Raw genomic sequence first — 144,179 nt, 5'->3', positions numbered from 1 at the left:
GCTGGAAACTCAAAGGCCATCCCAGGGAAAGAATCACTCTATACATGCCTGGTTTCTCACATTTCTTGCTTAAAAATATACTTCTGGCCACTGTCAGAAAAGGGATACTGAGCTAGATGGGGCTTTGGTCTGACCAAAGACCATAATTCTTATGTTTATAATTGTTATCCTCATCCTCATGATTATTATGTAGTGCCTAATGGCTAATCAAGAATGATACCTAGGCAAGGTACAAGCAGAGAATAGAGCCTCTTTCTCAGAACAGCTTATGCCAGTAAAATATGACTGCTGTAGCAGTACACAATTGATGGCAACATTGCATGAAAACATTGCAAAGCTTTCCCTCTCTATAGCCTGACTGGTGCACCACAGAAAGCATTTTGCTCTGTAATCACAGCAGTATGGTACTAATGAGCTTGTTAGGATTTGTGTGCTTTACTGCACAGTTTGCATACTTTGTGTACTTGGGATACTTCAATGTTTTCTAGCTGTGCCAGTGGTATTTGCATTCTGATTGCTTAACAAAACAATGCTGCACATTTAAGGAAGGTCGTAATGCAAATACAATGCATGGCAACAATAATAATAACCTGCGTGCCTACAAATCCCAGTGCACGCGATGTCGTGCATTCAGATGTGAATGAACTGGACAATGTGAAGCTACAGGAATCAGTTTATACATAAATTTTGTATACATGTGTTTACCATGTTTTTAAACAGCTCAAGGAGTTAAAGGAAGAAGGTTTTGTCTGTAAGAAAAAAAGGATTGTGGTTAACACACTGGATTGAGACTTGGTCCACATGGGTTCAACTCAGGCACTTTGATGGATTTCCTATGGGACCTTGGCCAATGATTTGGGCCTTGAATCCCAAAAGTGTTTAGTGACGTATCCCACTGATTTCCTTGAGAGGCAGGTGTCTCTTAGGATCTGGCCCCTCGACTCCTCAGCAAGGATAACGATACCTTCACATTTCACAAATGTGCTATGAGGAGAGCTTTGCTCCTTAGAGATTACCAGGCACTCAGGAAATGGATCCTAAAGTCAACTCTCACAAAACAATCAAGTGAAGTGCCCCTTCCCAGACTAGCAAGTTATCTTTTCACTGGGACACAAGCTCCCCATACGCATGGCCACCAACTTTTAAACCCAATTGACTGCATATCAGATGGGACAGCCCTAATCATGAATGACGTATTGCCTTTCTAACCTGGTGGAGCCAGATGGGCAGACTCCGGCCAGCAAGATGCTCTCCTGCCTGCCATATTCTTCTCCTCCTCTGCCTTTTCCCTGTCACTGTGCAACACCTCACTTCTTCCCAGTGGTCACATCTTCCTAGTGTGGGGGAGAAAAAAAAAGACCTCAGAGACAGAGTTCCTCTCTCTCTACCTTTGATGATACTAATTAAAACCTCCAGGGAGCAACCTGAAGAGTGGAAAACAGAGATTTCCCAAGGCCAAGATGGGTATGAACAAATGTGACAACTCGAATTCCTTGCTTGGGTGTCTTGATTTTAAACTATGGGGGACATAAACTACAGCAGGACTGGGAAAGGGTTACACAGTTCATTGACATGAGGGATGCATCCTGTATGGGGCAGCTGAGAGCACTAGAGATGTTTATGCCAGATCTAAACCCAGCACTCACACCTGTGTACATTGGCCAGTGTACTGGCAGGCAGGATGAACTGCAAGAAGACTTAGGTGTCTGTCCCACAACAACTAGGTGTTAGGGAAGGGACTCTACCAAAAATCAATACTGCTGAACTCCAGACTCCAAGTCTGGGCTACTGAGTGGCTCTTACCCAGACATGCAGCATCCTCACATGCGATGGGTCCTGGTTTCTTGTGGGAAATTCAGTATGTGCTGCAGGTCTCCTGACTTTTTGGTTCACAATCACTGTCCACAGCCATGGGTCCCAGCTATGCAGCATCAGCCTGTCTGGCAGAACTGGATCCCGCACACTGCTCCCTGTTAGATGGAACTTGGTAAATGTCTCAAGTGACCTCAACAAGGTATTAGTTCAGTAGTTGTGAGCTAACTCAATTAAGGGCTTTATTTTATAAATAGTCTGTAATGTTTTAAATAACCAAACATCTGTAACTCTGTCAGTCAGTCTGTTTCTGCAGGTAATCAGTTCAATGAGTTCCAGAAATATTTTTGCAGTAAAATCCACTAATACTTTTATTCTGCAGTCCAGTGTGACAAGACAATGTGCATGGTCAGCAATAACTCTTTATAACAGTTAATCCATCATATGCTGTTGATATTCTGTTTATTACTGACTGTTTATAGTAACTTCTTTGTCCTTGATAGGGCATACTCCATTTTAGCAAATAGATGCACATGTGATTTTTTTATAGATCTGGTGGAAAGTTTTCATTTGAGACCATTTTTTCTGACAAGTCTGCCTATTTATTCAAAGCAGAGATACAAATCCCTATTCCATCTGAACAAACAGCAATACAGCCTGAGTGCTGGAAATTTGAGGAGGGAATTACAGTTTCAACAGTCATCAAAAATTTTTAAGAACTGGAAAATTTTTCCCTGTTTTACCTCAGTATGTCCTAGAATGTGCTTAACTGGACCACATTTACAAAAAAAAAAAAAAAAAAATCACTGATGGACAGCAATTTTGGTGCAGGCATAGGCACAAGTAGATAAGATGACCAGAAAGAATCAAATGACAAGGCTGGCCTGTTTTCAGTTTCAGGAACACAAAGCTGACTTAAGCTGCTATGTCTCAGATTTCAGTTGACTTGGATCACTGGAAAAGCATTGCATAGCTTTGTATTACTTAGAAGTACGGAGAAGAGGAATTTGTGCTATTCTCTATACTTTTGAAGACAAACACAAAGAACTGGGTCAATGCCTTAATCACAGGAATGCTTGTATTATTTTGCTTATCCCTTTTCTCGTGCAGTGGGAATTTTATGAACTTGCATTCCATTATTGAGTAATTTGAACTGAAATCAAATAGCAAGGAAAAGGAAAGATAAGATTTTCTGTCAGTCCAAAATGCTTCTTTCATACCTATTAACCTGATCCTAGACAAATATTTCTATAACATCAGAGCAATTAGACTGAATGAACTATTTTCATTATTTTAAGTCAGCTGTTCTTTAGATCAATTTCTAATAAACAGCAAACAGAGAAAATAATTTTCTACCTCATTTGGATCCTGATCCATCGCCCATCAAAGTCAATAGAAATCCTTTCACTAGATTCACTGGTGTCAGGGTAGCGCTTTTATTGCTCGGTATGAAAACTGAGAACATATACATTCCTGGTAGTGACGGTGGATACCATTTCAACTCTTCATAAACTGTACACCAAATACAGTATAACAGGTATCATCACATCCCAATATTATTAGAACTTTTGCACAAGGAGTCAGTGAACTTTGGAAAACTGCACAAGGGAGGAAAGGATGTTTGTCTCTCTTTTTTGTTCCACTTGCTAATGAGTCTGATTGGTGGAAAGGCTGGGGCCAGTCCTTAGGATTTTTATACTGGTGATGACTGGTGATACTCTTGTAACACTGCCATGCCAGCTCATTTTGTTCAGGTACCATTAGGCATGCACAAAGAGATGCTGTGATCAGGATATATCTGGTTTCAATGTATAAAGCAATCATTTGTTGTCCAATGGACCCAAGAGATGTCTAGGGGATTCAGTGAGCTGCTAGGCTATGCATGCTCACTACCCCAAGAAGACATCCAAAGAGTCTCTGCTGGCCAGAGGCTTTCTCACTCTCCAGTTGCTGTCCTCCAGCTCCTTGTGTTTCCCTTTAGGATTTTATACCTTTCTATTTTTGTCCTTATGACTCTGCTACAGACTTCCTCACAGCTCTTTCTTGCAACAATGAATTTCTTCAGCCATCTGAGCCAAAGTTTTGCAGCTAAGCATTGGGCCATTCAGGTGAACTACTGGGGGGGTAGGTACGCTACAGCTGAAAACACAAGATGCTGCTGGATGCAAAGGAAATTTGATCATTTTTTCACCGTTCCCTCTCTTCTTCCACAGTCCTCCACTCTGTCCCTACACTGCCCTCATCCACTGTCCTCCCTAGGCCCACTGGTCCCCTTCCCCCTACCTCAGCTCCCTCAGAAAGAAGTTCTTGGCAGGGTCCTGCATTATGCTGGGGAGAGATGTGCCAGCAGCAGACCGAGAAGGAAGTTTATAAGCATGCCGGCCGCCTCCCGTCTCTTCTCTTCCCCACCGCTGGTGGGTGGCACTGGGGAGCCATTTAGGCAGTACCATCCCAGCTCTGGTGAAAAGGATGGAGTGGACAGGAGTGGAAACAGAGCGAGAAGTTCAGGGAGTCTGGGCAGTACCAAGCATGGCTAGGCTGGGTGCCCAGATACCAGATCATTTGGTATTGTTCAGTATCATATGCATTTACAACAGAAATGCTACTATGGTAGCAATGCCTCACTCACTGTACGTTCTTACAGCTGCATCCTTATTTTATGTAAATCAATGTATTCTGGTAACTCTGGTGAAGCCATACCATCTACAGTCTCTCAATCCAACTCATCATTTTAAAGAAACAGGGAGCGCTGAGCATGTAGGCTGACCTCCAAGCTGGTGCAGAACATACAATTCCATCCGCAGGCTCCTGCAGTAAGGGGAATTACTCTTCCCTCCAAGTCCAAGACTGATACTAAACACCATTTCTAGTGCTCAGGATGGGAAACTAGTGCAAAAAAGATCAGATTTTACTCTGAGTTACACTGCAGTAAATTTGGAGTAGGGTCATTAACAAATATCAGTGGGTGGATCTTAGGAATACCTCACACGTCTGGCCAACATCATGTTTCTGGGCAACCGTGGGGTTTAGGTTTAAAGACAGAAAAAAGGACAGTTTTCAACTTTCTGTGGAGTGTAAAATAGCTGTGACATGCGTGATAAAGAATAGTTTGTGTTAGCAAAATTGCTTTCACATTTTTAATGAAAAAACTTGAAAGCAGATTCCTTCTGGTTCAGACAAACATTAATCAGTAGAAGCAGGTACTTGTAAATAAATTAACTAATGCCATAGCCTCGTCTACATCTTTTTCTCTTCACAAGCAGAGAAATCACAATATACCTCAGGGAAAATGGTCTTATTTGGTATTAGAATCTAAAGAGGTCCTTGGGAAGAAATAAATACAAATCAGAAGTAAAATAAAATGCTTGTCTCTAATGAAAAGAGGGAGACTGTTTGATTGGTTTGTGATTCTCAGCATCTACAAAATTGAGGTCACTATTGTGAAGGGGATCAGTCAGTTTCTAATCTATTTCTTTAGTGCTCTACTACCAATTCATCAGAAATTTATAGGGAAAAGTCCAACAGAGCTTGAGGCTTGGGCAGAATTCATTATTCAGTACCCAACTTTCTCTTCATGAGATGCATATTTAGTGCAGCAGCTATATTTTTATCCACCAAAGAACTCTACTTGGATCCAAAAGCTTTTCCTTGCTAAAGCTCTGAAAGGTCTCTTGGAGATGTCTGCTTTATAGCAAGTCCATATATATCCTTAAGGGAATTATGAAGTATGTCTTTATTTACTTTTAAAGCTATTTTTGTAAACTATGAATGCAATGCAAAGATTTACAAGCATAGCAGGTAAAGTCTGCTTACTGATCCCATAAATCATGCCTGTAAAATCCCTTCCTCAAGCAATGTTTAATGTACAAAGTACATATATTTAGTCTAAGGAAAAATTAATTATTTAACCTGATGATTTTTGCTGTCTTGGTGCATGCCAGCCTTGATTTCTTCCTGTAGGTTTTATTTTCTTCTTCACATGAATCTTAAAAATAATGCACCATAGGCACAGCTCATAGGGCAGCAAACACACACTGCTGCCAGCAGTGTGGGCTCAGAGACTGGCCATTTCGTGCTGGGCTACCCCTGGCTGCATAGCTGCAGGTAGCTCCTCTATGGAAACAATAAAATATTACATTATATGGTTGGAAGAAGTGGATGTGAGAAAGGAAGGAGGCTGAGAACACATTTTCAGTGCAGTAGTCTGTCTGTAGTTTGTATTAGGTGTGAATGTGGATGAAAGGATTTCATTGAATGCTCCTTTACTGGCATTGTCTCTCTCCACCCTTTAATAGAGGGCATAAAGATTTCAGTTTTAGTTAAGAAAGGAATTATAATCATTGGCTAATAAGTCAGTCATGCTTCTTGAATAATGGGAGGGTAAGAGGCAAAAGAGGATTTTGGAGAGAGAATAAAACATCCCTCATAAACATTCAAGACTCTTAGGGTTTCAGTCTGTATTCCCTTTAGGACCTAAGGCTCCATGTAGCTAATTCATGGTCTCTGCCTTTCCATCATCACCATGTTTTTCACATGCAAAATGGAAGAATGGATTTGAAGCTTTACTGGACAACCAGAGTCCTTGTTGCTTTTCATGTATGTGCTTATTTTTTGTAGAAAAAATGCAATTCTGTTAAACTATTTTAACAATGAGCATAATAGTCCACTTAAAAAAATAGTTTTCCACATGCATTTCCACTGAATGAAGAAGGGAGAATGATAGAATCACTTCACAGAGTCATAGAAATGTTGTTTGGAAGCGGCATCAGAGGGGCACGTTGTCCAGCCTCCCCCTCAGTGTTACTATTCCCAGCACTGGGTTATGTCAGCCATGGGTTTGTCTAGCCAGATCTTGAAAACTTCCACGTGTGTCCACATCATCCGTGGGCAACCTGTTCCAGTGCTGCACCACGCTCCTGGTGAAGTTTCTCCTGATGTCTAATCTGAACCTCCCAACCCACGATTCGTGGCTATTGCCTCTTGTTGTGCCATCTGCCACAGGTGAGGAGAGTTTGGCTCTGCATTTTTGTATCTGTCCTTCAGAAAGCTGTAGGCTGCTATTAGGTTGCTCCTTAACCTTCTCTTTGTCAGACTATGCTGCCTCCACCTCTCTTCATGGGACATGTGCTGTAGGCCTGTGAATACATCTGCTGTCTTCTAATGTCAAGATAATTCTCAACGTTTTGTTGAGAACATTTTGTTATTGGCAAAACTGCCAATAACTTGACTAAAGTAAACATCTGAGATGAGCCATAAGGGTTTAACATCAGGGCCTGTACAGTATACTGAAATATCCGAAGAGGTCTAATTTAATGAGTCTAAGATTACCACATTTGTGAACACTTAAAATTAGATTGTCTGCTTTTCTTATGGGAAGTGATCATACAACAGAAAAGATTATTGGTTCAACAAAAAGCAAGAAAGAAACTATGGCAGATATAGAAAATGTTCAGATCAACACAAAAAGCAATCCTCTGTCCCAGGAGGACATTATGAGAAGACTTCAGTTTTATCAGCTTGTAGATAGCAACATGGAAGCCACTGGGAACATTACAGCAATTCTACAACTGTTTAATTTAGCAGACAATAAATGAAGTCTTATTTGGTTCCCTTTACAAGTGGAAGGGGGAAAACTTAAAACGGAGCTTGCTACAAAGTATGCTGTTTCTGTAATTTCACAGCAAGACAATCAGAGACCACTTAAAACCACAAAGTTGTGGAAAACCTCAGTGCTTCTAAAGCACGTATCACTTGCTGGGGCCTTATTATCCTGAAGGTAATGTAAAACTGTAAACAGCATATGCTAAGCTTCTGTATTGTACAACAAATTCTGTGTTGTGTATTGTCTTCTGTTTCAGAAAACGGCTGTAAGAAGTTTAGCTGTAATCAGAAAGGTATAAAATTCCTGCAGATTCCAAAAAATGGTCAACCCAACCCAGAAGTTGCCTGTACGCAAGACAAGGCATCTGAGGTCTTTCACATTACAACTGGAACTTTAACACATACTAAAACCAGACATGCTTGAGTTTTGACAATGAAGCTTGCACATTCGAAACTTACATACTCCAAATTTCCATATAACCCTGGTGAGGCTATCTATCTAAGCAACTCTAGTTGTAAACAGAAGACTGGTAAATGTTAATTCTGATCCAGTAAGTATAAGTATTTTGCAAAAAATATATTGGAAGAAATCAAGAGACTTCCACATGATACAATTTCTTATTATGCTGTGGGAGATGTGGGTCTAATTCAGGTCAGGAACAGAACTGCCCCTGAGTCTCCCCCTCCCATATAACCATTACAGGATTGAGTAAATAAGTGGTATTACTACTTCCATGCTAATACTCTGAGCACAGGTAAGTGACAAGCAGTTTTGGCAGCTAGCAACCATACTGAATACTGAATTCGGCTTAGCATAAGGGACTGAATGTTTCTCAGCATTTAGGAATGGCTTGTTTAGCTTGCTGGTGTTCATGAGCCTATTTATTGTGAGTGCAGATGCCTAACTCTGAATATGGATTCTGCTAAAAGGTAAATACCACAGCTGTTAGGGTTAGTCTGCCCTCTTCATGTATTCCCCCACCAGTTTTAGGGAAAACACCTCATGTACCCCCACTTACCACAGAAAAAAGTCAGACACACATATGATCAGAGCAATAATGGATTTATTTTCCTTGTCCAAGCAGGATCAACAGAAGGCTGCCCAACAGGTACCCCTAAACAGCTAGTTAAATGATACACTTCTGCTTATGTTCCCTTTTTCTCCCTTTTCTGCTTCTCAATTTCTTCCCTTTACCACCCTCATCCACTCCCAAATAAACAATCTGTCCCTACTGTTGTCCCTAATATTGGTATTTTTTACCTCTTCAGTATTTGTGATATGGTTGCACTGGTAATTTCTACCTCCATAAGCAATTCCTTTAAGTTAGTGACCTGCTTTTGTTATCAATAATATTTCTCATTTCTACTACTTCTTATGTTGCTATCTTGTTAGTGTAGCCACAAGTCAGGATTAGATGTCTGCATACGTTACCCCCTTTTTGCTCTCTGTAGTATCTTATAAATTCTCATGTTATTTTGTTAGTGTAGCTGCATACCAGGGCTGGCCACCCTGACAAGAGTGCCAGGCTTGTCTGTGTTGTGAATCTAGTACATTTTATGTACATTCCTTACTACGGTGGAAGATTAATTCCTATTACACAAGCAGTATTCTGGGAGTGCTCAGTTGTTATCTCTTGTTGTTGGTTAGCACACCAGGAATATTGCCTCCTTCGTACTAATTTTTAGACATGAGATGTTGGCGCACATACCTTCAGAAAGTTTCTGACAGAGACAGGAAGGTTATATCATCCCAAGTTGCCATGATGAATTGAAATGAAGTTAAAGTTACTTTAAGCTGATTTTCGATCTAGAGGCAGAGTATTAGTTCATATATAGCAGAAGATTGTATTCAAAGGCCCATTGACTTTGCTTCTAAATCTCTTCCAGATTTACCCAGATTGACAAAAAAGCTCTTAGGTTAGTCTGGGGAGTTAAAAAAAATTAACTGGGACCTGTATTTGGCTTGTTTCTTTTTTATTATTATTTTAATAGTAATAGAAAAAGTTTAGCAGCTGTCTCTGTCATCACTGAACTGTCTCTGCTTGGAAAACTACTGCTGTTGGCTTTGGCTCCTCATGATTGACTGTATGCTTGCATTCGTTCAAGCCTTGGGGCTCTTTCACCCTAAAACATTTCCCCTGAACTCTGGAATGCCCTTCAGAAATCAGTCCTGATGCCTAGCTCCATGATGAGGACTCCACCTAAATTACATGGATCACTGGTAGAATATATATATCTCTGTCATACATATACATATATTTTTCTGTAGCAGATGACTAATGTAAATGGCTTGAATTATTCCATATGAATTCAGCTAATTCAGCCCAGATGGTGAATTCTTAAGACTCTTATCTTCAAGGACAGAGAGCTTCTGAACAGATTGTACCTGACAATAGAAATCAATTCATGTTAAAGAGTTTCTGTTATTTGTCAAAAGAAATTATATCAAACATGTCACATCAGCTTTTTACGGTCCTGCCCCAAATGAGTTGACTGAAAGATCTACCCAGACATTTCAAGCAAGTTCTACCAGTGGTAAAGCCCCCAGTGGAGATAGCTTGTACTACCTTGTGGTTTGAGCTGGCTCTCTTCTCCTGTAGAAAAGCAGTAGATAATTAGACAAATTATGTCTTAGAAGGGTTTTCATAGAACATAATTTAAGGGTTTTAACATCTGATTAGCAGAGCGAGCAGCGATGTGTTCAACTGTCTGAACAACTGTAGGAAACTGCGTATTGTCATTTATCGGTCCACTCTCTTGTATAATTTTGTCATGGAGAAGGTACATAAAATATGTGGTTATGTTATTTGGATACTTTCTTTTTTGTAAAACAAAAAATTCTGTGTTTCCATTCTTTGTACAGTATATCAAGTATGCTAAGATATGTGTTGCTATTGTAAGTAACATTGGTTGATGAATCTGCTGCGAATATGTTATGTGAAAAATTTATTAGGGTTTTTTTTTGCTCATGATTGAGCTTCTAAATTGTTCACTTTGACCCTTAATATCCATGACTTCAAAGCGACAACTCATATGCTTAAATTTTGACATACTTTTGCTGAACTGCAGTTTTCTGTGACTACATTATTCATTACGAGTGTAAAAATCATAAGAATAACATAATGAATGAATGAGTGAATGAGCAAATGAATGAATGGTACTGTTCCAGTAAATTAAAAATATACAGTGCCTCTCATTATGTCTACATGCCCCTTGAAGGACAGCTACTTTTATGTGTAAAAATTTAAGCACAGACTTAGCAAAACTGAATAAAGCAATTGGGGGTGGGGGAATTGGGAATGCTCTTTTGTTATATTTGATTGGCTCCAATAGAAAAATCTGGTGATATTTTATAGATGACATGGTAGATCTCTTGACTGAAACAAATGTAAGATGAACTTTCCTCTGAACATGAACCTATGACCAAAGATCTTCAATAGCAGAAGAGGAGCCTGAATGCTCTGATGAACTAGGTCTTGTTGTTTTGAGGTGAGTCTAACAGATTTACATTTATTCCTCAGGATCTGCAACATCTTGAGAAACTGGGGCCACTGAAACCAGCCAAATTGTCTGAGACCTTCTGAACTATCAAAAAACAATAGTAAAAAAACCCAATATGTTTTAATCTTGAATTTTCAAGCTCTGTATTCAGTATTTATTAGTAAAAATATCAGTTAGAAAATTTATAATTAAAAGTCATTTAAACCAGCAATTGTTATCATTGTCTATATGACTACGGACATTAGCTGAACCTGTCTGGACATTACTTTAGTTGCTGAACCATAATGTTTAATAGGGAAGGGAAGGGAAGGGAAGGGAAGGGAAGGGAAGGGAAGGGAAGGGAAGGGAAGGGAAGGGAAGGGAAGGGAAGGGAAGGGAAGGGAAGGGAAGGGAAGGGAAGGGAAGGGAAGGGAAGGGAAGGGAAGGGAAGGGAAGGGAAAGGAAAGGATTCTACTGACTGACTAGAGGGAGAATGGATGTAACATGTACTGTTCTAAGAGTTTATCTGAAATTGTCATGCAGTGTATTTTAACATTAATTAACTGTATAAATACAGTTCAGTAAATGGTGTATGCATAAAAGTAGAGTTTTACTGATTATAAGTTATGAATTGAAGTACCTGCATTTATGATGGTTCCAATATTATATATTGCATCACTTATAGTAAAAATGGAAAGGAACCATCTAACCCTGAGACATCAAACTACTTTAATTAAAAGTAAATAAAACCAGAGTTATATATTATTTAATTCTTGCAGGCACTCAAAAGCTCTATCCAACTATAGCACTATACCATCACTAAAACAAGATACCGAGAGGCATAAGTCATGACGCACTCCTCTGCAAAGACCTCTTCATGCTGGCACTTTGGGCAATGGGAGGGCACGGGATAATGAGCTTGCTCAGTCTCACTATGGTACTCTAATGATCAGATTAGTTTCCATGGGTATGATTTTACCTCTCATTGCTTTTTATCAAGGGATATGTACACTTACAATATTTTTTGAAAGTTAATCCAACAAGATGTAGGCCTTGGTTAGCAAAAAGAAGTAAGTTCCGAAGAAGGAAGAATCAAGTGGGTATCTCAGGCTGTATCTGCACCGTGGGATATGGGAACCCTGCCCAGCCCTTGCACTGTGAGGGATGATCTCCAGGCTTTCTGACTCCATGCCAGGATGAGACCTGAGCATACATCTCCTGCATTTGCACACCTTGATTTCTGCAGGGGCTGGCCAGGAGGGAGGTGCCAAGTGCCCTGCTGGGTACCTGACCCAAAGCATCAGGGATCTCAGTGGAGCATCAGGGTTGTCTGCCCTGGAGGCTTAATAGTTGTTTCCCTCCCATTTGTGTGCTCCCTTCCAGCAAGGTTTTTAAGTATGTGAATGCATTCCTCCCTATTCTGAAAAGCCTATGAACATCAAATAGCTGTGGATTGCTGAATGGGTTTTCTGTCTAACCTTCCCTCATCCTTTTGTCAGCTGGGAAAATGCAGCTTTCCCTCAAAGGGAAGGAAGATATTGTCCCATGGAGGGGGGAGGAACTAAGGAATGTTACCTGGTTCAAAGTGGAAAGTTTATAACATGATTTCTATTGGTTTGATTATAAATTGTCAAAAGATTTGATTAAATGGCTTGGGTCTCTTTGTTTTCTTGATTTAAACAATTTGCTTGCTTTTTAGTGGAAAATACATGTTAAATAATCACCTATTTCTGTAGACAAAAAACTTACCAACACCTCATTATTTTAGGGAAAAGTTAAGAAAAAATCAAGCATGGTATTGAATAAAAATAGAATATTTAATAATATTATTTTAGAGAAAAACAAAACCAAACAATACGGATCACCTCTGCTGAGATGTGATTCTTGGTGAGAAGATGAAGTTCTTTTTTTAAAAGCATATTTATACTGATAATATTTGAACATGGCTCATTTCATAAAAGCAAACATTGAAATCAATCATTAAAACTCAGTCTCTCTTACCAAAACCCATGTCTGGAAAATGATAACCTACTTTAGGATAATTTTGTAGACAGTATATAATGTAAGGAATGTCATTCTTGTTACTGTAGCTCTTTATAGAAGTATTTTAAAGACAGTTACTTCTGTCAGTAGTTACTCTGTCCCCTTTCACTACCAGGTAAAAGAGTCAGGTTCAGAAATATAAAAAATGGCATATATACATAATTATTCATCTTGAAGTTGCAACAAAAGTGGTACATAGCAGCTGGTTTATACTCTTTTGTAGTGGAAATTGATGGAAAGTACATTTAATGTGGATAATTAGATTGATTTGCCATTTTAAATATCTTGACTGATTTTTTTAATCTTTGCAGTAATTACATGAAATAAATGACAAGCTGATATAAAAAATAATGCTGAAGGCAGGAACAAATAAACAATTAAAAGCTAGTTCAAAGAGAGAAAAATTGTTTACAAAACATAGCTGTTTTTAATTCAGAATTATTTTGCTAAGTATTCTTTCCTCCAGTATAATCTGGGTATTGAATTCTGCTGTGCTTCTGTTGCTTTCACAATTGTTTTTTAATGCAAAGCCTATGAAGGCACACACTTATCTTGCAGGGGATTAACAAAAAATATAACAAAAGGCAAAAAGCAGTAATTTGTGTAGTCATTTCATTTTGCTCAATAGAGCAAAATGGAGTTACTCAAAAATCCTATATAATTTGTGGTGTGTATCACAAGAATAGTATGGGTCACTGTAACTACATAATGGGTAATGCTCTGGTGTTGTGATGTTGTAGCTGTCAGCTTTTACATAACCCCCAGGTTGTTCAGTGTGTTGCTCCAAGTCATTGAATTATAGGTGCTAAAAAAATTAACAAATTAATTTTTGGATATTAGTAAAGCAGAACCCATACCAAAATTACTTTTTCTTCTCTTTTTTTTTTTTTTTTCTACTGAGGAAATGGCATAGCAGGAACCAATCTAATACTTATGCAGAACAGCATCTATTTTTAGTAAAGCAGTTTTCACTAGATATAATTTGGGCATTCTGAATAGAATATGTGAACCATTGCAAATTTAACTCCTCTGGGTTAGGAAACAAAGCCCATAGTGTATATTACTAAGGTGATTTTCTAACTTTAGAATATGATCTTGGTTTTGATCTGTTGTTGCAAGGTCACAAATTATGAGACTCCTGTGTAAGCAAACAAACACGATATTCAGGTATGTATCCTATACAGCAAGAATGCACATAGATAACCAAGTGACCCAAATTCATGCAAATTCACATAACTTGTTTTCATTAGGATAGACTGGCCCCAAATAGCTGTGCCTGGAGGAGTCATCCCAGCAAAGCATAGATATTTTCATTTTGCATAGCGTGAGTGTTCTATGTATTCCACATCTGTTTCTTCCATCCCCAAATATAGTGTAAAAGAAGTGATTTGTGTTTGTCCATTGTGGGTTCAGCCTGTTGACTCTTATCTATTTATTTGCCCGTATGCATAGATTTTTTCATATGAAGCCTGTGAAAATAGTATCTAAGCAACAGCCTGAACATTTCAGCTTTGTCCTGAGGACTCTTTTCAGCATTTAGAATGGAGCATAAAGGTAGGCAAGTTGTAATGGCTACGGGGAGTTTAACCACTATATTATCTTACCTTGTTTTGTGCTAAGCAGCTGTAAGCAGTGTGTTATTTGAATGGTTACTATCTCCTTCTTGAAACAGCACTCTCACTGTTGTTACCACTAATGAAACTACCTCAGAGGTGCTCACCTAGAGAAATGTTAGAAGAAAGACGATACTAGAAGCAAAATCACACAACAACAAAAAAAATCAATGCTATACTCCGTTATAGTCTCTGCATCTGGTTGCAGGCATATGTAGGATTTAGCAGGATTTACTTTTCAGATATTCAAAGCAGGCTTATAAGTTTTGAGAGCTTATGATGTTATTTGAATTTTATTTTATTTATATATATATTTCAAGGACCTGCTGTATTTTTTCACCCATAGGCCAGTGTGTTTCTTGGAAGGCTTCTCTAAGAATTCCTGTTAATTCATGCCCTTCTCCACCAATACCCGAGACAGTGTGGTCCTCAGGACTGTGGAGGATTTGGTTCTCTCAACTAAAAGGGTTATATATGAAACATGAGCTTTTTTGGTTGGCCATATATCATGAGAAAGTTATTTGGCAGACCCACCCTGAATTTTTACCAATTGTGATGAAACATATCGGGAAAAGTTTTTGAAAAATGTCATGAAAAGAACTACTAACACAGATGTGCAAGACTGAGTTTTCTGTTAGCTGCTTCAATCGCCACTGTTTTTGAAGAGAAGAAAAAACCTGCAGTCTCAATCGGGCAAGCAGCAAAACAATTCCCTGAATGTAGAGCTCATCTGTATTAGAAAAGTCATACTGATTGTATTGCAACTTTGATAGTGCTTCCACAATTTTTGCTGCAAAATGTGGGGACATCAGATGTGAAATATTTCCAGTTTAGAGAAGGACTGGAATATCATATAAAAAAACTGGCCTTAGGCTAAAGCAAAGCTGAAGTTTAACAATATTAAAAGTGAGGGCACAAACTTAGGGGCTTAAAGCAAGAATTTCTTCTATAAACAGTGGGCTTTTCTCTTGGAAATGACAGAGTAGTAGAAATACTTTTCTATTAAATAACTCATTGCATGCCACCAGATAAAGATAAGATGCCAATGTAATAATGCCATGAAAAAGTAATGGAGTATTTATCTACAAGAGGAATCTAACAGACTCGGTTTGGTGTGTTTGCCTGTAATGACGAGCAACTAGAACTGATATCCTGGGAATTTTCACCTGACAAATTCCCAGTCACTACACACCTCTGGGACATTGGTGATTCTTTGGACTCTCTGTTTTAGCCTTTATGATACAATTTCTTAGCTTCTACATTTTCTGAGAAGTATTTTGTAGTTTTATGGTGACAGAGCAGTACAGATGTACACACACACTTCTGAACTGAATGTTTATAACATAGGTTTTTGCAGAATTTTCTGAGAGAAAAAGTTGTTTATGAATGACCAAAATTTTCATGGCCACAGTGTTACCCTTGTGTGTGTGAGTACAAAAAACATATTTCAGCAAAGCAGAGAGAACTTAAGGGTAGTTAAGAGAAATAAGGCTTGGAAAATTACTCTTTAATATCTTGGCAAGGGTCTACATTTTTATTGTGCCTAATAATGTCTTTGTATATATTGACAAACATGGATTACAGCTATACTCCCCTGTAATAATTAATACTTTTATGGAAGACGATTCAGAATTATTGCCATCCTTGACTGTCCTGTACTTTTATTCCCAGGTTAATAATGAAAACGTTGTTATCGTTTCAGATATCCAAAGGTAAGCAAGTTACTAGTATTATCATTTCATTTGAAATACAGGTTGTTATTGTTTTTGTCCTTGTGCACTCTGAGTCCCTGTTATTATTTTCCATTTCTTCAAACAGGGAAAAACAATCACTTAAAAGAGATGTATTAAAACTGATGATCATACTAGATAGATAGCCAAAGACTGTGGCTATTGTGTTATGAGTAAATCACTGCACTGATGCATAACGAAGGTTGATGCACCACAGCAAGAAAGTAGTAGTGAGAGAATGCCCCAATAATCTAGAAAAATACTGCTTAAGATATCTGACTAAAAAGGAAAAAAGAAGTTACTCAGGAAAAAAAAGTGTGGCAAAGAATTTATTTGGTACCGGGCAGGAAATACCAAGGAATGGAAAAAAATAAAAATAAAAGGATGACAAGCTTTTCTTATCTTGTCTTTCTGGCAATTATGTGCCAACACAACACTATTCTAGGATTTAAAAAAAATTATTTCCCCCTTTTTCTCCACCAATAATTTCCATTTTAAGAATTTTTTCTTTTTAGATTTTTGCTATTTTCCTTGCTAATTTTCTATTTGTTTCTTAGTATCTTATTTATTCTCCTGTGCTGTTGCCATATTTCTTTCCTTCTTTTCTATTTCATTATCTCCTCCTGTGTCTCTCTTCTCAGTCTCTTTCCCTTACTCCAATCTTTTTTTTTTTGGCTGGCCTCCATAGAAAATACTGCAGTATTTTTTTTTCATACTATTCCTGCCAGTGAAACACTATCCTTGACAAAGAGAAAAAATAAGCTGCTGCTCTGGAGGTGGCTAGAAAACTGGCATAATACCAGTGAACATAATCCAAGCCTGGCACGGGACAGATGAGATGACCTAAAAACTTTTCCTTGTATCGAACTTCAAAGTTTTTGTGGAATTAGTAAGGGAAAGGGACAGATTCCAAAACACTAAAATCTGTCATGATGTTTTAATTGTGAAGGGCTTAAGGGACTCCGGAGATACTTTGTCCTAAAACGCACATTTCACTCTCAGTGTTTATTTTGCATTTTGTTTTGTTTTAAATTAAATAACAATAGATGGCTACTTTAACTACTTCAGTTCAACCCTTTACTTTTGCTAAGCAGATGAGAAGAGTTTCTGTGTCAGGGGCAGAGGCAGCCACTCTGAAGTAGGCTTTCCTCTGGAAAAGAGCAGTGTAAGTAAGTCCTGGATCAGCACTGTAGTGCAGTGCACATGGGTAAGCCTTCTGTCAGTACACCTAAGGTGAAGGAAGGGCAGAGTCAAAGATTAAGGCAGAGCCCAGAGAAGTTAATACCTTGGGGACTGTAGCACATCCATGTATTTCCTTGCCTTCCTTGCTTGCCTGTTGTCAAGCTTACCTGCATGTGCCAAGCACTGACTTCAAGGCTGTAGACCTGTGTAGAGGGGTCTGAGGGGTTTCTTCTTGCCTTTGTTTTGTGGATCCATGATTTGTCTAGCCTTCAAGAAGAAGTACCTATGCATGTTTGGGTACGTGTATTTAATGATTTCAATTCTTGTTTCCAATATTTTGAAACACACACTTCTGAAAGACTGCAGAAATATGCCATATTTAATAGAAGACAAAATATCCTCTCTCATCCAAGGTCATACTGTGTCAATCCCGTGGGAGACATCAAGCTCATTTATTAGTACAGGACCCAGATATATACATGATAGAAGCCACCGCTGACACTGGCACATTAAACAGTCTTATGAAAGTTCAACAAACCTTCAGACACAGTCATTTGACATCTTATTTTTCTTCCTCCTTGGTCAGCTATCCATCTATATGTAATTGAAGTATAAAACAACCATTTGATTAAGAACTATTATTAATAGAAATTCAAGACTAGAAACTGTGTAAAAATAAAACTAACAGCACTTGAAAAAGTGAAGGATTCATCCCAGATTTGGAGCTAGTTTGCATTGCCATTTCTAACACATAGGACTGAGCCTTTTATTTTCATATCTTGCTGTAAGTCTTTGCCAGCCTGCTTATATTCCCCAAATAGCTTCTGCTTCACTACATTTCCATCTGTACAGAAAGGGCATGGACATAAACACTGATAAACAGTGAATGAAATCTTCCCTACCTCCCAGCTAAGGCAGGATACTGGCAGGCCGTATTTTTCTTTTCAGAAAGTATTATGCTAGGGATTGGGTCTTTTATTGTGATTTAAGAGGGATTTTTACCAGGAAGCTGGCAGCATCAAGCGTTTTTTGCTAGATGTTGTGCTGCTCTGTGATATATAGGTGTGTGTCTTTTGGCTGCTGTAACAACCTTCCTCAAAACTAACAAAGTACCGTTAACTATATCTTCACCATTTAATCTCTGCAGTAGGTTAAAGTAGATTTTTGTCTTGCATTTTTGGTGTGAGATTTCCTCTGACTAAGAACAAGATGGAAGATTGTCATATATGTGCCTGCATAAAGGAGGGACCAATTGCACCAGGAAGATATCATCTGGCTGTGAGTACAAAAGAGATTTCATGGGGATGTAATTTCCCATGTTAAATTTCCCATGTTAAATAAGCAAGAAACACTTGGAAGGTTAGGGTTTGTTGGAATCCTGACTTCTTTTTGCCTATATCATTACTATACTGGTAAAAACTGGTAGAAATTTATCTGAGCCTGTTGAACAATTAACACAGTTATCGCCCCATCCATCTACAGCAAAAATCAAGCTCCTAAATTAGCAGAATTTTAGGGCAACACAGGTATAAGGTGTGGTTAGGGAATTATAACTCCAGGCAATAACAATTTGATAGAGAGTTTTAAAAATCAGTAGAAATAGATGAGTCACTGAAAAAACTACTTTGCATCTGTAGTTCTGTTTTCTATGGGAGGAAATTTGCAATATGAGATCATTCCAATGAGGTACAGGTGTATCACATACTCAGAATCAAGCTGTACCAAGTGATAAGAATAATAAGGAAATAAGGATAGTCCATATTGTATGTTGAAATAAATACCATATTGTATTTAGCAAGTGTTAGTGCAAACCACAGGCACATCTGTTGATGAAAAAAGGGTACATGTATGTCCTAGAAAATTACAGTTAGATTGCTTAGAACAGAAAAGTGTTTTTCTATAACTAAATTAATACCACCATAACTAAGCTCACGTAATTCTCATTAATATCAGTAGGAAGCTGATGCCTAGAAAGAAGATAATAGAACCCTTAACACACTTATAAGAAGCAGATTTGCAGCTGATTAATTAATAAAAATGATTAAGCTTGCTTTTATCCTCTGATCCTACACAGCACACTTGCAAATGCATATACAGTCTGTGCCTTGCATTCTCGTAAGTCAGCATCTATTCCTGAGTCCTGAACCCTCTTGTAAGATAGCCTAATGGTAGAAAACTAGGAAGAAGGGCAAGTAACGTTCTCTTCCATTTAACTGTTTCCCTTTCACTTCCAGGCTGTTCACCAGAGCTGCTCGAGGCTGCAGGTGCTTCCCCACATGTTCTTCAGAGTCATGTTCAGATCAGCCCTCAAAGAGTCCCCACAACGAGTGGTGGAGGCAGCTGCGGGAACGCTCGCCAGAACGCACTGGGATTGTCTGCAAGAATGGGAAGTCTGGGCAAAACCGCAGTTAATACAATGTTTGAGAAAATTATTGTCTTAGTAACTGTCATGAAGGAAAAACACGCTGGGGAGCAGACTGCAAGAAAGAATTGTATCCTTTAATGATAGATGCATGAATTCGACAAATATCTGGACTTCAACTCTGATTTTGAATGAAAATGAAATTGTAAGTGATTGGAGAGGCTAAGAGTGATAGTTATGGTGAAGGTTTTAAATTGTCTGAAAGATAGATGCCTGAACTGTTGCTGTTGTTTGCCATGACCTTATGATGGAACATGACAGAAAAGACCATAAGCACTTTAGACATATTATCTCAGTGCTGTCCATTTTTCAAAACCATGGTGACTATAAATCCCCATACCAAAAATCAATGTGGATCAACCTATCCTTTGGATGTGATTTGTAGTTATTGGGGGTATCCGAAGCTCATTTAAACAGAGCTCTGGCATGCAAACATTAGTTTGTCTGAATGCGATGTCCTTCTGCAGCTGCACAAGAGCAGAGAGCACGAAAAGCACATTACAACATGTCATGCGGAGGTTTGACGGTGTGGACAATGGCACTTCATGAAGTCCTACAAGACTTCTGTCACATACTGGTGAAACTTCAGACTGTTGAAGCCAAAGAACTCAGGAGTGATCAAAATGCTTCAAGGGATAAAGAACGTAGAAATCTCCCCACCCACTCCATGAAATTTTGCATGCCTCACTGTTTGGTGAAATGCCAGACAAAGTAATCCCAAAGTAAGAGCATTAAAAGGTTTCTGTAAAGGCTTTTGGCTTCTCAGACTTCCAGCATGTATGTCGTGAAGCAGCAGTCTGTGCTAAGAAAAGAGAAATTTCTTAATTTCTTCTTCTGGGACAATTATCTGTCCTTTCTTGGTTCCTCCTGATAAGCAGGTCCAAAAGGAGGTGGGGAGACAGAGGAAGGATTTGCCCTTCTTACAAACATTTCCTCCAATTCTTGGAGCGAAGAAGCAAGAAAAACAGCATTTTCACCTGTTGCTCCTATAGAAGATCTCCTGATGCTTCCATAGAAAAGTGGGAGCTCCCTGAAACTTAAAGAAGAGGGGCAGATAGTAAGGGGGGAGTGACAGGAGAAAAAGGTGCAGAATGGGAGAACAGGTAAGGCAGGAACCAGAGAAAATGCAGAAAGGATCTTTTTGCACATTATATCACTCATCCATACCATCTTTCACCATTCATTCATCACTTGCTGATTCATTATTTACTTTCCTGATATACTAAGCATGCATGCAGGATCTGCTCATTGGAAAAAACATACTCAGTTCGTATTCTTATGTTTAAGTGCCATATTTGGACTTTAAATGGTTTTGTACAGTACAACATATGTACAATAATTAAACTTTTTATTTTTTAAGTGTTTATGGCAATCTGTATCCTACACTAGGAAAAATGAAAAAAAAAGAGGAAGAAATTGACAGAAAGAGGAAAGATAAAATGGAGTGATTTAATCAGAAAACCTGGAAGACAAATTCCATCCAAAATACAGATTTAATCACCAGATAGAAAGCCCCATGGCAAAATCCTATGATAAAATATACCTGATTGATATAATGGTCATGATTCTGTGGAGGAAACGGGCTGACAGAGTCTGGCCATTTCTGGTAGATAAATAAAGAAACATAGTTATTGATGCACACAAAGCAAAGGAAACCTTTTGCAGACTTCTGGAGTAGGGGTCCTCCTATTGGAACAACTGATCCATGGTTGTTGGCATCTCACTAGACACTAATTAAATTCAGTTTTTATTTTTTATAAAATCCTTTTCCTGTACTATCTTAAAATCTCTCAAAACGCAGGAAATTGCGCTGCAATTACAAGAATATCTAAACATAGTGAAGACAATTTTGCTTCCTAGTTTATCATAACATTTGTTTTTATAACAAGAATAAGGAAGATGGACCCATATGTAGTACTTTTCTATCTGATTTTCTAGATCTTCATTTAATGAGATCTGCTAAATAAGTTGGACTGAAAAGGGATATTTTTCTGTTTAAGTGTTAAACTTCCACTTTTAAGAAGAGACTATGGATTGGCTTGGTGTCCTTTCTTTTTTTCCAAATGGCTTTGTAAAAGGAGATCAGGCAAACTGGGTCAGTTAGGATTTTGAAGTTAAATACCCCTGGAAGTACATTACTTTAGTTTCATTTAATAACTCTTTGGATTTATATTACTGTATAAAATATCCCCACTGCTTAGTGATATGATGTTGTTTTAGATGCCTTATGTTGATAGCATTCCAGACCATGCCTAAATTAATCCTGACCCTGCACTTGTGGTTTTAAGAGCCAGTCTAGGTGGTTTTTGTAATTAGACCCTCCCAGGTAGCAGGAAGCTAGAGCTTTGGCTCCTTAGTTAGCAGCTGTGCTCCCAGCTGGGTGTGTGTATTATAAATGAAAAGAACTCCTCAAATTTCCATTCTCGGCATGACCATGCTTGGCTTCAGTCTCCATTTCTGGACGTCACTGAAGATAAACATTAAAGGCAGTCTGAATGCTGCCTCATAAAGATTTGGTTGACATAATGTACCATAATGATATATTTCTAATCAGGCTATTTAGCGCTATCAAAGGATCTTTTAAAAAATGAATCATGACTTGTCATTTGAATATAAATGTAACCTAACTCAGACAACTCTCTGTATAATAAGCCTATGCAGTATAGCAACTGAATATGAAATGAAATATTTGCCTAAAGCATGCAGGTGATAACAAAACAATGGGGCATTGTTGACCCATGGAGAGAATATTTCACTGCTCATTTGAAGAAAAAATGACTTGTATTTCAATCTCATTATAAAAACTGGAAAATGTGCTCTATGGCATTATTCACAACAGTGCACGGCATTTTATTGTCTCACTTTCACCCAATTTGGAAGGTTTAAGTGAGATTTAAGGAGTATATAGGCTCAGTACTGGTTCTTAACATGGGAGGATTTCATCATTAATAGCTATAGATCAGATATAAACCTCTATAAAAGCAAGACATGGAAAAATGGCATTTAAAATTAGTTTTCTCTAAAGTCTCTAGAGTATATTTTTGTAGAGCTGGAGGGTTTTGTTTCAGGTGATATTTTTACATGTTCAAAAAATGATTCCTTTCCACTCTCTCTATTTAATTCTCTAACAGGCAATCTTTCCCTCTGCACCTCCTAGCACTTTCACTGCTTTTTTGCATGATTCATTGAGCTTTTTGTCTCACATATTTCATCCAAGTGTAACAAATCCCCTCAAGCCAGCATTGGTCTAGAAAAGGCTGAGGATGGGAAAGCAAGTTATTTCATATCAGGGTTAAAGTCATTAGATTATTGTTCTGCCTTATAATAACTATGAATTTGTCTAGTTAGATTAAAAAAAAAAATATTCAGAGCTCTAGTTGAGATACATTCTAGATTTCTCAGGCAAAATCCTATCAGGGTAAATGAGAGTTTTGCAGTCGACTTCAGGGAGGCTAGGTTTTCACTCAATTTCTTTGCTTTTTAAGTCTCTAAGAGATAAATCTCTGTTCTGCTGTCCTATTCTGCTGCATTCTCCTTTTCTGTCTCCACATGGTTATTCTTATAGATCAGTGGAACACAGAGGTGCCTTCTTCCAAGGTGACTTCCATATTATCAAAAGCAATCGCTTCCTTCCCTAGAAATATGCCTCCCAATGACCAGGTAGTCTCAATCAACTATTTAGGAAGTATTATTACCCATCAGTATGAAAATGTATTTGATGCACTGCTCTATTAGGAATACATCTGGTCCACCACATAATTTATTACCCCTCCTCAATAGTAGGCTCCTCTGGCCAGAGTCCGTCCTGATCTATGTCCCGAGCCCATTGTCATCACTGAACTAATAGAGGTAACACTAAGTATAACCATGAGAAAACTAAACTGAGAAGCTTTCAAGAATACCAAAGGTATTTTGTCTCTACCTCTTTCCAAATAGAAGAGTTTAAAGGTGTTGATCCTTTGGTCATGACACCATTAAAATGTAGTGTTATGTGCTCCTAGGTAGGACACTCTCAACGACAGATATTATGAATATGAATTTGACACTATCAACAAATTTTCTTTTAATGCAGTAAAAATGCATGGATGGCAGCCAGCCTCTCTACTTCATCTGAAACCAGCCTCTATGATTAGCTATGTAGTGGAAATCTAATTATATGTTACAGCATAATGCCTAAAGGATGAATAAACCAGTTGAGACCATATTCCTTCCACACGTGCAAAGTCTGGCCACACTCATTCCTTGTTTAACATTACTGAAAAAGGTGTACTTTTTCTCCCAGAGATAAACATGATCCCATAGGCCAAATCCTCCTCTGATTTACATGCAATGCAGTCTCTCTGGGCTAAATAATTAGAATATGCTCCTTTATCATATTGTGTCTTAGCACAATTCTCTTTTTCTATCATGCATCTTAGAAATAAGATATCTTTCACTTTGGAAAGGTGAAGTTGCTCTTGTGTGTGCCAGCAAAACCTGTCATCAGCTTGGCAGATAGGAATCAAACCAATAAAAAGCATGTAAATATTCATGTAGGTCACAGTCTGAAAAATTAAGCCACGAAATTATATCGAAGGTTTTTTCTGCTTCCTTCTCCAATTCAGTTACAAAAGGTGTTTGCAGTAATTTGTTGCACAACACTAAAACACACAAGAACTAAAGTTAGTTTTAGGTTAATGTAGGCAACCGCACAATTTTAAACAGCCTCTGGACTACTCTGAATTATGCTACCCTTGAAGACCTGCATACCCTATCCTTGCAAGAATAGATGGGAGCAGTGAAGAATTGTCCAATAGATTCTTCTGCATAGAGTTGCCACAGTTGTTGCTACAGTACCTTTCGTTACTCAAGTGGTGCAACCATCCCACAATAGAACTGAGGACCTTACTTCGTAATTTTACATCATAAAAAGCTCTGAGATGATAAATGTAGGCCACTTGCATCTGTTGTGAGGAAGATAGATCTTATATTCGGCTAAGGTGGTGGTTTCAACTTTTTTTGATCAGCATCCCCTGCAAGGGGGTATGACCTACTATGTAGTAAACTTCAACCTCATAGCATTAATTCTGCTTACCTTAGTCACCTTTTGGTGACCCCAAGAGCTGACAGAGCTCTCAGGCTGCCAACCACAGGTCTAAGATGCATTTGCCACATACACAAAGAAAAAAAAAATATAAAAAAGTCAGATGAAGATTTGAATGTTTTGTGGGTTTTAGGAATATGATCCTTCAATTCCCAATTTCCAGCAGATGGAAAAATGAGCAACACCTGTAATGTTTCATGATTTATAATATGAAGTGCACTTCATAAAACTGAAACCAATGTTAAGACAAGATTTATTAGTCAAATCCAAATTAGTTGGCCATGTTTTTAATTCTGTCTTAATACTTTATTAGTACTTTATGTATAGGTATTTATATGACATTTATTACCTGTTTGAAGCACTAAGTACCTTTAGTATGTTCAATAATTTTATTGAAATCTCTTTGTATTCCCTAGTACCTCAACCCATTGGATTTTAATTATTAGTTCCTGAAACATGTTGGTTTGATGTTTAATAGGACACACCTCTGTTTCACCTCTATTTTTTCTTTTAATCTCAGGTTTATGTTTGACATCTTCTTACTTCTCCATATTTGTGGGTTTTATCATTCTCAGCAGTATTTGTGCTATAAGTATTTTGAAACTTATTATGTAGAAAATAGCGGCTGTGTTTTATCTCCACATATATACTACCAGCTTCATTTCTTCCACTTGATTCTCTCAAATCTATGACTAGGTTAAGGAAATCTCCCATCACTCCTACAGCTCTCTTGACTTTTCCATATGCCTTTTCATTTACTCAGTCATTTCACACTCGAGCTGCTGTTTCTGGAGAAGGCGGAATAGAGCTTATTCCTGTAACTAGTTTATTCTCTGAGACCGATTCAAATTCAACCCTGAATGACACTGCAGCCTTAGGAATGACCAGGTCACCCCTGTTCTTCGCTCAGGGACAAGCAAATTGATGCCCGTACAAACACCTCCTGTGGGAAAGCATGCAGAAAGGAACCCTTTGACTCCCCTCTGCCTTTTCTCATAGCATGGAGTGGACCAGCTGGAAGGAAAACCCAAACATCTCCTCTCCATATTGAATTTGCTGGCTGATTTAAGCTGATGTTACAACATCAACATTTTTTACCCTTCTCCAGGTTTTCTGCCACAAAGTAAAAGGGGATGAAGTACTCCCGTTCCTAAGGGCTGTTGCTCATAAGGAAGGCACAGGCTTCCCATTTCACAGACTTCCGCTTTCACATTTCTGCTGGCTTCGTCTAATCTATAGCTTTTATTGTTAACGTAATCTTCAAGCCAGATTTAAGTTAGGCACATAATATCCTACTTTTCTTCATATGACTAGCTCTCATTCTCCTACCTACTTTGTTAGACTTCTTTCCATTTTTATATAGGCATTGTAACAGCCTTTTATTGTTGAGCTTACATTACTGTATATTATTGTCTATAAATTCCCCATTAATCTCTTATATAGCACATTTCCACCACAAAAAAATACATTTCCCTGTTAGCATTTACTCTATCTTTTTGTTTTCAGCCTCTCTATGTACATATTTGTTAGTGAGGCCACATTCAGGAAAGATTTGGGTTTGCTTGAATAGGTTCAGCTGAATATAAGATACTACCTTATTGATCATAAGAGGTTCTTCTAACAGTAGAATACAAAAAACCCTGAGTTACTGGTGCACTCAGATAATTTCTAGAAGTCTTTCCTCCCCCATTCAATTTATTAAATCAGAAAGGGTCAGCAGGAATCGAAGGAGCAATTCACAGTAGACAGGGCAGTTGGGTGACTTTTAATCTCTTAAATATATATATAATACACTTGCCTATTTTGAGATAAAAACCTTGGAACAGTGAAGTAGTTATTTACAGGTCATTAACAGTATTTTACATGACATACTTTAATATAAAGAATATATATATATTTTTATAGATGCCTGTTAATATGTTTGTTCCTTACAAAAAAAAAAAGTCTGTCAATCACAACATAGAGCAATCAGCATGACAGCAAGGAAAAAAACATGGTACAGCATTTCAACTGAAATATGCCTTTTACGATGTTATCACTCCCTTATACGTGTGTGTTCACGTGTCTGTTTTTGTCTGTTCTCCGTAACAGCTGTGAAAATCCTGACTTCTTTTTTTTATTGTCCTCTCAGACATGGGAGGCAGCCATTTCTAAATCTTTTTGGGCAGTCCACCACTACAAATTTTACTTTATTCTTTTCCCTTTATGGCTTTTATTAATACTGTTTTGATAGTGACAACAATTTGGTTGGCTGGAAAATCAAATGCACATTGTTATTAGTACTTAACACTGATTTTTGCATTCACATGTCTTAATTTACTGTGCTATTCTTTGGATCCTTGTCACTTTCATAATTTTTCTTTTAAAGCTATCATTAATTTATCATTATAATACCTTCTGCAGCTCTCTTTTGTGAATGCAGCCCTCTTCACGACAGAGAAATTCTATCTTTACATTCTGATTTTGTTCTTCAGTGGAACATCAGGAAGAAAATATCAAGTACACAAAGAAAGAAGAAAAAATATGTGGAAGTTACAAACAAATATTCATATTTCACTATGCTATTTTGTCTCTTGCAGAATGAAATGGGTAGACAGTAAGCTCTAAAGCTTTATGAATTATTATTTTATGCTCTGTATAAATATTGTTTCATACTAATGAAATATCAGTATAACTGACACAGAAGCAAAGACTTAGTATAATCTCTGATCCTGCATTGCATGTGAATACTTTTCCATTGATCAGTACTCTCATCAGAGCCAACGGGGCTCTTCAAAGATTGCAAAAGTGTTTATGTGTCCAGTGCCAAAATGGTATTGAAGCACTTACCTCCTGTTTAGGCACTTCACTCATATTAATTTCAGTGAATCAGGATAGGTTCTTGTATATCCTATTATAGATCTGGCCTTAAGTGTTTTGCAGAATCAGAGCCATGCCCGACATTTCCTCTTCCTTTTTCACTTAGCCAACAGAAGTGTTGACGTACAATATAGCAAGTTAGATATTACCAGAAATATGACATTTCTTGGTTTTGTGCATTTAAAGACTCAAGCATAATCTTATACTGAAAAAATATTGTGTATTTTATTTTCTTTGATATTGTCTGCCTTAATGAAGAAGGAAAAGATCATTATGATCATCCATTCCAATATTAGATAACCTACGGCAAACAGGAAAAATCTATACTGAGTTTAGTGGAGCCATAATTTGTACTACTGTAGGGAGTTCCTGAAATAAACACTGCTGCATTAATTTCTATGTGCTAGACGGTAGATATATACCCACTCAGACATTAAGTGCCTACTTATCAGAACTCCTGAATACCACAAACACAAGCTGAGGCCAAAGGGAGCTATGATTATGTAGACTCTATCAAAATACAGGAAAATCAAAATCTTATATTGACAAAACAGTTACAGTCAGACTGTAGCTGCTCCAGCACAAGTGTGTACCGCTACACAGATGTGTTAGCAATACCTGATGTTTCTGGATTTGATTCAACTTAAGTTCATAAAGACGTGGCGGTGAGAGAATATGACATTCCCTGTTCTGATGACAGCAAAAAAGGAGCATAGTTGCGTACAATCTGTTGCTATAGCAAGTGACCGTATATGCTTAACATTCAGGAGCCAGGTGTTAATGAAATATAACCTAACTTCACTATAATGAAACAATATGGTACCAGATTTATATGTTTGTTGCGTCGGGCTGTTGATTTTAGCAGGCTCTGGGAAATTGCTGCTTGAGAATAAGAAAGAAATGAGCAGCTGAGCAGAACATCAATACGCACTACTTCTATGGAGATCACTTCACATTAATCAACATTTAAAAGATGTTTTTTAAAAAGATAAATGAATGAAGAAGGAAAAAATAGTATATTCAAATGCTAAATACAGCCTACACTGAGAAAAGTGAGAAAAATGTCATTGTCATACTCGGGATACACTTGCGTAACTGTTCAGGCTATTAGGCCTAATTAACAGCAAGCTAACAGATTCTTGCTATGGGGGTGTTTATATGCAGAATATGCTAAATGTAGAGTTTGCTACACTGAAGTTAGAATTTAGTGAGATTTAGATAAGTGTGAACGACTAACGTAGAAGACGTTCTCATGTAGAAGACACATTTCTGCTCTGAAAAGGAACTATGAGCCTGAGCACTTTCGGAATGCTAATTCTGAGTGCTAATCTTAATGGTGAAAAAGAAATGGTGCATTCTTCATGGAACAAATCCAATAACATAAAATATCAAATTATTCTCATGTATGTTTGGGTAAAATAATATAATTGAAATATTTTAATGAAGCTAGACTGGCTTATAATTCCTGGGTTTGTTCTTACGTTTTTGCTTTGGTATTGTAGCATAGTGTAGGGAATACTTCAAACAGCTACAGTAAGAAAGAACAGGCTTTATTTTAACCTTCATAAATGACTCTGGACCCAAAGAACTCTTCAGGTAAAGCTAATGCAGCTGTTGCTGTGAATAATTCAAACAAATCACTTCAGCCACAGTATGACGGAGCTGACTTCACAGTAGTAACCTCCGTAAATACTGTCAGAAAGCAGATACATTAGCTATTAGTGACTGAAACTTTCAGTCCTTGGGAAGCAAACCTTGCTAAATTCTTTCTTGATTAACCTGACTGACAAAACTTCTCACCAAACCTTTTTTTCCTGAGAATGCATCATCTTTGAAACCTTAACAACTACTTGCTATGTTTCAAATGCAACTTAAATTAGAGCAATGAATTACTATAGACTGTAAAGAAGAAAGTTCCCACATTCTCAGAATCAAGCGTGCAGACTATTTTCTTCTGATTTCAGTCCCAGCAGTGCAACTAAATAATCTATAATACTAACCTAAATGTATGTAATGTTGTTTAGGTCCTGAATGTACAAATTCCCACAGCACTAACTTTTCACAAATGAGCACTTCCGTTTAACTCTGAGAATTAATTACATAAATAAAAACATTTCTAAATTCTTGTAGGACAGAGTTCCAATTACTTTGGAATAATGCAATGTTACATATAAATAACTTTAAGGTTGAAAAAAGATGAATTTTGGGACTAGAAGGAAAATGTGGTATGGAGAAGAGCTAATAAGGAACAAACGTAACATACATATTGAAATGACCACTGTTAGGTGGATGGAAAATCGACAAGCTCACCGTCTTTAGAAAAGCCATTTCTTTGGAATGATCCTTTGTTGCCAACAGAGAATAAGATGTGAAGTAAGATCTAAGAACTCTTAACAGGAAAATATTCCTGTTAAGAATAACAGGATTCTTAACTGCCAAAATGACAGAAATGACAACCAAAAGGAGCAGAGAATCATGAAAGTGGCCAAGACTTTTAGGGCTTACTGAGCCAGAGTACAGCAGTGTTAGAAATATGATTCTGCTGGCAGTTTGTCACACTCTTGTCTACAATTTTAATGTCATTTTTTGGGCTGACGACTTTTTGAAAGACAACATAATCATCTTAAATGCTTATTAGGTGATTTCTGTAATTATTGCAGACCTGCTCATAGTAATCATCTGGAACTTTTTCTGCATGATGAACTACTCTTCCTGCCTGATCCTGCAATTCAGGACAAAGGAACAATTCCCTTTGACTTCACTGGGAGTCTACCAGAAGAATCTTCTCCTTACTAAAAAAGTTCACCTAATTTATTCACTTGCCAGGATTACAGAATTTTCAACATTCTCTCTCTAAGAACCTCCAATTAAGTGTCCAATTTCAGTGTTTCTTCTTCTCCTGTACATTATCCTCTACCTTGTTGCTAATTTTAAGTAAAGAAATAAGATGTACTTTACAATTTAATTTGAAAAGTGGTTATGTATCCTTTATTTCATGTTATCCAATGACATTAAAAAATAAGACTGTAATGGCAGGAATCACCTTGGATTGTAATTGTGAACAGTTTTTTTTTTTGTTAAGTAATGCTGAAGTATGTCTTTAAAACAAGTGTCTTGTGAAGGAAACTCTCACATCTACCTCTCTCCTTCTCAGAAACCCTAAATGTTTTATTTAATGGTTTTTACCAAGTACAATTTCACAAGAGATTACTGAAACATTTTTAAAATGTAAAAAAGTTACCTTTTGCCAGGTATATCAGTTCAGAATCTCACTGAGCAATAAGCTAAGTAAAGGTATTAATTCCTCATACCCTAATTTCCATTTCAGAACTGGACAGTCTGAGCAGCAGTAAATGCGTACTTTTATCTACATGAATTTTTCATAAGGATGACCTGCTTGATCTACATGATGTGGTCTGGATAATCTTCCTGACCCTCCTTCCTGTCATTTCCCCCTCTCTCAGCATGATCTTCTCAGGTAAATCTAGATTCATCATGTAGCCTGGTCAGACCAGCACACTGAATGACTCCAGGGCAGGAAGGACTACACTGAAAAGAAGTATTTTGCTGAGGAACATGTCCTGCCTGTGCCCCTTCAGGCTGCTTTCCAAGGGGTTGTTGTTGTTGCCTGCTGCTTGCACCAGTGCGCCTACCTAAGGGAATCTCCAAAAGAAATTCTCCCTTACAGAAGTCTTCAGCCCTGTCTCAAAACACTCCCACAGGTAAGGAAACAGATCATGGCAGATTTTCACCTGCACTTTTTTTCTCTGCTTTAAGCATCAGAAACCCTCACATACCTGAAGCTTAAGGATCTTTACTTATGTACTTGCAAATTTACTTGTTTCCATCGTACTGGCCTTAGACTTCACTCAAATGGCACTGCAGGACGCTGTTGCGCTACACATAATGTAAGCGTGTAAGAAGATGCTTCTTACCCCACAGAGCACAAATACGTTCTCTCTGCCTGTTCTCATGAAAAATTACCTTTGGAATTTATATAAGCTTTTTTCATCAACTCAGACAAAGAGATTGTTGGGCCTAGCATATGCTTATTCACCGAGGAAACCATGAGCTGACCAAATAATAGGCAGCATACAGGAGCTTAATACAGAAGTGACTGCAAGCACTTGGTGTAAGGATTTTTCAGGTGCTTCAGGCAATGGCTGTTAAGCCACGAAAGACTGAAGCACGGATTCTCCCGTCTTTCCCCGATAATCCTGAGAAGAAATTTCTTCTTTCCCTGAGTAATATGTTAACATTTCTTTTATGCATGACTTCTATGCAACCTGCCAAACTTGGGCAATCCTATGCAGTAAATGATCTCACTCTAACATTTGTCATGCTACATATCCTTAGATTACATATTCTTACAAACGCAAGTCACTAGAGAGAAGGTTTAAGATAGATACAGTTCTGCTGTAGCCATGGGCTTCTGGAGATGAGAAAGAAATGCAGTTGTCCCCTTGGTAATGGCACTGCACCGGGTATGGCAGTAGCTCAGTGCTGCTCATCAGTGCGATGCTGCAGTGTCACAGCCATGCAGTGCTCTGGCATGAGTTGTCTTAGACATGGGCAAACTAGTATTCCGCATTACACAGAAGAGGGTGTATGTGAAATCTGCCCTCTTCGAAATCAGCAGAAATGTTTCAGCTGAATCCTCAGGAGAAACAATATCCCCTGCAGCAAGAATAAGACAATGAATACTGTCTCCTCTCATGCCTTAAGGATTTGAGCCTAAAGAAACATATGACAAAATGGTCAATAAACAATGATGCCCTGCTTTCTTGGTGCCCAGCAGTTTGAATTATTTTTCTGACCTTTAAGAGCATTTCAAATGAAATAACCAAGGAAAGAAAGAGAATTTTACTTAGTTTCTTACAGTCATCCCCATTTTCATAACTATTAATTGGTTTCAGTAAGTGGTCAAGAAGGGGCAATGCGGAAACCTTTCCTGCGCATTTGTTCTCTGTTACAAGCCCTTTCACTCCCACATAATTCTTATGTTTGAAGCACAACATATCTAGTTTTCTAGGAGACTTTGCTCAGTCTTTCCAACACTCCCCGCCCAATGGGTGGGTGGTGGATGTGCCTCCCTTAGCATTAGCCATGTAAAAGCTAGTAGTTCTCTCTAAACACAGATTTAGGATTTGTCTATAGCAAATGGAGGGAGGAAGGTAGCACCAGACTGACTCATCCCACCTTGAAAGAGGTATTGAAGATAGGTGGGATGAAGTGCTGTAGAGATATCTATGTTACTGCCTTAAAAGTGAGAAGTCTACACGAGTAGTTTAAAGAACGTGACTAAGCTGTGGATGACTGGTTGTCTCGATCACCACACACTAGTGAGGAGGTAACAGACTGCAACTGTATCTGCCTGCAAAGTGATGACTTTTACCCCCAGGCCTGAAGTGACCCTTGTTTAAATGAAGAACAAGTTGGGCTCCTGCCTCTATGTAGCACAATTAAGGGTTGAAACCTTAACTTTCAAAGAATTATAAAAAACAAAGCTAAAGTGTTCCCATGCATGACCCACCCAGCACCACAGAGCCACACTTAGATAGTGACACCGGCACTGGTAGTCAGAGGAACGTAGTCAGGTTTAGGCCTCAGTTTTTACTGGCAAGAGCAATCGTACATCACTCATGCAACACATGGGCACAGGTCTGTGCTCTGACACATTCCCGCAGCACAGCCTGAAAGTTCATGCATCAGAAATCTGGATGCAGGTGAACTGTGGCTCCGGCTAAAAACAAATAAATAAAAATTTAAAAATCTACTGCTTAAATAGAGTACAAATTTAGTTGCTTCACAGCCAAGAATCCAGACACTAATGTGTTCCAAATCAAAATCTGTGTCTGGCATCTGGATGCTAATGGCAGCTGACTTTCTTTGCTGCTCTGAATCACCCCAATTCCATTGTCAAACCAGAGAACACGTTAAGCTTCTCTGAAAATCGAGATCCCAGTGTGCCGTGTCCCAGCGAAGCAGCAGGACATCAAATACAGCATTTGTGTCCCACCAGGGCCTGTCAGATTTGTACTACCAGCACAGTGAACACCGGTTTCTTTTGTGCCCTCAATTAAATCCCCCTTTCCCTCATAGTAAAGGCATGCTGATACAGGGAAGATGGTGAAAATTGCTGTCACACGCATCCTCCTGGATGCTACTTTTGGAAGGACGACCATCATTCTGGCACTCTGCAAGTGCGACCAGAGCGCCAGTATAAGGGAGGCAGAGGGATTTGGGGGAGGCTGGGAGGTTTTTAAGGCGGGGGGGGGGGGAGGGGGGGGATAAAAAATCCAAAGCGAACCAAAAAAGCCACCCAGCCGAGGGGAGGAGCCGGGGTAGGGGCTTGGCTCTTCCCTGGGCCGAGCCTGGCAGCGCGGCAGCGCTTTGCCAAGTGGCAGCCGCCTCTGGCGGCCGCTCGGCCTTGAGGCCAGCGCAGCTGCGGGCCCCCGCGACCCCCGCCGGCGGGCGGAGCGCACGGCCGGGCGAGGCGGGGCAGGGGCAGGGGCAGGGGCAGCGGCCGGGCCGGGTCGCGCCGGGCCGGGCCAGCCCCCAGCCCAGCCCAGCGCAGCCCGGCGCAGCCCAGCGCAGCCCGGCGCAGCGCAGCGCGGCGCGGCGCAGCGCAGCGCAGCCCAGCCCAGCCCAGCCCAGCCCAGCCCGTCCCGCCGGCGGGGCAGCGAGGGGGCGCCGCGGGGCAGGTGAGGCCCGGCGCCGCGCCCCGGGCCGTGCCGCCCGCCGCCGTGCCGGAGCGCGGCGGGAGCAGTGGCTCCGTCCAGGCGCTTCCGGGCGCGCCGGGCGGCGGGGGAAGGAGGAGGAGGAGGAGGAGAAGAAGGAGGGGTGGGGTGGGTGGAGGGGAGGGAGGGAGGGAGGCCGCCTTTTTTAGGAGGGAGACCCTCCTTCTTGGCCGCCCGCTCGCAGCCATGGCTTTGAAGGAGGCGGGCGGCAGCATCCTGCCCATCAGCGACATGGTGTCGGGGCCGTCGGGCTCGCCGTTCCCCGAGGTGGTGGAGCTGAACGTGGGGGGCCAGGTGTACGTGACGAGGCACTCCACGCTGCTCAGCGTCCCGGACAGCACGCTGGCCACCATGTTCTCCCCCTGCCGGGGCGGCCCGGCGGCGGCCCGCCAGCTGCCCAGGGACAGCCGGGCGCGCTTCTTCATCGACCGCGACGGCTTCCTCTTCAGGTACGTGCTGGATTACCTGCGGGACAAGCAGCTGGCGCTGCCCGAGCACTTCCCCGAGAAGGAGCGGCTCCTGCGGGAGGCCGAGTACTTCCAGCTGGGCGACCTGGTGAAGCTGCTGTCGCCCAAGGTCACCAAGCAGAGCTCGCTCAACGACGAGGGCTGCCAGAGCGACCTGGAGGACAGCAACTCGCAGGGCAGCAGCGACCGGCTGCAGCGGGCGGCGCTGGACAAGCGCTCGGGCTTCCTCACCGTGGGCTACCGCGGCTCCTACACCACGGTGCGGGACAACCAGGCGGACGCCAAGTTCCGCCGCGTCGCCCGCATCATGGTGTGCGGCAGGATCGCCCTGGCCAAGGAGGTCTTCGGCGAGACCCTCAACGAGAGCCGCGACCCCGACCGCCCCCCCGAGAAGTACACCTCCCGCTTCTACCTCAAGTTCACCTACCTGGAGCAAGCCTTCGACCGGCTCTCCGAGGCGGGCTTCCACATGGTGGCTTGCAACTCCACCGGCACCGCCGCCTTCATCAACCAGTACAGGGACGACAAGATCTGGAGCAGCTACACCGAGTACATCTTCTTCAGTAAGTGCTGCCCGCGCCCCTGCCGCCCCCCATCCCCATCCCCGGGGTGTGCACGGCGGGGTGCAGTTAAAAGTACATCTGCACCCCCACACTCCAACCCTTGCTGTCCCAAAGCAACATGTAGCTCGAGAGGAATTGGGGCTGGCCCCTTTCCCCTCTCATTCGGCGCTGTCACCGCCACAGTTCAAGTTTTATTTTGTGCGTTGGGGGTGCGGGACAGGGCTGCCTAATGCCCCGGCCGGAGCGCGGCGAGGGAACAGCCCCCCCCCGTCCTTGGAGCAATCGGGGCTGCTCCCACCTTTTGGTGCCGGGTGTGCCGCGGGGAGAACCAGCCCCGCCGCACCGCCTGCCCCGTGTCGGGGTCTGCCGGGGGCGTCGCGCCGGTGCCGGATCGGGGGGCTGCGGCGGCGGGGGGGTCCCAGCCCCGCTGGCCGGGCGGGGGTGCGGGCGCGGCGCGGGCGCAGCGCTGGCTCCGCCGCGGAGGGTTGCGGCGCTCCCTGCCAGCGAGGCGGTGCAGAGATGGCAACGTCGGAGCCCCGAGCAAGGAAGGGGTTTAATATTTTATCGCTGCGTTTCCTTCCCAAGTGAGCGCACTGCGCCTGGGCACGGTCTCCCTGCGGGAAGGGGCAGCGAGGGCACAGCCAAGTTCCCGAGGAGCAAGAAAGAGTCTGGCTCCAAGGGGGAAAAAAATGGAAAAAAGAAAATAAACCACTCCGTAGCCAGTACACAGCTCCAGAGCAACTCCGCTAGTTGGCTGTGGGTAGCCTTAAAGGTTTTAGGTCACTTGCAAATAGGAAGATCGAGCGATGACGAATGAGTTTCAATCTGGCAAAGTATGGAGTGCTATGTAGGGCACTGGCTGGGCAGTGGTTTCGGGTAATGAAAGCGCAGCTGGACGGAGGACACCAGCCCCTGGCAGAGATTTGGCTTTGAAAGGCAGAGGCAGCCTTAAACCTTACTGGTGGGTTTGAGAGTAGAGTAAGGCTGTGGAAGAGAGGTGTTCTCCATTCACTTCTTTCTTCTCCTGCCTCTGCGTGGTCTCACACCCCCTGAGCGCAGGAGGGATGCTTTGGTAGAGCATCTGCCTGCCTCTGTGGTGAGGTGGGAGATGCAGCCTCTAACTAACTTCACCAGTAGGGCAGCTAAACAGAAGCAACCTGTTTTGCGTGCAAAACTGGACCTAGGCACGGTATTTAATAGAGGAGGAAAAGGTTAACGGTTTTCTGCTAGGAGGAGAAAGTCATTAAATAGTTTCCATTGCTGTATATTATATAGGTGGTGACCACCCTTTGCTGAGCAGACTTAAGTACTTCAAATCAATCTTCAAAACTATGTTAAAACAGTTTTTGAAGATTCATTGCATAACCTATTGCCGGTCATATTTCATTTGGATATGTAAAAACTGAGCTGTAGAGGATCTTTACATTCTTCTGGGTGGACTTTTAACAAGAATTTTTCATGACTATTAAGTCTCCTTTCAGAGAAAAATGGATGTACTGATTTCCAAAATAGTATAAATTCCTTATTGTTATTATCCAGACTATGAAATAGCCTGTCCTGCTCAGAAACAGATTTTTAGGTGCATAATTATTTGTGTGCATTTGTGATGCTCATAATGTTTTGGGTTATTTTTTTTGTGTGTTGTGATGAGGTTGCTGTATAGAACAGTGCTCTAATTCACATCAGTGTTCCAAATTAATCCCTGGTGTAATACCACTGATTTACGTGGAATAACTCCAGGGATGAATTGGATGTTGTACATCATGATTTTTGTTTTGATTTTTAGTCTTCCAGCTTACGACGTTGTGAAAAGTAAAACAGATAGTTAATTACTTAGATTGATACAGTTAACTGAAAATTTATGTTTTTGCCTAATGTTTTTGGGTGTGTTTGGTTTTTTTTACTTCTGAGTGCAAAAAATGGCCGAGATAAAAGTACGCTGAAAAGATGGGGAGCATATTTTCATTTTGGTTGCTTGTTATGCATTTAGCAACCTTTTTGTTTTTATAAAAAATTTATAAATTTTTGTATGATTGGATAGATTTTGCTGAAATGTAGCAACATGGAGACAAAACTCAAAAAATCACCAAACTGGAAGAGAAACAAGCAAAACATGGTGCCTGAAGTAATGCTTTAGTTTTTTGATTTGAGTGTTTGGTTTTTGTTTTGGGTTTGTTTGTGTGTTTGTTTTTTTTTTTTTTTTTAACTGACTAAATGTCCAATTGATGGAGACTGTTGATAAAACAATACTTTATTAATATTAAATGCCCTGGATGGATTGGGTGCTTGCTGTTGCTTTGCCAGACCGCTGCACAAGAATCCATCAAAGGGAGAGGAAACCTTGGAAGCCTTAGTGCTCTGCACCAGGGGTGAGAAGAGTGGTCAGGGTTACTGGCTGTAGGCTCTCCAACAGCATTTGCCAGGACTGTATTCCCTCCTCAAACATTCCCTCTGTTACAAACAGAGCTTAATACAGAAAGAGAAGAGCAGTCATTCTTCAATTTATTCCTTGTCCCATGTCCCCCTGAACCCCGGAAAGGAGGCAGTTTTGGTTGGGAGGTTGCTGATTTCAAGACCTCTCTTGGACAATGTCCAACCCTGGGGGCTGTGCCTTACAGACAAAAATATAAAGGCAAAAAACTTTGAGGAGCCTATTCTGGTTTTGGCCAGTGTCTGAGACTTAATTTGGTGCTAGCGGAGAAGAAACCTATTTTTATGTTCCACTGGAAAAAGCCCTAGCTGCATTTGCTTGTGTTATTCACAGCATGAGCATCTGCAGCCAGCAACTGTATTAGCTGTTGGTTTGTAGTTCTATAGCAGTCACACAAACTTCTCTTTCACCATTTCTCCTGAGGACTTGTGGACAAATCTGTTTTCTAATAATGGTAGATAGCAAAGCAATTGGAAAAATATATAACGATATATACATTCTGCCAATTTCCTTAGGTTATGCGTGGCTGAATGAGTTCCTCACTGAGAGCTACTAAGGAATGTTTGAAGGCCAAAGGTGGCCTTTAAGCTATGGTTTGTGGAACAGATTTCAGGTCTGTTTCTAGTATCAAACTTCGGTAGGTATTTTGAGTTGAAATGACCACCTATCACTTTTTTAAAAAATGGAAATTATATTTTCTTAAACATTGCTGCAGATGAAACTCACCTTGGATACTACACATATATTTACTTAACTTATGGATTTCTTAATATCTAGGATGGATTAGTTGTTGCAGACTAATTCTGATTGAAGAACCAGAGGTCGTTTGAAACTGCTTACCAGGAAATAATGCTTCAGCCTTTGGCAACATGTCCTGACAAGCACAGAGACTGACTTTCCTTCTCAGTATGCATAATTCCAATAAAAAACACGAGGTTCTTTGCCCCCAGTGGTGTGCAAGCTATCATGTATGCAATGACAGCTTCATTTGTCTATGCAATTACAACATGGCCAGAAATTAAATTGCACCTTGCATTGGTGGCTTAGTTCTGAGAAGCGCTCACAGATCTGTTCCATGTGTCTATTACAAATCCTGTCTCTTAATGGTCAATAAAAGGAGTAGCTTTTTATGTGGTATTGAAAAGGCTCTACCAGGGTGTACTACAAACTTTTCCCTTTTTTCTCCTGATAGCTTGGCTCCATGCCTGAAGGCTAACAGGGATCTCTAAGCTATGGAAGCTCTCACCTTAGCACATGTGAGGGTGACTTGGGTCAGTTAATGTGACATGAAATGCATGCGCAGTTTGGGAAAGAGGATCAAACTCTTTTGCTGCTTAGTTTCAAGCTGCCATTGAGGACCACTGATTTATTACCTGTTGGTGCACAAGAAGTGATGGCCTTCACAAAAGTTGCTTCTAGTTGGAGACAGGATACTAGAAGTAAGGAGGCCTTGCTTCATGTGGCTGCAGGTAACACAACAGACCTTCTGTTAGCTGGTCTCTTTGTGAGGAAAGGGTGCGATTTACATTTTTAAGCTTTTTTGGTTTTGGTTTGGTTTTTTTTTGTGGTTCACGGTATCTCTCAGTACTGTTGTGTAATGCAGGATTGCCTGTGCATGCTATTACTATTTTTTTTTCTTCTGTAGAATCTAATTGGTCTTAATGGATTTTACATTTAACATCTGCTACGCGATCTGACTTATGGGTGTTGAGAGCATTGTGCTCAGCTGGAAGCTTTCTGTGCTGAACTGACATGTTTATTATAAGAAGAATGCAGTACTACTTCATGAAAAAAAACTTTGACATGTATTCTGTTTCGACACTCCTGTTTCACATGTGATATTTTTGGTTTCCTTGTCTCCTGTTTTTGTTTGTAACAGGTGACATTTGCATGGATTTATGGTGCTTATTTTCCACTTGAAGTCATAGCGCTCTGAGATTACATTGGTTGCTGTGGAAATTGTCATAAACAAGTGATAATAATTTCATAATCAGTGGGGAATAAGCAGTTGGAAGCAATGAACTTTTAGGAAACAATATGGTATTTTGAAAAAACCCCACAAACAACAACAAAACCAAACCCAACCCTGCAACAGCAACAAAAGACCCCAGCCAACATTTTTTGTGTCTTTGCAATAAAAAGGAGAAAACAGAAGGTGACCCTTGAAACATGGGGAACAAACATAAAATACTTCAAGATGTTAATTGCTCTGTGAATGCCAACTCCAGTTCAGCATCCCACTGGGATAGCGAGGGGATGGTGGGTCAGCAGATAACCCTAAACTGCTCTTCTGAGGGCAGAGGGGTATAGGAGCCATCCTGCAGGTGGTTTCTGTGGCCATGCCAAGCTGCTCTTCATCCATCACTCCTTATTTGGTGGAGTTTTTGCTACGTGGAGTGTGTCTCTGCTATTTTATATGGAACAAAAATGTCTGAAACTTGCTGGGCTGAGAAGGGAAAGGACAACAAGACAAAAGTAAAACAAGGGTATTGCTTCTTTGTGGAACGTTAGGGTGAAGTTGGACAGTTTACTTTGAACCTGAATCACAGCATCAAAGATGAGAGCACAAATTTTTGGTGGTACAGGAAGACATGAAGGATTAAATCAGTATCACAAGCACAATGTAGAAAAGCTTCAGATTTCTGACAATGTCAAGATCTAGGAACATTGTTTCTGGTAGGACTATTGAGCAAAGCCTTTTAAAGAGAGATTCTGTAGGTAGTCCTGTGACTTTGGAAAACTGTCAGGATATTCTGCTTTATGATTCCAGCTCAACTCTAACACAGTTTAAAAATAAATAAATAATAAGCTACTCTTTATCTTGTCATTCTTCCAAAATATGTGTCCTTGAATGTAAAGGGAGGAATCAAAGTGTACAGTCATAAATTACGAATATGAGAATATCTTTCTTATGCCACCACTTGACATAATGTGTGATAATCTAGACTACTGAAACTGGCATTCTGATTGTAGTCATCATTTCATCCAAGAGACTCTATTTCAGAATTATTTTAAAATGTGAGATTAAAAAGAAGTTTGAACAATTTCGGCTTTTTAATAAATAAATAATGAAAACAACCTGTGTTCCTTTACCACTGGTGTAAAGACACTGCTGCACTAAAAAACTATGCCAGGAACATTTTGATTTTTCTTATGTATTCAATAGAAATACACAAGACTCAATACAATGATTTGTGATCAGATTTAATCATTATATCCAGTTTCTGCTCTTATTACAATAAAATTATATTTTTAAGTACTGTAGAGCCACTTTAATATTTGGAGCTGAGGAATGGAACTGTTGTGCAGTATTTTAAAAGTACGATTAGACATTAACTGAGAAAATCAACTATCCTGGATATTATATACTAGAATCAATACTAGATAAGCAATAAGCACCTTGATACAAGCAGCTGTTATTTCTGATGTTGGGAAATGGAAACACACTGGTTTTGATGTTATCCCAGACTTGTACTTCTTGTGGATTACTTGGGAACAAAGTAACAGTGTTGGAGAAGCTGACTTTGCTGGATCTGTAATATTTTGCAGGAAAACTGCTTCTTGGTGTCAGATCACTTCATACATTTTCAAGGATTTATGACAGTACTTGCAGGGAAATGTTTACTTTTCCACAGTAGGATGAGCAAATAATATTTTATTTTTTCTTTATTGTCAGCATGAACTTCCAGTTATCTACTGTTCAAGCACAGAATTTGTGTACAAAAGTTTTCCGTATAATATTGTTCCAGGCACACGATTTAAAATTAAAACATTACTGCTAATAAAATATATTTTGCAATATATTTGCTTTCTCAGTATGATATGGCTGGTATTTCACTGCTGGTTTTCTCCTTTGCAGCAAATACCAAATTTGTTACACTGTGTTGAGAATTTGAGTGGTGAACAAAAATTCAGTAAGCGTTGCACCAAAAGGGAGTTCATCGATTCTCACATTGTCCTCTTTCTGCCACAGTTTTGCCTTTAAACACAGATCTCCAGAAATTAAAAACTGCTCAGGCAGCTCTTCATAGACGTCAAAAGTAATATGCTATGGGAATGAGAACTGACAGAAAGAAAGGCCCTCTTCTTGAACATCAGCATGGCCTGAACATAGTGACCAGAAGTAATCGGTCATGTTTTGGTGTGTTATCAGTTTAAGGGCGAGACCTTTGGTGAGCCAGGTACCTAGATGGGCAAAGAAGGAAAGTGTGTAAGGTGGTGTGCACCCATCTCACGCCTCCGGGGTCCTGGGCTGCATGAGACCGGTGTGGTGCCCAGCGTAGCTCGCAGCCAGGTTAGCATTGCCCTGCATTGTCTCAGCAACTGGGCAGATCCTGGGTGTCACTGCAGGAGATGTGAATAGCGCGGCCATGCTTTGGACTTCCCCTCTGATTTTCTCTCTCCAGCTTTGGATTACTTTACTGCCAGAGTGATGTAAGAAGTCTGTTACAGAGTTAAGTTGACCAAGGTCGTGTCTGCAGGGCTTTTCCATGCCACAGACTGATTATTTGGTTGGTGGCTATTTGACTTGGTATAATTGTTGAAAAAAGCTGGAATCGCTATAACAGCTAACATCCTAACTTGGCAAGCAGATGTTATTTTTATATCCAAGGATGATTTTATTTAATTTCTGCTCACAAGATCTTTATTTTTTTTAAAGCAGGTGGAGTACTAATGGCACTCTCAAATCATGGCTCTCTTATAAACTGAGCCACTGGAAGTCCAGTGGAAAATCCTTAAAAAAAAATTACCAGGGAAATTTAATTTTGCTTTAGTAAATCAAACGCTTCTAGATGGATTTCCTGGGGAGGTTGTTCACTCCAGCTTGATAAAACTGCATGTTCTTTTTGAGAAGAGGTAATTTATACTCTACTTAAAATTCATATATTGACTAAATGTTAGGAGAAAAAAGTGTTATGTCTAAAATGAAATTATTCTCAGTAGAGTTTAAGTACTTTTCTTTAAATGTTTTGCATGATTTTTACTTTTAAACCAGTAATGGCCATTGCACATTTAGCTTTTGCCTCATATAAATTCAGGATTATTCAGTGAATTTATTCTTTTTCTTTTTTTCTTTGACCTCAATGGGATTAATCATATAAATAGGGACTAACGGTGTGTGAAACACACTCAAGTCCCATTCACAGCTGCAAAATAGACCTTCACTGGGACTGAAGCAGCAAATAGTCTTGGGCTAGTCTTTCACATAAAAGTGGAATTCAAGCTACATGAGTGATTACTTGGTGTCATAACTGTTTCTAGTACACATAATCCTGGCAGGAGGTAAGCAGTGATGTTTTGTAATTTTCATGGCACTTGGGCAAACTAATGGCATTCCATTTTGGTTGCATTTTATCAGATTGTGGTAACAAAACTTGTCACATTTGTTACATTGTGACAGTTTAGCTTCAGAAGCCATTTAAATTAAGGAGTGCATCTTGCTGCAAGGTGTCACTCCATTTATATTATTGCATCTCTAAATATTTTCAGGACTTCACCACACACATGTAAAAATCACAGTGGTGTTAATGAGAGCTTCATGTTTCTAGCAACAAGATGAATACAGTGCTTTAAAAACGTTTATGCAGATATTATTTCTTCTTTATGGAATGACTTCTATCTTGATACTGTCTTTCGCAAAGTTGCTCAAAACAGGGTTCAAAGATAGGGAACGATGTATTTACCCATTCTTTGCCCTATGGGGCCTGCCTGGCCATAAGCAGCATCAGGACTGCTCTCAGTTACAGCTGGTGTGATGATTCCTTCATCAACATTTTGCACTGAGAGTAGCTAGGTCAAAATTTAGCTCCCCAGATGTCTGAACCCTATGGCAGGGGCTCTGAGCAAAGGAGGTGCAGAGACAGGGGCCACTGCCTCTGGGGGACTGCCACTGCCTCCGGGTGGCTGCTACTGCCTCTGGGCTGTGTGCATGTCAGGTTTGCTTTGTACTGCTTGAATCATGTACCCTGTGCCTGACCTGTTTTCTGTTCCAATGACATGCACTTAGTGAATAAAGAAAACGAGAGTGGCTTTTAGAATAAAAAAATAATAGTAATTCCTTTTGAAGAGAATACTACAACACTTTTTAAAAAAATGCTGTGAATAACTCAATCCAGAGACAACAACTCAATCGCAAGTGCAAGTACATTTGGCAACGACTGATGCATTGAAGTAGACATGCTGCACGTCTCTTTGGAGGGAGAAGGAGTGGGCTGAGAAACTGAAGAGAGAAATCAACACCATCATTAACTTTTATTAATGAAATTAAATATTCCAGGTCTTCACTTAGCATACGTTCAGTTGTATTATACTTAATACATAGGGATATTCTCTTTGCATTAGCAGAAAGATATAATTCAGAAATAAAATCAGTCAGTGTATTTTATTTTTTATATAAGCAAACAACAATAACCTTCAGATGCATTTTTATCTTTTCTCTTTCATCCTTACTGGGTTTTTCCCTTTAGTAGTATTAACAAATATTCCCAAAGAGAGACGAGTTGGTGCTCAGGGACTCTTGTCACATTTTGTTGTAAACAGTCTCGTGCAACTTAAGTTAATAGTGAAATTGTTTTCTATTTTATTGAATGTAGATGTTTAGAGGTTCTTGTAAGGATTACAACTATGTCAGTGTATTCCATGGAAGTTATTTAAAGTGTACGATCATTCCAAAGGCTTTTTATCAGTTAATATTTTATATGTGTCTCAGGTATCTGAAGTTCTTTATATTTGTTTAATAATAGGAGGAAAATAAGCCCAGAATTGCATATATACATGATTATATAAATAAATTGTGTGCAAAACAGTTACTTTCATAACCTCTTACTAACAGTTTAATTAAACTAGATTTTTTTTTCTTCTGTCTGTTACTCAAATCCCCATTAAAACCACCATACCTGCAAAACTTTGAGACTAATGACAAATGTCTCTTTTGTGTATCCAGAAGTATTCTCTAACACTTCTGGTTCTTAATTCAAGGTTCTTTCATCCTCATTGAAACTCATGAATATAAAATAATACGAAAATCAACTACAAAAGGGTTAGAAGACAGATAAAATAAGTCAGTAAAATAGAGTGCCAACAATTTAATCAGTGTAATGTGTAGATAATACAGTGGAGAAAGACTAGAACTAAACAACACTTTTTGCTAGTTTTTCTTAATGAACATATTTTCTTTCCCTTTCTTCTCACAGTCACCCATTTATAGCCAGTCACTTCTCAGTATTGTTCTCTTCAGACAGCTGTTACTACTTCTGTTGTTAATGCCTACTGTGGCTTTTGAGCTGACGTGAAACAAAGCGGAGGCATGGCTACTCTTGCCTTTCCACCTATTTTTGTCTCTTTCCAGTGTTTGGGAATATAAATACCACTCATTCTGTCCTTCTAAAAATACCAATATACATACAGCCTTATAAAAGTGTGATCAATATTGCTGAAGCTACGTGAACTCTGGGGGTGGGGGGGAAGAACAAAACAATTCAGCTATTTATGATGCAAGATAGAATGGGACCGTTGTTTAAGTAAGGTTGTGTCTGTCCTCTCCTACTTCCAAAATTTTGATGTCAAATCCCACACCTGCCTTTCCGAGTGACTTACCCATTCAACGTACTCCTCCTTCGGAGCAGGAGCTGTCAGCATCTGTATGTGTAGATAAGTCTTATCATATTAAACCAAAATTACATAAGGAATATAACTAAGACCACTGTAACTTGCAATCCTGCTTGGAATTTTTACTTTCTCAGCACCCATAGACTTTACTTTTCTCTGCTAGCAATCCCTCAGAAAGCTGTGCATATTTACCTGTTTTAGTGTTGTCATAACTCACGAACATAAATTTCTGATCTTCACGCTGTTGGTTTGTCTTTGGGGATGTAATAAATGAATATAAAGTTTCTGAATGTTAGAGATAGAGATAAACAAAGTCCATGTGGTTTTGCTCCCCAAAAAATGTCTGGAGTAACTGATAGCAATATCCTCTGGCTTCAAAATAATCCTGTAATTCTTTAGGATAGAAGGGACAAACTTTTCAGAAATGTTTCAGTTATTCAGTGTGTGATATTTTGAGGACTATTGAAATTTTTGAAGTTTTACCTCATAACCTGCTGAGTTTCTATCTTCCTATGACTTTTAGCTGCCTAGTAGTCCAGCCTCCAGTCATAACAACACTCACATTTTTATTCCTGTCCTTTCAGTATTTACTTTTTCCACCTGCAGCTGAAGTAGTTTGGTGTCTAAATTGGTGGAATTATGCCCCTAAATAATTGCATCTGTGATCACATTTAATTACAGGAAGAAGAACGCGCTCGTGGTAGAGGAGATTAGGTTAAACACTGTCTGTCTAATCAGATCCCCGGTGACTGACTTCTGGCAGTGCTTTCTTCCTAAATCCCATTGCTGTGGATGCGATGAATAAAAGCTGCGCGGGCCGTGCGAGTCCACGTCTTCAGAAGACGGTTTTGCTTTTCTCATTTGAGGGGTACGGCATGGACTTAGGAGCAAGGCTGAACATCGTTCCTTCCTGCCAAAAACATGCGCAGGCCTCGTGGTGCCTTTGGGCGGGCCTGGCTTGGCGGGGCCCGTGGCCGGGCAGGGCTGTGGGGAGCTGGAGACCGGCCCTGCTGCAGCCTTGGGGACCTGCTGGCCCCAGGGGGCTGGAGTGGGGCCCTGGGCAGGGTGTGGGGAGCCCCGGGGCTGGGTCAGGGCCAGCGCAGCCTGGCGGTGCCCCCTCGGGGCCTGGCTCTGCGGAGGCCATGTCTGCTTCCCGTGAATACCAGCAAATAAGCCAAGAGCTGCGTCCTCCAAGGACCGTTGGCCGGGCACCGTAATCACGGGTCTGTCTCAGGGCCTCAAAATACCAGGGCAATGATTCGGGGTGGGGTCTTTCACAATTTCATGAGCTTTTTATAACATAAAATATATGAGAAGTAACTCCCTTGAGTTATTTTTGTACAGGAAAAGCAAGGTGTTCTTGGTCAAAGACACAGGTAAGGCAAGAGTTGCATCTAACGAGTATTTTTTCAGTGGCATGGCACACTATTTGTGTTTCTGCAACCATGCTGCTGAAGTGGCATAAATTTAATAGTAATCTTCAATTTAGTAAAGTTAATCTAAATATTCTTTACATTTGGCTGCAAAATATGGAGGGAAAAGAGCGCCTGTTCTAAGCAATGGGTAACCTGGAAAAAAACACATAGGAAAAAAAAATATTTTATCTGCTTTTTATACTACATTAAAATGTTTTATTTATAATTAATATTAATGATGTGACTATATGCAAGCCTTCCTATATTGTCACACTTATGGTGCATAAAAAGCATGAAGGAACTTGGGGGGTTGCTTAGCTGCACTTTCTGAAAACTAAAAATATTCTGAAGTTTGAGAAGGTGCACTTTTTTTTTAATATTAATACATTTTTTGGAATCAGGGTTATCCTCTATCATCGATAGTGAGGCTACTAGCAAAAATAGTTATCTTTTTTAATGAACCATATAATGAATCACATTTGAGAATAATATGGGTCTAAAATTGACCTCCAAATCAGTGCTTGTGATCTTGAATGTATTTTCAGAAAATCCAGCCAAGTTCAGTAAGAATTTCCATCTGCACTTTGAGTACCGGGCAAGCAGTAGGGATAGACAAGTTTAAGTTTAGGCTGCTGGTTTGGAAAATTTAGTTCTTCTCCATGACTGGCCATAAACTGCACTTGTTTTGCTTCTTCCTTATCCTGTGGTTATATTAGAGGTTTAGCAATACAGAAATTGACATTTTACCAAAGTTCATTTTGGTTTCTAGCAGTGGTTAACTCTCAGTCATTAATTTGGTCAATTAACTCAGTTTATAACAGTGAAAGCAATAGTGGTAAAAGCTATTTACTGTATTATCAAGCAGTCATATAGCAAGAATATTGCAAGTTACTGGATAATTACTGCTGGTTCAGAGTGGGTTGCCATAATTTCTATTCAAGAAGGTATGTGGTGTTAGATTGTGGATCAGTAAATTAAGACTATTAAATGTTACATGTGGTAGCTGTATAACACTCTCAGCTTTCAAGCGTCTTAATAGATTTACAAGTTCTTTGAGAAAAGGAAAAACATTTCTCCCATTAGGCAGTCAGGCATTGGAACAGGCTGTGCAGTGATGCTGTGCACGTTGTGCATCCTTGGAGGTTTTCAAGACTCACCTAGATCAAGCCCTGATAACCCGGTCTGACCTCATCGCTGACCATGCTTTTGAGCAGAAGGTTGGACTAGAGACCTCCTAAATTATCCTGTGATTCTCTTCTCTGATGTGATTTAACTTAGCGTTGGCTGTTTGAAATCACTTCTCAGAAAAGGAAGAGTAAACTGCTGCAGGTAAATGAAGTAGATTCTACAGAGCTATAAATTCTGATTGTTCTGAAAATCACAAGCTTCAAAGCCTTAACTTTATGTCCTACTTGTAGTAAGGATTGAAAAAAATGCTTCAGGAGGAAGTTTCTTACAGGACTTTCTGGCCCAAATTCAAAACCATAGAATGTTAAATAGGCCACAGATAAGAAAGTATCTGAAAAAATGTTCAAAATTCACTGTGGTTGTTGATCACATGTTGCCTGAAGAAAGAAATCTCAAAAATTTAGCAAATCACTATTGTTTGAACCTCTAAGCATTTTTATTGTCATTCTTTAGATAGATTCTGTAGGTGCTATCTGTCACAAAGGTGTCAGACCACCTTGGATTTCTTTGGGTTTTTTCCCATTTTGATATTTTTCATCAATGTTGAATTTCTTTAATGTGACATACTTTTTGCTTGAGCTTTTCAGGCTCTGTATTTTTCCCCTAGCATAGCTTGAATCAATTTACGTAGCAACTGCAAAAATGCTGAACAGGAGTGTTTTTGTAGCCTGGAAAACTTAAAAAAAAAATAAAAATCATAACACAAACATGAACAATGCTGAATTACTTTTCAGTAATTCGTTTCTGAATGAATGCATAACATAATAGCAAGATAGTTAATTATTAGGATATTTAAATAATTTGGGGTTTTTTCTTCTTGAAATGTTAATGTAAGAATGCAATATGAGGCAACAGTAACTAGGATTATACAAAAAATGTTGGATGTTCCTCTTGCTTTTCCCACATTACTGAAAACATTGCTGAAGTGATGGGTCTGGAGGTTCTTTTTGCTGTTAAAAATTCTCTTATGAGAACAAACTAAAACAGAAGTATTGCTTGCGTTGATTGACACCTAATAGATAAATATACATATATAGTCATAGAGAAGAAGCATAATAAAAAGATTTTGAGACAGGTCTTATGTCAGTTGTAGGTTGTCAAAACACTTTTGATGTCAATAAAATTATGTCAGTTATGCCTGGTAATATGTTTTCTTCTCTAAAGTTATTCTCCTGGGCAGGTCATGTGTTGTTAAGGTGTACAGTATATTTCCACCAGCATTCATGGTGATGGAGGGATCGGGCAGATTGGTACTGATATCCTTCTTATGAGCTCACCTACATCCACTTAGAGAAGGTTTGGATGTCTCAATGGTGTTAACTAGTCTGCCCCTTTATGTCCACATAAAATATGATACAAAACTTATGTGACACTGTATTCAAAACCCTGTGGCTTGACTGTATTTTGCTTCTGGGAGAGCAGTGGAGATGGGTCCCCTCGAGAGGGGAGGAAGAGATCCTGAGGTACAGCAGCCACAGGGTTTCAGCATATCCTTTCTCCTCCTCCTAAGCTGGTGTGGTGACCTGGAAGCAGTGGATCATGAATCTTAGCCCCTCGGTGACTTGCATGGGGGGGCCTCATCATTTCAGGACTTCTTTCAGGCTCTTCTCCAGACTTTAATTGGTCTCACAGTTCTGCTTATGTCTATATCATGAGCTACAAGCTTTTATTCACAACCTTGAGGGCCAGATAATTGCTTTATATTTTTAAAGTTAAAGCCTGAAATTCATGTATGATCATGTGAATCAGGAGCCTAGTATCTACTGTGCTATGTTTTCACTATCTTTTCAGTGTCCTCTTTCCACTATTAGTTGTAGACTACCACTGGACCTACATTAGTAATTTAGCAACACAGTATTCCCAAATATTTCTTAAATCTAATATATCATAATCTTAAATCTATGTGTCATATATAATGTATATATATTTATCCGTCTTTATTATTTAGCAATCGAAATATGTAAAGAAAAGACATTAGCTACATTGTGATATCCTGGCTCAGTATTGTAACTGAGTCATATTATGGTGGCTTGGGAGGCATATAAAGTTCTCTACGAAAAGTATTTTTCCTTATAATGTTATTGACAGGCTTTGAACACTTGGCAAGATACTTTATTTCTTTTTTTATAACATCCATTAAATAGATGGTTGTACCAATATAATTCAGAATGGTATTGGCATATCATATATAATTATTTTGTATATTTTAAAAAAGTTAAATACCTCAGTGATCCGTGGCGATTATTAGAATGTTTAGAATGTTAAAATTGTTTGGTTTACAGTATGACTAGCAATACAAAAGAATTCCTAAATTATTTTACACAAACCTAAGAACTGTTTGTTTAATCTTAGTTCAAAGCTTCTTGAAATCTTTGCATTCAGTTCAATGATTTAATATGTATATGTAAAGATCAAGGGTATATACAGTTACCAAAATATAAATATTGATTTAGTAATCATTTTATGTAGTGCTAAATCCTACATCAAATACATAAGAATTATGTTATCAAGTGTAGAAGATTATACTAAAGTAACTCTGCTTTTTGTATATTCTTCTTTCTGAGTTCTACTTTTTAAATAGGATTTTCCCTCCACATATTTCTCTTTTAAGACTGTGATGTTCCAGTCCTTATTGTATAGGAAAGTAGTCTCACTGCCACATAAAGCTGTTTTCTCTTTACTGTTTTGTTCTCCAGATTAGCAGTGTTTCTCCAGCATTATTGGAAACAAAAATGACTATATTTTTGTCAGGATTCAGAATCTTGCTATATGGACTTTCAGAGTCATTGATATAGCTTGTATTCTAAACAGGGTTTTGTTGTGATGAGGACGATACAGAATATCTGCACCAGCCAAATAGTATATAACACTACCTTGGTACAGTTCTGGAAAGAAGTAGACTACAGTGTTACCTGAGTACTTAAAAGCCTTGATTAGCACAGATTAGCCTTGTATAGAGATTACAACAAGTTGTAGAAATAATAAATAATGTAAAGGTACTTATAATCATTGATCTTTATGACAGCTCTGCAAGTTTTGTAAAATTATCATATCTATGCTCTGTTGGCTCGTGTCATGTGTACTTAACTTCACCTGTACAAAGTTGGTCCAAGTGAAACAGGTCAGATCCTTTGCATGTTCATTGAACAATTGTAGGTAATTGCACAGGACACAAAACAATGGAAACTTGGGGCTGTATAGACAGGAATGGTCTTGGAATACAAGACAAAATCTTCAGCTAGTACAGATGCAGAGGCAAAACTCAAAAGTTCCTGATTTCCTGATCCTGCAGACTGTCTGTTATGTTGCAATGCTTTCCATATAACGTGAATTAGAGAGTAAAGTCTTGAAATTGTAAATTTGCAATAAAATATGTGGTAATTAAGAAAAAAGTCTTTTCTACCAAGAGATTGCTGCCATTAAATACTGTAGAATTTTATGTTTAGTTTCACAGAGTTACTCCAAATGAGGCTACCAGGACTAAGGGCTCTGCTGAGCCTGTCTGACATGACCCAGTACAATCTAATGGAAGCCATTGCAGTCTATCAAGTCAGGGAGTTTCCTATAAAAGGGAGGATTTATGTGTGTTTTCATAAACTAGAAGGACTAATGTTATGAATATGATGTGTAGGTGTTCAAAACATTTGATGGAAGCCAACAGAATTTCATCTACCATGTTGCAAATACTCTTTATCTTTTTTCTTTCTTTCTTTTCTTCCTCTTTCTTTGTTATATTGATTTTCCACACTAGATGGCAGTGCCTTAGCACTAGTGCATGATAGGGGAATTGATTTAATTTGTCCAGGGGGGGAAGAAATCCTTCTGTTTCATGTTTCCTTTTACATACATAGCTCAAAGAATTGCAGATAGGAGACTGGATTATGATTAGCCACATATGGATGGGCAAAGGAAGATGCAAATTATTTCCCCTCTTCCTTTGTACAAATGAAAATCTATTCAGAAATCTATTCAAAAATCTATTCGAACCAGGCTTGTATTGGCTGTACTGTGAGATGAACTGGGGCTATGTCTCTGGGCTGTCCCCAAAGAACTGTGTTCATAGAAACTTCACATGAAACGCTGTATTGAGTTAGAGCTGAGAGTGCATCCAGACTCTGAGCAGATTGCCTCACAGTCTTGAGCCATATGTTGTCTATACTGAGAAGTCAGTGAGAGAAAAACACAGCTTCCTTCTCTTTCCAAGAAAACCAGGTGCTGGAGAGGTGGGGATGGAGAGCTGAGAGATGATGGGGTGCACCTATATATTGCTGTGTTAGAGCTAGAAGACAGCCAGGCCATGTATGCGCACCTTTGAGCTGGGATGCACTCCTGGATTGCGTGTTAGGTGAAAGACTGGAAGTTTACTAACTTGAAGTATTTTGACTGACCAAAAAGTCTGTGAAACTGATGGTGAGGACTGAGGGGAGATCACGATTAGACAAATGGGCTCTGGAAGTGTAAATGTGTCAGTAACAGGTGAAAGCTGGAAGCTTGGAGTTGAAATTCAACTTGAAATTGTGACACAATGTTTGAAATTTATGGATGAGGTCCTTAAAAACAAAGTTTTATTCAAACAAAAAAACCCCCTCTGTCATTAGTTTTTTGAGTCTCTGATGTTCATTCTTTCAATCTTGTGTTCATAACCTTAAAAGAAAACCTCCACCTAATCCTGTGAAAGGAGGAGACAGGAGTTTGAGAAACAGTAAATATCAATAGGCTCTGCAGTTAAAATTAAAAAAAAAAAAAGTCACATAACATTATCAGGAAAAATTAATTACCTTAAAAGGCAAGTAGCAGTAGAGAAAAAAAAAAAGAAAAAAGAGGCTTGACGTAGGAATGACTGATTGTATGAGAAACAGATGAAAGAAAGAAGATATAAAAGAACCTGGAAAAAAAAATGCCAAGAAGTCAAGAGCTTCCCAAGAAATAACTTTCTTTATGTAAAATTCCTGAAGAGTCTCTTCATGGTGGGGTTTGCTAAAAAATAAGATCATTGTTTCAAGTTTCAGTCCAATTTATACTAAACAGGCGGTAAATTTGATGCTATACCTTTATCTTGCTCACTGGAGTTAAACATTTTAAAATCAGGAAAGCTTTTGCCTGAGGCTGGGAAGAATACTGCCATGAATACATTTTCTTAAAGAAAATTTAACTAAACTTGGTGTCTCCTGGGACCTCGCTGCATGCAGCTTCTGCCTTATTTATTCAGTTTTATTTTATTTTTTGCTACATCCCTACTGAATGAGTTGGATAAAAACAAATTGAAATACAGGAAAACAAATTTTCTCTCACTGGTTTTTACTGGATCTGCCGTAGTAGCTGAAATTTCATTAATACTTCTGGAAGGAAGGCAGGCCAATGGAATGTTTACCTATCTTCTACCACAACCTTCACAGAAACTGAATCTTTTTGCAAAATATACCGCTGTTATTTGCAGTCATTTTTTTGCATGTCACAGAAAGTGATAGTCCTGCCTATAATTTATTACATAATTCTGCCAGAGCAGAAGATGCAGATGGCTTACTATAAAAATGCAATGCAAATTATATTTGATAGTGCCACTTAGATGATTCCTTATTAGTTAGGGGAAGCAACAAATGGTGCTAAGTTGAATTTGTCAGGAATTTGGTGCTAGAGAGTGAGCCTCATGCTTGGGGCAGTTATGTGGGAAATAGAAGTTGCCAGTTGTTTAGATCAGAGAGAACAAATGATTGAATATAGACCTCCCAGCTCACAGATTAATTTCCTAATCACCAGGTTAGGTTGTCAAGGGAAATACCTATTCACTTTGCAACAATGATTTTTTTCTTTCTGAATTTGAATATAAATATCTTGCCTTGAAGGTTTTCATAAAACAGAAACTTGTTTTCCAATTAGGCTTCTTCACATCAGTAGGAAGTGTGACACAGAGTAGTTTGAGGAAAAAGGTATGAGGTGTCTTGAGAAAAAAATCAGTGTTTACATGAACAATATTATGCAGAAATTTGAACTTGGGGAGGTTTGTTGTAGGGTTTGGAGGGGTTGTTTTTATGTTCTGTCTTGGTTTGGTTCTCTTTCATCTTGTGGTCAGATGATAAACTAGGATTTTCCCTTTGTACAGATCTTTGGGAAGTCTGAGAAAAGGAAGTCATATGGAGAGTGAGTGAATTCCTTACAGAGTTTCGGTCTTCCTGAGCACACAGTTTCACAGACTGGATGATATACAGTATTTGGAGATATAGGGGCCCATTGAGTATCCCAGTGCTGGAGTTTCTTTATCATTAACATAATAGCATTTTCAGAGACTCCTCTAACCAGTCTGCATGGTATGCAGATCTAATTCCAGTTAAAAAGAAGAAAGGTAATTTGTAAACTTTTAATGTAAATACCAAAGGAACATGACACCTATATTTAAAAATAATTGGAGAGTCTCATTAAAATCTGATTATCTCATCAGTAGTTCTGTAGCCATTTTCACTTTTTTTAACAACCATGCCCAGCACTTTGGGAAGCAACAGGAACCCTCTTTTTGTTCATGCAAGCCAAGAGCAACTTGCTCTATTAGGAGATTTTTATCTTGCTCACATGGCAGTTCTGATTAGATCTGAAGAACAAATGCATGACAGGATGCTTCAAACCACCCAAATGACTTGTCTTTACTAATATCCATGATATAATTGTAAGCAGTAGCTTTGCCAAGAGTTGGGCTTTGTAAGTATAAGGACTGTCCTTGTTTGTTAAATGTTAACACCCATAATTCAAACTTTATTTCCTCAAAAAGGCAACGTACTCTTCCGCACTATTTTTTGGGGGTTACTGTGGTTGTGTTTTCTAAAAACAAAACCAAACAAAATGTCAAGTCTGTCCAGTTTTGATAATCTGGCGTTCATGAAGAAAACATTCAAGAAGTTCTCTTTGGACAAAGTGTTGCTTATGGGTTTGTACTACTGCTTCCCCTCCCCAATATTTTGCTTGCCTCCTTCCGATTCTGAAATATCATCTCCACAACAGGAGCAAGAGTTGCTACTCTTGCTAAATTAATGTTAGCATTCCTCATTGCAGCTTTTATGCAGTCCAATCACTTACTAGTCAAGTTTTGCAGATAGCACTTGAATTTCTCCAACCATCATCTGGAAGTTATCCTTCTGACTCATTGGACTTGGGAAAAGCATCCTATCATAAATTAAATTTTGAACGGCTTTTCCTGTCATAGATACTCTTGAAAAATATTCATTAAGCACTCTTGTTGCCCTCCCGATTTCTGCCTTTTTCTTCCTTACTTGGACCTATACAGCTTTTTTCTCCTTTAGCCATCATCTTCCTCTTCAGGAGCTTATAAATGAATTCATTATCCTTTCCACTGTTATATCATTTTTCTTTTACCTTTCTTTTCTCAGTTTGGATTTTTATGTGCATTTTTTTTTTTTTTTGCTGTTACTATTGATGTCCACCAGTGTTTTGTCCTTGCTCTTTTTTTTCCTGTTTCTTTAATTACCTTTAAGGTTTTTTTAAATTTAAAAATCTTTGTTTCCTTAGACAATTGCTTCTAAATAGAATACATTGTTCTACCAGCAATTGAAGACTGTGTACTCATGGTTTTTTTAACATGTAGTCCACTCCATTGCATTTTATTTCATTTCTAGCAAAGTTAAAACCTTTAAAAGACAGCAGCTTTGGTTGTTTCTTAATTGTCTTTGTTTTCTCATCTCCATCCTGGCAGACATACGGAAAACAGCTGGTTCCCTTGTTTCCATTCCTTAACTATAACTGCCTATGGTCACATGCGGTTCCAAATCAATGCAAGTTCTTTGGGTGGCATAATACAGATAAGAGATTGGTATTTTCTTTATAAAATGCCATGCTTCCTTTTTTTTCTTTCAATGCATGTGTTTTAAAATAGGGGCTAAAATACATAATTTCACTGTTTAATGCTTTCTTATTTTAGTGCATTCATGAGTAAAATTCTGTAACATACTCAAAATCCTTCACTTCCATTTACTACTTTTGGTTGCTGCTGTAGATTCAAATCTTCAGTCCAGCTGAAAGCAAGTTGGCTGCTAGAGAGAAGGTTCAGATGCAAGTGGAGAAGTGAGAAACTTCTGCTATAGTCTGCAGAGCTTCTGTGAATGTGTTCTGCCGGGGGATCTACAACAGTAGCCAAATTAGCATTTTTCACGCTATCATTTTAACTGCCCTGGGTTAATCACAGAGCCAGTATGCTTAGTCGGCAACATATGCAAATCCCTCGTGGACAATTTCTCATGGGATGCAGCCTCCTTTCTAAAAAATTGAAGAAAGGATCTGATGGGCAGCAAGATCCCTCAGGATGTCTGAGTTCCCACCAGCCCAGCTCTCCGGTAAATGTTTTCCCACTGTACAGACAGATGCTGGTAGCAGGTCCAGCACGGCGAGTGTTTGGCCCTCTGATTTCCCATGCTTGCTGTGTCTACTCCTGTCCTTCAGAAATCCACATTGAGGTGTCCTTTTTTCATTTAGCAAATGCCTATTTCCTTCAGATGAAAAGCAGTTATGTTGTTACCTTTCTATATGAAGATCTCAGCGCTGACAGGACATACTGCTCAAAGGCTGGTACATGTGGTAAATTGTGGCTACCCTTACAGCACACAAGTAGTAAAGCTTTATGCGTTTTTTTTTTTAAGACAGACACACACACACACAAAAAAGGCAAAAAGATGAAATAACAGCTAATAAGATTTTAAGAGTATATTTTTGTCCATTTTGTTGTTTGTTGCAGTTTTTAAACTTTCTGCCTCATTTCAGAGATTCACCACAATTTATGTAAATGTACTATATAATAATAGCAGCAAAGGTAGTGAGGTAGATTTATGTCCTTCCCATTGTTAGAGGCAATAACTTATAAAACTGAAATGCAATAATTTCTGTGTTATTATTACTACATAATTATTTAATGAATTTTCTTCTCTTTAAAGAAGTGTCTAAGAAATTAAAGGGAAAATGGCTGATTTTACCCAACTTGAAAATTATTTTATTAAAAAAATCACAGAAAAGGCTATCCTAAAAATTAATGTCTATTAGCTATTTTTATTCCCCATCCTGTATTCTGTAGACTTGATTTTGCAGTGTTAGGTGTGTAATTTTAGCATTGCCTCACTGTCATTTTAGCTTTGTGAAATTTAATATTAAAGTGTTTGTGGAAAATACTGTTCTCTACAAAGATGGCAAGAGAATCATGAAGCATTAAAATTCAAGAGGAATTGTTTGAGGGGGAAGGAAACATCATATTCAGTCATGCCATGTTTTAAGAAGTCAACAACAAAAGACACAGGATATTTATCTGGAATGATCACAGCACTGTATCATGACAGGAGGCAAAAACAGAACTGGCGTTTTAATTTGAATATCCAAAATTGCTGGTCCTGAGAAACCCAGTTACCGCTATTAAAATTATTCGTTTTCTGACTTCAGAAGCTCGTTACTGGCAGTCTTCAGTTTGAGATGCTGAGTGTTGTCGTCAGCTGCGCAGCTCATGCGTCGCTCCCACTCCTCCATTTCTGACATTTGGGTACGGTGGGTAGCTTGTGGCAGCGCTGTTTCTCCTGGAGCTGGCATGGGCAAAGCAAGCTGGTGTCCACAGGAAGGGAGCTGAGATACTTTTTAGAGACAAAATGTCAGAGCAGACATAGGAGGCTGAAAACAAGAGCAAGGCGAGATGAGAGAAAGCTTTTCCATTTTCTAAGTGGCTAAGGATGATTTAAGTGATCAGCTGGTAGTACAAACCCCAGAACACAATGTATTCACACGTACAATCCTGTTGGACTTGATGGACATGCCTAATATTTTATCATTTTGATTCTTAGTGTACTCACCTTACTATTTGACATTTAAAGTATTGGTTGAATTAAATCGTGCAAAATGGAACATCTGCCCTAAAACATTCTGTTCCATTAGCTTCAATCCATACCTTTTAGTACTAATTGCTATTTATTTACTGTATCAGAAAGACCGTTTGAAAATCCCTCAAAACAGCTACAGATTTTTGTATGATACAATGAAGAGACAAAATCCTAATTTCCTCATATTCTTTCCAAATCTCATCACAGTTTTTCCTCCATTTGCAAACCACATGTCATATATTTTTCCTCCTTTCTGTATAAATTTTTAAAATCATTTGGGTGGGGGGGTGATGTTACTTTTTATTTGAAGTATTTGCCAAAAATCTTTAGGCAGAGGGTGCTGAATCTCTGATCTGGTCAGTACTCTTGAGTTTGTAATTCTCCTTTCCCTGCCTGGAGGGTGGAACTTGTTTCCAAGTATGACGGTTTTTGGAAAAGGAAATAAGAAATGTTACCTCACTCCTCCTTCCAGCTTACAAAAGATTTTGGATCTTCCTGAAGGACTTTAAAATATGATTTTCTAGCAAATGAAATGGACTGCCTGAAAAGAAAAAGAAAAAATAACTGCTTATTAGTTTTCCATAGTAACACGTATAGAATATTTGCAAAAGTTTGGTTTTATTACATGATTCTGTTGTCTGGTATGAATAGATCAGTTTGGCATTATGAGTTATGTTCACATTTTACTGGGTTCTGACTCGTCATGGCAATATAAACAGCAATCAGTGTGACGCGCAGGTGAAGGCAGTAGTGTTCAGTGGCAGTCTGTGTAGACAATTTAACTTCTCATTGTCATAAAAGTTTTATTTGTCTACTATATTTATTGAATGGAAGAGCCTAGTGAAGAAAGCTGCAACCTTTAGCTTCGTTTTGTTACAGACCCCTTATGAAAACGATAGCATAATACATAAGGTTTGAAATCCTATTTCTTTTCCTTAACTATTGGTGTTGCATATCTTTATGTTTCAAAATTGCCAATATATGTTGCCTGTTTGGCGACATAATGATACACCTTATTGATGTTCTGTTCTCTGGGAGTGAAATCTCTGAAAAGTAATACCTATGGGGCTGCTGTAATTCCTAGAAATACAGCAGTGGGCCCCAAACCTGCACACTTGTAATTGCTTAAGTAGTTCTGCTGAGGAGGAGTGTGAAGGATTGGATCCAGCTAAGGTCAGATGAGAATCGGTTGCAGTCTGATGCATTTTTTTATATACTTTAAAGCCTATGTAAATTAATGGGATACAATAATTTATTTCTGTGAGCTAAAATACAATTGATCACATTATGATGTGGTCTGCAGAGATTAGAGATTCTCAGTTCTTTCTAGTGCAGCTGTGTGGGAGTGGAGTGACAGTGCCTTTATTTCCTCTTGTTGCAGGATCAGTCTTCCTTCCTGTGAATGTACATCATCCTGTTAATACATCTTTATTAGTTTAAAACTTACCACTTTGCTCACTATCACTACTTTTGTTGGTTAGAAACCACTTTAAAATGTCCAGCCTTAGCTTTAGTCAGAGTCAATTTATTCTTTTTGTTTTGTGCTGATACTGCTTCAGTTTAAATAGGTCTTCTTGTTCCATTATAAAGAACAATCACATTTTTTCTGTGTGTTGGTTTGCTAGGATGAACAAGATACAATTTTGTCATGTACTATTATTTGATAGTGTTGCCATTCCTCTGATCTTTCTAGTATCTTTATTTTCTGCATCTGATCCTGTTTAACTGTACATTTTCTAAAGAAAGATAGAATTGTATAGAGTACATTTGATGAGATTTTATCATTGCTGTGGCATTTACACATTTTAGGATAACATTCATTATTTTCACAAAGCCATATCATGCAGACATTAGTTTACCAGATTAAGATAGTCATATCTTTCTCTTCCTTTGTTGTCTCCAACTGAGAAATTTCTTGTCATTAGCCTAGCAATCAGTTCACTTGGTAGTATTAAATTTCTCCCCATTACATTTCACACTACTTCAATTCTTCTTTTATGATACTTTGATCTTAGCTTATTGACTTGTCTGAACCCTCTATTGTCCGGAAGGTTTTTCTTGATCTCTTCTGTTTCTGTTTTGTTTTGTTTTGTTTTGTGTGTTTGTGGTTTTGTTTTTGTTTTGTTTTTTTTTACTTTTTTGTCTATAAGCTGTTCTGTCTTTTTGCAACCATGTTGCAACCACACTGCAGCCCTTACGACCTGGAGATCCAGGATAGTATGGCCAGAGTGAATGCAAAGCTGCTTTTTTTTTTTTTTTTTTTTTTAAAATTTCCTTTCTGTAAACTATTTCTTTGACATGTGGTTCTAGTGGTTACTTGAGTGGGGTAGTCCAGGTACTTTTTCATATTGCTTTAGATCAAATTTTGTTTGTCATACTGTGCAGATGCTGCAACAGTCAGTCTTCATTGGTTTCTTGACATTTTTTTAAAAATAATATAAACCATATAAACCTATATCTTTTTTTGAAAATATAGGAAATATATCAGGCAATAGAGGCCTTTAACAATAACTTTTGGACATCTTTTTTTTATATATATATATCTATATCTGATCTCAACACCTGCTAAGATTACAGAAGGAATTTTGGGAGGAAGGATTCTATAAAAGGCAACACAAAATCACTGACTGTGGGGTTTTTTTTGTTGTGCAGCAAAACATCAATATGTTACAATACACAGGCTCTACTTTCTGTGGTGTGTTTATTCCATCAGCAGATAATACTGACAGGCGGGACAGCTGACATTCTGATTAATCTCACTTTATTTTATGTAGAATTAAAAGCAACTGTAGATAAGAGCAGCTGACTGTGGGATTTCAGAAGTTTCTTTTTGACTGTTCTGGTGCATAAACTGCTGAGCACTCCCTAGCTATAAAATGTCCTTGCTCTTTGAAGCTCGCCGAAGCTACTTTAGAAACAATGTAAAAGTCACTTAAAAAAAAAAATCTAAATACTGTAAAACAAAATTCCTTACAACGTGATCATCAGAAACATCAGAGACAAAACCAGCATTTTTCAAATTTTGAGTGCAATTTTTTTTTCCTCAGGGAACATAATTTTACATTTTTGAGTTTTTCAGTACACTAAACCCCTGATCTTGTATCTCAGGTGTTAACAGAAGGGGAAGAGGAGCCATGATGAATGCCAGAATGAGCTATGAGTAAAATTAGGCTGAGAATAAAAAACCAGCAGAACACTTAGTGGCATTTATCACAACTTGCTAATTGAAAATTATGTTACATATGGAAATCTTATAACAAGTACAGTTTATTGTTTTTCCAAGAGAATTCTTTGGTTATACAATTTGTCATAATCTAGAAATTGAGCAGACTGGCCTACTGTGCATCTGCATTACATTTGATTTTCAGTCTGTTACCGAATAAGGTGCAATATCTAAAACATCCCTGTGTTATCAACACTGTTTTCAGCACAAATCCAAAACATAGCCCCACACTAGCTACTATAAAGAAACTTAACTCTATCCCAGCCAAAACCAGCACATTCTTCACCCCTTATTCCATACCATTTAAGTCATGCTCAGGTCTCACACTATCCAATATATTCTCATTATGCACCACCACCCTTCCCATCCTTTGATATAATACGCAGATATAATTCCTTTAGTCTATGGACCACCCCTATAAAATGTCCACAAAATGTCCACTGAGTTCATTTAGTCCATGACTTTGGGCTCCATCTGTTATGGTGGCCAGTCAGGACAGAGGAGGTGGTGTGTTGCGTGGAGTTAAGGGGCACCAAAGCCGGCTCAGGTCAGGTCACTGCTGCACTTTCACTGCTTCTTGTAAGGCTTGTCCTGTGTTGGTTCAGGTGGTTCCTGCTATAGTAATTCCTATAACATGCAACTCAAATCATGGGTTACAACAATTTAAAGGTATATCCATTACAGTCTTCACCCCGGTGCCTTTGGACCAGACCATTGGGTTTAACATTGCAATGAACTCCTCCCCTTGCCCCTGCTCTGGCTTGGACTTTTCCACAGACTGCACACCCCTTAGGGGCGTACCTGCTCCAAGTGGAGCCTTATCCATGAGCCACAGTCTCTCCAAGGGTATACCTGCTGTGGTATGGACTTATCCACAGCCACAGTCACTTTGAGGTGCACCTGCTCCAGCATGGCCTTATTCATGGGCCACAATGCCCTCAGAGATAGACCTGCTCCAGCATGGCCTTGCCCACAGCCACAGTGCCTTCAGAAGTAAACCTGTGCTAACATGGCCTTACCCATGGCTGCAGTCCCTCCAGGAGTGTACCTGCTCTGTCGTGGGCTTATCCATGGCCACACATTTTGAGGTGCTCCAGCATGCCCTCATGCACAGCCACTGATGCGTCAAGGTGTACTTGCTGCAGCATGGACTTATCCACAGCCACAGATGCTTCGAGGTGTACCTTCTCCAGCGTGGACTTATTCTCGGGCCACAATCCCTTCAGAAGTATACCTGCTGTGGCACAGACATAACCATGGCCAGACTCTTCGAGATGTACCTGCTCTGGCCTGGACTTATTCATGGCCACAGACGCTTTGGGGTGTCCTGCTCCTGTGTGGACTCACCCACAGGTCACAGTCCCTTTGACTTGAGTTCACGCTGGAGTTCCAGCCTGTCCAGTACAGCAGCACAGAAACAGCAGCGATGCCCTGGGCATCTGCCAGCCCAGGCACATCGCCATTGCTGTTATCAGAATGTCCCCAGGCACAGCAGAGTAAGATGATCAGCAGTACAGCAGCACGGCAAGCAGCAAAAGCAAAAAGCAGCCACTAACGAGCACTAGACTCTAATATACAGTAAGGCAAGCAAGCCCCATGGCAAGCACAGAAGCCTGCTGATCAATAGCTGAACAGCAATAACAGCTATAAATTTTATCTAGCACATTCCAATCAAACCTGTTGTTATCTCGAACCCTTCGAGCCCCACGCTGGGCACCAAAAAGGGCTGTCGTGGTTTAACCCCAGTCGGCAACTAAGCCCCGCGCAGCCGCTTGCTCGCTCACTCCCCCCCAGTGGGATGGAGGAGAGAATTGGAAGGGTAAAAGTGAGAAAATTCGTGGGTTGAGATAAAGACAGTTTAATAGGTACAGCGAAAGCCGCGCACACAAGCCAAGCAAAACAAGGAATTCATTCACTACTTCCCATGGGCAGGCAGGTGTTCAGCCATCTCCAGGAAAGCAGGGCTCCGTCACGCGTAACGGTTACTTGGGAAGACAAACGCCATCACTCTGAACGTGCCCCCCTTCCTTCTTCTTCTCCCAGCTTTATATGCTGAGCATGATATCATATGGTATGGAATAGCCCTTTGGTCAGTTGGGGTCAGCTGTCCCGGCTGTGTCCCCTCCCAACTTCTTGTGCACCCCCAGCCTACTCGCTGGTGGGGTGGGGTGAGAGGCAGAAGAGGCCTTGACTGTGTGTAAGCACTGCTCAGCAATACCAAAAACATCTCTGTGTTATCGACAGTTTCCAGCACAAGTCCAAAACATAGCCCCATACTAGCTACTGTGAAGAAAATTAACTCTATCCCAGCCAAAACCAGCACGTGTGCTTTGTCACAAAGAAAACCTCTTATCTTGTTGCATACTAAAAGGTGTAGAGTGGTTATGTTAGGATCAGTGATGTTCGAAAATGGAAGAAGTAGCTGTGTCAGACTCTCACCTTTTCCTGTTCAAAACAGTGTTTCTTATATTTTATGAATCTAGAAAGTTCTTAAGATTGTCACTGGTATATTTTTTATAGAGGACTTTTTTTAAAAAAAAGTGGGTTATCTATGAGGCTATAGTATATCATGCAGTTTGACTTAGAATCTCAGCATAAACTGAACTCATACACAAGCGTTTCCCCATGTCTGTGCTTTTTTTCAATTTTTGTACGCTTATTTGTGTATTCCTGATAACTAAGAATCTTGGATCATACCATTACCTGTGGCTTGAATAATTTGTAACATTTATGCTTTTCATGATTTAATATTTGCTGCTGTGTGGATTGTTTTGTCCTTTAGCTTAATATAAAATTACTTTAATTATATCTTGAACTCTACTTGTTCTTCTTACTTGAAGCTAAAGATACCCATTAGAAAGGAATGCTACGTTTCCAACAAAAATTGAGCAACAAATTTGATACCTGCTGTGAGTGTTCAGAGAACTGCTCCCAACAGTGATATTAATATTGCATTGTTTATCAGGAAGGTAACTTGCTGAGTTATTTCAAGTTAAAGGCCAGGGTTATCTCCTACTGAGTTAATAGCAGCATATTTCTTTGTACAAAAGTATTAGTCTAATTACGTTTTTAACTGTGCTACTAACTGTGGTAGCCATACAGCTACATACATTAGGGTTAAAATGCCTTTCCATTGTATACTTGGCCCTAAATTATCCTGGTTTTAAAATATATTTTTAAATTTTTACACGGTAGCTTGTTGCCTTGTTTTTGAATTTTATTGTTACTGAACTTTAATGTAGTGATTCAAGAAAATTATCTGCATAGAATTCTTAAATATTTGAATGTTTTAAAAGCAAAGTATATTTTTTGTGTGTCAAAGAATGGTGCTAATTATATGATTTATTAAATATTAGTAATTTTAAGGGGAAGTTACAAATTTAGCATGAGTTAAAAAAGCATTCTAGGTTGTAGTCTGTCAGAATTCTACATTTTGAAGGAGTAAATAAAAAGTAACATTAAAACAATATTTAGTCAATTAAGCAGTAAATTCAGCAGCAATTAATATTGTATGTTTGAGAGGTGTTCCCAAATTTGTAGTAAAAATGTTTCTAGATCCTTTAACTGAAGCTAAACAGATAGGTTGCCAACATAGCTTGTTCTCCACCAGAGACAATGGCAGTATAATATTATGAGGAGGTATAACAGCAATTAGTTTTATTTCTCTAGGTAAGTATTAGTAATAATATTTTAAACTTCTGTAGTCCCTCACACCTGAAGATTTTAGTGCACTTTAAATATATGATTAAGTGCTCACATCATCTGTAAGACATGGGGGATTACCATTTCTTTTAAATATAGTGTAATCCAATCAGAGAAGAAAAATACAAATCTGCAAGGCGTTTATAAGGGCTACACTAAGCATGTGAGTAACTGGAAATTGTAGTGGTTTGCAGAATTAAAACTAAGGTGAGGAATTACATGAATAAATTTAAGTGTTTGAAATAGGGAGAAAAGGAGCATAGAAGGAAAATATTTTTAGCCATTTCAGTGCAAACTACTTCTCCATGATGAATTTATGTAAAAAATTGATAACTAACAGTAGCAAAATGGCAGACTAAAGCAGCATCCATAATACTGGGTGAAAGTTCGTTACGAGAAATGTTAACTTAGTCTTTAAATTGAATAAGCAGCTAATGCACTGAAGATCTGAACATTTGAACCCCATTCAATAGACAGCATATGGGAAGGGAAAACTTCCCTTCGCTGCTTGTAGCCACAGTTACAAGTGACCTGTTTAATAAATGGACTCAGCTCATCCAAATACAGTCAGGTCTTGATTATCCGAGGATGAATTATTCAGTCTCAGGGTTAAGTGTGCCGCTGATGTGGAGACACCGGAGCTGGCTCTGCATGAGCTGGTTTCATTTCAGGAGGAGTGCAGGCATGCCCAGGCTGAGCGCACAATATGTTCTTGACTGCTTGCCGGGTGCCAGCTGGGGGATCTCCCTGGTCCACACTCATCAGCCTTGCTGCCCTTTTCCCGCTGCACCCTTGCTGTGTGTTCTGATGGCTGAATTTCACGTGTATCTTGTATTATATGTTGTCTCGGGTTACCCACGTTATCCAAGCCCTTCAGAGTCTGAGAACATATAATCAAGAGTTGATTGTTGCCTGCTGTTTCCTCTTTACATTTTTTATGTACCCATTTGGTAGGAAACTATATTAAAAGTAGGAATAAAATTAAAAATGCAAATTTTAAAGTTATAACTTATATGTGACTTCAAAATTAGGCTTACTGCTGCATTTTAGTAATAGGATTCATTATCTCTTCTGGTGGCAAAAAGACATTCCTACTACTAACTTAGACATTTTGCTCGCCTTGGGCTTTTGGTGCAAAGTGAATTTAAACCATTGCTGCAATTTAATTCTTCTGCACAAAATTGATAAGACCGTCCACTTCAGAATTTTATGTGAAGTAGATGCACTCTTCAATAAATAGGAAGTAGCATGAGATTTAATTTTAAAATTTTCATCGGTTGTTTTCAATGCTTTACTGTAACATGCCGTGAGTTTTGGAGTGGCAATTATACACATATATTCACATATGTAATTTTTGGCTGTGAAACTATATTTTATTCTAACAGAAGGCATCATTGGCACTGTCAGACCCATTGATTCCTAACCACAAAGCCCAATCTGTGTCTTATGAGTTGGCTTTCTATTTATAGACCATATTAGATACAGTTATTTGGGAATAGTGTAATGGAAATCCACTTATGAGACGTACTCATGTTGCTTTTAAATTAAATTAAATTGTAAATTGTACTAATAATATGTAGGTTTTTAACTACTTTTTTTTTTTAAATGCAACATTTTAAATGCTTAGCATAGTCATTTATAGTTGAGTTATATTCCAGGATGTAAGATCTAATCAAGCTTCCATGTCATGTAAAAAGCTTCAAGTTTTTTGGTTACTTCCATGATGGAAATAACAAAGTGTCAAAACACTCTGCCCAGGATGACTTTACCTACCAGGTTAAAGATTTGAAATCTTTCAGATTCTCTCTGTGAAACATCTATAATTGAATTCCTGGTCAATCAATGGCATTACCTCTGTAATCATAAGATGCCATTTGTTTCATCAACATCATCAACTGCCACACAGAGAAATATGACAGGGTAATATTGCACTCAGTGAAATCATGTGAAGTAGATATCTGAAAGGTTAAAATCTACATTTTCACCATTTCTGCCAGGGTGTATCTGAGTAAGAAAAAAAAAAAAAGAGCATTTTGAATAGTAATCTTTTCCTCTGGCCTTTAGTTCCACATAATATGCTAAAATGATAGTTGCTTTTAAAAAAATAAGCAAATTTTTCTTTGAAAGATTCCCAACTTTTTCATTTAATACGTAATATCAAGCTCCTGTTGAAATGGAAATAAGCTAGTGTCAGTATTTTTACCTATTAGTCCACCTGTAATTCAACCCACCTGCATATGTCCCTCTGGACTTGGCTATAATGTGCAAGCTGCTCTTTTTGTTACAGGGATGAGGCATTTTCTTATTAATATATGTAACTGTGCTTGTGATATATTCCCAAAGGCTTTGAAGAGCCTTCCTTTGTGTCTTTAAGCCAAATGGAAAATGTAAGACTTCCACAAAAATTTCAAAAGCTTTGATGTTGCTAGTAAGACCATAGGTAGCATTTGTTTTTGGAACATATGGCAATAAAGATAAGAAGGTGTGTCATATTTAAATCTTTAGTTTTCAGAATTCCTCATTACCAGCACACAACACCAGTAAAGTCAGTAAAGTTTTGTCTCTTAAAATGAACTATTTGTCTTCCATTTCCTAGACACTTTCATTGTAATCTTTAGCAAATGATTATATATAAAAGAAGAATGGAGGGAGGATATACATACTTATTTCTGTTATGGGAGCACTTCACTGGTAATAGACATTCATACATCTGCTCAGATTTTAGATTTCTGACTCTTTGCCTCACAGCAGAACGTGCTCTGCTCATCTTTCCCATGCTACTTCAGGCTGTTGCAGTTGTGACCTATTTTCACACTTGTTTCAAGCAGCTTTTGTACAAATAATAAGTTCATTTGAGCTGTGTGTTCACAAGGATTGTCTCTTGCTGAGTAGCTCTCAGTCATTGAATCATAGTCCTTTCCAACCATAACCAGCTGCCTTTCATCCATGCCCATTTGTTTAATCTGCCTTTTCTCTTCCATCCCTACTTAAAGCCTGTTAGCATTAGCAACTACTCTTCCAATCTCAGCCCTCCCATTCCCATGCACTGTTGGTAAAAATAATTGTTTTACTACATTTTACACCTTCCTGTGCCCTTCACTCCTGTTAAGGTTGATCTACTATCACTGTCCTCAACAGTACCCATCCAGCATATGTATTTGCAACTTCTTGTTGACTGTGTGTTGTAAGACTTCCTCTATGCCGATTTTAAGAAGGTTTAAGTTGCTTCAGTCCGAAGACGGAAAGATGGGAAATTAGCTGTCTAAGATGCAATTAAACACCTCATGCAAGCTAAGTGCCTACATTTGATCATTATGCAGCTGCTTCAGACCAGACGGGCTAATTTCACTGTACACAAGATGTACTTGAGAGACCTAGGCATCCACATCAAGTAATACCACTTCCTTTAGGCTCACCAAAATGCATAAGCAGCTACAAGCCTGTAAAGTGTGCACAAAACACACAGAAAGCAGAGATGCAGCTCTCTGTCTCAGCAGTTACGTGGTGAGGGTCGAACTGTGTTCTTACTGATCAGCTTCACCTTATGGACACTGCCCCAGTGGATAGGTGAGCTGCACACTGTGAAAGTGTCATCAGAAGTATACAAGGCATGGCCAAGCTGACAGAAATAGGAGAAGCAGGGCAGAGAAAGAGGAGGGAGAAGAAAGGGAGGGAGAAGAGGAGGCAGAGAAAGAGGTGGAATAAGAGCTCTTGAAGGACCCTGTACCATGATCCTCACTTTTTTCCCCAGTCTTTAGAAGCAGCCCAAATAAAATCCATAGAGATATAAATCTTATCAAAAGTTTCCATCAATAACAACCCTTTCAAACAATTACTTTTATTCCTTATTTCTCGCACTTACTGTCAATACTTGTATCTTCACCTTTAGCTGCAACTCCTCAAGGCTGCTACAGGGTTCTGCACAGGTATCTTGATTTGCTATTAAGTCTGTTGTTTCTGTCTACTTATTCCTGCAATGATCTCCTGCCTGCCAACAGCTGGTAAAGAAGCATGCATTAAATTCTACTCATCCCTCCTGGCTCTGAAACTATATGGGGCTGAAATATGTGTATCTCTCATCGGTGCACGTTTGGCAGAGGCCCCTTACTGAAGGAAAAAGTGGGTGGGAATTGGAAGAGATGGCGTTGTCTCCTCACTTGCCCCAAGTATTCCCATGCTCAACACCATAAGCACAGAAGAAGAATATCAATCATCTGGACAGTCTTTAGTTCCTCTAAACCAGATCATGTGAAAGAACCACAACCTCTGTTTTATAAAAGTTTTGTCCTGTGCTCCCAGATTCTTTGAAGCCTGTAGTGCACAGGCTGACAGGTTTCCTGCAGTAGGGTGAATAAAACCTCCCCATCTCTAGTCTCTCATATCATAGCCATGACCTTGGCCATTGATGCCAGCAGTGACTCTGCTGCAGATCCACAGAGCTGCTTTACTAGAGCAACTCGGTGATTAACCCACATGCAGTGAAGCTCAAACATCTGCACAGGGTAATTCCATGCATAGCCAACTCTACACCACCACTGAGACGGTCAGCAATTGTACAATTGCTCACAGCAAACAGAATTATACATACTAGGTATGTATAACTTCCTATTTCCTGCCTCTACTGCCTGGTCTGTCTAGGAGGTTTCTGGGACAATCTTTAAATCCAGTTTTACCTCTTCCACCTGTATTTTTATTATCTCCCTACATGGTGTGTAAACTTTCATTTTATCAACCAAAATTGTAGTCTCCCTTGTACATAAATATTCCTTCTCCTTATAGGAAATACCCATCTCTACAATATAGACATGCAGCACATATCTGCAATACTTCTACCTCCCTCAGCTGGGCATGTTTCTTGGGAGACTGCAACTCTACATGTACCCCAAGCACAGCAGCAATGTGTCTCTCTTGAGTAACAAGAACAAGGAGAATCGTGCTGTGAATTGGGGCCGCTCAGTGGTGGAATAAACCCCTGTACATTCAACAGAGATGCAGGTGGAGTCCATGTTATAGCACTGCTGCTCAGAGATTGTCCTTGCCCAGCTGTGGACATGACCTGCTGCGGGTGAGAGATCTAACAAGCCTTGTTGGCCAGTCTCCCTTGGCAGTTCTTTATAGGGCACTTTCAATTGTCTGCATCATTTATTCAGCCTGATCATTTGATGGTGATAGCTTAAATGAGCAAGGTTTTTGGCAAAGTCCTCAAATTCATTAGAAATGCAGGTCTATTGCTGGATATGACAGGACCTGGTAACTCATTAGTCACACCTGACAAAGAGCAGAAACTGCTACAGTAGGTGTTTGTGATCTTGACTCATTTCAAGTAAGAGTCTGCCACAGTCTGGGGGTTCTTTTTTGAGAAACACAAGGGCATCAATGCAGATTTGAGACAACAGCTTCTTGGATGGCATCTCGCATGCCACACAGAATAATCTGTCGAGTGATACATTCATTTATCACTTCCTTCTGGATGTGCTTTCAAACTCAGAATTTTTTGGATATGCTGCAACATGGCTAAGATTGCTCAACAATCTTCTTCAGGAATTGAATAATTTTTCAAACAGTTTTTCCTCTTAACGTTCAGGAAGAATGTGTTCTGATGGTGGATATGTGGTGGTCATTTCTAGAACTTGGTTGGCCAAGGAGGAAAGTGAATATCCAGACTTGCTACATGTAGAATGGCACAATCTGGCAGCGTGTTGCAGTGGTGCATCACGAGGATGGCGATGAAGTACTGCACAGATGAAGCACAGACTTCACAATATGTAGTTGAAGGAACGGCCAATGTTGTAGCATTCAGTGATTCATCAGAGCTCAACAGTGGGGGCAGCAGTACCCTCATCAGTTTGCTGAATTTGTGGAACTGAAATATCCAGTCAATGACAGATGATGTAGTCAGAAATGTAACTGGCTATGATATTATCTTATGTCTTGTTCTTCAGCACAGCAGGCGCAATACGTGCCTATAATGGCAAACATGGGCAGTTGAAAGAACAGCATGGTTTGGTTTGGGAATAATCTCTCTTGTTTCAAAATTATTCTTGAATTCAGAGAATTCTGAAACCAAATCCCATTATGCAGAAGCACTTATATTGAGTTGCTCAATGCATCCCAGCTGTGCTGATCTAATTTCCAGGCAAGCACGCCATTTCAGTGACTGCGGCAGCCCTTTAGGCTGTGAGTGCTTGTTGCTTGTCCTCAGGAGCACAGTTTCCTTCTCTGAGGAGCAGTGCCACGCTCCTGCTGGTTCTGCTCGTTCTTCTGCAGGATAACGCCCTTCCTGTCAGAGCCCTGGTGTTGTGTTTGTGGAGTGGGACATGTCTTGCAGAAGAAGCCAGCAGCAAACAAGTGTGACTTTTTGTGGTTAGCAATATGAACAAAACCATACCAGCTGCACCTTCACAGGGAGGAGCTGCACGTGATGTTATTTCCTCACAGGCCAGAAACAATATTCTGCATATACAGCAGTGGCATCTCATCTGGATATTCATACCTCAGATAATTTAAAGTGGCCTTTTATGCATACATCACATTTTCTGCCTCCTACTTTCATTTCCCTGTCTGTGTAGGAGTCTGCTGTCTCTTTCAGAGCGAAAAATGAGCAAGTCCAACGTTACTGCTGTTGCTATTACCTCTTTCTTTGCATTTATCAACACCAAGATTTTTCTTCACCTTTCCTTCTTTAGTCCTTGCATCTCTTCAGGAACCCATCAACAGCCTCACATGGCAAAAGCTGGCTTTGATTGTTAAAATGTTGTCCTCTTTATTGTTGACTTACCCAGTTGCCAGCTAGCAGCCTGTCTGGTTTTGTCCATATGTCATTTCTTGACTGGCACCGAAAAAGCAAACTGTTGGAAAAAGATATATTTGCTGCTTACTAATTGCCTTTTGTAATTCTTTGAAACTTTACTGGTTTTTTATAAATACATGAAAAAAATTTACAGTAGTGCTGTTAATATTACTGATGCTGCTTTTTTTAAATGCTTTGCTAACAACACCAGTAGATCATTACTGTAGCTGGGCACATGCTCTACATTAAAAGTAACACTATTAAATGAAACAATATACAAAATATAGCTAAGATAGTACACTGTCACCATAAGCATATCACCAACAGTGATCCATAGTAAAGTAGGTAGATGTCAAGTCTTGACCTTGGTGTTTCAAAACTACATCCTGTTCCTAAATAACTATTTCTGGAAGATATTACACGTGCTTTGTTGAATTGTTGCTACAGAAAGCTGATTATTCCACCTGGATATCATGTAGTCATGGCTGTTTGGAAATGCTCTGAAATAAACTCAGTGGCTTTTTCCTTTTAGAAGCTAAAATTTAAGATACTTGGGTGATTTTACTTGTTTGTATACAAAATGACAGTCCTAGTTGGGAATAGTTAATGGTTTCTGTTTCCAAGACGTCTGTAATGAATAAAAGGAAAGGTTCTCATATGAAAAGTATGAGATTCTTGGGGAAATTTGCAAAACATCAGGGCTTAGTAATTTAAGTCCACTCAATAATTAATTTAACTCATGGTTTAGAAAACTGGAATGCTGAGGACATTCAGCTTAGTAGCTTCAGAGATGAGATGTAAGCTTTAGTGACAACAGTGTCACTAAAGAGCAATTTACTAAATTGTTTCAACAACAGTCTCTGTTGCCTTCATGAACTATGTTTATAAATATTTACTTTTCATTCTGTTTACTCCAATACTGTATTGTTTTTAGCACTGCTAGATCTGTCTTTCTTACATGTGACCTTTTTGCTGTATCTTTCAATATGTAAGTGTGAACCAGCAGAATAGGGAGAGAAATGGAAAGTACAAAGGAAATGGGAAGTTCAAAGCTTTCACAGAATGCCTTTAGGTTCTTGAAGTCTTTCAAGTAGAAAAGTATGATGAAAATTAATTACTTGCTGGTGCTAAAACATAATTAAGAAATAATAATGGATAGCACAATATACAAAATTTAAACAACAGTCATAATATATTATTAATATCTAAAATATTTATCTAGAAGCAATTTTTAAACCACATCCCAATATTTTGTATTTTAGGTACATGGATATGATTTTAATGATCTGAAATGAAGGCTTGCTAGTGAGAATTGATGGCTTTGGTGCTATGATATTGTTGCATTTAGGTCACAATTCAAATAACACCTTCTTCTCTAGTAAATTCAAGTCATTGAAAGTTGTCTATCCTATTTTAATTTGGGTTTAAAAACCTTTTCATTGTATATGAGCTTGTCCATTCCTGAATTTTTGCTAAATACCAACAACTGTACCTGGAGTAATGTTCAAAGACATGCTTATGGCTTGAATGTGTACATGGTGCAACTTCGCACTGCAAACTTTAGGCTACCTTTAAGTATCTAATCTAGGTAAGGTTTAAAGCATCTGTGTTTAGTTTTGTATAGCTGATGGAGAGAGACACCTCCAAAGGAACCTGGAAGGATTGAAGTTGCATGCCTATTTTAAGATAATGAGATTACCTCCTTTAGTGTTAACTTGATTTCAACTGGGGGTAGGTTCATGCTCTCAAGTGTAAAACTTCGTCTGAATAAAACTGTAATTTTTTAAATAGGTCTTAAATATTTTTAAGAGGTGATATGAAACTAATCATAATGTTGTAATACAAAATGAGCTGTTTAGCCATGTAGAAGAAATAGAGTTTGGAAGTATCAAAAGGGAGGAGATCTGCTGGCGGAAAGTGTCATGTAGGAAAATGAAGTACACCTTCCTTAAAGTTTATGCTACAGAAGAGCATAGTGGCTGTGCTGCATCAAACCAAATGTCTGCATAGGCCAATATCTCTGTCCAGAACAGCAGTCAGTAGCCCCTTTTTTGTGGGTGGAGGGGCTATTTGGTCAGAGATGCATATGGATGGCATGGGTATTTAGTTAGAGAGAGGCACGAAGAACAGGTAAGATCAATGTCAAATAGCAAATGCCCAGAAAAGTGTATGGATATTGGTGATCCTATAGAACTACTTATATATAAAGATAGAAAAATATTTTGCTGTTAATATTTGAAATGTAGATGCTGGCGCACCAAAGCACGAGGCCTGGAAATAGAAGTCTGGATACACTTTGGGAAATAATTTTGCAAACTATGTATTTTCCCTAGAATTTAATACAACTTGCCCAAAAGAAAAAGTCTCACCAACAAAAGGTAGACGATTTTGTTGGCAAATGATAAACTACTTATTTTAAAGCCAACATTAAACTTTACCTACCTAAAATACTTTTGAAGTAACTATTATTCACAGATCCTTTGTAATATCTTTATGACTTGTTCATTAAATTTTAAAATATGATAATGTTTTATGTTTAAAGCAGAGAAAACTTTGAGACACCAAAGCACATCACTTGGTGTCCTGAAAAGCGTTGAGAAAATAATTCATAATTTATTTGCAGGATTTTCATTTTTTTTTCTCTCCTTCATGGATACTTCACATAGAACAGTTTCCCAGTATCAAATTTTTAGGTGTTGAGAACTGGGTTAGCTTTAAGTTAAGTTCATAATTTTAGTCAATAGGTTTTTTTGTCAACAGTAATTGAATTTACAAATGCTTGACATGTTTGGACTGATAGGATATTTTTGTGCCTTAGCTGTAACTCTGTACACCACTCTTCTAGTAGAAATGAGAATAAATAATGATTTCTTTTTTGTAGATGTTGGCATCTCAGGCTTCAGATGTCTCTGTGATTTCGTGTCTGGAGTTCTGAGGTCCATGACCAATGATACTGAAATTCTTTCACAGGAGAATGTTCATTAAAAATAGAATATCTTTTTCCCTAAAAATGAGTAAATGCTATAATGTTTGTGACAGTGAAAAAGAGTGTTAAGAGTAGATGTTTATAAACTTAGAACAAGTTTGTTATGGGATCAATGACAACATGAAAAGTAGGAGAAGAGAAAAAATTATAATCAAGTGATAGACACCAGTAACAGGGAACTACAAGTGCTTTTACAGAATTCAGGAGAGATGGAATTTCCCACCCTCATGTTTTCTTCATAGTATGAAAGGGAATCCACAGTCTGAGATGTTTATTCTCACAGAGCAGTGGTGCTGATTAAAGTCTAGTTGGTTGTAGATAAGCATCTGACCTTGACAATGATAAATAGTCTCCTAGTTCTAAATAATATTGCTATGTTCTTGAAAGTTTTAAATGGCAATAAGATGGTGAAGGATATTAACATAGTCTGCATAAGAAAAAAATTACACCCCTTTCTGCATTTGATTGTAAAAATATTTTTAAGCTCCCTAGCCTTACATATATCGTTATTTAAATTGAATGTATCTTTTTTCAGACACCTACTTTTACTTAGAAAACTAGGCACATAGTGTTTGTTCCTGTGCAGTTTCTCCACTAGCATTGAGTATTTCTTTTTTCACTTCACTACCAATCAGAGATTTATTTCATTTATTTGTTTTGTTCTAAATGCTCAGGGGCAAAGTGGGAAATAATTGTTTCTTGCTTCAGCTGGTTGAAAATCTCTGACTTCAGGGGCAGCCCATCTGCGCTGGAAGGCTTGCCCAGACCAATAGTTTGCACTTTATACCTTAATGTATGTACCACTGTATACCTTAATGTAATACACCTTAACACATAAATAACCAACATTACCTCTTGCAAGGACCGTTTCTAACATAAACTAAACCTAGTGTTCTTGAACATGCTTGATCTTACAACACAAAATACCCTGTATTACTGGTGATCTGAAATATCAGTAATATGCATGGTACTTGTTCCTTTGTTGAATTGCACTTACTGAAAAACAAAACCTATTTTGAAAAACCCAGCTTTTGAAATAGAAGATGTGTAATGGACAAAATGACTTGTAACGAATTAGCTGTATGAAGCAAATTATGCGTGGTTTCCCCTCTCACAGTTTAGAAAACATTTGACCAGGAAAAATGTGTACCTTGGCAACTGGACTCAACTGACGAGGTATTAAATGCAGAGCAGTATAAACCCCAAGTAACATCTACTGTTGCAGTGTTTGAGAGAACCTATTTCTGAAAGCTGTATAAATTCTTTACCAGATTAAAAACTGAGTACCATTAGAAAGGGTAGAAAATCTAGGATTTAATGCCACTGGGTGGCAAAATTTTTTTTAGCTAAAACTCCCTGTTAAAAGAGTGTTTCTGAGATAAATTGGACATGAAAAAAAGAATGAAGCAATCTAAAATATAAAAGTACAATTATTTGCTTTGTAGATACAGGTAAAGATGTTAACAAGTTACTTTAGGGTAGATAGCTGAAAAAGCTGAAGCAGCTTTTTCTTTTAATTCTTGTCATGGTCATGCTTATGAGAGTGTGATGAAGATGGTACCAATGTGTTGTTCCAGCTCGCTGGTACAGGCAGTTCCTTTGGGACCTTGCATTTCTGTTATGTGCCACAGCTAGGTCTGAGCTGGTACCATGCAAACATAGGTATGGGGTTCTATAATCCACTGTCGGAAACTTCTCTGCCTCTCATTCTGTACTGAGCCCACTTAGTTTCACAGTTGATTTCAATGAATAAAGAAATAAGAACCTCATGCAATTAAAGGTTATGGGTTTGGAAAAATGTCTACAATTACTGTAACAGAGTATTACCCAAGCTTCTGTGGGTGTATATTTGCCTAACTATTGAAAACTTGATGTCTCTGATTATTTATCTCATGAGATCATATGCAGAAGCCCCACTTAGGACTTGAATTCTGTGGTGCTTTGCACCATTGCAACTTTACACTTTTTGTTTGTTTGCATATGCTGCTTTAATATTGGCAGAACAATGCACTTTTTTACCCAAATCTTTTCTTTGCTGTAGGTGACAGAGATTATTCCATCATTAAAGAAATGTTCAGGGTGGAAAGAAACCCAATGCTTTATATACCTTACTTCCGTTTTCAGCTGCTTGTTTTTACCTGCTATGACTAAAAGCATGGTGTTGTCAGCATTATTATTCCATACACCTCTTTCCTTTTTCTGTAATTTGCAAATTAAAGCACATGAAAACTTTCCTTTTGTAGGATTTCATGACACCTCATTTCTTGCCCCTAGAACCAAATTCACCATTGTGAATAAGCTTATCTGCCAATGGTGAATTGTCTGCCAGAGTCTTTTTCCCTCGACTATGTTTCCTAGCTTAATTGCTGTGAGTCAGCAGTAGGAAATTAGAAACATGCTCCGTAATGAACGGAAGCTCTCTGTGAGTACTGTCTTTTTAAAGTACAGTTGTGTCTTTACAAGTATAAGCTGATTTTTATGCTTTGGGTTTTTTAGGGCCATGCTTCCATTCAAATGTTTTTTCGCTTTCAGAACTTAACCTCTTGTCATATGTGACAGGTCATAGCTAGGCAAGAGTTGTAACCTGTAAATAATCAGCCAAATTATTTTATTTTCCCAAATCACTGAGATTTGTAAACCTTGAGCTGTAGTTCTGAAAATTCTGATTATTCTCATGTCCAGCTTTTCCTATGTGAACTGTTCTTGTGTGGTTTTGGAAATGTTGCCTTGTCAGCCCATGTGGTCAGAGTGAGCTTCCAAGACAAAGTTCCTATTCCAAAAATAATGACAGTCATACATTACTTTATATAGTGACACATTGGTTTATATCACAAGTATTAAATGGATGACTCGGACATGATCCCAAAGATTTATGCACACTATAAACTTTAAGCATTGTGTAAATTTAAGCTTGCACATAAGTCTTCCCAGGATTACATAATAAAATTTAGATGCTGATTGCCAAATATTTACACTAAATACCAACAAAGTGTTCTACTTGATAAACTTGCTTAATGTTATGCCACCCCTGGATTTTTTCCATTGCTTAAGGCAAAGACAATGAAATGTTACTGAAACGGAAATCTTGGTGTATAGCATTGCTAAACTAGCAACAACTGTGCTATGTCTGGGTCTTCTGATGATTTAAAGTTTTACTCTGTCTTGGTGACAAATAGTGGATCTAATTATTACCATGAAATTATCCTTTCTACTTTTCCCTTCTCTTTTTATACTTTGCCCTTACTTAATTTGTTGGGTGTCAAAGACACGGAGTCAAAGCAATTAGAATTTGTTTGGTGTGTTTTCACTCTAATTTAAGTCCTGAAAGTTTTACATAATCAGAAAGACAATATGAACAGGTATTTCTATTTAGATCTAAAGCGTGCAGAAAATTATTCCTATCAAGTGGTTATGCTAAGCATTGAAACAAGATTTTTAGAAAAAATGTATGAGCAAATGGCAAGATACTGCACATAATAACAAGCTGCCTTTTATTTAACTTGGACAGTTTATGAGTAAAATCTGTAAGCATAGAGATGCCTCTTTGGGACAGTATTGGGTAAAGAATACTTCTGTGGGATTTTTGAGATACAAGGTCAATATGAGGGTATTGCTGAATGCTCCCTTTGTCAAGGGGTTTCAGTCCTTTGTGTCCTAATTTTTCCATCTGTACAGTAGTTGTACAGATTCTGATTACTTTCATGGAGTGTTTTGATATCTATTTATAAGTCGGTCTTTAAGAGCCACATACAATTAGTAGTCTATTAGTATAGCATTCATGAATATACATCTTTTTATAAAAAAAGAAATAATGTAACACTTTACCCACCTCAGATTTCATGACATGTCCCATGATGGATTTACCAAGACACGCTCCCCCTGCCCCCATCTCAGTACTGTTCCTCCAAAAATCAAAACCAAGCTCTGGATTAAGCTGATTACTGAGAATTTAAGCCTTGTTTATTATATTTTAAAATAAGTACTGGCTTTTGTAGGTTACAAAGAAAAGATTGACAACTGCACCTCAGTAGGATGAAAAAAAAGAAGTCAAATCCTATTCCTTTCCTCCTGTGAAGACTTTAAAGCCAATGTTATATGACTATAGACTTACCTTTTGAATTTGGATGCTTGAAATTCTAATTCTTCATGGAGAGGGTGATCAGTCACTGGAACAGGCTCCCTGGGAAGTGGTCACTGCACCAAGCCTGTCAGAGTTCAAGGAGTGTCTGGACAACACTTTTAGTCATACAGTTTAGTTTTAGGTGGTCCTGCGAGGAGCAGGGAGTTGGACTTGATGATCCTTATAGGTCCCTTCCAGCCTGAGAGATTCTATGATTCTGTGCTTCTGTGAATTAGTATTATTTGTTTAAAAATCCTTTGTCTACCCAAACTAGTCATTAAGTACCTGATTCCCAAGTACAGTTTACTTTTGTGAACTTGGGTCTCCTTAATGTCTCATAGACGAGACAGAACCTAAAAGTTCACCTACTGAGTAAGTCTATCTGTTAAAATATACCAGAATAGCTCCATCGTGTATGGACACTGTATTGAGAATTGAAATATTCCATAATATTTTCATAATCCAAAATGGTCACACCACTGTGGAAGAACAGTAATTATTAGGGAGTAAATACACTTTTAGGGAGAAAGACACTTTCAGACTACTAGAACTAATAAGGAGGTATACGTTTCATGTTATGTTATGTATGCAGTCACGTCTCTTTCTGCAGAATTAACAAATTGTAAAAGGTGATATTGTTAAATTGTAAAAAAGGTCATAACAACTCAGAGCTATGTTTTCATTGTTTCCAGAAAAGTGTCAGGTAATTAACCTTTCTGGGTGCCACAGTTCTGTGGCTTTCAGCCTCACCCCCTTTTTTGGCAACGCAGTGAGCTGTGAGTGTTATCAGCTACCCCCTGCCCACTGAAAACCTTGGTGAAATTGTGCTGAGTTGCTTCAGTGTGTTTGCTTGAATGCAACAAGAGGCAAAATTTAGCTGCAGGCATGTGGTTTTCCTTTATTTCTCTTCTTTTTGCTTCTGGCTATCACTCACTGAGGGGATGGGGGACCCTAATTGTGGTTTAGTATTGTCCAGGAGGCCAATATCGGAAACTGCAAGCAGCGTGCCCCACGCTGAAACAGCAAACCCTGCTGTGAAATTTTGTAATTATTACTGAACTGAACCTTACTTGAAAAGCAACCATATTCATACGACTTCTGAAACTCTGCGTGTGCCTGCGTGTGCATGGAAACAGAAGTGGATACATATACTGAGAGAGAGAAAGATGGCATTAAAAAAAGTTATTGAAAAGGAAATCTAAAACTGAAAAATGGCATTCCAGAAACCCTACTCAAAATCAAGGCCATTATACACAGTCCTGTGAAAGAGCACAGAGGAAACCGTGTCATCACAAACTCCCATGATGAGTGAAATTTGCAGTAGAAATAGCAGGTTCTGAAGTCAAAGGAGGGCGTTTCCAATTTAATAAAATTTATTTGAATATTCCATTAATGTCACAATATCGCCTCATTTCATTCTAGAAACAGACGTGAAAATAAACCAAAATCTTGAACTAGCACAGTGCTGATTCTCACATTTTTACCGAGGTGGAACCCAGTCTCCTTTTCTTGGCCACTGTTTCATGCTAGATTTAGTGCTTTGTAATGAGGTTTCATTATATGTGTCCTCTTACTCAGGCTGGGGTTCAGATCAAAGCATTTACTCTTTCACGGTCTGTCCTTGCCTGTGTCAAAATGTGTCCATTTGGCTCTACTCATCTTAATTGGCTCTCCTGAGCTTCAGTTGCCTGCAAGTACCACAGATACAACTTTTTATGGCGAGTATGTGGAAGTCTGAGGCATTAAAAAAAAGGCTGGTTTCATTTGCTGGCAATTAAGATAAGGTTATTCATGCATGTAATAGATTGCTTTTTGTCCTTCTTCTAACTAATTATCAAGGGTCAGTTTTAGCATCAAAGTCCCGAGTATCTCCATAGTCACTGACTTTTCACAAAGTCAAAGAAGTTCACTTCCTCACAGGCAGCGTTCAGCAGTGCTGAATGAATGGTCCCAAGGCTTCTGTTGAACCTCGCAGAAGAATATATCTTCCCTGAAAAGGGAATATACATTCAGTTCCATTTCTGTGTAGGCTTGTTTCTAACTTGAGAACTACTCAGAGTACATCAGAAATGAGTGATGAAATACATGAACAAGACATATATTACTTTGGGAAGTTTTCCAACCACTAAAAAGAATGAAGGCAGCCATGCTTAGGTATGTATGCGTTCATCAGTACCATCTGCAGTCCACCGATAGCAGGCCTTTGGGATTTGTTTCAGAATAAAATATTAGCCTAATGGACAGCAAAAATACAGCACATATACCTACTTTAATGTATCATAAAGAAGCATCATTCACTTGTTTAGAAAAATTATAGCAAAAGGAAATGGGTTTATTAGCAGGAAACAATGTTAATAATAACACTAAGTGTAATAAGATTAAATGAGATATGAGATTTGTCATTTGTAAATATCAACAAAATGTTTGGCTTGCATTGAGGAATTCTGCAGAAAGGGTGCTGTCAATTGGACGTGGTTTGATAGGCATTACTAGCTGCTACTCTTACATATGTTTTTCCAATTTGTTCTTAATTGTAAGTTTTCTGTCTTTGGAAGAGACCTGCTAGTTGTTGCTAAACCTTGCTCTCCACCTTACAAAACTGCACAAAAATCTGTTTCAATGGAATGATCTATGTATGGGAAATGTATATTCTTTCTTACAAACTTTTTCTAATGCATGCTTGTAATTTCGTGATCTAAAGAAATACCGCAAAGAACTTGTAACAACCCTAATTGAAAAAGCTGAAGTTTGTGTCCATTTCAGATAGTCAAGGTACCCTAAGTGGGAAACTAAGGATTTTCTTAACAGAGATTCCCAATCTGACAGAGAGATGACTGTGGTACAGCTAAGAATTAAATCTCAAGTATTGTAAAAAAGAATTAACTATAAAATCATATATATTTTTTTATTATTTTTTTAGAATGCATTGCAAATATTTGTATTCATTTACAAGAGACTGAAAACAATCCTGTGTTTGTACTTTCAAGTATATGTATTTCAGCAGGTGTTTCTGCATGCATGTGGAGACAATGAGGATGAACGAAGGAAAAGAGTTGATTTTGCACTTTCTTGTCACTACAACCCACAATTATTTTCTGTTTCTTCAGATAGTGAGTTCATTTACCTTTTTCTAGTTCCAGTGAATGTGTAGTGTCTTGTTTTCAGAAGACTTCTCCTCTTAGTGTACAGTTTCACCATTTCAGTGGAACAGAGCTATTGTAGAAAATCACCATGCTTGGGAAGGGAAGAAGGAGAAAGGTGGGAAAAGTCCTATAGGAGTGCTTAAATGCCAGGAGACAGCAGATGACTGAGACACTGTTCAGTGAAGACAACACACAGGGAGCAGATAATTATCATAGTGTCTTCATAGTCTTATGTTACAATGCCAAGTTTTTACATGAATTGGAATAGTTGAGTCTGCAGCCCACAGCTATGGTTGATCACTGTTTCCAGTAGGTCATGTGGTAGACGAAGCATCAGTTACCTGAGCAGTCATGTCTAGAAATGAGCACTTTTTTTCCTATCGTGGATGTCTAGATGTCTTGTTAGCATGCTGGAATCCAGAAGACTGAACTGATTGGTGTAAAATGGATATGTCAGTTATTTGTCAAAATGTATGAATGATTATGTTCTGTTTAAACCAGTTTTTGGTAGGAAAGTAAACAGTTGTATTAGAAATTAAGGGGAACAATGAAATTTGCTTTTTACATAACACACTATAAAAGATGTATTTCATACCTACTCTGGAACCTTGTAGAAGAAAACTACCAATTAATGAATTACAGGGAAGTTACAGTAGATTGGTACCAGTGTAACTGAGGTCATAAACTGTTCATAAGATTTTTTAAAATATTGCATTTAATATTCTTTTAGTTTATTAGTGTATTAGATTGTTGTTTCTGTAGCAGGAACTGTATCCACTTCTCTGTTTACAGGATACACAGAACAGTATGGTCTGAACTGTGGGATTCAGAGCCATTGCTGTTCAGTGCTGTAGTGGCATATTATCAATTTAAGGCTGTTTTAGTGGCCATACAGGCATCATGCCTCCACAGGTGACAGAATACCGGTCTAACACTACGTCTGTGCTTCTAACCTCAGGATTGCTGAGGGCTTTCCTATACCTCATTAACTGTGAATAATTTAAAGTTGCTGGCAGCTATCATAATTTAGAGGGATGAACCCAATTCACACCAAAGCAAACACTGGGAGAGTTCAAGGAAACCTTTGCAGATGCTCTGTGAAAGCTTAACTGGATTTAATGTATAGAATGAGTGACAAAATTTTATGTTTAATATTAGCTTCATGTCATTCTGTTGTAATTATGCAAATGCTCTTTTGTATCAAAACATCATTAAACTTTTAATCATATATATTATGTTATTCAACAAAATGAATCATGCTAGGACTGCAAGATGCTTCATTTGTAAGGAAAAAAGATCTGGAGAGAAAGCGTGTTTGGGTGGAAGAATAACATAGTACATAGTTACAAGTTGCTTGCATGAGTAATTTTTAAGTCAGACTCCTTTTTATTTTGTCCTGCATCTTTGTGAATACTGTGTGAGAGCTCATGGGAGGCATTTTGATTATAGCTTTATCCTATGGCAGATGCGGCTAAGAAGCATTTTGTACCAAGCAGCGTTGGCCTGTTGGGCAAACACACTGATCATGTTTCTGGGCACAGCCTCTCCTGAGAGACAGTGATTTGCTAATATCTGCTTCCTAGCGTCTGTGGGCTCAGGATGATTGATGAGTTTATAATGATTTTGTAAGATGGGAAAGAGGAAATATAGAAAGGATGTAATAAGAAGAAATATAAAGACATATGAAAACCTCCTCATCTTTTACTTCCTTGTCTTCCTTGCTTTCATAGCTTCGGTCACAGCACTTGATAACCTGCTTTGACTTATACTGTTGACTGGAGAAATGTTGAGCTGCTACAAGAAAGGAGACATATGCCAAGGGACATATAAACACCTAGGCAGAGAGGGAAGTATTCAACTGGAAACTGTCCGACACAATGATTGCTCTTAATTGGAATGTAAAACTGGTATTGCTTTATCCTGGAAAATAAAAAATAAACCTGACTTTTAGGGATAAAACACACACAAAATATTTAATTTAAATGTCATTAGATAAAGTATGTTAATAGCAGAATTGCACATTAGCATCACATTTTTAATTCCTTGGGCACAATTAGGGGAAATTCATAAGCTTTCTAAGTATTTGAGGCCAAGACAATAAAAACAACTTCAGTTTTAATAATTGATTTGATATTGTAAAGGAAACATTTTTCCCCGTGTTTTGATCTCCAATGTATAATGGTATTAGAGGATAAAGATACTGAGTAGAAATATGAAATAAAATAGCTGTTCTTAACGAGCGGAAAGGAAAAGATGAGTGAACTCTGCAGTCCCAATTCACCACTATATCGCCACAGGCTTAGTCCACAGAAATAAGAATTTTCCTGGTTATAGCAGCAGCCACACAGCAGTTACTCGGATTTAGAGCTGCTTTACTGCAACTCTTTTTTAAGAATGCGTTGGAACTTCTCAGTTTCTTGTCTTCTTCAATAAGCAGTGGTGCTGTATATTTTTGGTGGTATAGCGTCAACTTGCAATATAACTGACAGTAGAAATCTGTCTGGCACTGTACTATGAATACGCACATATCAAAAAAATATGGCTAGGGACTCAGCTGAAGGAAATTGCTATCTGGCTATTCTGGCAAAAGAAGTGCACAGAATATGAAAGGGCAGCGTTAACCTTTCCTGTAGTTCATAACAAATGAGAAATGATTAAAGGGTGCTACATAGGGAGCTCTGGGATGCACAGGGAATAGTTATATGGTTTGAGATATAAGTAAAATTTAAAACACCTCCATGTATGAAAGTTAAAGCTGTACTGATGTGATTTCTATATCAAAATATTATCTATGATTACACAGAAACTCTCCAGTTGCATGTGAAAATTCTTGGGACTTAAGAATATTTTTTACATTATTAGTTGCTTAAAATTCATATCAAAATCACATTACTTGTATCTGTTATTCACTATACAAGGTCTGTATGGGGAAAAATGCACATCTTAAACTTTAATTTCAGGATGTGTGCATTTTGGTAGGTACTTCTTGAAAAACGGTTACATAGTCTCATTCTCTATTTTCTGCTCCTTCGTTTCGCTATTGACAAATAATTCCAAGAATTATGCCAAAAATAAGGAACAAAAGCAGTCCATGTAGGCTGTTCATGATTTTTTCCAGCAAAAATATATTCAGCTAAATTGTCTGAATCATGAAAAAATGAACACGTTTGGAAAATGTACACCTACAAATGCTTCATTGTCTCAGAAAGGGCTTACCTACATTTGTAATGCATATATTCTCTAATTAATATGTAGCTCTGTGGTTTCAGCTACCCAAAAGCGTGAATCCACACTGCCCATGAGAATAAAAGCACAAGGTAGCTTTTTTCCCTTGGCTCAACCACATACGGCTGTGTTCATTTCCAACACAAGGTGTATGAACACATTTAGTTTGTTCCTCATATGATACAATCTACTATTCTTCTGAGGGTCTACAGGAGATAATTTTGTACTCAGCTCATTATGAACTATTTTTTTCTCTACAGTACAATCTTTCACTCATTCTTCCTTAGCGCTTTGCCATAGCTGACAGATGCTCTGTGATTGTGAGCTTAATTAATAAAAACATTGCCCTAAAATAGCATCCAAAAGTGACTTACTCTCCCTTTGCTTGCTGTATTACGTACTTTGCTATATTTTCTCATTGTCTTTAAAATCTTTCTCTTCATTGCAAAAGTTCTTACCACAAAATTATTTTTGACATAAGAAGTTGATATAGATGCAAGGGTCCATTCAGAAAAAAATGAACGTACATTGTTGCTTTTCTTAGAAAGGTTTGAGCATTTGTGGGTTTTCATTGTAGTCCTATTTGAGGAAAAAAGCTGCCCTACTGCCAGCTTCAGTAAATTTTTGATGGATCTCTTGGGTAGGCAGTCCCAGAACCTCTGTCCTAAAAGTGCTGAACCTGTGTTTACTGGTTGTCGTGGGAGGTTTTCATTGTCAGTCTGAGCTGTCTCATTTGCCTTGAGGGTAAAGACTATGCTAGTATTTGTAACTTATTTAGAAGTGATGAGTTGTCCTTTCTTTCACTTAGTCATGGAACAAAAAATTGCCTCTTTCCTTATCTTCCCAATTTCCTTTCTCTTTTTTTAGTGTAGCTGGAGATTTACTTTTCTCCCAGATTCCTTTACACAGGAACATCTGAAAGGGGAAGGTCAGGTATTTTTACACTTGACTGTTACAAGAAACAGTATTTTAGCAAACCCAGCATGCCAGTTTACTTCCCTTTCTTCTTTTGAATCCTTCAGAAAAATCCATGTCCTTTCAATGACCTCCCAAAGGCACAGCAGGAAGATAATGTGCACCTCAAGCAACATCTGTTAAAAGAGACCAGAAAATTCACTTCCTTCTGCCTTCCCAAGGATTGTCCAAGCAGTCCAGAGACTTCTCTTGGGGCAAAAATGCATAAAGAACAGCTGTGTTATTCAGTATCGGAGCTGCTGTTCTTCCCAGATGGGTGCACAAGAGAAGATAGGGAGGGTTTATTCTTTTCTGTAGCTCTATGCAGCTTCACAGAAACCAGGCACCATCTGACCCATAATTGCTCTTTGAAATATATATGTAATGTAAATTCCTAAGAAGCTGCCACATTTTATTTGAAATGTTCCTGTGTTTCTCCTGAAACACCTAAGAGCAATGGACAATACAAGTCTGCATTAAAAGAAAAGAAAAAACTATAAGCATTAAGATGGTTTCATTTTCAATACATCTTTCCCCACAAATTTTCTGATTACTTGTAGTGACTAGCAAGTCAGGCACGCAGCCTTGGCCTCAGATTGATCACAGTTCTTAACCTATCTATGAAATTATTCACATGATTAACGATTTCTTCATGGGACTTTCCATTTGATCTCACTCTACGTAATAATCATCTTTTCTGCTTCAGAGGTCGGGAAAAGGTCGTAAAATGGAACAGAGAAGACCTTGCTAGATTGAAAATGCAGAAGACACCCAATGGGTGCCTAAGTTTTTAAAAATTAATCGAGTTTCAGATATTTATTATTGAAATAAGTACTGTTAACAGGGTAGCATGACAGAGCTGTTTCTTAGTAGACATCAGTGTGGTAGCATCACTATAGCTGCAAGTAATTTTATCCTGTCTTCGTAACATCTTAGCATTTCACAAGCCCCCAGACCTCTCCAAATACCTATTGGTTTATCCATTCAAGAACAACAGGCAAACCTTTGCTATGCTATGCTCCATTACAGCATTTCAGAAGGACTGATAAAACACAAATTCATAAAAATATAAAGATTGCTGTGAGGTGAGCTAAGAACATGATCTCTCCTAGGTGTTTCTGACAAGTCTTGGCAGGGACAAAACATGAGTATGAATAAATATATAATGCATAGGTTTCAAAATAGCTTTATATGAAGAATTAGTGTAGCTTAAAATTATTTGTTTATTGTCTCTGCTTTATATACTTCTAATAGGAATAGAGAATAATATTTTGCATAAATAGAGTAGTCATAGTTACTTTTTCTAACATATCCTTGACAGATTAAAAGTCCATGGACATCCAATGAAGTAACTATTGCATTGAAATCTAACTTTCCGAACTTTTGAATGTTATATAATTACACAGCAGTTTCTAGAAGGGATGAGATACTTATTGGTAGTTTTATTTATGGAAAGAGAATAATTTCAGAGATTCTTTTGCAAATATTTCTCTTGTAAAGAATTTTCTAAGTAGATAAGAGAAAAGGAAATTCATAAATTGAAATCAGCTGCATTGCAAGCAAAATCATCACTTGTAAAAGTCCACCATCTTGCCTGATAGTGTTCCTGAAGATTTCCTTCCAGGCTAAAGGAGCTCTGTCCATTTTTTACTCTTCTCTTGAACAAAGATTTCTGTAAGAACTACAGAAGAGGTAATTCTTTATTATTTAAATTCAAGTAGTTGTTCCTTGAATAGATTCTAAATCTTCTACACGTTCAAGTCTCCAAAGTGGCATAAAATAGTCATTTTTGTAGCTCTGTCTATTGGGTTGCTTCCTGTCCCATAAGGCTAAGTTATTACTTGAATGTTTTTTCTTTTTTTTTTTTTTTAATCAATAGGATAATCAGAACCCTGGGTTATAATTGATGCTTATGTCCTGAAGACTTTATTAAAATTCAGGACTGGTATCTTCATATTTTAAAAAACTAAACTGATGGATCAAAATCTTAGAACTAAGGTTAGCTCTAAGTACACAAAAAGTATCAGTACCGTATACAAATACCTTTAAATGCCTGTCATGGTAATTTCAAAACAGAGTTTAAACTTAAAATTTAATTGAAGTTATATTGTTTTGGGTATATATTCATTTTTTAACTGAACTTTATGTGACTTTTCCTATTATTACAATGTTATTTTCTAAGCATTATTTTTATAAAAATATCTTTAAACCTATACATTACTGTTTAAAACTTCTAATAGTTGTCCCATAATATTATATATCTTTGAGAAGAAAGAATATTCTTTTTAGAACTATAAGTTCTTTTAAATTCTTATTTATGTTGCTAGATCTGTAATATGGTTCAGGCATGGCATTTTAATCATCTGATAGAACATAAGATTTATTTTTCATTAAAGTGTTACTCATCGGCAAATTGACTAAATCCTTTATTGACCTTTCTTTTTAAATTTTTTTGAGATTTCAGAAGCTTTAAAGAGTTGCAGTTCATCATCCTGATCCTCCAAGATCAGATTCATCTGACCTTTACTCTGTGTTTAACATTACTTTAATTCTTTGATTTGAAGAATCCCATATTGTGAAATACTGCTCTAACTTTTTCTCCTCCTGTCAGTCAAAGGTAATATCTGCAAACTATATTGATAAGAAAGCAGAAGTCTTTCACAGAATTAATCTGTTCATGTTCATACTGTTATTATGTTAAGATGCTCCAGTGCAATGGTTCTCTATTCTGCTTATGCAGAGTGAAGTGGGGTTTGAAATAGCTGTGTCCTGAAATAACCTGAGATCCAAGAGTTGCTCCGTCTTATCTTACTTTGGTAAGACAGTCTGACATTAGATTACTGATGTTAATTTTTCAAATTACTACCCACGGTTAGATTCCTTGATTGTTTTACAGAGGATAATGAATTCTGTCAGACAGTAGTTTGATGAATCTTCAGTTGAAAATGACAGTCTACTGGCATAACAGTGAAGTCCATTCAAAGGTGTGCCCTTCCCTCTGTAGCTTTTGACATGAAAATCAAGTCAGTCTAAATTTTGTATAAGTATTTGCTCTTCCACCTTCCCTTGTTATCAGTAAAAAAGTGGATAATACAGAGTGAACAAAAGGAATTGGGGTGAACAAATTACTTTTGTGCTTGTTGTTCTCTGTCCTGGTTATCAGGCATTCATTTCACTGCAGTCACCACTTCTACTGTTACCTGTTGCAATAACTTTGAGTGAATCCACACATAGCAGTAGCTCTGATGAGCCTTTCTTTTTAGCCAGTAACTTCTTTGTAGCTGTTAGCATTAGTTCAGTTCTTATTCTGCATTACAATTTTGTTCAGCATACAGAACAAAACTTTGGTTCCAGGTCAGGAAAAAAAAAATCTTTTCAAACTCCTCTCCTCTGACTGGGTATCTATAGCCAGTCTTTCAAAGAGTTCTTGCAGGACAATCACATTATTATTATTGGTCTTTTGATGAAATGCAAAACCAGTACTCAGTCCTCCACGGCTGCTTGCTCTTCCTCAGGCATCCTCAAGCTGTCACAGCCATGTGTTACTGAGCATGGGAAGGGGAAAGCCAGTCTGTTGCTGTGTGTTGAGCCTGAAATCCAGAAGATTAAGTCTTTTAGGGTGCTAAAATAAAAGAATGTCCAATCCAGGCTAAACAGGTACTTAGCTCAGCCTGGTTCAGTTTTGTGCATGATGAGAAGCTGTGGATCTGAACTCAGAACAGTGAGTTTAGGATCTTCAGCCACCAAAGAGAATTTTTGGGATGAAGCTTTGGGTGGAAATACCTCCACTGTGCTCAAGTCCCATTCTAGATGCCCATTTTCATCAGAGGAAAACTCCAGAAGCCAGCCCAGCTCTATCATTATGCATGTATAAACACACATTAAAATGCTGTACTTGCAAGTCAGAAACAACTATGACCAATCAACAACCCACTAGAACTGGGGAAATGGCAAACAGCAGAACAGGCTTATTAGGGATTTCTGAGAATGATTATTGTGATTGTCCTCTGAACCCTCCACATCTGAAGCTCTCTGGAATATAGAGCAGCAGTGTCCCCAGGTTTCTTCCCAAACGTCCTTAAGGTGTACCTTGGCATTGCTATTTCTGCAGGTGAGATTAGATCCCTCCTAGCTTCCCTTCTCTTGCAGAAGCTAACTTCCTATAGTAAAGAAAGTTTATCTAGATAGTGGCCAGGTATGATGGTAGCCCAAATGAATCTGGTTATGGGCTGCCTTCTCCACATTCCCTTACCATACCTATCTGCTTCTAGATGTTGTTGACTCTAGTATCCATTTAGCTACATGTTAAATAGGGAGTGGGAAAGGATTAACTGTAGAAGGCCATTTCAGTTCACTTGTAACCTTAGTGCAACAGCAGTGCTTTTAGAGTGTAATGCTTGCAGACACGGGTTTAAAAATTACTCAAGGGAAAGCCTGGGAATTGTTTAAAAAACAACTACTAATCATCTGCTTTGTTTTAAAAGCAGAGTTGCTGATTTTTTTAATTCTTTGAAATTCAACCTGATGGTTCCCGGAATTACTTGCAAATGAATTCCACTGTGGTTTAGTATCATCAGTGGGAAGAGGAGTGTGAAGCTGAGCAAATCTCTTGCCATCTGGAATGTAACCCAAGCACCTGATAGTTCCATTCTGAGTCCCCTCAGGAAGCTTACAATTATATAAAATGTTTAATCAAAGCTGTTATGCCAAGTATAACTGCAAAGCTGACATCAACATAGGAAAAGAAAAGTTAAATGGCTCCACATGAGCTGTTCTTTTCACTAGAATTTTTAAAAGATGGGAAGAAGAGATAATCCCAACTTTGCTTCCTTTATCTGTGAGTTATTAAAATCACTCTTTTAGTAAATAGTGTCCTTCGGCTACTCTACATTGTTATTGTCACTTATGTTAATTACAGAACTAATGCCCATAGATATACGGCTCTGTTTCATGAAGACTGAATGTTTATTCAGTTGCTTACAAGCGTGCTAATTGCTCTATTCTAACAGTTAATCATGCAAAGTTGACTTAAACTCAACTGGCTTAAAGTGCATATTTTTATTTTTTCATTTCAGTTCTTAAACAGAAAAGACTGAAACATTAGAAGCAGTGATTAAAAAATGAACACATCTATTGAGCAATCTTGATTCAATATGTATTTTTAATAGAAAATTGATACTTGGGTATTACAAATATTTTATCAGATTTGGGGAGGGTGAGAAAAAAATCCCACTTCTTGAAAAAGTTCTATGTAAAACCTACTTTAAAAGTATTTCTTAAAATATTTTGTTGGAATTTATGTCCACTTAGGGTGAATTTGCATTTATAAAACTTTTGGAACATAGGCTTGTCATATTTGGGGATAGCATTTTTTTTATAACAGCATGGAAAAGTGTGGAAAAGCAAGTTATATTTTGGATGGATTTAGTTGGAAAATTGCTTGCATAAACGATCTTTCACTAATAATCAGTTTAAAATTTGTTTACTAGAAAGAATCAACTTCAAATATTTTTTAAACATCACTTATTTTCAAAAATAATAGAATTCTAGATTTCCAAAGCAAAATATAAATTAATTAAGAAAAATATTAGCATAAGAGAAGTGATCTTTTGGATTATTGTTCTTTTTGGAATGGAATTCCATGTAGCTTGTAACTTCACAACATATTAGACACACTTCAGGATATTTAAAAATTACTACTACTTAACTGAAAATGCTTCAAGAAAAGTCTGAATCCTTTAAATATAAATCCTAAATCCTAAATATAAATATAAATTAAATATAAATCCTCTAAATCCTAAAATAATTGTAAAATATAATATATATGTCTTCTGCATTTTCCTTATTCTTGAGTTTGCAATGTGTGCCACAAAATCTTGTGGTGCTAAAGGCTTGATCCTCCAGAGCAAGAGACTGGAAATGCTGAAAATCATATATGTTCAGTAGTATAGATACATTTCAGCTAGGCTATTCAATGAACCTATTATTTATATAGCTGTATAAATAATTGTATTTATGCAAATTTAAAATAGTGATAAATCTTAAATGTTCCATAAGATGGGGATGTTATATGATCACCTGAGGCTTTGACTGCCATATTATGTCTAGTAATTGTTAAAATATGGGTATGAGAAATTCCAATTTGGGAAAAAAATTTATCTGTTACCTTTTTGCATTGTAACACACTCTGGCATTGACAATGGTTTTAAAAACATGAGAAAGGAATGCAGATCTCATGTTCTCAAACTCACTAAGGGAGCTACAGATTCCTTAAAGCTAAAAGCTTTATTATGCTAACAAACTTAACAGTCCATTTTGACTGTTTGATGAATATTAGGACATACTTAAAGGACCTAGTTAGAAATAAATCCATAATCCCAAAGGTCCCACAGGTAAGGAGCAGATTCAAATGCCTCTGTACCGTCTGACCTCTTCACTATGAGGGTGATGAGGCACTGGAACTGGTTGCCCAGCGAAGTTGTGGATGCCCCATCCCTGGAAGTGTTCAAGGCCAGGCTGGATGGGGCTTTGAGCAACCTGGTCTAGTGGAAGGTGTCCCTGACCATGGCAGGGGGTTTGGAACTAGATGATCTTTAAGGTCCCATCCAAGCCAAACCATTCTATGATTCTATGACAGTTCTACAAATATGGTTCCATTTGTTCCTTTAAGGCATCCAACTTGGCTTCTCTAAGTATATAATGCTCACAGAATGTTAGAAGTATTGGTTGGCTGCCAAGTCAACCAAGATGACTGCCAAGGTCATCTAGCTCAACCTGCTGCCTGAAGCAGGACTGTCGCCAACCTCATATAAGGTCAGCCTAGCTTTGTCTAGCTGAGTCTTGAAAACTGCAAAGGAAGTGGTTTCACAGCTTCTCTGAGCAATGTGTGCCAAAGTTGCACTGCCCTCCTGGTGCAAAAGTTTCTCCTAATGTGCAACCTCAACCTCCCAAACTGCAACACGTTGCTGCAAGGTTGCATCATTTTATTACATTAGCTGTCTCTGTCAGGAGGAGTGTTGTTCCATGACATGTATACCTAACCATCAAATAGCTGTGGGGTCAATCAATCTCTTCTCCTTTACAGGTGTTGAAGGAGATGGCAGGCATTGCTAAAATCCTTTCTCTCCTCAAACTAGCAGTGAAGGCATAGCACCGTGACTTACTTTTATAATTCCTTGTAGGAAAACAGGAGGAATCCGTACAGAATTAGGAGAAGATGCAGTAGTGACTCTGGTTTTGTGGGATGTTGCTTTTTCCATCAGGCAAAATTCACTTGTCCCAGGCAGCATGGAAATCTTCACCTTCATCCAGAGACAGTTTGGTTCAGAGGGGAAGGAGCATGGTTAGATCCTGGCATGTAGTGGATGGAGTGTACCATCTGTGCTTATTTTGAACAGGAGATTGACTTGACATTTTCTAAGCCCTTAACAGCTCCCTGGAAATTACATTGGCCTAATTAGAGCTGTACCAGAACTTCACCTACCACCATTTCTTTCTACCTACCTCCATTTCTTTCTACCTATCACCATTTCTTTTTTAATAAGCAGGCTGAAATTTCCATTAAGCTAGTCTAATAGCAGGTTTGTCCTGCTGCTTTAAGGATTGCTTGCATTTCAGTCAGTGTGAACTCTAAAGTCAAATTAACAACTTTCAGATCAGCTTGAGAAGGTACATGAGGTACATCTGTACTAAAAAGGATGTGGGCTGTTTTAATGGGTTTTCAAAGAAACCTATACATACTGAAGGTATTTAGGTTAGCACTTACCTATCGTGAAGCTATATTTGAGAGTTACCAATATTAATAGAAACTTTATATAGTTTTCCTGTTGTTACTGCCTAGAATTTGAAACATTAAACTAGTTAATTAGAAGAAACAGAACAGAACAAAACAAAACAAAAAGCCTCAATAGTGGCTTGTGAAAGTTTGGGCAAGAAAAGTGAAAAATCTCAAAGAACTTGGGTGGTTCTCTCTGTCATTTTTTAAAATGTAAGGCACCTGATCCCCATACCAGTAAATAGCCATTAAATGGTGCAGAAGGTAAATGCTATCATTTCTCTCTTTCATGTCTCTGTGCCCTTTCAGAAACTCTCCAAAGACTTGTGAAGTGGCCCATTCATCTTAATGAGATACTGCCAGGCAAATGAGAACATCTCAGGGACATAGGTACAGATAGAAACCATCCCTGGGATGTCTCACAGCTTTATTCATTCCGGTGGCTCTTCTCATTTTCCCTACTCTAGTTTCATCTCTTGTGAGCTTGCTGGTAATTAGAGCATAGAGCTTTATATTTAGATAAACAGTTTTGCCGCATGTTTATATTTCTTCTGCTGTTCCAATGTTTTATAAGACTGCTGTGTGCATGTGCATGCATTGGAGGAAAAAGAGCTTGATTTGTTTACCATTAACAAATCAAATAAAACACCTGAGACAATGTTCCATAGTATTGCACAAAAACCTGAAGAAATTAGTGGGAAAATCAGAATTTAAGCTACTCCATTTTCACTTGCATGATATCTTCATAAAGCATCTTTTTGCTGACACTTATACAAGACCATGTGAGCTCTGTCAGACCCCCTACATGTTTTCATCAGTAAGAGAACTTCAACCACTAAAAGAACCTCAACTTATAACTGAAATATTGTTTGCAGGCTGCCCCATCTTCTTTTCTAAGTCTTTTGGTTCTTTGAGTTTCTATCTTTTAATTCTCTTTTTTATTATGCTGTTAATAACTATTTTCTCCTAATTGGCAATTATTTTTTATTTGTAAAATACTAGAAATGTACTAGGCAATCACTAAACTGATTTTACATCTCTCTCTAGCCACTTTTGTTTCCATTGCCCTTTCTTTTACCTAGGATTTTAATCCTTCTCATTTAGCTCTACCAACTGCATTAGATTCCTTAAATTCTGTTCAACTTACTTCATAGCCTTGTCATATTCCTTGACAGTCCTTTGTATAAAACATGCTGTCATTTAAATTATGAATGCTTCTATTGCTTCTTTGTAGCACTTCCTCTTTTGAGTTTTACAGGGTACACCTTCAGGTAAAATAAATTCAACCTTGTTTAGTGTGATCAAAGAGCAAGCAAGGCCTTAACTGGAATTAAGATCAGCTTCATCTCTAATGCTGCCAACAGCAAGGTTAGACCATCTGGATTGTTCCCTACAAAATAAGGTCAAAGAAGTCAGCTTCTGAGCCCAATAATGAAACCTCCTATCTGCTAAAGAGCTGAGGGTATCATAGCAATTAGAAGGAATTGTTTATTTCACATGTGTATGTTTAAGGAAATAACATCAAACAAACGAAACATCTCTACCAGGCATTCATTTCTACCTAATCCTACCAATTGATGGTGGTAGGAGTTGAATCAGTCTTTTCTAAACATGCTAGATTCAGTCCTGCAAAAACAGATAACTAAGGTCATAGGATCAATTCAGTTTTTATGCACTTAAACCCTCTGATCATCTGAAATGGTCATCTACCTATTTGAATCATAATTAGCACACCATGGCCATTTGTTTTAAGGGATTTTACAGACTTTATAGAGCAGTTCCTAGCTGAGGAAGCAGTTGTTAATTTGGTCTATTCTAATTTGTTAACTAGTCTTTATTTGGCTAGTATAACAGGACTTGAAAATTTGAGTTTATTTATGAGGATTTTGCTATCATTAACTTCAGACCCTGATAAGAACTTGAATTCACCTAAAACTTTCTTGGAAGTTTATGGAAATCCAGAGACAAATGGTAGGGATTGAAAAGCTTGAAAATCTTTAGGCCGTGATTTTCAAGCAGCATATATCTTTTTTAAAAAAATTATTACACAGTTGTATTCCATTATGTTAAGGATCAGTTACCTCTCTCAAGCTTGCAGCTGGACACAGAAAACTGCTGCCCTGTTTCATCTTTTGCGTCCATCAGCTAATGTGTAGATTTCCCAGGGAAAATCCTGAATTTTCAAGGATGCATCTTGCCTTGTCTTCATGAAATATTTTGCGATTTTAATCTGACATTACCAAATGGAAGATGTTGAAAAGAAATTATGTAGGAAATCTTACCGAAAAGGAAATGCAATTCTAACAAAGGCTATCAGATGTGGGTTTTTTTAAAATACAATAAAGTATTTTTAATCCTCATCCTACAGAAATATTTTAAGTAAAATATTCTCCCACTTTAACATGGAAATACTTGAAAATGCGTTACAGCCTACGCTGAACGCTGTGTAGAGAAAAACATCAGAAGTCGTTATCATGTTAAAAATATGACTCTTTAGGCCAAATACTTTTGGAAACTGTCTGATTTTTTTCCGTCTTAAGGATTAAGAGGTTTTGCACTGCATGAAAGAATTCTTATTTCAGGCCATCTGCCCCTATTGCTTTTTTGGTTTTGATTGAGTGTCTAGACTTGTATCTCTCCTCTTGTAATTAGGATTCTAAAATTGATTTGTCTTCTGGTTCCAGTAGATAAAGATAGAATGTATCTGAAAATGATATTGTTTCTTCAAGGGTGCTCATAAATCTTATTACAAAATAAAATGAAACATATGAAGACTTTAGTGAAATAAAACATGTGACGACTTTAGGGTTAGCCTCTTGGGCTCCTTCTGTAGCTTTTGCTGCTGTTCAGTTGGACTTTTTCTTAATCTTCTATGAAGAAATACTTGCATAACTGCTCTGACAGAAGGATCTTTACCAGTATGTATTTTGGTACTGAAAATTGCACGGGCAGAGTTGCTGATTTTCAGAAGTCATTTAAAGGCAGGTGGTGGTGACTCTGGAGTACTTTGAGATGAGTAAGCTTGAGGCCCCTGGGAGATGCATTAAAGAGCCCCTAGTCTGCACATCCCTGTTGCAGGTGGTCTCTGTACCAGGGTAGTTTTCCCTCTTAGACCAGCGGTGGTAGATTTCAGGCTGATGCAGATGAAGCCTGCCCAAGTTCTGAGCAAGCTCCAATCCAAACATTGCTCAGTGTTTGGCATTGCAACATGTGCTGAGTCTGGTTTAACAGAAATGCACGCTCTCTCAGCAAAGCTCGTTATCTTGGACATGTGTTCCTCTCATGCCACAGCTTCCCGTCTGGTTTAGACTCAAAACACAGGTGACAAGTGTGGTGGGTGTGTGCGCGCCTGTCTGTATCGGTAGGAAATCTGCCAGTCTACCATTAGTGGTTCTCGATCTTTTACAGGGAGGCTTCACATGAGAAAATTGGAAAAGTCATATAGTGCATTGGAAATCAATATATAATACTATATTTCTATATCTAGCAATTTATAGTGCTTTGACTTTGCTGGAGGCCTGCTTACTATATGTCGTTCGAGTTTAGCCAACACTTGAATAATAAGATACCAATAGATTTTTGCCTCCTTTACAGGCAATAAACTGCAGAATCATCCATTTAAGAGTTATGAATATAATCCTGTCCAAGTTCCACTTTCATGCCTGTTTTATGTTGTTGGTTTGGTTTGGGTTTTTTTGTTCGAGTTTTTGCTCCTTCTCTCCAGCAAATTCTTTCCTTGTGTGTATATATTATTCCTTTAAAATGTTTTTGCATCTCATGCTACAGCAGAGGATGTGAAATATTTCTCATTCCACTTGAAGTACAGATTATTTTCAGACAGACTCCATAGACTCACCAGTTTTAACAAAATCATACTATGTTAATCTTCCTCCTTACAACAAAGTGGCCAGAAAACTAACAAAATATTATTTGGTGACAGAAAGGATTATTATTAAGCTTTATTATTACAGTACCTGTAACCATGGGTTTTTTTAACTTTTTAATAAAAAAGTGGAAACCCTTTCCTGAAGTTTGCCATTTAATTTCTGTTTCTATACTTCCTTTAAAGAAACATAATAATAATAAAATGGGTTATAGGAAGATGTAAGTTAAGATACATTTCTTGTGCTGGTAAAATGACATAATTGCTTGGTTATGTCAATATTGGCTTGGAATTCAGAAACGTTTTTATAATTTGAGTATGTATTGACTGTTTTCTTAAAGTGGAAATGACAGCAGTAAGCATTCACAAAGCCTCTGGTTTAGGAGAGAAAAGTGTCAGCAACCTGTTGTTGAAAGACTGTCCTGTGTTTGGGGCTGAGGTACAGTGGGGAACAGGAAAAAGAAGTTGAGAGAGAAACCCTGGAAACACTGTTTCAGAGCTGTCTACCAAGTACTTGATCATTTTGGGTTATAAATTATACTTTGTAATTCCTTTATTTAGCATACGGTATAGAAAAGAAAAAATCAATCTATCATCTGCTCTTCAAGACCTGCCAGTCTAAACTAAAACTAATCAAATATATTTCTTTCATAAGATGGTTGATTATACTGCCAGATCTGAGAGGATGCTTCCTTATTGCTTGAATAGCAAGAGCCAATTTCAGTAGTACTGGAATGGAGTGGACAAATAGCCATTCTTCCTGAATCAATCCTCAAGAGAAGGACAGCCTGAAGCATTAATGAAAGCGAGTTACTCCTCTTTTATGTTTTTTGTTTACTTATGATAATTTAAACATTCTTGATCTATCAGTTTTCATTCCTAAAGTGTAAATCTGTTTTGAATTACTGTGTTTTGATAAGAATGTAAAACTTAACATATCCTCCTACCAAACACTGCTCCTTGAGAGTTAAATCTCGCTGACCCCTATTTTGCTTCTGACTGCAACACAAGTTGGAATTTACTTCGGAAAGTGCCATTTCATAGACCTCAACCAAACTGCTCATTCATTTATCAGCACTATTAAGTCAATAGTTGTCTCTTATGCACCAGAAAGGAGAATAGGAGGAATGTCAGGGTCAATTAATATTTTTTCCTGCCTCTCAAACTGAAGATGTTGAGATGACGGTGCAAGATTTGTATACCTCTTCTTTGCTCTAGTAAACTTAACACCTTCAGTACCTTCTTCCAGGAATAGGGTTTATTTCTTCTGCAGTCTTTGCTGTTCTTTTCCCTGACTGTGATACAGGGTTTGTAGCTGTGAGGTTCACAGCATTGCTCAAGGAACAGAATAAATTCTTTGGTGTGGAGGTTGGGCTGAGCTCTGTGCTAATGTAATTAGACGTTTAACAGAATATGATCTTAGTAGCTTAAAGCTAACTGAAGCTAAACTGTGTGCTTCTACACTACAGTGCAGTCACCATTGACTTTTGTATTGATCTCTAACAGCAGCTTTTCCATACCCTTGCAATGTTTAGCATCAATTGTATATTACGCAGAGTTATTTGAGTCAGTCTGATAGCTCAGTCTGGGTCAGATGTTTGCTATGAGGTTACATCAGGTAGAAAGCTATTTATTTTTTTGGTCTGATGGATGTATAGTTACAAACATAGTTAAGGAAGCGTGTTTTGTCCTATTCTGGAGAGAATGTTCCATGACTGGAGTTCATGGGATTCACAAATCAGGGAACTGAAAATTTGAAGCTACATGCAGAAAATTAAAACTCTGTCTCAGGGACTGCATTTGTAACCTGATTTTGAAGAAGGCAAAGTACCTTTTGGTCTGACTTGTAGCCACTGTGCAGGAAGAGATTCAGTACTCAAATAATCCATTTTAGCTGGTTTTTTCCATTTGTGTTATGTCTCCTGATGTCTTAGTTTACCTGCTGCAGGTGAGCGAACTGTGGCAACTGGTGGGATAGTGGGGAGAAATGGGGTATCTAGGATTAAGCATTTTGGTGACTGTGAAAAGCATAGGATTATTGTGCTTCAGTTCCCCATCACTGCTCTGGTCTAGCAGGTGACTGGTATTCTCTGACTCTTCATTAATAAAGCCTTTTGTGTCCATGTGCTTTCAAGGACAAATGATGCTTCTTTTTCTTGAGAGGGCAGAAAAGCTTCACCTCTGTTTGGGTGACATGGTTTTCAGGCAAGAAAAGGGTTGTATTTCAAACAATCTCATCGTACAAGCTGAAAATACTTCTGCATCTAAACGGAAACAGAAAAATATGTTTGCCGCTGCTCATTGCTGGCACAATATAGTGACAGGCATGAAGTAAATGAGTCTGTATAAGTGAGATCACTTGAATAGGATTTTTAATTGCTCTGTTTTATATAAAAGTGAAATAAATCTTTCCAAAATATGTCTTTAGGATATGCTGGTGCTTTACATGCTACTGAGTTCAGGTGTTATAGTAAAGGACTTAGCATTCTTGCCTTTCAGTCCAATTATATAATATTATTTTGCTATTTTCAGCATCTAGAATATAACCACAGCAACTGTAAAATTCCTGAGGAGGATACCAGGTTATTACTACTAGACACTAGATTTTTTTGTCATTAGTATTCACTGTAAAATTCAGTAATTTAACTAGGATTCTTTCTATAAGTTTCTATTAATCAGACACTTTATCAACCTCTTAGAGGAGATTTAGTTATTGCTATTATTAAGCATTGTTTCAAATAATTAAAAAAAAAGTTTAACACATCTTTTTGGAGTATCAGTTTTTCTTGGTCTCCACTGTGGGGACGGAAATTTGTTATTACTTCAGTTGAGCAGGTTTTTAAGCAAACAGACTGCAGCAGAGATCTAAGGACTACCTGTGCAGTATGGCCCTACCCATCACAATTGGGAAGGGTGGCATCTGTCTCAATAAACAATTATAATTAATTTTCTGTAAATATCTATACGCATTCTTTGCGTATTACATTTTCACTTTTCAAAGGCTAGGATGTTTAGGCAGAATATAGCCTGTACAATTTTGTTGATACAGCAAAGCATGTAGCTGTTTGAATAGTCGAAGGAGTTTATCCACAGCAGAGAAATTCCAGCTCACATTTTTCCACACAATTGAGTTAATAATGAGCCAGTCAGCCTGTCTATGGATAATTAGTAAGGAAGAAATAAACACCCATTTCGCCAAAACAGTGCTCATTTTGTGGTGTTTATTCTGCACTAGTTGTTGATAAAATTTGGATTGAGGTCCTAAAAGTCAGAGTGTTGATACCATAGTCCTGTGACTCCTTCAGTCTATAGTCACTGGGGTAAGTTCTGTAAACTGGATGGTGTTTGGTAAATAGCCTTCATCCTTCAAGAAGGGGCTTTCTAAATGTTTCTAAATATTTAGAAATTTAAATATTTTGTGTGTCCAAAGAAGAGCAACAAAGCTGGTGAAGGGTCTAGAACACAAGTCTTATGAGGAGCGGCTGAGGGAACTGGGGTTGTTTGACCTGGAGAAAAGGAGGATGAGGGAAGACCTTATCACTCCCTACAACTACCTGAAAGGAGGTTGTAGAGAGGTGGGGATAGGTCTCTTCTCCCAAGTAACAGCAATAGGACAAGAGGAAACCGCCTCAAGTTGCACCAGGGGAGGTTTAGATTGGATTTTCTTAACTGAAAGGGTTGTCAAGCATTGGAAGCGGCTGCCCAGGGAAGTGATTGAGTTGCCATCCCTGGAGGTATTTAAGAGACGTGTAGATGTGGTGCTTAGGGACGTGGTTTAGTGGTGGACTTGGCAGTGTTAGGTTAACGGTTGGACTCAGTGGTCTTAAAGGTCTTTTCCAACCTAAATGATTCTATGATTCTATAAAACTATTTTCTTATTAACCTTGTTGCCCTTTCTACTTGTAACTTTCTCTATAGAATTCAGTCTATTACATCTAGGAAAAATATACCTATGTATATATATAGTTTTTGCACTTGATTACTTGCTTATTCTTAATGTTTTATCATGTATTTTCAAGACATGAGAAATCAAGACTTTTATAAAGTCTGTATTTGGTGAACAGATTACATGAAAATATCCCCAAACTGTAATTATTTATCATCAAAGGGTATAGCTGTCAACCTTTTTTACTCATATATGGTTGTGTGACTCAAAATGTTTAAAAAATTGAAAGTATAAAAAGCAAACCTCAAAGATTTCAAAATATTACTCTCTACCTTGTATATATAACTTTGAAGTCATGGTCTGCAGCCTACTTCATGTCATCCAGCCTAAAAAAACTCCTTCAGGCTTCCTGTACCCTGCAATTTTTTATTAAAAATTTCTTTAAGCTTTAAAACCTTCAGAACTTCAGAAACTACTAACCTTCAGAATTTTTCAGCTTCTTATAGAAGGATCACTACTGGGAAATTGGTGCCTCATATCTACAAAAACCAGTATTCAGTCACAAATTACAAACTTTACGCCACGCATGGATAATATCAATTTCTCATCATGGAATTTGTCTGGATGCTGATACTAGTTAGGTAGAACAAATGAATGAATATGTGCCCCAAAGGAAAAGCATTTTCCTTCTGAATATTTATAGGTGTTAAATTTAGTTTTATTAGAACATACTCATTCATATTATTTGGATGAACAGTCGATGAATAAAAGAAATGAACTGTTATGTGTAACATTCAAAATACTTCCAACAGGCACCGAATTCAGAGTCACTTATTTTCCATTTTCTAAATAGATGTTTATTGGCCATGTTCCTCTATTAGTAAATAAAATACTTCTCTTTACAGTACAGTAGTGATGCCGTGTAAGCAGTGATACAGTGACACATGGGTACCATAGATAGCAAAAAAAGATACCTAAGCCGGGGATACTTTGAACTCTTTTCTGAAGCTCACATTTCTGATGAACACCTGTAGGGTTAGAGAAATACATAATGTTTTGAAAGAAATAATGCTAGGTATGAAGGCTGTCCACATGCACACACTATTCCTCATCTTTGTATTTATCAGATATGGCTGCTAAAAATGGTTTAATATTTTGACAGAAGTGACAGTTTGACAGAAGTTTTCCTTCCTTACAACTATTAGTTTTTAGAAATATCAAAGCATTTTACTTCTTTATCTGAAAGAAAGGTTAAGGAAAGCATAGGTGATGGGGAGTACACTAATAGAAGAACAGAAAGCTTTGAAGCAAACACAGTAACTGTGACAATATATTCCGTTGTAAAGTTTCGTGAGATAAATAATGTAATAACCTATTAAGACACTCCTGTATCTCCTGCCCTTTCCCGTGCTCTGTACTAGAAATGGAGACTAGAATAATCTGCTCCTCCCTGCTCTCCCCAGCGCTAACATATATGGTTTGTAAATTTTGATGAATTGCCAACAGCCTGACAAATGGTAAGAAGCAGCCGCTTTGGTGGCCACCTCTGTCGTGAATGTCCATGAGAAAGTTGTCAAGAAAACTCTTGCTTCTCTTCCCCATCCCAGCTCTTACATTAATGCCAGCTTTGGGTGCAGCTTCTGCACTGGAAATACAAAGGCTCTGTATCTGTGTCCATGCTGTCTGCTAAGGGTGGCCTCGATGCTGACTGGAAACCAGTGTATGCCACTGGTTTTCACTACAAGCCTGTAGAAACCACTACAAGTCTGTAAGCCTTGCCTGAGTGCATTGGCTTGTTGGCACATGTGCTTGCTCATCTTCTCCTGAGGCAGCCTCTGAACAGAAGGTGAGCAGGCTGCAGAGAACAGGATGTTTAGAGCTACTGCAGAGGATAGTCTCCAAGTGTAATAGGCATTCAACCTAGTGCTGTTGTTGATGTAGCCTGCGCAAAAGCAGCGGAGAAAAGCTGAGGCAATAATCCTCACTACCCGATTCAAAAGATCAGGCTAGATGCAGGGGGAGTGTGCACCCTCCTCTCACAGCAGAGCAGCTCTTTTTTTTAAGAATTTCAGGAAGTCACATTCTGATCCAGGAGGTGATGGGGAAGCATAAAGTGGGGTTGTGTATTCCAGGCGGTACCTAGGTGGCTTTGACAGCTCTTCCTTGAGTCCCTTCTGGTTTTCCACATGGTTCTCTCCATAAGGATCCTGTGCAAAACTCTTGATAGAGAAAATGTAATTAGAAGTTATCTATCAATTATGAGAAGTTGTTTGCATGGTACTTTTAGATGATTCCCATTCTGAGTGAGAAAAGTAGTGCCCCCTTGTGCCTTTACTGCTTAGTTCAGAGAATCTAGTTTCCTGCCAGTGTGATACAGAATTCTGGTAACGTGAGTAAAAGTAGTGTCATATGCTTTTCAACCATTTAGTTTGAAATTAATTAAGTCAAACTGCATAAAACTAATGAAAGAGCAGGAATTAATAATAAAATCTATTAATTACTGCATCTTCATACTTCCATGTTAAGCATAGTTTCACAGTCTCCCATGAACCACCTATTGTCACCTTTAATATCAAGAGATTCAAGAATATCCCCAAGTAGCAAACTTCTTTTGTGCATAAATGCCTAGGATACATACTGAACACTGCTCAGCTGCTCAGCCCTGGTGAGACACATCTGGAGTGCTGTCTCCTATGGTGGGCGCCCCAGTACAAGAAAGACATGGACATAATGGAGAGAGTCCAGCCACAAAGATGATTAAAGGCTTAGAGCATCTGTCACATAGGAAGAGGCAGAGAGAGCTGGGACTGTTTAGCCTGGAAAAGAAAAGGGTCGCGGGGATCTTACCAATGTGTATAAATACCTGGTGGGAGAGAGTAAAGAAGATGGAGCCAGACCCTTCCAAGTGGTGCCCAGTGACGGGATAAGGGCAATGAGCACAACTGGGAATACAGGGAATTCCATTTAAACATATGAAAACAACCTTTTTACTGTGGGAATGGTTGAACACTGGTACAGAGAGGTTGTGGAGTCTCCATCCTGGGAGATATTCAAAACCTGACTGGACACGGCCCTGGGGAACCTGCTGTAGTTGACCTTGCTTTGAGCAGGAGTTTGGACTAGATGATCCCCAGAGGTCCCTTCCAACCTCAGCAATCCTGTAAATTTGCTTCAGTCTTGCTGAGGATTATGAAGGTAAACTCTAAGGGTTAGCTAAACAGCTCTGGATGATATAGGCACACTTTACATTCACTCTCTAGTTTTTGTAGCCTAAATAGCTTTTCTTCCATTACCAGCAAATGTTTCAGAGGTACCACCAGAGGTGATTTGGGTGGTATATGCTGTTCATTGTCTGAATACAGATGCAGTTTCAGAAAACACCAAATAAGCTTTCTTTTGGGGTAGTTTCTATGGTTATTAAAAGACTCGGTATATGCGTCAACAGAAAAGTATGAGCAGTTTTCAGTAACTGTCACCAAAGTGCTTCCTCAGCTGGGTTATTCTATCATGTATTGATCAGGTCTAATGGTGCTGTTTGTTTTCATTTTTCTCTTCTACATAAACAGCTTGAAACGGAATTTAAATGCCAAATTGTCCCTTAAATAGTCAATTCCCACTAGGCAAATAATTTGTAATGATTAATTTATTTAATTAATGTACAGGATGGTTTGCAAGCATCAAATTATACTTAATTCTTGTTCTGTAAGTTCGTCAAGAAAAGTTCAGTGCCAGGTTTTTTTCAAGAAACAAAGACTGATTTAGCTGAGAGTTTAATGTCCTTTTATCCCTCAAAAGGTATAAACTAAATTATTTATTTCACAAAATGTGACAGTATTAGTAGGATTTAATAAAATACTTATGAAAACATATCACCAAACCTAGGCTACTGTACATAATTTTAAACTGAGCAAATATAAAACACTATCACAGCAAGGTCAAATCAGCAAATTATTCTCTACTGAACTGGAATTAGATAATCAAACTAATTAAATCCTCAAGTTAATACCAAAAATATCCTATCTTTATACGTATTCTAAGTGAGTCTAAGGAAGCGGCTGCATGTGTGGGTTGCAGATCCTGACTAAAGAATTTTTGCAAAGTTGTTTCACTGAATAATTTGAATAAGTAAGTGCTTTAATACTGCCAGAAGGCTATGCTCTAACATCTAAATTACATTGTTAAAGGTAATAATAAAAAAATCCAACAAATAAACTTCCGTGGAGATTTATACCTTTCCCATACATTTATCCAATGGGAAAAACCACCAACTTTACCAGGAAACTTATTGAAAAGTAGAAGTTTAGCAGACCTTATTTATCAGAAAGTGCCAGGTGACAAGCTCCAGTCTTCCAAAAACTGCACAATACCAAAGTAATCGTTGAGGAAATTTTCTCCCTCTGTGTGAACTCACTGGTTACTGACATAATAGTAATGCATATAAAACATAGTAACCATGCAGAGGTTGCATGGACATACTTCCATTTCTATAAATTTAAAATATAAAGGACATCTCCAAATTAATAAAAACAAAATGAAGAAGAATGAGCTGCTTAAGGTGTAGTGGAGCTTGGACACTTTTCCCTCCCATAGGACAGGTCTATGCAGTGCAGTGGAGCACATCTCCAGGAAAGTGCTGATGAAGCTTGTCTGATGCCAGAAGCGATACACTTGATGCATGTTAGCACTGCCCTGGTGCTCAGGTGTAGCACTGAAAATATGCCATAGATAATTCTTGGTGTAACGTGTTAGCTGTCAGTAACTTGGATAGTCTCAAACTGAAGCATAGCACAGAGCCAGTTATAATGGTGAAAGAGTTTTGTACATAAGCTACGGAAATAAATCCCTGCTCCTGGCTGGAGCACATTGCATTAAGCACTACTTTTGTTCTTGAAATAGTGTTGTAGACTTAGTGATACATGTGGTTTTGGCTTCTGGGTTTGAGGTATGGCACTCACTGTGTGAAGGAATGAAGCACACCTGGAAAACCAGCATCCACAGGAACCTGTGCTTCTACGTGGACAGAGCATATACTTTGTAAAGCATGGAGTTAACAGTCCAGACCTCTGCTCAATATATGGGATACCCAATCCACATCTGTACTGAACTCTCCAGGATCACTTTTTCCTTGGTAAATATGGCTTCTCTTGAGAGGTCAGAGTTTCATAGAGGAATCACACTGGTGTCCAACAGAGACACATGTAGGTTTGCATGAAACAGATGAAGATCAGTTAATTATTTTAAAAACAGAGTACAAAATTTCTCTTCCTTAATCGATTTTATGCAGACCTCAAGCACAACTATTAAAAAGGCAAATATTCAACTTATTTTTACAGCAGCTAAAGAAAGTTAATAGAGATGGGTTATTAACCTTCAGTTTTAAATATTTTTGATATGACATTAAGGCAATCTCACACAGAGAGACACAAATTGGGAGTTTACAAGATTACAAATGAAAAGCTTATTTGCTGCTGCTATTCTCCATTATTCATTGCTAATCACTGTTCCAGTTAGTGTTTTTACCACTGAGCTAATTTCACAGAATATTAATATACAGTTAAAAAAAGGCAAACACAAAGTAATAGTAAAATCCACAAACACTTGTAGAACTTTGCCTCTCACTTTCTCTCCTCCCCATAATTTCACAGAGGGCAGATTAGGAACAGAAGTTTAAAAGAATATAGACTTTTTCCTGAAAGCAAAAAAACCCCAGAAACATAGAATCATAGAATCATTAAGGTTGGAAAAGACCTCTAAGATCAGCTAGTCCAACTGTCAACCCAACACCTCCATGCCTACTAAACCATGTCCTGAAGTGCCACGTCTACACATTTTTTGAACTCCTCCAGGGATGGTGACTCCACCACCTCTCTGGGCAGCCTGTTCCAATGCTTGACCACCCTTTCAGTAAAGAAATTTTTGCTAATATCCAATCTAAACCTCTCCTGATGCAACTTGAGGCCATTTCCTCTTGTCCTATCACTAGTTACTTGGGAGAAGAGACCAACACCCACCTCACTACAACCTCCTTTCAGGTAGAGGTAGAGAGCAATAAGGTCTCCCCTGAGCCTCTGTTTCTCCAGACTAAACAACCCCAGTTCCCTCAGCTGCTCCTCATAAGACTTGTGCTCTAGACCCTTCAGCAGCTTCGTTGCCCTTCTCTGGACACACTCCAGCACCTCAATGTCTCTCTTGTAGTGAGGGGCCCAAAACTGAACACAGTATTCGAGGTGCAGCCTCATCAGTGCCAAGTACAGGGGCACAATCACTTCCCTAGTCCTGCTGGCCACGCTATTTTTGATACAAGCCAGGATGCTGTTGGCTTTCTTGGCCACCTGGGCACACTGCCGGCTCATGTTCAGCCGGCTGTCAACCAACACCCCCAGGTCCTTTCCTGCCTGGCAGCTTTCCAGCCACTCTTCCCCAAGCCTGTAGCGTTGCATGGGGTTGTTGTGACCCAAGTGCAGGACTCGGTACTTGGCCTTGTTAAACTTCATACAACTGGCCTCTGCCCATCGATCCAGCCTGTCCAGATCCCTCTGCAGAGCGTTCCTACTCTCAAGCAGATCGACACTCCCGCCCAATTTGGTGTCATCTGCAAACTTCCTGAGGGTGCACTCGATCCCTTCATCCAGATCATTGATAAAGATATTAAACAAGACTGGCCCCAAAACTGAGCGCTGGGGAACACCACTTGTGACCGGCCGCCAACTGGATTTAACTCTGTTCACCACCACTCTCTGGGCCTGGCCATCCAGCCAGTTTTTTACCCAGCGAAGAGTACACCCGCCTAAGCCATGAGCCACCAGCTTCTCCAGGAGAATGCTGTGGGAGACAGCGTCAAGGGTAGATAACATCTACAGCCTTTCCCTCATCCACTAGGCAGGTCACCTGGTCGTAGAAGGAGATCAGGTTGGTCAAGCAGGACCTGCCTTTCATGAACCCGTGCTGGCTGGGCCTGATGTCCTGGTTGGCCTGCACGTGCCTGTTGAGCGCACTCAGGATGAACCGCTCTGTAATTTTCCCCAACTTCTCTTCAACCTCTCCCTCTCACCAGTCCCATTCTATTTGTAACACGCAGACTAAATGCCTGTCTCAGTGCTTAATGCAAACTGTCATAGCATTACTTTTGAATAAATGAAGACTGTTTATTGCACTTTGCACATGACTAGAGCAGGTCTAGCTTGTGGGAAATGGCACTCTGTGTCAGTTCTCTCCTATCCCAGTTTCATCAGATCCATTTTAAATAGAGTAGAAATGGCGACTATTGTGATTATTTTGCAAAAAAAAAAAAATTTAAAAACATCAGTTGTCATTTTCAGGTTTGATCAGAAATTGTGTTTTCTTGTATCCTCTTAATCCTATCATGCCTTGGCCTCCACCAAACAGTAACACAAAACCTCCCCTTCTTTTGCTTCCATGTGCTCTGTGTTTCATTTGCTTTTAAAGCTTTCTAAAATGTCACATGCTCCTTTTCAGACATCTTTTTAATGAAGAGCTGAGAAGAGCCATGGAAATATAAAATCCATTATTGATCTCAACCTAAAAGCATAATTTTAATTCAGATGGATGTACTAAATTCTGTTGGCTTTTCACTCCTCAGTGTTGCAGTAATTCAAGAAATACTGCTTTTATTTTCTCATAGTCATATCCCCTTTGTCTACTTGGTTTTCTGTGTTCAGCCAATGTGTGTTGCACTTGCTGCTCTTCTGCCCCAATTCTGCAAATGTGGCCACCGATTAATTTGCATTTCATTTTCCATTCATGCCCTGTGAACTACAGGTTTTAATCCAGTTGATAGTGTGTACAGAGGCAGCTACATGGAGCCCCGCTGAACACAGGGTGAAGCTTCAGCGTCCACATGCTGCACACTAATTATTATCAGTTTCCAGAATGGGGTTGTGCGTAAGCAGCCCAGATTTCCAGTCTAGTGCCTCCCTTCATTCAAATCTTTCTTAATACTTTTTTATGATATCAATAAATGAGATCATAATTAAAACCTGAGCAGATCAGCAGTGCCTTTAGATTTTCATGTGCAATCTCTTAATCCTGTACTAATATTAGACATTGGTCTTTTTTTCAAATCCTCTGTTTAACATGTCTGTGCTAGTTCTTAATTTACCCAAAGATTAGCTTTGGTAAACCAACCCATGAGTGTTTCAGAGCAGTCAGCTGGTTTCCTTTTCAATTCATCTTTTACATGATTTATTGCTTGCTGAGAGCACCTAATTAAATCTAATGGACTGCTGGTATACATCTACTGGAATATTGACATTTTATCACCACTTAGACTATATTCCTTATCTTACTATGCTGTTAGCTGGCTTTATATCACTTTACCTTATAGGATTAGGAAATGCTTCTTCCTCTGTTTTTCAACATATTTGTTTTCAATTAAGGTGTTGAGGTTTTTTATTTGGAAAATAGAAGTCAGAAGATAAGTATACAGGGCATGAAAATGTATGTAACTGGAAGGCATAATCATCTTAAATATCCTTCTCTTTTTCTCCACCTGTGTTCTCTCTCTTTCCAAAATACATCCCACAGTTTGACAAATTAAGCTCCTGCATGCAAATCTGCTTTCAAGGTAGAATTGCTTTCTTTTTTCCAAACCATTTTGCAACAAGAAACTTCCAATGATTTCAACTGTAATGTCTTGCTAAACTGTAATGCACGCTTGTTTCCTTTGGAGATAGCGCTGCAGAAAAGACCGTCCCCTCACTTCTTGTCCTGAATGTCTTGTACCAGCAGGTATCTTTAGACTTCAGAAGAGTGACTATGTGGCACGCTGCAGCATTAAAGGCATGGGGGGCTGTTGTGGGAAGCTTAACCCAAAGCAACGGTTGTGTCAGAGCTGCTGTGGGGTTACTTAATGCCTGTTAACTATCTGTCTCTTCAGCTGCTCATTAGAGAAAAACAGCAGCAAAGCAGATATAGGCAGATGTGCTTGTACGACACCATTTAGATTGTATGGTTTAGATCCCTCATGAAGTATTTCTTAGGCTCCTCAGAAAAGAAAGGTAAGCAAAAGTGAGTGCTAACCCCATTTTGGACATCTGGACTGTGTTTATCATACCAACTAAAAAAAAAAAAGAACTGTGCCTGAGACCAAAAGTCCCCATTTATATACCAAAAGTCTCTTCACCTAAAAACACTGTGGCCATGTGCAACCGACCTAGTGGGAACAGACCCTGACCCACGCTCTTTCCAAAGCCGTGTCCAAACATTGTCTGGAAAAGAGCTTGTTGGCATTGAGTAGAACTGTTCAAAGATGACTGCTAGCAGTTATACACTCTGGCCAGTCCTTGACCAGTAGCTGAGTTTTCTTATATTTACTAGTATGTATTTGTCTGTAGAGGGGGTTTTTTGCACAATTCAGCTTTATGCTACAATCCAAAGATTTCATTGTATTTCATTAATTTAGGTTATAGGGTGAAAAAATCAACACTGAAATGTCTGTGCAGAGTAGTAAAAGTGGGATGGGGCTACATAAAAATTTGAAAAAGAGAAATAAGGCCAAATGGATTTCTGCAACAAACAGTTATAACAGCACTGATATCAGTAAAAATGAACTATTTTACATAGGCACTATACAATATTTAGCGTCCCAATACAAGTCATAATAGATAATCTTCACAATATCTTTCCATAATATACAATATCTTGCATTTATGTGGGGTTTTTTGCACACACTGTGGTGCTAATTAATGAGGTGCTATACCTATCTAAATTTTCTCTTAATTTTCAGTAGGTGTTAATGATGAAATTATAGAGAATATGAAGCCATTATATTAAGTATATTCTGTTATGGGTAAGGTATTTGCTACGTATCAGGAAACTTGCTCACCAAGAGTATTACCTATGGACTACAGGATTATTGAGCAAAACAGCCTGTAAAAAACAGAGGATAGAAATTAACAGGCTGCACTATTGTTTACATTAGAAATACCTGGTATCTCAGTGATACAAGGAACATCTCTGATGTACGATGATGGAACCAAACAAGAAAGAATGATATTTTTTAGTGATTATTACTTTAAACCGACACTGAAATTGTTCTTTATTAGTAGATTTGGTTATTGGGCTGTGATCTGGGGCAGCTGAGGTGCCAGCACATTATTTTCTTTACTATTTCTGGGGGCAATAACCTCTTCCAGAGGTACACAGAGAACAAGAGAGAGTTTAGTCTTTAGATCTTCTGTGCCCCTTCAGCAAGATCTACCAGAGGATGTCTGTCCTTGCTACTTTTATATGTTCCTTGAATTCTGCCCCTGTTGATGACCACTTGTGTTGATGTATGCTGGTATCTGCCCTACAAGTATACTACAAAGAAGAGATAAATTGCTTTTATCTCTTTTTTATCTGCTTTTATCCAGAGGGATTGGTAAGTCTGAGTTTCCCCCCTGGAATCATAGCACTGGTGGATAAATTCAGGGTTTTCAGGATGAAAATGGAAAAAAACCTTTAGGGTCCAGTGGCAGTGAATATTGTATTCTACTCAGTTGCTGCCGAGACCTTCAAAGGAGCGAAGTATGTTACATTTTGCCCCAGAAGTGGACACAGTATACTATTTTTTCTAAACAGGGTAAGTGGTACCTAATGTAGTTAAACTAGGGAAATGTACAGGTTATTAACATAACCCCAAAAGAGTTACCTTACTGAATTACAAGAAAGGTTTTCATATGCGTTTATGAATTTACTTCATAACCTGTAGCATTAATGACACTGGAATACAATTATTTGCTTTGGTTCTAGACTTCTAGGTGGCTCTATGCAGATTGTAGTGATGATGGGAAATTAACTGTACATTAAAAATACCGTTACTGAATAGTTCTTATATAATAAAGTAGCCTGCTTCATAATGTATTATTATTCTCATGATGATTTAACAACTTGTATCACAGATGCATTAGATGAAGTATCAACAGCAGCAGAGATAGCAGCATAAACATCATGCTCCACTGCCTGCCCTGTGCTAAAGAAATTAGAGTGTGGGAGGAAGAAACATAACATTGCGAGTGCTGAGACTGACAGCCATGGAAGTGATGAAGTCTTATGAAATCAACAGCATGTAGGATACATACTCACCAATTATGATGACAGGGTTTCACTAAAAGGTGGACCCGCTATCATTACACCCAAACAGAGCTGTTAACACAGTTTCCAAAAGATCAAGAGCAGCGTATATAGTTTTAAATAGATAATAAAAGTTGGTTGAATCCAGCAGGTCTTCTAACACAGTCTCATCCTGTCTCCTATCGGTATGAAGTTTGAACTGTGAAATATTTTTTCCATTCTGGGTTTAGATTATTATTCCTATCTGGCTTCAAAATATTTTGTAGCCCCTTCTTGTCAAGGATGGCACACTATCTTGGTCCCACACGCTGTACCGAGAGCTTGACTGGTGTCACCATGTTCACAGCACCCCGTGTGTAATATGTGTGCTACTGCCAACTGCAGAGCAAATTCTCAGGAAGATGCGTTGGGTAGGGTTTGTTTGTTTCTTTGTTTTTCTGAGCAGGATGCAGGATTTATAAAAATTACTTTGTGTATAACTGACCGGCTTCATTGTGCGGTGTGACAGAATGCATGTTGCATTTATTTGTCCTTAAGCTGGTACGCTGTGCTGTTTTACATAGGCTGGGAGAAGGGAGGAAAGATTGCTTCTGCCTGGTGCCCTCACTGGGTGTACTGAGCATGGAAAAGGTCTGCAAAGCTGATAGGTGTGCAATTCCCAGAAAAAAATTTGATATCCCACAGCACAAGCAATTCAAAGAAAACCTGGGTTAGGTTTTGTCCTTTTTTTTCTCCTCATTTATCAAAAGCCTTTGAGAAGTACCTATAAGGAAATTATCTAGGCAGATCCACCCCAAAGCTGTAGCTGATTTGGGGGTCTCATCATAAATGTGGGGAAGACACATTCAGTGTACTGAATTTGTACTATCACAAGCAACCACACCTAATCCTGTTTATAAACTTATCAAACTGCAAAACCTTGTTGTTTTGTTTGTTAAAAAGCTTCTGAATTCTTAATTGGTTAAATCAACTTATTTTTGTACCAACACTGTCATTTCTGTTTGCATTGCTTTTTCTTCTTTTGGGCTTTCAAATTAAAAAAAAGAAAAAAAAGAAGGAAAAAAGCTAGAAGCACTTTCTTCAGTTTGAAATTGTCTTTCATAAGCATGGGAAGCCATAATTAAACACAGTATTCTGGGTTAGGTCTTACCTTTACCTTGTAGAGCAGTACAATATTTCCTTCTGGATATGCCTCACTTGTCGTGTTCTGGAATCGCATACAACTTTTTCTTTAACAACTGTACTACTTTGTTCAGAGGAACTGTGATCAATTAGCACAACCAATTCTTCCCTCCCCTTCTGTTTCCACTCAGGTGCTTAAAGAATAAATTCTTCTTAATAATGTCCAAGATGCATTTTGTACCATTACATTTCATCCTGTTTTATCATTTAGGTCTTCAGCATCACTTCATTTCTCCAGAATGATATCCTGACCTTCTAATCCTGACCTATTACTCTTAACAGTAATATCGTACAGCTTTGTGTCAGCACCATGTTTTAGCTGCATGCTTCTGTGCAGAGGTCATTACTACAAATATTAAATGAGACTCATCTCAAGAATGATTCCTAACAAAAAACACTTGTCATTTTTCTCTAGCTCAACAATTCAATTTTCAGTGCATCTTCACCTCCCATTTACTCAAGTCTGTAGCCACCTTTGTATTCCTCTATCAGTCCTCTTCTTGTCTGGCTTTTTGCAGATCATTGCTGCACAAGTTTCACAATACTCCTCAAATGAGTGAGAAGTTGTACTGATGTCTTAGCAAAATATTTATTGCTCAGAATTCATCTTTTCATGCAGCTGCAGATTCTATTCCTATCAAAGTATTTATAGCACACCCATCACCAAAGTCCAAGAAACCCGTGGCAAGAAGAAAAAAATACATACCTACACAAAGCCCACTCAGAGGACTGCTGCATTTAAACACTGAAAGTTTTTCCTTCACGTATATAATTTTGCAAAGCACTGAAGGATTCTTCATACTTAAATGCCCAAGGAAAGTAAGGGATTATTTACATTAATTCTTGTGTAAAACAGTAAGCAAATTCAATTAAATCCTGGAATATCAGGAGTAGCTTTGTTTAATGCTTGTTTATACCAAGCCACACACATGAGGTCATATTCATTTTACGACCATCACAGTTAAAATAAGTTTGTTTGAAGAACATTTTAATAACAACATGAAGGGAAAATGAAGATAGTTTAAATTTTTAGGTCTAGCTTGTATTTTTAAGCTCCATGACAAAACTGGTTAGTACCATTTTACAGCACAGAGAATAATGCTGCCACTGTTTTATGTACAGTCCCAACTGAGAAGCAGCTTTTTTCCCCTTTACTTGGTGACATTTTCTTTTTGGTTATTAAAAATAGAAAAGGACAGCTGCATACTTAGATGTGCATTAACTTCATAAATTGTTAATCCTGAAAAGACGTGCTGCTCACAGAGGGGGTTAGTTTAATGCTGCGGACTGCCACTCAGAGACTGTCACTGTTTCTTATGTCTGAAGTCGTGCACATCAGGCAATATTTGCTTCTCTATAAATTGAGCCCATTCTCAGGGTGTCCCTTGATGCAAGCAAGAGTTTCATTTCTTTCTGAAAAAAAGCTCAAGTAAAAACAATAGACTTAACTGAAAGGGTTGTCTAGCTTGTGTCCCTGAGCAGAAATGAGTGGGAAGCAGGTTTGCAGCACGTCTTGAAGGTCAGCACCGATGCTCCTCCTTAGAGAGCATTAGCTCCTAGCTCTTCCCTGAGAGGGCTCTCACCTTGGGTGACCCTGTCCCGACACCCAGGCTGGGCAAGCGTTAGGGCATCCAGCCACGTGTCAGACATGCCGAGCAGGACGCCTGGCCCCGCCGCCCTCACGGCCAGCGCTACAGTGGACCTCTTTGTGGGAGTCAGGTGCCCATTTTCCTACATGGATGCTTCAAAGCAGGGATGGACAGGCACCAGCAAGTGACGTTAGGAACCTGCAGTGGGAGGCAGGGCAGGAAAGGAGCGTAGCACATTCTTGTGGATACTTACGTCCCAGTTAAAGCAGGATTTTGCAATGGATTTCATCCCATGTTACTTTTGTTAGCTTTGTCTCTGATCAGCTACTGCATATACTACCATTTCCAAACCTCTTTCACTCAGTCTCTTCCCAGCCATAAGCTTTTGCTTGTATTTTCATTAAACTGAAATGCTCCATGTGCTTAGCGAAGTCTTTATCAAAGAAACATGAAGGGGGGAAAACCTTGAAATTTTTTGTTAGTTACATGACAGGAGAGTAGAAAATATCTCTAAGGTGTGTTCCAGTTAGAGGAAACCTGAAAGCCACATCAAAAAAAGAAGATTTAGGCATATATGGTGGAACTTAGACAGCTAAGTCCAAAATATCATCCTAAGAAACCTGACTCAGCTATCGCTTCACTCTGGAAACACTTGCAATCTCTAGCAGTTTCCCACTTTCCAAGCTTTTAGCTTTCCATGTGCGTGTGCCTGGACTGCCTACTGAGGTTGTTCCACAGGGCAGAAAATAATTCATCATCTAATAATGATGAATCCTTTCCTAGCAGCTATGTTTTAAAAAACATCTAAATACAGAAACTATAAAAAATTAACTGCAAGAGCAACACAATGGTTTCAATACAGAATATAATCCTAACAGTGCTGTTTGATGATGACCATGAAAATATTTCCGAGTTTCTGGAAACCAAGAGGTTTTAGAAGGTGCTAAAAAGAAGAGGAGCTGAGAACCTGCAGGTCCAACTTTAACATTACTGAGTATAGGAGCGTGTCTCTCTTGCACATACTCAGGTTAATGTATAAGAATAAAAGAGATGAGCTCACTGAACCTAACTCGTGTGAGTGTGGTGAAAGACCAGAGCACCTTCATCAGTGCTGCTAACGTAAAGCCGGATTCACAGCGGTGTAACTCCGTTCAGAATCTGAGCCATGCTATCAGAAATGTATCCATACGAATGTGCCAGAATTGAAATTCTCATTACTGAGCACAATAGTAGCAGTAGGAAGCAAAGGAGATGATGATTGTGAAATAATTGCCTGCCTCCACCTGCTGAGAAAAAACGTGGCATTTTTTGTGTTATATGGATATATTATGTAATGTCTTGCCATTAGTAGAAATGTATTCCTATATCTATATTTTTAGTACTGTATCTGCATTATCCATAGATACTGCATAATACAGGGACACTCTTATTCTAATTACTTTACCATACATGTTAAAATTATTCCTATTCTTTGTCCCTTTCCCCCTTTTATTCGTTCATATAAAGACATTAAATAGCTTCAGACAAATATCATAAAAGTGATCTGTGGAACTGTTGGTTCAGTTGTGTCACAGACGTAGGGTGATGTAAGATGTGGAGGCTGTATTTATAGCACTGATTGTGTTCAGAAAAATCCGCTGAAATACTTTTTCAGTGAAAAATATGGGTTTCATCAAAAGCTAAAATATTTAAGCACGTGGATTTAAATTATTTTTTTCCTAGAAAAAGTAATTTTAAGAATAAAAACAGGTGATTTCCAAAAGCGTTGGAAATTTATTTAATAAATTTAAATTTACTTTTTTACTTATGCGGATTTCCCCATTTTCTTTACATAATTGTATAAAAATACAACAAGCATCCTACTTGGTGAAATGGAAAAACTTATGTCCTAAAACAAGACACAAAAGTCAAAAACCACCCTGAGCAAGAGAAGAAGCAATTCTGTTCTAGACCCTTACATATTTTAAAAAGTGCAATACCTCCACTATGATTAGATATTACAAATACCTGTGTTTTCTGTTTTCTTATTATGAACATCTGCTGAGGAGGACAAATTATAAACAAACAATATCAATGACAGAAGGTTGAAAAGTAAAGTCAAAGAAGCTATTAAGTTTACTGTGAAGAATGGTATTTTATTTTATTTTGGTTTTTATACAGGGAACAGTTGGTGGTATTTGTGTTGGAAAGCATTTCATGACTGGTTTAAAGAATCTGGTTTAAAGTCTTTGTCTAAAGAAATAGAACGTTTAGCCAAGGTTGTGCCTTTTGCTTTGTGGTAGTATAATTATGAAGAACACGCCCAGCTGGAATAATGAAATAGCACCGTATTGCCGTCACTGTTCCCAGTTTGTGAAGCCCCTAAGCTTGGTTGTGGGGAAATGGAAGGATATATCAGGAAAGGGAGTTCTCTCTACACTTCTCCTTTTCTGTTTTGTTTTGTTTTAAATGCAGACAGTCTCTTTCAAAGGAAATCTCAAAGTTTTTGTTCTGTCAATAAAAGTCCCTGCCAGCGTTCATCTCCCATCTGTGACCTTGCCTGGAACACAGGCAGCTCTGAAGCTCTACCATTCGTGCATACTAAGGATAATAAGATAGCTGGATCGTAAGTGTGTAAGTTACAATATCTTATGTGAAGAATGTAGGACTCTATATCAGCATATTTTTCTTCCTCTTTTCCACATTTTTTATACTCTTTCAGGCTAATAAAAAACAAATAGGAATGGATCATTTCATAAACTTTTGACTGCAGAGTGAAATTCAGACAAAGTCAACCAGAAGCAGCCAGAAGAACCAACACTGAGATCACTGGATTTTCATTCATCTTTTCCACTAAGGACATCGACTTCCTTTGCTTTCCTAAATTTGTCAAGCCACAGTAATACTGTGGCATACCATGCATTAGCAGACAGAAATACTAGTAAGAATGTACAAGAGGGACCTCTTCTACAGTCTCATGAGATAAACCTGTTACCTAGTTTATGATCTTGATTTTACTTTCTCTTGCCCCAGCTGTACTTTACTGAGTAACCCCAAAACAAATTTGGAATTTATTTTGTAAGAAATCAGTGGGATTTATGCTAGTATATTATTAGTATCCAGTTTTCATGTAATATTTTCAACAGTAGATCTTGAAGCATTTTACAGAAGGGACAACTCACATTTTACAGATGGAGAAACTCAGGCAGCAAAACAGAAGCACCCTGACTTTCATATTGACATTGAAAAGCAGAAGAAAATTACATTTTCAGACACAAAAAACAATTTGTTCAGGATAACTGCCTTGTTGTATTTGAAAGCTCGATGTACAGCTGAATAGAAAAGATATAGTACCATTGGTAAAGCTTGCTTAAATTAGGCTAGCATATAAGGGAATCAAAATAGTAATAGTAGGAGAAACAAGTATGTAGGAAGCAAAATATTTCACTATAAGAAGCCTGAGACCAATGAATGTAACAAGAGAGGAGTATTTTGATCCTGGGTTCCTTTTTCAGGAATACAAAAAGTGAGAAGAAAGGGTACACATAGCCCTTTCCCTGATTAATAACTGTACAGTTTGCACGTAGAAATCTGCGTCACTAAAGTTACATCATTGGCCCCTGACAGTCCTTCTGCATATAGACAGGTCTTTTTTGTCAGCTCTGGATGGTGACAGAAAAGAAGCACCATCTCAGCTGTCATCGGAAGCAGGTTTCAGTTTGGGTTGCTGCTGGAAACTTCCAAATGCAGAACTGCAACTGGTGCTGCAGGCTCATGTCGACATCTGTAAGGCAACAAATGGGTCTTGTATTCTGAAAGAGTAAATATTCACAAGCCTTATGGCTATTAGAAGAAAGATGTGTTTTCATATCAACTGCCATTTATCTTTTTCTTAATTTTCATGTTTTGTGCATTTTAGTTTTTTGGACAACTAAGATATGATAGCTCTTACAGGAATGCAATGAAAATGCCAATTAATACAAAATAAGATTATATTCATTCTAAATGATCACTTACTAAAATGCATCAAATGCTGCTTTTCTAACTCAGTGACTTTTTTTTTTGTGATAATATTCCAAAGTAATTATTCCATCTGCTGGCAATCCTCTGCTGAGCCAGTCAAAGATGGGAAAAGAAAATAAGACAAAGTAAATTAGTTTAGCTTTAATGAAACTCTAGTAAAACAATTATTGACTGTGCCTTTGGTCAAACTGAGGTAGAACTATTAGTGATAATCAGAATTAGGTTATTATTTTCTGTGTAATGTTTTTACTATAAAGTAGGTTACTATGATAAAATGAAAATTGCTCGGGTTTGTTTGGCAAATGAAATTTGATGTAAAAATTTTGAAGAGTACTGTCTGTTCACTCTCCCAAGATTATTTTTAATGTATTTTTCCTTCCTGCTCTCATTCTTTTTGTTGCTATGCAAAGCTACAAAAGCCACTCAGCTCCTAATTGAAACATTCTTCAGGTAATTTACTGGAATGTAGGTTTGTGGTGAAATGTGTAAATAAATGTGTGTTTCTCCTGAAATTCTCATACTTTTTTCTTGTAGGGCTTTTTTTGTTGTTTTCTTTGCCTCCATTAGGGATAAATTAAATATCAACTAATAGTATCTATATTTCAGTATTGCTAAGAAATATTTTGTTAATCTCTCAAGATTTGGTATGTTTTATTTAAAAAAATTCTAAGAATAATGTAAGAAATTAAATTTTCACTAAAGAACATTGTCACCCTCTTTAGAAAGACTTCTGTACTCATTTGGTATGCAATTTGCAGGATAATAGAAAATCAGTCCATGTTTTATTATTTAACATTTTTATTATTTAAAAACTTTACAAATGTAGTTAATATTTGAAGAAAGAATGAGTTTAAACAAACACATTTCAGTTTGAGCTGGGCATAATTTATTCATTCCAAACTGTAGTAAGTGATTAAATATCTCAGTTATGTATATTGATTGTGTTTCATGATAAATATCTGAAACATTTGGAATAAGAGGAGGATGAGGTCTTCCTGCTCTTTCTAATGCTGGTTTTACCTGGGCTAGTAATCAGTCTTTGTTACTTGGTCAGGGATGGAAATGTCACATGTAAATGCAACTGTTGGATGCAACTAGCAGTCACCTTACAGAAAATATTTCTGTAAGGGATGAGGGATTTAAGGAATAAATAAATATTGCAGGCAAGATCTCTTTGCTATCAAATTACACATCATGTTGAACACATAAGCAAATTTGAATCAGAAGGGTATATAGTTTCTGTAGGATCAATTTTACAAGCCTAAACTTGCTCAAAAGAGGTCTGGTGCTGTTTATCCCTTGAGTTCTGCTGCAAGAAAATGGGAGGAGTTCATTGGGAAGAGCTAGGGCGAGGCAAGAAAGTGTTGTAGAAAGTCTTGAGGAAAGCATGGAAAAGTCAACCAGGACCTGGCTGCTCCATAGACCTAGGTAGCTGCTGAACCAAGGACAGAGGAGAGTCTTCTGGCAAATGGTATTTTCAGTTATATTGAAATTAAATTCAGATACACTGAAGAAGCAGGGTCTTGTGTTTGGATGGAAATTGCTTATGGGAGCTTTTGTTTATATTAAAAGCAATGTGGATTTTAAGCCTTAAATGGGCTTGCTTAGAAATATGAAGAATTAAATTATATTTCTAAGAAAGAGTCTTTGTTTTCCACCTCTTCCATCCAGTCTTTAAGTATCTAGCTATGGAAAATACTACTTTATCTGCTTCCAGAGCATCTGCTTTGTGTTGTTAAAAAAAATCAGTTTTGTAATTTATTGCTTTGACCCTTGTTTCTCAGTCCCTACATTAAATCTCTCATTTTTATGTCAGATGTGGATTGCTTGTCCTCACACTTAAGGCCTTTGGTTGCCTATCCTCACCTAGCCCCTACCATTTGCTGTTGCAATGGTAACTCTTAGCCCCAACCAGACCATGGTGACTTTCTCTATTGCTCACATTCATGTCACCTCTGCTGCTGCTTCATACTTGAGGGAGAAGATACCACTAACATCTGCAAAGCTATTGTGTTATTATCCTTCAAAATCCTTCTTCAAACTCTCTGGTTTTGTGCTGCTCGTATAAATTTTAACAAAAGATTAGACAGCTGGAGGTCTGAGACAACCAGCCTGTCGTGCTGACCAATACTGTATTTTTTGGTACTTTCCCATCTGTCTGTCTCTTCCCATCTGTTGTTTCTTGTCTTGTTCTTAGTTTTTAACCTGTTCAGGGCAAAGGTCATCTATTAATTAATGATGATGCAGCCCAACTACATTATGCACAATGTAGCCTATTACTAGAACATATAGTCTGCAAGGGAAATAAAATTAATATTAATAACAACAACCACCTCAGTAATAGCAGTAAATCCTTTTTAGACTTTCCCTTTTATTGCTTTTATAGGATTAAGTGATGAGGAAACATTTACGTTAGTTCAAGATACATAACATCAATTTTATCTTCAAGTATTATCTAAGAAGCGAATGAAGAAATTTTGCAATATTTCAAATATTGCTGTTAGGAATCCCTGTATGTTTTGAATTTCTAAATGTGATCAGTGTAGTCCTGTCCCTTAAATGCTGTTGGTTCTGTCTTGTCAAAAATGTAGTTTTTTCTGCAAATACTCAGGATTTCTGTTATGAACTTCACACTGTCTTTACTATACTGTAGTTGTAATCTGTGTGGTTTCACTGTTTCCCAGGGAGAATTCATTTAATGAATTCAACCTTCAGGTTTTTTATCTGTTTGTGGGTTTATGTCATATAGTCATAATATTTTGTTTGTATGATATGTAATATTTTTACAGGCAAATGATTTGCAAACTTTTGCTTTTTGCAGAGGACAAGGTGTTGTGTGCAGAGTGAATTCATTATCCTTTACATATTCAATAATTTTTATTTTACTTAAATATATACCATATAAATAAGATTGGTTTTTTGCATATGTTTTCATATTTTCTGTAGCTATTTACTTGGAGTGAAGGCTTTGAATGTTCCATTAGGCTGATCTAGGAATTTGGATCTAAAGATAGTGTGTTATTATCGGCATGTGTTTACATAGTTTAGGATGCAATGCCCCATTAATTTCATATTGGTTTACTTTATTTTTCATGTACTAGACCTTAATGATAAAATAGATGAATGGCACTGCTATAGTTGAAATGTTAGTCTGAAATGTACTTCGTGCTATGTAGACAGAAGTGAGAAAGACCTCACTGATGACCATTACTGTTATTTAGGGAAAGCTTTCAGCAAACATTTCTGGTCTTTTCACAGAATTCTTGCAGATTGAGACATTTCTATTATCCCAGGGACCAGTGAGGAAAGGCATAAAACTATACAAATATAATCTGAGTATATTCTGAATTGCTTCCCTCTTAGTGCTTGAACCCTTAGATAATTCACTGTGGGCTCTTACCCAGTTCATATAATTCACTGCTCGTTCTCAGTAATCAAAAGTAAAATGCAGACTTGATTCAAGTGTGCATTTCCCATTGTTTTGCACTTGCTTATTGCCTAAAGTGCTATCGTAAGTATCATGTAAGCCTGCCAAGATTGCTGGTGTCTTTAATGTGTGTATTTCTTTAATGTGAGACTTTCTCTAATGCCAAAGCCAGTGGTATTTTGACAACTTTCTGCTAGCACGTTTTACACACATTCTGTAAATTCACATTAACATTAATTTATTTATTTTGCATGCCAGTAGGAAAGAAACCTGTAAAATTGAAAGAGCTGGAAGGAAGAAATGAAGATTACACATTTTATCTAAAGCCATTGACAAAGTAATTGACAAAGCAAAGTAATGTGAGATGATACTAGACAAACAGAAATAAAAATTATTGAGGAAAAATTTTGGTTTAGTATCTGAAATTGAATGGGGAAGCAAGCCACAAAGGTGACAGTTGATTCTGTCTCTTTTTTATTGTTTGGTTTTTTTCCTGTTGCTCATACTGTTAGAACAGAGTAACCAAGACTGAGGCCACTGACAGTCCCCAAAGAGGAGAGTTCTTACCAATGAATTGTGAATGAACTTTTCTTAAAAGAAAATATCAAAACAAAGATTCCTGAAATTGCCATGTTAATCACTCTCCCTCTGCTTTAACTCATGTTGGGGCTTCTAAGAGAGAAGCAGTGATTTTGGAAGTGACTGAATCCCTGAAGTCCCACTGAAATACCTTTCTGACTGGTAGACCTTATTTGAGATGGCATTTTTTACATTCCATGTGTACTCTTTTTGAAAGTAAACTATATTTTGATGAGGACATTATTAAGTCAGTATATTTAATATATATGCGTGTCACAAGAACGCAGGTAATTGCTTCACATATGTTTCAAATTGCCATAAACCGTCACTGAAAAGTGCAATCCCTTCCCTTGAATACTCTTTCCCATCCCTCTGGTGCCTTTTGTTCTGGCACAAGCATTTATGTGGCCACATAGAGAGCCACATCTGACAGCTGAGAAGTTAAAACTAATTTAGGAAAAAATGAAATCTGAGTGGTTCAAAGAAGAGCATTGCTTATCTGGGTGGAAAGAGATTCAGCTTCATGTTGCCTAAAACTCTGATTAGGGCTTTGCCAAACACAGACCCAGTGGCTAAAAGACTATTTCACAGTTGAGCAGATGCCCAACCAATATTAATATTTACAAAGCAGAAGGCAGCTGCCAGTAACGTGGTTGACAACAGACTGAAATTCCAGATTCACTTACAAATAAATACGCCCTTAGAAGAAAGGGGAAGGGAGCAAGGAAGGGGAATGATAATATCTGGCAACCTCAGAGGGACCCCCAAGGATCAGGGGGCTATATCAGGAAAAACGGGGATATAAAAGTCAGTGCCCTTCCCCAGCCCAACAGCTGTTTACTCTCTATGCAGTCTGAGGACACAGAATAGGAAATAGAACTGAGTCTCTAAAGCCACAAGTTAAGCAGTCATTTATAGTTTGTCTTATGAATCCTGCGAGGGAGATGTATCTGGGATATGTTTCTGCAATGCGAAGATGGAGTCATTGTCTTTCTTTTTTGTCACTTCTGCCCTTGTAAAGCGATTGCAAGTGTGTTGTTGACTTTTTTTTTTCTTCTTGTAACTTTAAGCTTGTGTTAGAGGTGATTTCAAGGAAATGGTTAAGAAAGAACAACTTAAAGCCATTTGCATCCTTGACACTGAGATTCTGTAGTAGTGCTCGGTATCGTGGTGTTGAAAGAATAAGAATGTACTTCTCCTTTTAGCTGCAAGGGCTAGAGTCAGAGCTCGAAGACTGGGGTCTGGGTCACTCTTCCAGTGATCAGCATTAACGAAGTAAACTTTCTGCCAGAACCAGTTAGGGGAAAGAAGCACTGAAGTCTTAAGGGAGTTTATAAGAGCAACATGGCAAAATGTCCTGCTTTTGGAACTGTTCTCCTAACTCCCTTTTGTGGTAAATTGAGAATATCACTCTAGATATTCACTAAGAATAGTGAATATTCACTGAGAATATCACTAAGTCGTATTAACTTTCAGATGCCAAATTAATAATTTGAAGATAATTTGGTGGACTTTAATTTCAATTAACTCTTTCTATAATGGAAAATATTGCATCTAATAAGCAACTCATAAGCATTTTTCATTGACAGAACAAAAGATTTTAGCTCTTAACAGATAGCCACTGAAAAATAACCAGTCAAAAAAAGACAAATAATATTAGCATACAGAGCTGAGCATGCACCTGCTTTACAGTTTGGAAATGAATGACACGCACATCTACCAGATGTTGCCGAGATGTTACTGAAATACAAGCAATTGGGGCTATTCACTGTAGCAAGTGAAGTTATGGAAGAGACATGCTTTTTATGAAAGTTGTTCTCATTTGTCATGTATACCAATACATTTCTGAGATTTCCTTCAAGCTTCAAAATTATTTTAAGTACCTACATTTTCAGATTTAGGGCAAGGGAAAAATATTGCTACAGGTGGAGAGACAATTCAACCATTCTACATGTAAAATGATTGTGTCAAAGTGCTTTCATTGTAAAATACCCCAAACCCTCCAATCTCAAGATCAAGCTCAGTCTGGCTGCTACTAGTATAATGTTTGTACTTTATTGTTATTACTCTGCTGTTAGTGGAGATTAGTATAGCTTATGACCACCACTGAAAAATGCAATGACTTATCCAGGGTTTGCTTCAGGAAGAAAGTTCTGTACTGCTTCAGTAAGCCCTGTTTCTCCAAATAACTTACATACAAACTGTGAAGCATCTGGCTGACTCTGGAAGCTTGTGTTGTCTGCTAGGAACTTGTTAGATAACTTTACAATATTCCTTTAGCTGGGATAGACTTTTTAAATTTTGCTTCTGGGATTTTGCAGAAGATCTTGCAATCTGTTTGCTAAACAGTGGTCTCTTCAAGGTTAATCAGGAGGGTTGACATCTTTGGCTGCAAAGTATTGACCTAGTGATACAGTCCTGAAATGAATAAAATCTGTCATGCATCATACACAGTAGGTGGATATTGGCAGTATTGGTGGTTTCCTGATGTTCAGTCTTTTGATGTTGATTCAGCTTGTATCTTATCTATTCCGAACATTTCATTTTCTTCTTGTATCTCCAGCATAGCATTAATGCGGTAGCCATTTCTAACTCCACAAAATAAAAATATCGTCTTCAATATTTGACTCTCTTTGTAGTTGGATGTGAAAATTACTGGTCTTTCCTGTTATCTTTAGCTTATCTGCCAAGAAAAGACACTTCTCAGAATGACTTCAAAATTTTCTGATTGATGTATTTAATAAAAAGCTGTGGACCCTGCATTAGTTTTACTGGAATGCAACAAATTGTCCATGTCAGAATTTCACTGGTTCTCTCCTATTTAAGTGCGGTTTTGCCTACCACAAAACCCAGTTGGAAGAGTAACAAATGGAAGAAGTATGGTTTCGTTGTTTGTTCAAAACAAGATTAGGGTGAAGTATGTAATGAATTCAAGTTGGGCACAAGATTGTTTATTGTATATCTTCTGTCATTCCAAATAACAAAAATAGTTCCCTCTCTGCATATTAATTAGTCTTTTTATATTGTGAATAATGTTAATACTTAAAATACAGCCTGACTGGAAATAAGCAAAGAAATTTTCCTCATTGATTTATTTAACTCATTCTACTGTACCCTTTCTAGAAGTTGGTTTAACATCAGGTGGTAGTAAATGTGACAGAAAAATATTTTTATGTTGTTGTGTTCTTTTTTTTTCTTTTGAGACAAAGCACTTATCACTTACAGGCATGTGGTCCTAATCTGAAAGATGAATTGGTTCATTCACTTCAAGTACCACATAACCATTCACACACCATCGAGCTTAACACTATTAAAGGGTAATTTCCCCTGTGGGAGCTGTGCCCAATACAGCCGCAATCTCTACACAGTGTCTTTTTATCTTTCCATGGCAGGTAAGGAGATTTAAATAAAAGGCTTCATCAAGAGTGCAATCACAGACATATTCTTCCTATTGAAATATCCATGAAACAGCAAATAAACACTCTTAAAAATCTTAATGCTCCTAAACATTACCAAGAAGACTTCCGTGTACAGTTCCCACTTTGAAATTTTGTGTTGGAATCAAAGCATGTGAGATGCCTCATGGACAGGAGGACAGGAAAAATTATGGGAAAATTTGCATTTCCTATTAAATTCTGAATGTAGTAAAACCTTTCAGAATAATCAAGGAGTATATTTTGCCTTCATCTCTCATAATCGCCATGATTTTTTTTTAATTTCTCATAATTTCTTTAGTTTGTTTACAATGACTCGTTGAACATCCTATTATTATAGGTTCTACATTCTAGCAAAGATGATAATTAAGTCTATGGTGAGGTTTTCTTTAGAACATAGTATTTTCACATGTTCTTGCGCAAATATTTGGGGGCTAAAGTATTATCTGCAATAATTTTGCTTGGTTTCACCTAAAGAGGAATTTTCCAAGGATGTCCATAGAAATATGCTTTCTGAGTAAAGTACTGAAAAGTTATAGAAATAATTCTAACTTCCTTTTTTTTTTCTGTAAGAAGAGAAAGTATTTTTTCACCCTTTCTGCTTTCACCATTAAATTGCTTTCCTTCTAAGATCTTTTTTTGCATTCACCCTAGAATGAACAGGCTTTATTTTTGAATTAATTTTTTGTACCTTAAGGTCACAGAGTGTGTTTTCTTTGACTTGAATGGGGTCAACATTAAAGTCTAAAACTTTTTTTAAATGAATGCAGTTTTGGACCCAGACTCACAGCTCAGAATCAGCTTGTTAGTGAAGCCAAACCAATTTGCATGCCCTGTAGATATGAATTTGAAGCTTTGCCAGAGCATAGGGCATATTTACAAAACTGTTTTGATAAAATGTGAATAACCTAAGTGCTATTCTTCATGTCAGGGAAGCCCTGCTGAGATTCACAAGACCTCTCTGTGGCAGTCTCATCTGCAAGCTGACTTGCTGGGCTTTCTTAAATCACATAAAATTCAGGTTCTGCTCAAAGTATTGAAGTTGATATGTCAACAGTGCTGGCCTTTTACCCAAGAGTTCAGGGCTTAGCACATTAATAAATCAAAACCTCCCAGATACTAATTCCCTCTTGTGCCTGAGGGAAGTTAACTCACTTCTTCCAAATGAATATGTTACCCTGAAGTAATCGAAGGCGAAGGGAACATTCTCTTCATTTTATTGAAGCTATTCTACTTTGCATTGACTAAAGCCAAGACTGAGTTGGGTCAAAGAACATGAAAGTGTGAGCATTTGGCTATCCATAGCAATTTGTCACTCAACTGAAAGGAGGAAGAAAAATAGGAAATGTTGAGTTTCAATCCTCCTTTCTGAAAAATACTTCAGTATTATATACTAAGCATTCTTTGGATCAAGCCTTTAATCCAAAAAGTGGTTTGAAATTTTTTACCAGATGAGACCCAAATTGGAAACTGAATATATATTTTTTTTTCACTTGAAGTGATTTGAAATCACACAGCATAAAGACTCCCACACAAAGTTTTGTTCCACTGAAATCTCTACACTGAGCTCCTCAATTTTTCCCATAAGTGCAAGCTGTCAAGAGCAGAGCTTGTCAAGAGCACTTAGATATTTCTCACATTATATACTTAGTTATTAGTATTGTTTGCTTGGGAAGTTCATAATGGATAAAATTCATCCACAGGCAGAGGGGCAGCTAGGGACTGCATGCCATTTAATTCCTGTGTAGGCCTGCATATTAGCCTTAAAATAGAAATTAAGTGGGGCATGGCCTTCCCTCTCTCCCCTCTCCCAATGTTAGATGTAAATTGCAATACCTAAAATAAGTAGAAAAGTTTCCTTGACAAACTGTATGGAGTTAAAAAAACTACATAAACTCTCACTGCTAGATCCAAGCAGTGGATTTAGCTTGATTTTGTAGTGCATTAAGGAGGACAGAGTGCAGTGGTCAGGAAGTCCCTTGTAAATTTGCCTGCCATAAAGCTAGTTTTAACCTACAGCTCTAGTGGTAAGAGGCAAGCTGAATACCTTGCTGATCTCAGGAAGTGAATTCATGTGTTGAGCTGGGCTCTAAGAACAGGATTTTCTTCTAAAACTGGAAACATCTTTAATAAGCCACAGAAAATGTCAGGGGTTTAGAGCTATCCTTTTATAGCTCTTAAAAATAATCTTTTTTAAAAATAAAATCAAAGTGAAATTAGACATAAAAGATAATCATTTACCATTGAAGTGTGATATTAAGTACTCAAAAGTCTGGTAATGAAAATGTTCCCACAGTAGCCATAACCTGTCATCAGATTTCACAGGTGACTTCTCTCTAAGCATTCAGTGTACTGTAATACTTCAAATGTTGGTGAAAGGTAATAAAAAACCCTAGAAATGTAAGATGGATAAGTTCATCATAACATGAGATTTGATGAGTATTTTTTCTATGATTGTATATTAATTATAGTTAATTTTTCTTAGATTCTTAAGATTAAATCATAAAACACATTAGGATTAATCTTATATTCACTCTGAATATAATGTAATTTTGAGATAGTAGATAGAAGAAAAGTTCATTCAAGTGTTTAAGATAGCTGTGTACCAGACTGAAGGTCCTGTGTAGCCTATAAAAACAAGGATTTTTTCCCTATGCAAAACAATGTGAAAAAAATTGCATTTCATGCAAAATCATGTGCAAATCACATACTGCCAATATTCTCAAGCATGCCAAAATTGTGGATAAAAATGCGAATGGCATTGTTAGATTAGATATGATTTATTTTACAGATACAAATAAAAATAACTTTTGTTCTCTTTGCTATTATGTTTCTGAGCCTTCCAATATAATCAGTCAAATTAAAGCCCTGTTGCCCTCCTGTTTTCATTTTTGATGAAATCAGTTAAAAACAAGGAATTTTTTTTACATCATAATTTTATTAACAATTTTGCTGCTATGTTTTTAAGATGCATTCTCAATAAATATAAAGTATTTGCTAAAAATTTTTGGCTTATGCAAGAGGTAGCTGTATCAGTTCAAAGGAACCCTTAATTGGGTTATTTGATTAATTCAATAGACTATATCTAGTAGAACTGGGTTTTTTTTTAAAAAAGTACATTTGAAGAAACAGAAAATTATGAGGATAAAATACCTCCAGGAACTTTGTTTTCACTAAAATTACATCATAGAAAAACTCAAGATTTTGGGTTTGTTTGGTTGGGTTTTTTAAATTGGTTTAGTTTTTTATTTAAATCAACAACAGGCTTAATTTTATAGTGCTGGCAAGGGGATTGATAAAACTCAAATAATTTCACTTTTTTCATGTATATTTTCTGGACCAACAGTAAAAGGTAGCTTCTCTTTAACAAATTCCATTCTTTCTGATTGAGGTACTGCATATTGAACACATTGAAAATGTTGGTTATGTTTTGTTTCCGTATGACTATTTTTATATCAGCTTCAACTCTTATCTACATGTCTTACATCCAGCTATAACTGTTGCACTCCAGAGCTAAGATTTTCTGTTCTTCATGTCAATATAGTTGTTATTAAAATAGCTAACTTCAGCAATCTATGCATATGTTCACAACTTCTTTTACATTCTGCAGTAAAAATAAACTGATTTATAAACAAACAGATGATCTTTGAGACACTGTAGGAATAAAGTAGCTGAGTGAGGAAGAAGTTTATTCGTGAATATGCCACTGCACATGTAATAAACTGGGCATTTGACTTACAGAGAGAGAAGAGAATGGAGCAGTCAGGTTAATTGGATTAGAATATGATTTCCTTTATTTTAAGCCTGTTGCATTAATATTTAAGAAAATAAGTGTATGGAAAAATGGAAATATAGATAAGCAGAATATAATTATTTTATGCTTTTAATGTTTCCAGTGTGGTATTTTTCTCTATTGCAGGAGATAGAGCTGAAGAAATCTTCAAATAGTTATTCAGATTGCACTTTATGATTATCCACAAGCAATTTAGAGCTATATAAGCTTTATTTGACTTCCAGAAGTACTTGGTTACAATTTTCAACCAATTGTTATTGCCCAGTGAATAGTTTGCTGTTATACTTGTCATGTTCTGTTCCTGACTGGAGCTCTGTTGCTCAGTTATTGTTCGACAGGGAAGCCAGAGAGAACTTCTTCTGGTTCCTTTTTCTGATTGTCGTAACTGACAGAAGCAGATTTGCACTGCAGAGAATTAGGTTTATAAGTTTCTAGTTCATTTCCCATCAATATTTTGTAGTAATTTTTTGAAAGTGATTATTTTGTCGGTCAATTCTGCCAGTATATGTTGGCTAAAATGTGTGCAGAGAGCAACATAGATGAGGGATAAATACAGTCAAAGTGAATGTAATATACCTTACTGATCAGAGAAATGTGTTTGAGATAGATATTCTCTCAAGTCTCCTAGATGGGAGTCTAGTAGCCACCGTGGTAGAGGTGGTGAGTAAGCCCAGGTAAAGGGCAAGCTCACTTTCTAACTTTCTGAGGGAAAGGAAGCCATATAAGAGCAATAAAGGAAAAAGAAGAAGTGGGAAGTTCAGTGTCTACTGGAACTGCCTGGAGGAGAAGTTGGAGAACCAGTAGCAGGTGGGAGATCCTAGAAAGGGCTGAAGCAGGAGGGACAGATTGTAAATCAGTGAAGTTTTTTAGTGTTACGTGCATGTTGGAGCAAGTATACTTTCTCTGAGTTTTTAAGAACTATTCTGCACTCCCGGAAAATAAATAGTTTCAGGTAGACTGAGCTATTTTAAGGTCTTTGGTGTTATCCTGGAAGGGCTGAGAAGGTACAGTGGAGACAGCATCCCATCACACGATCCTGGCCACAAATGAGTGTGCCAGCATAGAGGGCAATAAGGAGATGTTTTCTGAATTAGAGATGTAGCTAACTTTATCTGATAATCCCTGATGTTGAAAATTAAACAAATATCTTTTGAGAATCCTTTCTTATGTATTTATATATTCTTTGGGGTTTCAGCAGGTGGAAAATATTGTGAGAAAAAACTCCCTTCTAGCAGAAGTGTTGCTTCTGTTAATAACACACTATTGAGAAAGAAGTGCAGGAGCATATAAAGAATTCTTTGTGAGGGAGGATTTGTTAATTTTTAAAAGGAGAGGTGTGGGAGAAACCTGTGTTTGGATTAAAGTTATCGTGAATTTAGGCAATTCAGTGAAGCATACAGAGCTCAGTGCTGTAAGGTAATGAACCTCAGGGCTCTGATCCAAAAAAGCATTTAAATACCTGCCTATTGTCAGGCTCCTGAATAATCTTGTAGCAGGAAATTGAATTTTTTATATTCTTGAAGGTGTATTTCAGTGCTTTTTTGAAATAGATTCTTAGTACGTTGCAGGTTTGAGCCCTTGAGAAGCAAAGAGTACCAATAAAGAAGTAAGTATAAATAGACAAATTAGAAATAATATCTTGATTTATGAAGTTACAGCAAAGAACTGGGCAGGAAAGGCAGAGTTGAAGACTACAGGCTGTTGCTAACAGAAAACTGTTGTTTCTTAGTCATTGAGTGTGTTGTTACATTTGAAGAAACTAAGATTGTAAACTAGATTAGATATGATGTTAATCATGTTGCTGAAATCAGAGTAACAGTACTGAAATCACTATCTGATTAAGTACTCAGTTTTAAAATCACATGCTGCAAAGCCAGAATAATTCCATAAAGCCAGCTGACTCTCGATTTAGCATATTCCTACAGTGGTTTGAGGTATGAAATGAAATGCCAGATACAACAATAGAAGGCAGGCATGTAAATCTATTTAAGAAAGTGAACATATTTCTGGAGGAGAAAGAGGAAGGAAATCGCTGCAGCCATGTGCTAAATATTTGGGATTAATATAATGAAGTAGAAAATCACTTGTGTTTTTCACTCTGAATAATGCAAGTACAAGTCTTGATGGATTGTTGTCACTCTTCTTTGGATCTTGGTTATTCATGGGTTTCTCTAGGTGGACTACAGAAATATGACACTTCAACCTGGGATGCTGGCTAAAACAAAAGAAAAGCAGGTTGTTGAATGCTGCTGTTGTTAGTTTATTATTTATTTCCTTTTGTGTTTTGTTTTGGTTTTCCCCTGTGTCTCATATAAAATATTGCAGTCTTCTTAGATGCCTTTGAATCATAAACTGCACTGTCAAAAAGATACTAGAGTGTTCATATTGCTCCTGCATTCTTTATAATTGTAATTATATTTCTAATTTCTAATTCTGAAAAACAGAATACTAAGTGACTCAAAAATCTCCTTGCCACTCTGTCCCAGTAACTCAAGGTTGAGCTGTCATACCCTGAGTTTTGGTACTGGCAAAGGTGGTTAACCGATGCTGGTGGTGTTTTCAGTAAACTGTAACGATAACCTAGTTTTCCTAAGATATTTAGATACCTAAACTGTTTGGACTCTTTCAGGATTCATAGCAGACATACAACTGCCACTGAACTCCCAATCTTCATTTTCATTTAGATGTTGAAACATCTTTGAAATTTTTCCCTTTGGTCTGATCCAATGCCTCTTGAACTCTGCAGATATTTCTGTGAGCTTTAGATAGTGTCCTAAATTAAGATTGTGACGTTTATATGATGCCAGCATAGCATCATTTCACTTCACAGCTGGAGTTTTGAAATAAGCCTTCAGAAATGAAAATGCTTGTACAGATTTAGCGGCTACCACCTAATTTTCACATTCATATTCTGCTTAAGACTTCAAAGCAAAAGTGATATCTGGAGAGAATAACAAACAGCCTAGACCCTATTTGCAGGCGCATGAAGCGCTGAGCAGTGCCTGCTGAAAGGCCATCAGATGGCTCTCCCAGCTGTTGCAGAGTGCCTCTTTACCGATAACTTCATAACCTCCTTTTCCCTGCCAGCTTGTGCAGTAAGAGGTGTACAACTGAATTCTGAGCTTGCACTGAGGCAAGTCTGGGATAATAACTGACAGTAAGAAGTGCAGTGAAATCACTGTAGGATAAAAAAAAAAAGCCTAAAGACTCTGTCAGTAGTGAGCGATCTCTCTGTTATTCTAGGATTAGTACTCCTTTTTCTGTCCGGGGCTTCTGCAGAGTTGACATCTGCAGAGCATATCGGTAGACTGTTCTGGGAAGGTGAGTTAAGATTTTCCAAAAAAAATTCTAAGCCCTTGGAATATTTGTATTTAAGCAAAGAGTTTGCAAATTGTATGGTAGTATTTTCATAACACTACAAAATCTAATTTCTCATAATATACGTCTTAGGGTGCAATAGCAAACTAGCTCATTTAAACTTGCCTGCAGGGATTTCTGGTGCAGATAATCTGTAAGCATTACGCACATTTCATTACCTGGATTCTTAGGCAGGCAGTGAAGTTATTCTTGCCATAAACATTTTCAGGAGTGAGAATTTTGACAACTGAACGCACATGTAGGACCAGATCTTCAAACTGTGTACCAGTCTGGTATAGTTCTTTTGACTGAAAGGAAATGCCACCAATTTATCCCAGCTGAGACTCTGAGTCACGTTTTTCTAAATGGTAGCTGATCAGTTTTCTCTGTAAACCAGTGCTTAATACTTCTTCTTTCCTGCCTTGTATTAGGACCCCCACAGCGAACCGTTTCCCCCAAACAAGACCACGAAGAAAGGAAGCACGACAAAGTCTTGGACAAGGGCAGTGAAAGTGGGACTTCCTGTAATGAGTTGTCCACCTCGAGCTGCGACAGCCACTCGGAAGCGAGCACCCCTCAAGAAAATGCCACCAGCACTCAGCCATCCACAGCCCACCAGCCAAATACTCTGACTTTGGATCGTCCGTCTAAGAAGGCCCCAGTGCAGTGGATGCCACCACCAGACAAACGCAGGAACAGTGAACTCTTTCAAACTCTCATTAGCAAGTCCAGAGAAACAAATCTTTCCAAAAAGAAGGTATGTGAGAAGCTGAGTGTTGAGGAAGAAATGAGAAAATGTATCCAAGATTTTAAAAAAATCCACATTCCAGATTACTTTCCAGAGCGCAAACGTCCCTGGCAGTCTGAACTCTTACAGAAATATGGGTTATAGTAATCAACTCTTTCATGACATATCTCTGGGGCATTTGATGTTTATTAAGTTGCCACTAACTTACCAATGTCCTCCTGGCCAACTGCCACCAGAGCTATTCCTGCTGCTTATTTCTTTCTGTGAACAGTGGATGTTGGATAGTACATGGTTTCTTTAAAAATATATATAAAAAGATAGAAACTTAAAAAATACAAAAGGCGTCTCATCTAAACCACCTCATAATAGCAAAGAAAAATATGCATGGTCAGGAAAGATGGTTTTCGAACTGTAGTCAGTTGAGCTTCATTATTGTTTTGGAACTTACCAAATAAAAATCTCAATCATCAGTTAACACCTCGTTTTATGTCACCAATAAAAATGACTCAGACTTGCTATAGATGAAGAGAAACAGGGTTTAAAATTTGATTGAACTGGTTTCAGAACTAATTCCCAGCGTTCTTTCAATGTTAATGCAATAAAGCAAATACCTATTTTGCATGAGCACAATGTTACAAATAAATCACACAAGAACAAGAGGTTGTCTGTTGCTTGGAGAATTATTTGTTTGATACCAAGCCTATAAACATAAAATGTCTAAGGGATTGAATTTACTTTGTTCTGGATCTGTGATTTTTTTGTGTGTACAGTGTTCTGTATGTAAAGATGGTGTAAATATGCCTTATACTGTTTTATTATTGCTCCAACAACATTCATCTATTAGTGCTTGTCAGGATTATTTCTGTGAAATGCAAACTTATGGCAGATTGTGAAAACTGGTTTGATGGTCTGAAAGTTTCTGTTATGTTAGTCGCTAAAATTGGAGAAAAATAAAAGAGACTTTAATGTATTTATTAAAAGAACCATCTGGTAGATTTTCTTGGCTATCATTATCTCCTTTCTTTTTTAAAAATAGAATCAAGCAAATTGTTACTTTTTGTTTAACGTTTTCATAACTACTGTGCTGAAAAAAAAAAACAAAACAAAAAACATGTTTCAAGAGTGGGTGAAAAATATTTAGGGTAGTCCCATTTAATTGGAACCACCATACATACCCTCCAAGAGGAAGAGTTACGCTAAGAAGCAGCAGGGAATGAACTAAAAAACTGAGTGATTTTACTAACAGGGCTGACAGCAGTTCCAACTTGACAAGTTCACAAAAATCAGCTTAGAAATAGACGATTTAAAATATCACAGCAGAGTGCACTACATTTACAAATGAGAAGTTTTCTGTGAATAGTCAACTCTATATGACAAACCTATTTTCTCAGCCCAGATACAGGAAAATCAATACCTTTCTCATTACAACACCACGAAGAAGATGACTGTGGTTCAGACAGCCATAGCTGGAATGGGTAAGGACTGCTGGAGTTGGCAACAGAGCTGCTGAGTTCTTACAGACTTGAAATTATCACTGTGTGCACACACACAAACATACACATACACATTTAGAAGGGTTCATCCCCATACATATTCTATAGCAGGAACTGTACAATTGTGTAAGAAGAGATGTTTTACATCTGACGATAATTTTAACTGTTTAGCTAAAGACGACTTCTTGTGTTGTAATTCCCAGGGTTGTTCCTAATGCCTGTATTACTCTTCAGTCTTCCAACAGCCCACTTTAAAAAAAGACTGCATACTTTTGATAGCAGCTCAGCAACTTCATTCACTTTTTTTTTTTTTAACCTACCTAGAGCTAGTTACTCTCCTACTCAGTTAATCAGTTGGCTCCAACATTTCACCTTTTGACAACATTTTTATAACTCAAAAGAGTATATCTAGGATAAGTCTAGTCTGAACTGATGCAGTCCAATGTGAAGTCATTTGGCTTCTCAGCTCTGCCCTTGCATTCCTTGCTTGCTTCTTCCTCTGAGGTCCAAAAGACCCATTCCTCCTTTTGAAAGTTTCTTGCTTCTTAGACATGTTTAGCATTTGCCTTTCTCTTTCTTTTTTCATCTTTGGCTTCCTAGTCTTAACCTGATGAAATTTCCAACTATTTAACCATGACTTACTAACCTCCAGTGGATACAATTCTGTTTTTATTTAGTCTAAAGTTAGACTGTTATTGAGAGTTTTTTAAAATCTCACACTGAGTTTTCTTCTGGCCTTTTGAATCTATCTTCATTGTACTTCTCACACCTTATGCTGTTTTCTGTTACCTTTCTTTAGGCTAAGTTTCTGCCTGGGATGATACCTTTTAGGTTCAGACAGTATCTTAAACCTTCCCATTAAACCTTGCCATTGAGTTTGGAGATTTGTTTTGCCTTCTTAGTTATTCTCAGTACTCCAGGCAGTACCTGCTTGCAGTATGCTTATGTGTTTTTTTGACCATCCATTTTAATTTGTCCGTATATAGATGTTTTTATGAGCTTTTTAATTTTTTTCTTTTAACATACTACCTAAAATTTCTCAGAGCATTTTTAGTTCATTCTTGAGGAGAACAGAATATTATCTTAATACATATCTTAATACATGGGCAACGTGAGATTTATGATAACCTTAACCGCTTTCCATGTGTTCACGAGGCATGTGAGTGATGTGGCAGATAAACTACATTGCTGCTACTTAGCAACCACACTGGCACCTTAAGATGAAGTGGTTTGAGTTTGGAATTGCACAGTGTACACTGTCCTTCTTTCAGAGTGAAAAATTGGGGTGTGTTATGGTCGGAGAGAGAGTGGGAGAAAACAACAGCTCCTGTGAATCCTTTGGTCATATTCTTTAATTCCCATCACACTTTTCATCGGGTTCACCCAGTTACAGCTCCAACCCGATCTATATGGTTATTAAACCACAGTTTTCAGATTCCACCCTGTAATTAGGGAGAAAGCAAGCTGAGACGTTTGGTGGAACAGAGGAGCTTGTGGGCGGTTAGATGGCTAAGGCTGGTAGGAAATTCCCAGGTGTTACAAGAGAATTGTGTATTAGAAGCACATGGGGGGTTGGATTGCTTCCTTTTGTCTTCTCTTTTTCTTACTTTTCTATGATAGCTGCTTTTTCTTTTTCCATTTCAGCCTTCTTTTTCTCTTCTTTCCAGCTATTCACTTTGTTACACACAGGAATAGTCTACCATGGGAATCTGTGGCTGTGGCTTTTATTGGACTTCAGTGGAGGTGGTCAGTACATTAAAATTCCACTCCATATGAAGTTTATGATTTTAAAACATAACGTTTTTCTGGAATGGAAAGAAAGATCAAAATACTGACATTTGTCATTCTTAAATTAAAAAATTAATGTAAATAAAAAATAAAGTTTGTATTTTTCTTTCAATATTTCAATTATGATTTTTATAGTAATTTCAAGTTTTATAGGGTTATGTTTTATGGTTATAATTATGACATATTTAGTTTAGTGTCATTAAAGACCAAGTAGTTTTTAGTTAGTAGTTGCTATTATAAATTGTAACTGATAATTACTTTGGTAAAATATGTAAAAAAATTTAAACAATAAGATAAAATACAAAGAAGTAATATAACATGTAATGAAGCATATTTCTGGAAGGAAAGTAATTCTTATAAAAAATGGAATTATTTATTTTTCAGAGTTTTTTTCTAAATCAACACAATCCCTTAAATCATGATCGTATTGGGAATTCAACATGGAATACATATCCCTTTATGTTTCTCAGCCAAGATTAATTCTTAATTTTTAACATGTTCAGCAATATAAAATGCTATATTCTAGATTATGTTTAAAGATTTGGAGCTGATAAAAATAAAACAAATCTTCCTTCACAAGTAGTCTCCCAGTTAAGCTAATATTTCACAAGTGACATATAAGAATCTGCTGCAAAAATACTGTTATCATTGCCCATGTTTATTCACTATAAAAGTTAATTTTAAGACCTCATAATGGATGTTATGTGCACCGATTTTTATATACTTTATTGTATAACTGAACAGATGGGGAATAGAGGTACAGTTTTGCCATACAATGATGTTTACACCTTTAAAATGTGTGAACAAAGATCAGAATTACATGGTGGCCTAATTAGTCTATTGCTGAAGGAATATTTCTGAGCCCTTTTTCCACTAACAAAATTTTACAAGTCTTAGAATAATTGAAATTAATTCTGAACAGAATTTTAGAATTCACTTTGATTCACTTTGAACTAATTAAAAAAATGCTAAATTGTATAAAAAGCATCATTTTTTGGCCGCCTTTAAAAAAGAAGTGCTTATGCAAAATCATTTGACTTGCTAATGCTGTCTTTGTTCAAGTAATGATATTCAAAAATATACTTCCTACTGGAGGTGGAAAACCCAATTTAGTATACTTGGTAACGAGAGGGCAACGTTGGGTTCCCTCTAGGAGTGACTCATGTCCTGAACCAAGCTCTTTGGGATGCTCAGAAATTGTCAAGAAATCTTTAGCTTTTTGCAGGATCACACCACTGGTATGGCTCACCATAAAAATAGCATTCACACATTACTTCAGCTTATATATTGCGGGCCATCAAGTAGTTTCTTCTTTTCCAGGATCTGTTATCTAGAAGTAATTTTCGACCTGTTTCATATTTTCCGCTCTACCCCTCTCTTTTCCATTGTTACTATGGACATTCATACAATCGCTCTTATTTCAGACCTTATCTGTTCCTTGCTTGAAGACACATATCCAAATTCAGAAGGCACTACCGTAGTCTTCACCCTGGAAAATTATGGAGGAGGCTGGGCACACTGGAAATGTTGCTGGTGTGAATAACCTTCAGCACTGCTGCAAGAAGACGCCATAAAGCACAAGCTGGAAGGCAAAGTCACATCGGCCTACAGCTGGTGCTCTCTTGCAGACTGTCAGGCATCCAATACCTTTAGGACTGTCCAGTCATCCAATGAAGCGAGCCACAAAGACATTATTCACTGGTAAATGAGCCGCTGATGCTGTCAGCATCCAGTTTGCCAGCCACACCTGCTGTGTGTTGGTACTGCAGCTAAATCGGTCATCCCAGTTCAGATATGGTGATGCTGGGCTGCGTGAGGCTGGTGCAGGTAAGAAGAGCTGTAAGAGCTACTATTCATGCAGTATGTCCCTTCATGGAGATATACTATTCATTGCAGGCTGCCGTAGTGGATACCTGCCTTCACAGAGGTACACCCTGCATCACTGTAGCTGAACTGGGACTGTTGTTTTATTCTGCTGGATCATCACTGTTTGCACAGAAAACAGCTGTCCCATGGGACCAAATCCTGGTATCCTTACATGTAGCTCCAAAGCAGAAGGTGGCAATCTCTGCTGCTTTAGCACACTGTTCCTTCTTTGAAACTGGGCTCGTGACAGTGTGAAATGGGGTGCTGAGAAAACAGAGTACAAGTGGCACCCAGAAGAGAAACTCAGCACCGACTGCGCTCCCATCTGTTTGGAGCCTGGCACCCTGGCACTCCTCAGCTGCAGGCATTAGATTGCGTAAGACACATTGGGGAAAAGCACAAATGGAGTCAGTGCAGTTAGAGATGAATATAAAAGAATAAATATTTGGGAATTTTATCCTCCTCTAAGGACTCCTCTTCTTGCTGGGCCATCTCTTCCCCTCAGATAATAAGAAAGGAAAAGGGATTGTAAAAAACAACAACAGACCAGATGAAGGTAGTGGGAATTTCTGTGTCTCTGTGTTGCATTGCCTTTTAAAATTCCTATATTTCTTCACAATGTTACTTCATGTTCCTTTATATACAGAAAAAGGTAATGTAGAAATAGATTGATGGGATTAGTTCCGAGATCCTAGATCATATAATCTTTCATACACATATTAGATGAAGTTCTAGTAGTGAGCATGTTAAGTATTTCAATTACAATGCAGCATAATTTTTAGCAAGAAGTCACCCCCAAACAGATGAGTACCAGCAACAAGAAGTGAAATAAATTAACATAAAAGGAAGGGAGATCACAAATAGGCAATAAATAATCTTTCCAGATTCCACAGCAACACTTAATGCTGAAATACTATCACTTTATCTACTATCTGCTTAACATGCATGCAATTAATTAATTTAATATTAATCAATTCATAATGTGCCCAAAGCTTAGATAACTCATGATAAATTTCTGAAAGATTGTTTTCTTCATAAATGTATACTGTACACAGTAAAAGTAAATTTTGACAGCGGACAACACCTGATGGAAAATTTCTCATCCCTACTAGACTGCTAGTTTGGCCTAGGATGAAGTGTGGAAACCATCAATAGATGACCCAAAAAGCTTTTTTTCTGTTTCTCTTCCTATTTAGGTGAATTGTGTGTTTCGTGTGGTGTCATTTTTCTGTCGAAGGTAGCATTAGATTCAATGCAGCACAAAACAGTCACTGACACTTTGGCCCTGAATTGTTCTGATTTATGCCTACCCTTGTTTTAAATGACATTAGCAAGCTTCTGACATCAGCAGTTGAGATGACTGATGAGTGATTGAACACCTGCCACGCAGTAGAGAACTGAGCTTAAAGAAGATAGGGTTAAAATAGTCCTCCGTGCCACTGTGGATTTGGAGGCATCCCAAAGGGCTAGAAGCCCTCCAGGACATGGCATGTGGTGCTTCCATCTCCAGACAGGAAGGGACAGCAAGCCCTCGCGTACCCTTCCCCAAGGGAAAGCTTAGTTTCACTAAGCCTAGTCTTTGGGGAAAAAAACAGTTGCTCTTTCACAGGATTTATGACACTAGTCCAGAATGTCCTCGTGGAAAAATTAAGCAGCGCCCTCTTGTTCCCTGAAGAAGGAACAGGCTTGGCTTCTATTTTTGTGACTACAGCCACTAAATTTATGTGAATAACTACCTGGAATTTCCCTGACAAGCATCTCCACTGACATGGGGTACAGGTCTGTCTTTTCAAACATGTCTTGTCACTGTCCTTGAACTTCTTCCAGCTGTTCAATACTCTTTTGGGAAAGAGGTACCCACAAATGCACATATTCTAGTTTTGGTCAGTAATGGAAGGACAGAGGTACACAAAAAAGCTGTTGCCTTCCTGCACTGTGATGGGATGTTTCCATATACAGAATTCATTATTGTATGGTCTTTTTTTTACTGCCTCCTTATCTTGCAAACTTATGTCTGGTCTGAATCACTTTTCTTGACCTTTTTTTTTTTTTTTAACATCTCTTTCTCCTGGTTACTTCAGGCCTCTGGAAATACACAGCACAGATTTTCAATTATTTCTAACCTGACCATTTTCTTCAAAAGTTCAGTCACATTTTACCTTTCTCTATGTTACTAATTACTCATAAGTCTTTCTTTTTTTTTTTTTTAAACTGAATTTCATGAACATCCCACTTACTTTATCTTAGATAATTAGAGAACATGGCAAATAAAACCTATGAGAGAGATTTTCAAAGGCACACAGGTGAGAGATCCCCAAATCCCTCTGGCATTTACTGAGACTTGTTGTATTAGGTTTGCATGGCAAGGTTTTGGTAGCGGGTAGACTACAGGGGTGGTTTCTGTGAGAAGCTGCTAGAAGCTTCCCCTGTGTCCGATAGGGCCAATGCCAGCCGGCTCCAAGACGGACCCACCGCTGGCCAAGGCAGAGCCCATCAGTGACGGTGGTAGCACCTCTGGGATAATGTGTTTAAGAAGGGGAAAAAACTGCAACAGCAATTGCAGCCAGAGAGAGGAGTGAGAACATGTGAGAGGAACAACTCTGCAGACACCAAGGCCAGTGAAGGAGGGGAGGAGGTGCTCCAGGCGCTGGAGCAGAGATTCCCCTGCAGCCCCTGGTGAAGACCATGGTGAGGCAGGCTGTCCCCCTGCAGCCCACGGAGGTCCATGGTGGAGCAGATATCCACCTGCAGCCCGTGGAGGACCCACGCTGGAGCAGGTGGACGCCCAAAGGAGTCTATGACCCTGTGGAGAGCCTGCACTGGAGCAGGCTCCTGGCAGGACCTGTGGACCCATGGAGAGAGGAGCCCACGCTGGAGCAGGTTTGCTGGCAGGACTTGTGAGCCCATGGGGGACCCACGCTGGAGCAGTCTGTTCCTGAAGGACTGCACCCCATGGAAGGGACCCACGCTGGAGCAGTTTGTGAAGAACTGCAGCCTGTGGGAAGGACTCACGTTGGAGAAGTTTGTGGAGGACTGTCTCCCGTGGGAGGGACCCACGCTGGAGCAGGGGAAGAGTGTGAGGAGGAAGGAGCGGCAGAGACAACGTGTGGTGAACTGACCACAACCCCCATTCCCCGTCCCCCTGTGCCGCTGGGGGGAGGAGGTGGAGAAATCGGGAGTGAAGCTGAGCCGGGGAAGAAGGGAGGGGTGGGGGGGAGGTGTTTTAAGATTTAGTTTTTATTTCTCATTATCCTACTCTGATTTGACTGTTAATAAATTAAACCAATTTCCCCAAGCCGAGTCTGTTTTGCCCATGATGGTAATTGGTGAGTGATCTCCCTGTCCTTATCTCGACCCACGAGCCTTTTGTTATATTTTTCTCTCCCCTGTCCAGCTGAGGAGGGGAGTGACAGAGCAGCTTTGGTGGGCACCTGGCGTCCAGCCAGGGTCAACCCACCACACTTGTGCACGTAACTCTTTTTTTTCCTGTCTCTGAAAAACTCCAGGTATCTCTGCAGTGATCGCTATGCCCTTCCCCTCTTCTCAATAGGACCTGTCAGTCATCTTTAACTGCAGCTTCTCACTTCCACTCCAAGTCAATTTGAATTAATTTTACCAGTAAAGTTTCTTGAAATTGAAATCAGGAATTATTATACTGTCCCCATTCCCTTCATCCACTAATTGTGTAGTGCTTACTGAAAGGAATAATCAAGTTTGTCTGACAAGAGCTATGTCTTAATACTCCTTGTGAGTCCATCTCATTCCCACACTGTGGTAAACAACAATTGCCTGAGCCAGCCTGTGATAGGCATCTCAGTAGGAGGCAAGCAATAGTGCTGCTCTGTGGGGTTCAGAAATGGGAAGAACTCTTACACATACAAGCTTCCAATAAATTAGCTGTACATCAGTGTTTCTGAAAATCTACAGAAGGTTTCTGTGTCCCTCTGTAAGTCTACACACAGTGAAGCTGTCATGGAGGGGAAAAAATGTCAAGAACAGGACAAAAAGCTTCTCCATGGCTGTGAAAGTGATTTGAGTGGTTTTCTTCAGTCTCTAAGTAGCTAGGGAGCA

General features: G+C 38.2%; 1 protein-coding gene across 1 annotated transcript; it reads left to right on the top strand.

The window, feature by feature from the left end:
- Positions 1 to 34,751: 34,751 nt before the first annotated feature.
- On the top strand, positions 34,752 to 135,105 carry KCTD8 (potassium channel tetramerization domain containing 8). Its single transcript, XM_072862451.1, has 2 exons — positions 34,752 to 35,595; positions 134,645 to 135,105. The coding sequence occupies exons 1-2, from the start codon at positions 34,752 to 34,754 to the stop codon at positions 135,103 to 135,105; spliced, it is 1,305 nt and encodes a 434-aa protein (XP_072718552.1).
- Positions 135,106 to 144,179: the final 9,074 nt, after the last annotated feature.

Source organism: Ciconia boyciana, chromosome 5, assembly GCF_034638445.1.
Source record: "Ciconia boyciana chromosome 5, ASM3463844v1, whole genome shotgun sequence".
Lineage (NCBI taxonomy): Eukaryota > Metazoa > Chordata > Aves > Ciconiiformes > Ciconiidae > Ciconia > Ciconia boyciana.
The sequence above is the reverse complement of the archived record's forward strand: the minus strand, read 5'-3'. Positions and strand labels throughout refer to the sequence as shown.

Bases quoted from the DNA above. Each gene is read 5' to 3' on its own strand.
- KCTD8 (XM_072862451.1), top strand. From the start codon at position 34,752: ATGGCTTTGAAGGAGGCGGGCGGCAGCATCCTGCCCATCAGCGACATG. The intron at 35,596-134,644 runs GTAAGTGCTGCC...GCCTTGTATTAG, and splicing joins CACCGAGTACATCTTCTTCA to GACCCCCACAGCGAACCGTT.